At 42.6% G+C, this 141541-nt stretch overlaps 4 protein-coding genes and 2 long non-coding RNA genes across 9 annotated transcripts; 5 read left to right on the forward strand and 1 right to left on the reverse strand.

The window, feature by feature from the left end:
• The first annotated feature begins 1226 nt into the window (after positions 1-1226).
• On the forward strand, positions 1227-34648 carry PPP1R21 (protein phosphatase 1 regulatory subunit 21). 3 transcript variants are annotated; one of them, XR_008749172.1, is made up of 23 exons: positions 1227-1382; positions 4390-4458; positions 4879-5025; positions 6844-6945; positions 7646-7810; positions 7910-7968; positions 10348-10442; positions 12844-12896; positions 14906-15055; positions 18098-18199; positions 18280-18368; positions 19106-19242; positions 20245-20337; positions 21522-21649; positions 22019-22171; positions 22937-23029; positions 24177-24410; positions 25645-25680; positions 26885-27001; positions 27940-28038; positions 30097-30225; positions 31977-33272; positions 33990-34648. XR_008749172.1 is itself a non-coding variant. In XM_055816172.1 (22 exons), exons 1-22 carry the CDS (start codon positions 1323-1325, stop codon positions 32004-32006), a joined length of 2340 nt encoding a protein of 779 aa, XP_055672147.1. In that variant the 5' UTR covers positions 1227-1322; the 3' UTR covers positions 32007-34648. The 3 variants fall into 3 exon arrangements, 2 of the variants coding, with proteins under 2 accessions (XP_055672147.1, XP_027638766.1); XM_055816172.1 differs by having other exon boundaries at positions 31977-34648; XM_027782965.2 differs by lacking the exon at positions 1227-1382 and having other exon boundaries at positions 4390-4509; positions 31977-34648.
• A 6688-nt stretch (positions 34649-41336) lies between these two features.
• STON1 (stonin 1) lies at positions 41337-68317 on the forward strand. Of its 2 annotated transcripts, XM_055816456.1 has the most exons (6): positions 41337-41372; positions 49927-50121; positions 52453-54446; positions 63516-63718; positions 64115-64221; positions 64323-68317. In XM_055816456.1, exons 3-5 carry the CDS (start codon positions 52502-52504, stop codon positions 64187-64189), a joined length of 2223 nt encoding a protein of 740 aa, XP_055672431.1. In that variant the 5' UTR covers positions 41337-41372; positions 49927-50121; positions 52453-52501; the 3' UTR covers positions 64190-64221; positions 64323-68317. The 2 variants fall into 2 exon arrangements, with proteins under 2 accessions (XP_055672431.1, XP_055672430.1); XM_055816455.1 differs by having other exon boundaries at positions 64115-68317.
• On the forward strand, positions 54480-60454 carry LOC129785321 (uncharacterized). The gene is made up of 2 exons (XR_008749236.1): positions 54480-59167; positions 59316-60454. It is a non-coding gene; the product is annotated as an uncharacterized LOC129785321 (long non-coding RNA).
• A 6297-nt stretch (positions 68318-74614) lies between the features above and the next one.
• Positions 74615-86985, forward strand: GTF2A1L (general transcription factor IIA subunit 1 like). Its single transcript, XM_055816457.1, has 9 exons — positions 74615-74635; positions 76572-76673; positions 76980-77103; positions 78779-78834; positions 80033-80126; positions 81365-81966; positions 83499-83789; positions 84537-84626; positions 86601-86985. Exons 1-9 carry the CDS (start codon positions 74615-74617, stop codon positions 86706-86708), a joined length of 1488 nt encoding a protein of 495 aa, XP_055672432.1. The 3' UTR covers positions 86709-86985.
• A 1407-nt stretch (positions 86986-88392) lies between these two features.
• Positions 88393-92404, forward strand: LOC129785360 (uncharacterized). The gene is made up of 3 exons (XR_008749314.1): positions 88393-88522; positions 91073-91208; positions 91500-92404. It is a non-coding gene; the product is annotated as an uncharacterized LOC129785360 (long non-coding RNA).
• Positions 92405-92544: 140 nt separating this feature from the next.
• On the reverse strand, positions 92545-107048 carry LHCGR (luteinizing hormone/choriogonadotropin receptor). The gene is made up of 9 exons (XM_027783006.2): positions 106977-107048; positions 105049-105123; positions 104456-104530; positions 104276-104353; positions 101479-101547; positions 100733-100807; positions 99307-99492; positions 96636-96716; positions 92545-94044 (listed from the first exon to the last, which is right to left on the reverse strand). The coding sequence occupies exons 1-9, from the start codon at positions 107039-107041 to the stop codon at positions 92898-92900; spliced, it is 1851 nt and encodes a 616-aa protein (XP_027638807.2). The 5' UTR covers positions 107042-107048; the 3' UTR covers positions 92545-92897.
• Between the last annotated feature and the right edge of the window lie 34493 nt (positions 107049-141541).

Here is a 141541-nt window from a genome sequence, read left to right on the forward strand (position 1 = left end):
ACTGAACAAAAATAATAATTTGCTCTTACATCTCTATCCTAGAGCAGGAAGCCCTTAACCTGCAAATCACCAGCTGCTCAGCATATACTGGTGAAGTATCATCACATTTTTGCCTCATTATTCTTTTCCTTACACATCTGTTCCCAGGCATTTTCAGCAACAAAATCCTGCATTGGCCGGATATCTGGCAGGAGCAAATACACCTATTATGATGTCTTCAGATTCTGCTTAAAGAGTGCTGATAGTATAGACACATTTTAATGTTTGGAAAATCGGAGGATAAAGAAGAAAATAAGAGATAATCAGCACAGTCTAAGCGATCTCTAAAGGAGGCTGGCTGAACACGGGGGAAGCTGAAAGGCGGCTTTGAAACAAAGGGCCCTACAGGCAGGAGGCAGCAGGGAAGCCCCCCCCCGCCCCTCCCCAGGGAACCACAGGGTGCAGCTACTCAAAACGACCCCCCCCCGACTGTGGAATTCGTGTTTCTGCGGCTGGAGAGCAAACTGCCAGCGCTGCAGTGACAGGATTTACTCGTGTTCGCCTTCGTTAGGATACAGCGGCACTAAACGTGGAGCACAGCCGTAGTGGCGGAAAACCAAGCGCCAGCACCAACGCAGCCCATCCCTGCCACTCGCTGTGAACCACCAGAAATTACTTAACCGCCTTTGGTTGCACTTTTTCACCTCCGAATCTGCAACAAATGTATTTGCCCCAGCGCATCCCGGGGACGCCCCGCACTGCAGCAGCCCGCCCCCGCCTGAGGCGCGGGGTCCCCCCGGCCAACGGGGCCGGCCGGGCGGCTGCGCCCCGGGGTGCTCGCCCGCCGCCGCCGCAGGCCCAGGCCCGGCGCTCCCCCTAGCGTCAGCCCTGCGGCGGCCGCGGGGGCTGAGGGACCGGCCCCGGCACTCAGGGACGGCGCCGAGGCCCCGCCCGCGATCGCGATCCCCCGACATATCCCCACCGCCCACCGCGCCCCCCCGGGAGGAGGTGGGGGGGGAGGGGGCTGCCCCCGCAGTGCTTTTTGGCCGGGGTGGGGCCCCGTAGCGTCGAGGCCGCGCAGGCCGCGGCGGCTGTTGCTATAGCAACAGAGGAGGGCGGTGGCGCGCGCCTCGCTGCTGGGACGTGACCCCTTTTGGCCCCGCCTTCCTCCGTGCCGCCATCTTGGAAGTTGCGTCAAGATGGTGGCGCGGCAGCTGTAGGCTCCGCCCCCTGCGGCGTGCGTGGTGACGCAACCGCGCTGTCGCCTCCTGAACCCGGAAGTGCGTCCTCTCTCCGCGGGAGTGCCGAGGCAAGCCGAGCCCAGCCCAGCCGGTGGCGGGGAGATGGCGGCCGCGGCGGAGCTGCAGGGGAAGTACCAGAAGCTGGCTCAGGAGTACTCCAAGGTATCAGGCGCCGTAGCCCGGCCCCGATGCCGCCTGGCCGGTGCCGCCCCCCGCCAGCTGCTGCCTGCGCGCGGGCTGCCGGCCGTTACGCGCCTAACGGCCGCCGCTCTGAGAGCACGAGGCCTTCCCTGGCCGACCCACCGGGCTGCCCCTGCTGTCGGTGGGCCTGCCCCGCTGCCGCCCTGGGGCCCCGGGCGCCCCCGCCCAGCCCGGCTGCCCTCAGCGCTGCGCTCCGGCCGGAGCCGGGGGCTGGTCGGGGCTGAGGCGCTGGTTTCTGTGGCAGGGTGAAGCGTTTGGCGCCCAGAGGCTGCCCCGTTTCTTGAGGGTGAGGTGGAGGCAGGCTTGGGCAGGCAGGGCAGGTGCCAGGCTGCAGGTGCCGGAGGACCACGGCGTTGCCAGCGCTGGCTGGGCCAGCCGGTGTGAGCGGCAAAGTGGCCTTGTCTGCAAAGCATCCAGTAGGGCAAGTAACGGGTTCGGCTACACCAGGGAAGTGAACCCAGCAGCCCTTCCCCTTGCTTCTCCACTTCGGGCATGAGGCTCAGTGAGCTTTCTGGGTGTGAACAGTCGTTGAGGTCTTAGTCTTGTATCTTACCCACAGACTCGTGAGTTTGCTGTGACCGGTGGGTGAGGGTTCGGCAGTGTTATGGGCTGCAGTGTCTTGGAAGCAAGGACGCTTGATTCCACACTTACCTCTTGTCTGTTCCTGTTCTTCTGCAGCTGCCTTAGGTGACTGCATCCCGTTTCTGGTGCTTAACAGAGTATTTGCAAAGACTTCTGGCCCGTACTGGAGAATGCCTTTCCTTTCCAAGGTGCTCCAGATGATTTCTTAAATGGTGGAGCATCGCTTAATACAGAATTTTTCATTCCTGTTTCCTCACTGAAAAGGAGACTGTTGGTCTTGAATAGCACAGTTATTCAACAGCTTTGGGAAAGAAAGCCAGCACTTTGTTGTTGTGTAGCCCAGCATCAGAGTGCTTGGCACAAGGCACTTGACTATATTTGAGACCTCTCCCTAGATCACAGAAGAATGTGTCTTTAAATACTATTCTCCTTGGAAATGTTAGAAAAAACCCGATACAGAATCTAAACTGTTCACAGATGTGTTTTTTTTTAATAATTTCACAAAATAATTTTAAGAAAACTAAATTCACTTTGGGGCTTCGTAGATCAAAGAGTTCATATTTCTTGTTGCTTTCTACAGTGGCTCGCTGTACCTTGGAGATTGAAAGTGGCTCAGAATAAGGTAGTTGAGGGACTTTGCTGCTTGATTCCCAAATGAAACTTTGAAATGTGGACTTATGACTATAGCTTCTAAAAGTTCCAGCTGCTGCATCCTCTTTCTTTTGGTATCATGGTGTCCAAAAACTTTTTTGAACTTCATCTTGCAACTTTCAGCCTGTGATGTTTCATTGGTTCTTTCTGGGAACTATTTTTTGGTCTCATCCCCCTTGTGAAACAACTCCAGGGCATTGTGGGATCCCCTTTGCAGATAACACTTTTTGTGCAAGTGATCAGCTGTTCAATTGGCTGTTTATTGTGTGCAGGTGAAAACAGAGAGTAGCCCTGGGAAGCTGTTTGTCTGTTCGCTTAGTTGTGTTGTGGAAGCTGAGGAGAGAGGTAGACAAGAGTTTGATAGACTCAAGGAGTGCCAAGGGAAGTACTTGCCAAAGGATTGCTTTCGCTCTCTGTTCACAGAGCAGTCATGAAGAAGGATGTGTGTGTTGAGTCCTTTCTTCCCCTCGAGTTGCAGCTTCTGGCTCTCTTGCACAACCCTGATAGAAGTATTAGTCAAAAGGCTCTTTCAACTTGTGACAGCCTTTGGTGGATCACACTTCAGCTTGGTTATCTCAGTGCAGCACAGTCGAGCTAGTTCATTCATTGCACCTGATGTGTTCCTGCATTAGTACCTGTGGCAGAAGGAAAGATGTAGAAAACTACTGCACTGCTTTTTCTTGCTAGGGAAACCCTGTGCTTGGAAGTTTTTCTGTGGTGCTCTTACGAGTTCCTTCTCTTGCCTTTGTAATACCTGAGCAGCACAGTGGGAATACTGCCAGGGCAAAAGCCTGTGCTTAGCAATGTCAACTGACTTTTGACTTTTCACATATATTCAGTCCTCGGATGGAAGATGTTAGCCACTGCTGTTTTACACTGAGTCTTGCCTTTTATGCTTCTGCCAAAGGTATTCCCAAACACTATAGAAACCCTTTTCATTTATATCTGCAACAGCTGGACTCAAAACATGTCAAATGAATACAAACTGCTATAGAAGAAACCAGGATTCAAGCAATTATCAAGGAATGGGAAGATGGAACTGTTGGTATCCTCATTGCTGCAGGGTAGAGGTAGTCTATGAAGTGACTGGGAAATAGGTTTGAGTATCACTTTGCACTGCAGTGATTTTAGCTTAGATTTGTGAACTACATAAGTCAGTCTTAGAGGGATTTTTCTTCTATGCTTTTTATGCATTTTCCTGAAGTGTATGTCAAGCTGTTTTCTCTGGATCATCTGCTGCTACTGGCAATTTTTGCATTAGATTATAGTTAAGCTCTTCTTGAATTGATACAGATTTTGATTTATTTTGAGCCCCGCTTATGTTCCAGAACCAGTTGTGAGCAGTTTTGGGGAAAAGAGGGGAGAGACAGAAATAGCACTGACTATGAGCAAGAACTTGATTAGTCAAGGAAGAAGTTGCAACTTTTCCATATTTGTTCTTCAAACGTTAACTGTATCTACGTAACTAATCTTCCAAGATACTTATTAAGAGTTATGCTGTATTTGACCAAAATATTCAGATGGTAAAGTAACTTCTTATTTTGTGACAATTCAGGATATGAATTGGATACTATTTTCAGCCTGATACCACTACAATCCACCTGAACAGAATACTTTAAAAAGCATGCACAACTGGTGCTCTCATGAGAGAACATGATGCTGTATGCACATTCTAATGAATGGCTTTTATTTATTCCTTTGTCTTGAATAGTTACCAGCATCTCTTATTTTTCAGCTTCGAGCCCAGAACCAAGTGCTGAAAAAAGGGGTTGTAGATGAGCAAGCAAACTCTGCTTCTCTGAAGGTAATCTCTACAAACTGCTCACGTCAGATGTATTAAGCTGTGACAAAATAGGTAAATGGGAAGGGTAAACGGGGAATACTTTTACTCAAAGCATTGTGATTAAAAGAATAAAGAAGGAACTTGATCTAGTAAAATAATTTCTGTTCTGCAACTAGTCTTCATTGTTTTCTGGAGGTGCTGACTTTGTAAAAGTGGAAGGTTGCTCCTTGATGATTACCTTAAAGAATGAAATATGTACTTGAGTGTGACCTGTGGGCAGCTCAAGGAATTGAAATTTGTTTTTTAGTTTAAAAACAATACTTTTTGTCTTTTCACTATTCATATAGTGAAGAAAACAATTTTTTAATGTGGTTTTTTTTTTTTAATGCGATACTTCTTATTAAAAGCAGTGTGAAAGTATTAAACTTTTTGGCCATTCAGGAGCAACTGAAGATGAAGGATCAATCACTGAGAAAACTGCAACAAGAAATGGACAGCCTGACCTTCCGAAATCAGCAGCTTGCCAAGCGGGTGGAGTTACTTCAAGATGAGCTTGCATTAAGTGAAGCTAGGGGCAAGAAAAACAAGGTATGTGCTAAAGGCAAAAAAAGCGCCTCACCTGTCAATGTCTTACTCTGATTTCTATCAGTAGTTACTTTTTGTCAAGGGTTGAGCTAAATGTTTTTGTCAGAACCTGTGTTATTAACTGATGTTAGTGAAAATACCCACAAAACAGGTATTGATACATATAATATATGCTAAGTAGTTCTGTACTCTTCCTAGTGTATCAGCTAACTGATACTGAATTGCTATCTCCCTTTTCAGATATTTAAGTATTCAAACAGCTGGGAAAGATCTTGGAGCTTTGTGTTTAATCTACTGCTACGAAGAAAACTGATCACCCTTCATTTTCTATCCTCACCTCCTTGCTTTGTAATTTTGATGTCAACGGTTCACTCTTCAGCCTATGATAGTAGCTTTTCCTAGTCAGCTCTTACATGAATCTTGTCAAATGCTTTGAAATCTAGATTTTTAGCTGATATTCTGTATGTTATTTCAAAATGACAAAGTAATTCCAGTACCATGATCTTTCTCTGCCAAAATGCTTGCTGATTAAACCTGGCTATACCATGTTCTGTCTTAAGATCAGCCGTATCTTCCGTAGGTAACATCAGAATTCCAGGGGTGATGTGTCTGGACCTGAATGACTCTCAAACATCCTTTTACTACCTTCCTCTTAAGAGGAAACCCCACTTACTGTCATCTTTTGTTTTCAGTTTGTTCCCAAAATGCTGTATCTGTAAAGACTGACACTAAAGAAATCATTCTACTGATGAGTAGTAGGATCATCTTACTTTCTCTCTAAACTCTTGTGCAATTTTTTGCTATCCAGTTCCTTGACAAGCAGTAGTGCCTCTGACTTAGATTATTCATACACTGTAGTAGATTGTTCTTCAAAATGCACTTTGACCCTTCTTTTATTTTGCATTATGTAACTTACTGCTTTGGTAGATGTTTCCAAATTTTGAAGGACCTCAGCTTGGCTTGAGTAGCTTTGCAAACCATTGTCACTGACTGTGTTTCCTGTCCAGCTGTCAGAATGCACAGTTCTGGTTTTTGGGTTTTTTTTTAAGAAGCGTTTGTGCTACCTTTTAAATATGTTCCCTTTTAGTTTTACCTATAGAGCATCATTGAGTGGAGATACGTTCAGTACAATGTACCTACTAAATTCTATATCTCTTAATTCAGAGACTTGCCATTGGAAGGCCATATAAATGGTATCTAAACCAATTTAAATAAAGATTTTCATACTTGATCTGTGTCAGGCTGCAGTTCTTCTAGAAGGAGAACATATGCCAGTATCTCAGGTGTTGTAGTTCATAGGCTGCCCTCAAGTGCAGAGGTGGCTTAGCTATGCTAGCCGTCCCAAGCGTTTGGTGTTAAGCATGAACAGTCTCCTGTTTGTTTGGTGATGGGATTACCTTTGTGGACACTCGCTGGGGGTAGATGTGCCTTACACGCAGCTACCAAACCAAATAAGCCTGAGTGCATAGGGTTCCACGTTACTGACTGCATGAAATCATGCAAGATTCTAATGTCAGGTGGGCGTCTGCCCACAGGAGCGATTTCGTGTGTGGTGTCTGAATAGAGGCTCTTCTGAGTCCTTTACTGAGTTAGCATTCTACCACTGTGCAGTAACAACAGTGTGAAGGAAAATGTGCTAAAAGTAGGCCTGTGCTGTGTGCAATATGCATGTGTTTCGATGTATTAATCAATGTAAGCAAGAGAGATACTCATGTGCCTCTGTTGGGAACTGGTGATGGGAAGTATTTTCATATACTTGGGGATGGGCTTTGGGATACACCCAGGGACTTGGAGGTAACAAATGCATTTTCTTTCTTTTAGAAAAGTACAGAATCCTCGTCTCAGTTGAGTCAAGAGCAGAAAAGTGTCTTCAATGAAGATCTTCAGAAGAAGATAGAGGAGAATGAACGACTACATATACTCGTGAGTGAAACTTTTAGCTTTTCTTTTTAGTTCAGAAAACTGGTCACATGAACAAAGAGAGAAAAAATAAAATGCCATCTGAAAACTAGTGGGTTTACATGCTTAGTTGTATGCAGAACAGTAGATTAGATCAGATAGCTTGTGTATAAAGGTGTTCGCTGGGCAAATGATAAAATATTTTGACTTCGGTTTCTTAAGACAGTATGTGGAATAACTCACGTAATACATGTTTTGTCATTTAGATTTTTAACTTTTGGTGACGCTTCGCTACTGTACTGAAAACAACCATGTAGTTGATACTGGGTGGAAACTTCTTTTTACTTCACTGTTTCAGAATTGCCTTAAAGCTTAAAATATTTTCTGCAAGTTGCCATAATTAAGTCAGGAATTACTTTACCGAAATGGAATGCATTTCACTTTGGCTTAGAAAACTGAAGAAAAACCTTATGACTCAAGTTTAATTTTTCATGTGTCTGCTGTAAACTGGCAATGTATTTAAGGAATACTTGGTACTACAAAACCAATAAACATAAAGTACTTTGTTCCCGAATCTTTTCTCTGTAAATATCATTGTAAAATTTCAGTTTGTCTGAGGACTAGTACTTGTTGTTAACCTGGGCTGGCTGATGTAAGTGATCTAACTCATGGGACTAGATTCCATACTAAAATTAACTTTTTATGTGTTCTGCTTTTCTTTTAGTTCTTTGAAGCAGATGAGCAGCACAAACGTTTAGAAGCAGAGCTGAGAAGTAGACTGGACGTTTTGGAAACTGATGCTGCCCAGCACCAAGCTGTGGTGGACAGTTTAACAAGGAAATACACAGATACCATAGAAAAGCTGCAGAATGATAAAGCCAAATTAGAAGTAAGGAGTTTTTCCTTTACTTGCAAGTTTGAAAAGTTTTGAAATGAAATGTCTTGCTGTGTCAGCACTTACATTGTGAGATTATCTTCTTGCATAAAGATCAAGTCTCAGACACTAGAAAGAGAAGCTAAGGACTGTAGGCTTCGAACCGAAGAATGGTAAGTGTTTTTATTTAATAAATAAAAGATTGATTTAAAGAAATAACTGCTGTGAAAGATTAACTTTATTGTTTCTAGAGAATAATATCTTGAAGAAAAAAAAAACCACAACAAAAAACCCCTAAGCCACCAAAGGCTTTGATAAAACCCAAAACACTGGGCAACAGCTGATTATCATCAAGACTGTGCAGGTCAGACCCCTTTTCCTTCTACTGGGTACGTAACTAGACAATAGGTTCCACAGGTTCAACTTTCAGTAAGAGCAGTTTTGTTGCCAGGCTATTTTAAGTAGCTGTGAAGCTGTTGAAAGCTTGAAGAATTTATTTGTAATGAAATGCTTAAAAAGTAAAGAAACAAAAGATTCATGAGTTTTTACAAACTGCTTCTCAAAACGAAGCTTGGGTAAGGTATGCTGAGACAAGTGATTGAAGACTTTCAAAAATCCCCCTCCACTCCAAAAGCTTCTTGAGCAGTGCTTTTGCTTCGGGTATAACACGCTCACCTAAAATACGTGGAGGTTGTTGGAAACATTGTGGTGTTAGTTTTGGAATATCTTCATTGTCTTGAAGACAAATTGTAGAAAATGCAAAGAAGTTGAGGACTGCGGGCCAAGTCAAATTAGGGTGCACTTCTCTGAAGTTCATTGTCAAGGTGCATTTTTAAAAGATACACGTGCAGTATAGATCTTTAATGTAATGGATAAAATACATAGTGAATGATAGATGAAGAGTTCCTTCTTTCAAATGATAACCTTGAAGCATATATTTTAATTATTTTGTTAAATGCAAAGGTACTTGAATTCCCGTAACTCCTCTAATACAGGTCAGGGTTTCAGAAAATGACTTGCAAAGGAAGATGAAAGCTATGTTTTGCCACTTTTTGCCTTTTTTCTGGTGTTTGGAAAACAGTGTAGTCTGAACTGAATAGTAGCAGATTAGAGCTAGTCTGTCCTGTTCTGTGATGACTGGATAATTAATGTCATTGTAAGAAATTGTCCCTACCATTTAAGAAGGGAGGGTTTTTAAATACAAAGCGTGGCACTTTTTTTTTGTTTTCAAAAAATAAACAGTGAAATCAGTACCTAATGAACACATGACAGAAGATGTCTGAGTACTGCTCTTCTGTTTTCCCCGCTCTTTCAAGGGGAAGGATCTGTTTGCCTCTGACACCCACACTTCATTTGGGAAAGCCAGGGCATATGAGACTTGACAGCCTGCATGCCTTGAAAATTAAAGGGCAGAATGTAAACCAAAACATACCAAACTGCTTGTTTGCTGTTCCTTTGTAGTACAAAAAGGAAATATCCACACTCCCGCAGTTTGAGTTTATTTTCTGTCATGCCCAATGCTACTGCGGTTTGTGCTGTACAGTTTCTATGTGGTTTTGGAGCTGCTCTTCAAGAAATAAGTTTGTTAATGTGCATGAGCTGCTCATTGGCCAGTTTCTTCATATCTTGCTTGTCTATTTTGGATTCTTTTTCCTTGTTAGTCTCTAACTTTCCATATATCAAATGGTTTTTTTTAAAAAGGAAAAAACTGTCGCTTTGATGCTTCCCCCCACCCTCCACTATATGTGCAGGAGTTCTAGATGTCAAATGGGAGGCAAAACAGTGAAGAATTTGGGGGCCTGGGTTGGGTAAGGTGTGGAATTTAGTCTGAATCAATATGCAGTAATCTTTGTTTATGTATATAATATTGGAATATATTACTATTCATCATTAGAATGTATGCTAATGATATGAGTAATTTTAGTAACTTAGTTCCACACCTATATTCACAATCAAATCCAAGTGAAGCAGATCTAAAGAAAAACCACTTGAAAATGCATCAGGAACATTATTGCCAAGTCTTGTGGGAATGGGCTGTATCGTAGCAGTATTTCAATGTGGGGCTTTGAAAAGCTCGTAAGGTATTTCTGATAGTGGTGTGACAGTTAACTGAATTATCGACAAGTCACTACTTGCATATTAGAATACTGCATCGGATATATAGTGACTAATTTAAAGGCCCTTTTGCATTCCCATTCAAGTTCCAGTAGAAAAGAATACCTTCATGTAGCTTATACAGTAGTTGCAGAATTGGAAAATAATGTAAAGATTAACTCTGAAGTTGAGCTTCTCAAGAATGGAACTTGGGATTTACGACAACTTGTTGCTTCTTCCACTGCACTTGTTAGGGATTAAAATACAATGTCATATATTGTATATGACCTAAAGGAGGAAAAATTATTCCTGCCGTCTTCTATCTGACTTCTAGAAGACAATTACCTGTACATTCAGGGGGTGCTTATGGTGAGCTGTGGTGTTGGTGATACAGATTAAATTTTAAAGGTTTACAATATGTGTGTGTGTGGTTTTTCGTTTGTCTTTTTGTTACTTAGCCAGCAACAGTTAAAGAATCTTCAAGCAGCTTTGGGCAGTAGACTGGAAGAATCTCTGTGCATAATCAATGAAAAAGTACCTTTTAATGACACAAGTACGTATTGCCTTGGTCTTGGTATCTTGTTTAATTTTGGGTATCCATCTGGAGGAAGTACTCCTTAGCAATTAAAATGTATTAGCTGTAAGAAATATTGGACATCTGAACAGATGCTTGGAGGTAATTGTAGTAAGTATTCATAATACTTGTCATAATCTTGTTTAGTTATCTTAAAAACTTGATACTTTTAATTTTCATTATAGATATAAATAAAAACTTTATATATAGATATAAATAAAAAATTACAGATATAAATAAAAACTTTTGAAGGCTTTTGAGTAATTTGCCACTTGTCTTGCTTAGTGTTGTCAGAATATCGTAAAAGGTGAAGGAACACAGTCAATTTAGTGATTTCTCCACAAAGATTTCTTTATTTACTCCTCTCAAAGCGTATTATTTTTGGCAAGGTATATTCAAGAGTTACAGGAAGTTAAGATGGGGATAAACTAGTGGCTGCAGAGATGTTGATTTGATGAGGCATTGCATTAATAATGATCCATACTTAGTGGGAAGTCTGTCAGCATGTCTCATATCTGATCAGAGAACACTCCAGCCTATTTCTTCTCCATGGTTTGTTTTGGACTCATTCATCTTTTCAGGGAAAAAAAGCCAAGCTTTGAATTTGGGGACTTTTACTTGAAGCAACCTTTTTTTTTTTCTGCTTCCTTTCCGACTGCTACTAGATAAACTGAAGTGTGGAGTTTACTGTGAATTTAGGAGTGCTCAGCCTTCGCATTTTGTTGGTACAAGAATCGGTTGGTATGTGCCAGTATGTGTGTACTGGGTGCTTCTGTAAATAGCTTGAATGCGAGGTTGTACTGCAGGCAGCAGTCTGTACTGTTCTGCAGTGATACTAGGAGGACCTGGAATAGTGAGAAAGCTGAAAGTAGTGAAGCAGGAGCAGAGGAGTGAAAACAGGCTGTTGTATTTGTGGTAGGTTTTATTGGTAGTTTGTGCATTTTTCATTTAGTTTAAAATTTGATGACAATGTTTTGAATAGCCTGAGGTTCTCTAAAAGCTGATCTGGCGGGTGCTGCAGGGGTGAGCCTTCCAGTTCACTGGGCTGGCAATCCAGTGAGTCTTGGCTTAGAAACACCAGATCATCTTCTCTAGGAAATGTTGACTCTCATACAGCATGTTGTACTTGGGTGTTGGTGCCTTGAATTGGTACCCTTTTAACTCTGTCCTCTCACAGAGATCACTTTGCCTGATGTCTGCTGCCTATTACTTCTCTGACTTCTTTAGCTGATTTTTTTCTTTTGTTACAGGTGGTTACCATTGTAGCGAGAACTTGGAAAATAATTTTTCTGCTCACTCAGCTGCTATAGCATTATGTTTTTGCTTGTGTAGAAAAGACTGAAAAAATAGTGGACAGATCTTTAGTGATAGAATAATGAAAGTCAGGAAATGTTTGTCTGCTGTGAAATCCAACTGCCTTGCCGTAGGCTCTGTAGTGGTTTTAAGGGTAACTAGCAACTGGCTTCAGTTTCAGTAACAATCAAATGCCTTGTTGACTGTTAAGCATGATTTTGAGAGTAGAAAGATAACAAAAAAGTTTTTTGAAGCATTTACTTACAAGTAGGGTTCAGTAATTTTGGACAGAGTATTTTGTTCTGATTACAACTACCTTTTCCCATTTGTTAATTGCCAAATGTGAATGATACAAAAGGAATGAGAAACTAAGTTTCCTTTGTGTATAGATTTTAAACTACAGTGGTTGTTAGTCCATTTAATTGAGGATGAATGTGATCCCTTTTAAATCCGTAAGACTCTAAGCTTTCTAGGTACAAATATCCCTCTACCTCTTTAAACATTGTGCCTGCTTGTAATTGAGTAATCATTCTAGTTGCTCTGTAACTGGAACAGAACGCTGAAATATGTGGAAAGTACTTCCTATTCTAAATTATCAACAAATCAAGTGTATACAGGAGCATTTTTTTTGAAGTGCAAACCATTTTAAAAAGTACATTCATCTTGTTTGACAGTCCCTGGAAGGCAATTGAAACTTGAAAATCATCTTGAATTCTTTCCATTATTTATTTTTTTTTTAAAGATTTTTCACTCTTGTTAGTGATGGATACTGTTCTTTTGGGCAAGAGGGTTCTGCTCTTACCGATCAAATACAAGGTGTGCAGATGGTTAAATCTGACTTGCAGTGTGAGACGGGTATGGAAGTACTTTTTCTCTAACTAGTCGCAGTAACAGTTCTTAAGTGAGGATGTTTAGGTCTACTTTATTGAAGCCAGTTGTTTGTATAGCTTTAGTTAATATTACTTATGTGAACTGTAATACTACTGCAATGTAATTTTATATTAAAAAAAATCACTATTTACCAATAAGTGTCTCTTAAAACCCCCACAATTCAATAAGTGCATATAACTCAATTTTTGTCTCCTAGGATCTAATCGATACAATGCTCTGAATGTACCATTACATAACAGAAGATACCAGGTAAGCACATTTTGTGACTTCCTGTGTAAAGATGCAACTTTCTACACAGATACTGAATAAAAAGTCATTTTAGTGACCTAAAGTGGCAGAAGATAGCCTGTCTTACTTACTGTCATGATATTCCAAGGGAATTTCTGTCCACAGAGCCTCTGCGCTTTTCAAAAGGTAGTCTGTGCTCTTCTTATGTCGAGGAGTCATCCGCTCCCCTCCCATCACTAGAGCTAATCCATTGACTGCTGGCTGATGATTACTGGGGGTATTAACTCAGGCATGCCTTTTGAAAAGGAATAGCAAAAAGGTTTAATACTTGTCTCTTATTAAAGTTATATGAACTATTCTAACTTACTGCAGGCTGGCATAGCAAAAGAATATTTATTTAATTGTAATATTTAGCAGTTTTTTTAAATTTTAATATTTAGTTAATATTACTTGCCATTAGTTGTAATCCTCTTAAGGAACAAATCCTGTATCTTTGAGAACTCTGCATGGTTCATTTACATTTTATGGGATACTTCTTGCCAAATCACCCTTATTAATTTAAATATTATTAAAAAAACCCTAACCTTTTCGGTTCATTAATGTAACTTCATCAGTTTCCTTGGGAATGTGGTTTACTCCATATTCAAAAATGAGCATTAATTTCCAGTGAATAGCTAAATCTATTAAGTCTTTTAACAGTAGTAGATTGGGTACCTTGATACAGTCAAAATTTTCCTGCTTCACTACCACAGAGGATGGGCTCCACAGCCCTTAGTGTTGGGTTTTTTTCTTGAACCTTCAAGTTAGTGCATTCAGATGCCACTGTAGAAAAAAATTCAGGTAACTGCTTTCTGCTTTTTTCAGAAGTGCCTATAAAGAGACCTTGTTCCTAATACGTCTGGCTATGAGAACAGGTGACCCGTTGTCCAGTTTTGATGGAAGCAGACCTAAATCAACCTGTGCTGGGTCCTAAGAAAAATCGGAATAACTGCACAGAGAGTTTATCCCTTTATTATTTCCTGCTAGCAGCACTACTGTCAGCCAGCCTCATGCTTTGAGATCTGCAGTCTTGAAAATGTTCCAGGACAGATTTTTATGACTGGCTGTGTCAGTGGAGGCAAAATGCTAGTGTATTAGCACAGGCTGCAGTGGAAAGGACAGCAAAACAGTAATATTGTCTGTTTTCCTTCCTTGCATAGCTAATTAACATACACAGACTGAGTGTAATGACTGCATTAATTACACGCCACTATCCCTGATCCACAGTCAAGATTCACTTTGATTTAACACTTCATTGAAGCATTAGGAATACATCTCTGAAGGAGAAATCATTCTTGGCTTGAAATGTCACTTTAACCTTATTCCCTCCTCCATAAATCACAGCAGTGTACTTTTCTTCTCTGTTGCCTTTGCTTTTTCAGAATGTTCCATTTTGGATTTGTTTCTTGGATACCTTTCTACTACACTAAAGCCACAGAACAGCCTTATTCATGAGCAGCAGCTCAGTTCTGTCCAGGTGGGAGAACAAGAATTGAGTGTTACTGGTTAGAGAAGCTGACACCTTTTATTCTGGGAGAAAACTGCATTGGTTTTTGCTAATTAAAGTTACATTTCCTTACAACCAGGTGTTACGATTTTCTCACTACCTCCGCACTGAAAGAACTGAGCTGTTGTCAGTGATTAGTCTATTGGTCTTCAGAAATTTTGATTTCAAAGATGGTTTCTGTGATTGTACTAACCTCTAAGTGTTCATGTGGCCTGTTGTTTGAGAAATGCAGCAGAGGCAAAGCACCACCTGTTGAATGAAATAAAAACTTCCTTTGTCGTCATAGAAAAACATGCCCTTCTGTGTGGTATTGTAGTATATGAATAAACTTTAAAAGTTAAAGAAAACTGCTGCTATGTATTTTAGGATGACCTAGTGACAAGAAAGAAATAATTGATAGCAATTTTTTGTGTCCAACTATAGAATTTTTTTCATATTTAAATAGGTACTTGTCAAATGTAGTAATTTTATAACTTCTTTACAGCTGAAGTTGCGAGACCTTGCTGGCCAGGCACTGGCTTTTGTTCAAGAACTTGTAACAGCTCTTTTGAACTTCCATACATACACTGAGCAGAAGGTACAGATCTTTCCCATTGATTCTGCAACAGACAGTATATCACCGCTAAATCAGAAGGTAAAGCTTACAGATTTCAATAGTGAGTATGTTCAGTTCGGTAGACTTTCATGAGTGAATAATCTTAGTCCTTCTTTGCTGCCTTCTGCCACCTTTACTGGAGTGCTGTGAGTGTGTTCCTGAGAGGCAGCTTCTCCTGCATGAGAAGCCTTTTCTATAGGGTGAATTCTCTGAATGCAGGCAAAGGTGTAGCTGCAGAGAATCCTTTTCCGCTGTGCCTCTGCTACAGAGCAATATGACAGTAAAATTAGGGCTCTGCTTTATAAGTGATAAAGTGCATTTGTTAAAAGTTTGGCTGACTGACTTTTAAAATGAGACACAAATATTGCACTGCTAAACAGATGCTTGTCTTAGTTAATGTACTGAGGCATGGGAGATGTTGAGACAGAAGGTCCTGTGTTTAATATGAAATAAACTGAATGTAAGGTAGGCTTATGAAGGAGAGAACTTAGGCTCTGTTCCGTTGTCAAAAACAAACTTTGTAATCTGATTTGGGGCTATTTGTGTGAAGACCTTTCCTGTAAGTCATCTGAAGCTTCAAGTCTGCAAAGCATGTTGAAATTATTATGAGAAACCTGAGCTGTCTCTTCCTTTGCAACTCCATGGGAAGGCTTTTCTGAGAGCACTGTTTGGAGCTGTTAAGCTGCATCTTTTGACTTTCTATGCCATGAAGCATGGAAAAAACCATTGTGCACAAGGATTTGTGTGGGGATGCATATATGTATGCTTGGGAATAAAACTGCTTTAACATCAGAGTTGTTGACTTCATAATGCAAGCGGACCTATGTGCATTTAAGTTGCTGGATGACAGTATCTTCTGATTCAGACTAATTTCAATTTAGAAGTTTGTAGGGCTCAGACTTAAGCTACTGAGGTGGACGTGGTTTGCATTGATCAAATGGCTGCAGCGCAGGTAGTGGCAATGTTAACTATCACAAAACTCTGGTGCTTGGGAAGACCTCCTTTAATCTCTTTGCAGGCAACAAATATGCTTGTGAAGGTGTTTATCGACTAGAAAAATCCCCCTCTATTTACCTTCTCAGTTGTTTCAACTATTTGAATCAAGAATACACTTTTACAGAGATTCAGCATAGATCTTAGTTTGAGAACATTTTCTTGCTTCTGCCACCAAACATACTCAAAACGGCGTATCCTTCTGGTGAAAACTGTGTAGCTTTGTCATCCAAATTCTTTGGGGCAGGAACTGTGTCTCCTTTTTATGTGGCCTAGTGTGGTGATTGGATTCTAGAGAGGCTACTGCAGTTTAAGGGGATAAAAGCAGGTTTCTTGGGTATCACTTCTCATGCATTTTTTTTCTTAATGTCCTAGTTAACACTTCTTTGTTGCTTTTCAGTGGAGAAGTGCTTTCACACAGCTGAAACATGCACCTTAATCAGAACTGTAATTTGATTCTCCTTTTCTGATAATTGACTCTGAATCAGTAGTTCAGGCTTTGTTTGTTTTCATAATTATGTCTCTTGTAGTCTGCCCCATTGTGTATTCATGACCTAATTCCTCTGTGCAATTACCTCTCAGGGCTTTTGCCATGACTTTCCAGCGGTTAAGCATCTTTTATCACTCACTGAAGCTGCTGTTGCTCCTGTATTTTTGATTAATTTATCTATTTGCTTGGCAGGTGTTCTCAGTGTGATCTCAGCTCCTCCACTGAGTAGTTCAGAAATCTCCCTTTAATGTGGTAGAGAAAATGAGACAAGTGTCAGGCTTAGCACACTTGCACTGATTTATTTTTCCCCAACTCCAGGTCTTGTCTGGCGCTTTTGAGCTATTTTCCCCACCAAACACTCAAAGTAGATGTGGACAATTCCCTTCCAGGTTCAAGTATTCCTTTTCTCTTTAAGTATTGGATTGCTGGGTTCTGCTGGGTCTTCAGCATTGTGCCAGATAACTCCAGTCCTCTTTCTTGCAACACAAGCCAGGAGCATTCTGCATGTGTTATTTCTTCCTCCTTAGATTTAGGAATTTTCCCTAATTCCATCTGGATTTGTGCATGCATGAATGAGAGCTTGGCAAATCTCTTTTCTTGTTAACACTGTGTTGCCGCACTGTAATAATACATGAAATAATTAAAACTTCTCATATCCTGTGTGCCTGGGATCTTTAGCTACTCTTGTGGTATAAGTAATCAAAGGTGAAGGTATCTTTCTATGGGGTAAAATAAAAAACATGATCACTTTTGACTACCTATGTCAATCTGAAAAAAGCTTTTTCGTAATACTGTGGTATCAGAATTAAAAGCCTACAGTACTTTTATGTTTTGTTTGTGTAAAAGTAAACACCTTTCTTCTCAGGTATGCTTTTTTGAAGGTAAAATTAGCCATAGAATATACTTACAAAGTCAGGCAGCTCTGTGAGGCAAAAGCTTCATAATCACCCAAATCTCTTGTAGTTCTTGGGCGTAAGAATTCTCCCTTTGATTAGTTACTGCTCCATCCTTTGCATTGGGGTAAGCATGCTTAGACCCATGTTGAAAACTGTGCTGGATACAGATAAAGATTAAAAAGTATCTCTTGTCCAGTTTAAACTCTGTTTAATGCTTCAGTACTTTGCACAGCATAGCTGTGCAAATGTTTGTGCTGATGCACAGGTCAAGGGGTGAGAGGCAAGCAACAGCTGGGAGGAAGGTAGGATAGGTTATTCTGGTGTCTTAATGGTGCATGGATCTAGCGTCAATTTGATGGAGTTGAGCAACAAATGCAAGAATGCTTAATCGTAAAAGCAAGGATTTTGTGTGCTGTGCATGGCAGTTAAAATGAGATAGGGTGCTGTGGCAAAGCCCAGGGTGGGGTTTTGCCAGGACTTTGTCGTAGTCTTCACTGTTTCTCACTTTCCTTCAAGGTGTGTGTTTGTGTGTCCTGTAGAAGAGGTTGCTGTAAATCACTTGACTGTTAGATCTTATTATTGACGTCCTGGGGGTCATTTAAGATCATAGGTGCTTTGCTAAAGTGGACTGTTCAATTGTTAACTTGAAACAGTTTGCAAGAGCCTTCTGCAAGCACCATTTTAAAATCTCGCTGTACTCAGTTCTCACAGTATCTTCATGAAAATGCTTCCTATGTTCGCCCTCTGGAGGAAGGAATGCTCCACTTGTTCGAGAGTATTACAGAAGACACTGTGACAGTCCTGGTAAGATTTCTTATTCTTATTTTTAGTACTGAAAAAGATTTTTACAGAGCAAAAATACTTGTGGTGTTTTTTCCTTCCAGGAAACGGCTGTGAAATTGAAGGCCTTCTCAGAACATTTAGCTTCCTACTTATGCTTTTTAAGAAAGATTCTTCCGTATCAGTTAAAAAGGTACTTTAGATCTGATAGATCAAATTAAAGGGGCACTAAGTGTCAGGCATGCAGCATTGTCAACATCTGCAACTCAGATATTGTCAGCCCTGAAAGCACTGTGGCTTAAAAGGCAGAACCTCTGACTTTTAACAGCCCCCCTCCAGATGGGACTAACGAAAGCTGCACAGATTTTTAGTGTTTCTTGATGTTATTCAAAAGCATTGATACTAATTTGATATACTGAAACTGTTATCTTCAGACAGGCTCAAGAAATTTATTTACCATGCAGTAAATATAGCACTGTAGTAAAAGTTGGCCAAATGCATATCCTTTCTGCTGCAAAAATCTTTGTTCCTGAATGGCTTGAAGGGAGATGAATTATTAGTGTAAAGGACTGTTTAAAAAGAGGTTTTGGATTAAGGCAGAAATAAAAGCTTGTTTTATGCCTTCTTTTTACCTGTTCTGCTCCTTAGGAGACAAAAGTCTTTAAACTGATGCAATCATTTCCTTGCCGTGAGTGTAAACCATTCCTGGCTTGTGACTGAAGCCCCTAAGAGTGGGGATAGTACATACACACAGTAATTTTTATGCATTGCTAAGTTACTCTGATATGTTAACCTTTCTAGACTAAATTCCTAGTCTACTGTTGCTTTGGACTGAGGATGTAGAGAACACTAGTTATCTACTCCAGAACTCAGGAATTTGTTTAAGATAATTGCTCACTTTCTTAAAAAAAATAATTCATATATTCCTAGTTTGGAAGAAGAGTGTGAGTCTTCTCTTTGCACAGCTGCTTTAAGAGCTAGAAATATGGAGCTGCACAGAGACATGAAAAGGTTGACTGCAGTCTTTGAGAAGCTACATACATACGTTAGTCTTCTTGCATTACCAAGTAAGTGCCAGTTTTGGCTCAGTTAAATTGCGAGTGGAAGGTACTAGTTTTACTTTTGGACCAGCGCTGGGATTTTTTTTTTTCTTTTTTTTTTGTTGTCGCTGTGGGGGGTTTTTAACCATAGACACATAAAATGCTACTTCTATGATAGAGGAAAATAAGATTAATGCTACTCTTTAGGTACGGTCTAACTATGGGGCGAGTGAGTTCTGCAATATGCTCTGGCGTACTGAACCCTCTTTTATCCAGGCTGGGAGACTGAGCGTGCTGGAGAGTATTTGGTTAATGCTGCAGACTGCTCCTTCGGGATGGACATGGGCATGGGGTGGGTCTGGAATGACCAGGCATTGACGTGTACCACATTTTAGATAGTCATAGTTAATTGAAGAGGAGAAGAAGTGACTGTAGGTTTTTATGGTATGATTGGCAGTATGTCTTTGTCATCTCTTAATCATGAAATTGTTAACAGACTACATCTCATTACTAATTATCACTTCTAGCTCCTCCAGTTTTTAAGATTATTAAACTGCAGTTCTTATGGTAATGACTAAACAAAAATCAGGTAAAACCTTTGTGTGTATGTGTGTGGAAACTATCTCCAAATGCATACTGTAAATAAGAGGAGGAAACTGTTACTGTATAGCTTCCAGTTACTTCAGCCTTCACTCTTTAGAAGGACCCAGATGGTCCCTCCTGGAGCAGTAAGTATGTAACTCCTTCTGCACGCGTAATTGGGTTTTGAGACTACAACAGTTGATACTTGTAAAATCTGAATTAAATTTACGAAACTTGGAAGTCTTTTACCTGCGTACTCTGTCAAAACTTGGTATATATACATTTGATATTTAAGGGGAAATGTAAGTAAATGAATCTATTATGATTCTCATACTCCATGCATATGTTTCTAGTAGGCGGAAATTGGATTATTTTCAAAGCCAGCTCTTTTCATTCATGGTCAAATCTTAGTGGTGTTTGTTTTTCCTTTCTTTGTGGTACTCTTAGGTACAAAACCAGAAGGACTTCTTAGGACAAATTACAACTCAGTGTTTACAAACATTGCTGCAAGTCTTCATGGATTTCATGACCTTTTAAAAGGTGAGAGTGCAGGAATATTGTTATGTTTCAGTTCTGCTTCTTTCTGTTTAACATAGCACACGTACTCTCTCTGTAACATCATTGAGTGTGTAATAACATGATAATCTGGTTTGCTTTGCCTTTACAAACTAAGAAAAGAAACTAAACCTACTAGCTGCTACTTTTGGGCATGCATGTGTGTTTCTCGCTTTGTTCTGTTAGCTTTGTTCTTCTGAGTTGCTGGAATATTTCATTGTGGCACTCTAGATCTTCCCAAGCAGCATCACTTTACTTTCTGAATTTCATTGCCTTAGTGGTAATAGAGTACAGAGTGAAACACCATGAAATGTACGTATTCTCCCCTGCTTACTCTACTGTTGACCTAGTACCTGTCTTCAAAGTGGCATTTTTCCTTAGGTTTTTTAGGTTGATTACTACTTTTAACACTAATATATAACCAAAGCTTAGGAAGAAGTCTGTGTTCTTTCTGAAACTTCCTCCTTTACCTTCCTTTTATCAGAGGAACATGGATATGTTACATTTTCAGTGAAGTGATGTTTGGTTAAAACTTGGTGTATTTTAATACACTGGTCTTTCTGTATATCCTAGAATGACCTGCAAAAAGTTTTGTGTGGGGTTTTTTTTGGTGCATGTGGGTTTTTTGTGGTTCCACTACCACCATCCCCCACCACCCCCGAAGACTGTTAATTTTGCCTGAAAGAATTTTAGAATATAGGAAGCAGCATTCTAAACTTCTGCTAGTCTTTTAGATTTGCTCTGACAGAATTAAAAATACTTTTCCCTTGTAAGTCATGTAAGCTTAACACTCGGATACTGAACATGACTGAAAATTCTACTTTTGAATGTCCTGATGTGAGCCTATGGAAACAGAAAATGTACTTGTGAAATGAAGTGCTAGTATAATGTCAGCTTGGATCCCCTGTATAGCTACACTTTTTGGGATACAGAATACACTTATACACCTTTATTCTGCCTTGTGTGACAGGCATAATGTTGGTTCCTAATGATCACAAACAGTTGTCATAAGGCAGTGTACTGAGGAACTAAGAATATCTGGACATAAAAGCTTTATACAGCTTAGAGGGGAGAAGCATTTGAAGCCTGAGGTCATAAGCTGAACTTTAAAGTGGTTGCTGAAATAGACAAAAATTGTTATTTGACATAGGTGTGTTTTCTTTTTCTAGATATTTCCAAGGACTACAGTCAGAAAGCTACTTTAGAACAAGATGTTCCAACGGCCACACAGAAACTCATAACTACAAATGACTGTATTTTATCCTCTCTTGTGGCTTTAACAAATGCAGTGGGCAAGGTAATGGATATTTTTGTTTCAGTATAATGTCCTAACTTGTGCAAGTTTTTAAAAAAGAAAAACACCTTAGTTGAATGGTTTGGAAAATCTACATGTGCATCTCCTTAATAACGTGAGTACCAGGTTTGTTCTAAGGTATTTTCAGGCTACATGTTAAACACTACTGAGTGGGTGGTAACAGTAGATACTGTGAAGGGGATGCTTTACATTAGTAAAGTCTAAGTTATGTGGAAGAGCCTGTAGCTTTTTTGAAGTTCTTGTTGTGCAGTCCAGTTTCACTAAATGCTTGTCATTCTCTTGAAATAGTTAATTGCTGTGATGAATCTTTCTGGTCAACTTAATTTAAAAAGTGACTTTTGATGTGTCTAGATTGCCTCATTCTTTAGCAACAACTTGGATCACTTCACTACTTCGTTGAGCTATGGCCCCAAAGGAGGAACAGAGTTCATCAGCCCTCTGTCAGCGGAGTGTATGCTGCAGTACAAAAAAAAGGCGGTTGCTTACATGAAGTCTCTGAAGAAGGTTTGTTCAGCTAGCATGCTTGCACAGGGAAAGCACAGTTCTGTTGGTAGTTGGTTATGCCGAAGAGAATACAAACTAAGCATTTTCAGTATTTGGAATGGATGAGATTCTCTGAATGAGAATCTTGGCTGGGGAAATGAAACCCTTAGAGCAATAATGCTATTGAAAAATTTAGAGGGCATAGTCGCTTACATAGCTTGAGGGTAGGTGCAAGTTCTGCCGTTACCCATTACCACTAATCATTTCTGTGCCAAAGCTCCGAGGGGAAGAGGGTAGCTGCTTGTTTTAGATTTCCTCCCGTATTCACTGGGAATATGGAGTGAATGACATCATGTTTTTATACTTGCATTCACTGGAAGACAGTGGGAAGCAACAGGGGAAAAAAAAATAAAGGAGGTATGCTGGAGAAAATGTGCTAAGCTAAAGGACTGAACGCTGCCAGGTCTCCCTGTTGTCTCTGGTAACAAATGATGGTGTGCTTAACAGTTCTTACTAAATCACTGTACTGTAATGTCTGTAAAGTGGACCCGAAGATGAGTTTGATCATTAATTAACGCCTGGGTATTTCAGAGCACTTTTTAATCAGGTGTGCATTTTGGGGTGGTATTTTTTGTGAGCTCAAGCCATTTTGTTTCTACTGGCTGGTAAACGCTTGAAAGATCCTTTTCTTCACTGAAGTAAGGAGGGCAATAAGAAAATAAATATTGAATACGTATTCTGATCTACTGTGCGACGTGTTTTGAGGTTTCTTTTATCCTTCCACAGCCTTGTGCAGATTCAGTGCCTTATGAAGAGGCTTTAGCCAATCGCAGGGTTCTTCTCAGTTCCACAGAAAGCAGAGAAGGTCTTGCACAACAGGTATTCTAGTATAAATTTTACTGACATATACAATAGTGTATTTTGTAAAGGTAAAGTAGTATTAAATAGTCTCCACATATTTACATGTGTCATTGTTTGTACATATACATGCATATACTGAAACGTAAAATTAGACTGTAGATTCCTGTAGAGTTTTGAAAGTGAAACTTATTCTTGTCAGGCTGGGTTATCCAATACTTGTTCTCCTGTACCTGCAGAAGGTACATGTAGTTGTAAGAGACAGGATTAGGCCATCGATGTCTCAATTTATAAATTCAAGAAGTCAGGCAATCTTTAGAAAGAAATACTTCAGTATGCCTTATTCTTGTCTGTATTTTGCATTTATTTAAATTATTAATGTAATGTAGTGTTTTGAGTGCTTTTTTGGACTGTGCAGCATTTATTAGCACTGGTTAAGAACCATGATTTTTCTGTTCAATTAGTAGATCACATTTTATCATTCTTGTAGTGTACATACATTTTTTTTCTAGAAGGTGAGGCAGAGGAAGGTTAAATAGTATTTAAAGGGCTTACGCAGTTTATCCATCTCCTATTAGTGAGACTCACTGATGAATACTAAAACTTCTTTATTAGCCTGAATGCTCAGCCTGTGCTTTAACTGTCACTGAACTTTTGCAGAAGAAAACCACTTCAGTTCGCTGCTTTTTTTTTTTTTTAGTGGCCAATATTCAAAGGGTATTAGTAGAGAAGAGATTCATTTCAACAGGAATGTGTGGAGTGATATGATGTGTGCTATTCCGTAGCTGATTTCTTAGCTGGAGAAGTGGGTTCTTCTGTCTGTGTCAGGTGGGGCAGCTGGGAGGAAAGCGATAGTCTTTCTAGCACAGAACAAGGCAACGCTAGTGCCAGGCACACATTTTTCAAGTTTTCATAAAGTTCTTCCCTGTTTCCATGGTTTTTTTCCACCTAATGTGATGTTGCCAGTTCTATGAGCTGTAAGTTTGTGATGCATGCTTCAGACTAATTAAACAACGTGGTCATTTTTGACACATAACCACAGTTATGTGTACAGCTCGAATCAGTAGTTTACCAAATGCATTATTCGTTAGCTCCCTTATGTAATAGTTTAACACAATGCTTTTCCCTTGGGTTCAATAACCTGGACTGTAAACTTTCCCTCCTAAAGGTCCAGCAGAGTTTGGAGAAAATTGCAAAACTTGAGCAAGAAAAAGAACACTGGATGCTGGAGGCCCAGCTAGCTAAAATAAAGCTAGAGAAAGAAAACCAAAAACTGAAGAACTCTCTTAGTGGACATTTAACTGAAACTATACAAGAGCATTCTGTTTTGCCAAATGTAGCTGAACAAAAGAAGGAAGCCACAGAAAAGAGTCTGAAGGAACCTATTAAGAGTACTAGTCTGGTAAGTGACCTTTTTCCTTCAACAGAGAAAAATCCACTTTCTTTAGTAATAGTACTGTTTGATCAGTGGAACACGAATAAGGAAAGCTTTTTGACTGTATTAAAATGCATTGATACTTGGGCTCCTTGTATTTGCAAGCTGCTCGCTAATACTTTCTGCAGAGTTTGGAACTTCTTGGATTTTGAGATTTCACTGTCTTCAGTATCATGGAGATATTTTTGTAGTTCTGTACTTGTATGACTGAGGGGGGAAATGATAGGTGCTTAACTTCTAGATTTTTCTGAATCTGTAGTTAGGAGCTCTTGCAGGTATATATCTCAGGTCAGCTCTGAGTTTCTGATACTTTTTTTCATCTCTAGGTATGTTACAGCAAATGGAAGTAGGTAATAAGTATTTTTAAATGGGTTATAAGACTTATTACAGGTCACTTTAGCTGAATTTTTTAACTTGAAGCTATTCAAGCTTTCAGAGTTCTCTAGAGCACTGATTTCTACATGATCTTCATAGCTGCATACAACTGGGGTTCAACAATTGATTTTGAAAGAATTGTTGGAGGGGAATGGCTTTCTAGCTACCGTGTTTAATGTAACTCACAGACCAACATATTGTATACATTTATACAGAAGAGAATACAGAGTAATGTATATATTTCTCATAAATTTACGTTTCTAGTCGTTTTGAGATCAGAAAAGGCCTCTGGTTCTCTATGAAGATATTCTTCCATGAAACTAGTTAGTGGCATACACCCCTCTGCTAGAGCTCTGTCAGTGCTTCACGCTGAGCTGTCAATGTAATTTACTAGTCAGAGTGGAAAGAAAAGAATCCAGAGGGTACTCAAGAAATCCAAGCTAGCTTTCCTCGCTTTCAGACATAAAAATTTGTGTTTCAGTGTACTGATGTACCTCTGAATTAACTTCAAGTGATCAAGCAGTTGCATAATCATACACGGTAGCTTAACATCTTGTTGCTTTTATTACTTTTTCCCTGTGTACATTGTAAGTCAAAGGATAAGTTTGGAGAGTGGGTGTCAGCTTTAATTCTGTTAAAGGCATTCAGCTATATATTATTACCCTTGTTTGTTACAGGTACAATTAAATGTAAACTTAGTTTTAGTTGTAATCGTTGCAAGATTTTTTTGATGTAAAGTCCTTCTATGACTGTAGGTGAAATGACTTGCAGCTTTGGTATCTATTTTTGCAGTTCTTATTTAAGTGTATTTTCTTCCTTGTTCTAGATTGGAATGTTGACTATAACTACCGATAATGAAAAGGTAATCTGTTTTAAACATTATCAAAGTACATCTGGTAAATACTTCAATTCTGATTCTGTTAAACTTATGCCAGAGGTCTAATTACCAAGAGTATTGTCGTATAATGGCATGAGTCACCTGTGTAGTCCGTATATACTATATGTTCAAGTTTCTGAAATCCATATATTTCTTAATTTTCTTTTGCTGTTTAGCGAACTGTTAAGCAGTTCGGAGCAGTGTGAGCTGTGGTCCAGGCCTGTCCTCTGTAATTTGAGGAAAGCATTGGTCTGTCTGTACTACAGTAACCCTAACTGCATTCCAAGCCTCAACTCTTAACCCTTGTGGAAAGGCTTAAGCTGCAAAAAAGCCACTGACTGTAGTGCCTGGTATTTAACACTTAAGTACAGGCTATTCCAAACCAGAGATCACACTGAAAGAAACTTTGAACCAGCTGTCAGACTAAATGTTAACTCTTTATTTAGCACTTGCTGGGGCAAGAGCTTAGCAGAGTCAGGTTCAGTGCTTTCCCTTTTCTGATACTGGAAGGAACTGATGTGTGTTTTAGTTTACTCCTCCTTTTCTTCTGAAGATATTATTAAAAAAGGGGTGGGGCCAGTAATAACTGATACAAGTTCTTAAAAACTACTGCGTAGCGCTGAACTGGAAGGTAACAACAAGTCATGTGAAAGCTGCTGCTAGTGGGTTGCTCTGTAACATAAAAAAGTAAACTGGAGAGTTGTGGTTAGTTTTGGGTTTGGCTTTGGTTTTTGGGTTTTTTTTTAAGTTCAAATGTCTAAAGAAGCTTCTGGAACATGCAACATTAGAAATAGTTCTGACTGTGAGCTTCTGAAATTTAGTTGTGCAAAGGAATTCTTCCTTGTTTGGGAAAAGCCAGTAAACTTTTATGTAGGCGAAAGCAGTCTGCTTCTGCAGTGGATTTTCATCAGAGACTTGATATGTTAAATCAAGATCACTTCTTACTTCTTCAGTCAGCTCTTTATCCTTTAAGGAAATCTGACATTAAAAGTTACCATCGAGAGTGACAAATTGCAGAGTCACCTGCTGTAATTTGTCTGTTGTGTTTGGGGAATTTGATGCTTTTGGGTAGAGCAGCCAGGCCTTAGGAGGGAAGAGAAAAGAAGTCAGTATGGAGGACAATGTTGTGATGCAAGTATTCAGTCTATTAAACATAAATGCCTGTCTGCTTTGATTTTTGCTTTGCCAGGCTCCAGATACAGAGTCTCGTGAAGATCTGATAAAAACCCACTATATGGCAAGGATAGCAGAACTTACATCTCATCTGCAGCTTGCTGACAGCAAATCGGTACACTTCCATGCTGAGGTGAGCATGCAGGCAGTGTCTGTGCTGAAAACAGTAAATCCATTTTTGAACTTTCCACAGGCAAGTGTTACTACAACAGTGAGTTTAAATATGTGGAACATAATGTTTCGTAATAGACTGTTCCTGGAGTATGTTTTTTGCCTGTGGTCTAGTATGCATAAAAATAGATACTGTAGAAATACTCCTTTTTTTAAAAAATAAAGTCCTTTGGTAGCCTTGTCTTGGGTGCATTAAGTAGTATGTGTATCATGTATAGGTTTGTTTGTATAAGCTGAAGCAGCTGGCTTTAGTTACCAGGCTGGTCTTGACTTAATGTTAAAGTCATACTGATGTCATTCAGAAATATCTGAGTGTATTGTGAAGTGATGAAAACGGCTCTCCTCTGAGAAATTGGTTCTTAGGCGTAAGTTATACTTCAAGAATTAACAAAATGATTCATTGTATATATGGTTTCCTGTTTTCATTTCAAATGAGGTAATTTTTGTTAAAAATAGTGGCTGTTTTGATTTGTGTAATTCTGATGTGAAATATACCAAAGCTCCAGGTTAACAGAGGAAATCCTCTTAAATATTTTTTAATGATAATTGACATAGTATGGGGGAGCCGTCTTTCTCTGAGATTTGAGCAATGTATGAAGTTAGTTGTTTGTGTTGCCCTTATAAAATATTTCCTAGTAATTATGTGAAAAATAAGATATTTAGAGCATTGGTAATACAACTCTGTATGTATCGAAAAAATCTATGAAATGAAAAAAAACCTTGGTGTTAACTATTACATTAACTTGCATTTGAAAACGTGCACAAGCTCTAAGTTTCTTGAAATCTAAAGAATGCAGAAAGATGGAAACATCCAAAATAATCAGTTAAAGATGGCGCAAGGCAATACTCTGGAACTAACTTTCCTCCCTTCTGCCTTCCCTGTCCTGTTCTGGTTGACAGTGTCGAGCACTTGCCAAAAGGCTGTCTTTAGCGGAGAAGTCCAAGGAATCGCTCACGGAGGAGTTGAAACTAGCTAGTCAAAACATCAGTAGATTACAGGCAAGTAAGATGTTACACAACGTAATAGATGTAACTGTGTATAAGGGGAAGCTGGAGGAGAAAAATTACAACTGTCGAACAGGGCCTAGCCTTTACCAGGTCCTTAGTTATGTGATGTGAAAACTCTAATGATATGTAGAAAAGAGACTTAAATAATCAACTTTATACCTGGGATCTGAAGTGTAAGTGGAACATGCTTGCAAGTAAAAGGCTATAGTAGCCAAACCCGTGTTTTAGCGCATCTGATGTTAAGACTTATTATAAAAACGGGGGTTTTCTTAATGTCAAATGGTGTGGCTGTGTGACTGATTCCAGATAATACACTGAATTCTTAATCCTTTCTGGCACCTGGGACTGAAAATCTTAAAAATGCCGGGGTGTTTTTTTTGAAAGATGGCTTAATATTAGGCAAAAGTAACTTTGGGGTTACTTCAAGAAGCCGTTGTTAACAATAGATAATAAAGATGCCAGATGTTGTGTGAATGTCCTGTCCCTTTGTCCTTTCCCTCCCCACACAGTTGTGAAAGGAGCCAATAGCAAAATAAAGTATATATAAATGGGCAGTTCATGAATGCCTTTGTGTTTTGTTTATATTTAGTTTGTATCTTTATTGCTCACCCATCTGAGATAGTGAGTGCCTAAAATGCTCCGTACATATAAGATAAGCGTGAATATAATTATACACGCTTGAAAGAATTGTTCATAAACACAAAGGGCTCTTTTGATTTGCTCCTTAAACAAATTCCAGAATCGATATCTAGCTCTGCATGAGACGTTCATCTCCAATTACATATTAAACTTCCTAAGAAAAGCTAGCAGGCGCACCGTTTGTGTGTTTCGTGGTCTGTGTAATATTGAGTCCTGGAATTGTTCAGGTTGAAGGGTCCTCTGAAGGCAACCTGGTCCCTTCCTTTGGTCGGAGCGGCGGGAGTTCAGATCAAGCTGTCGAGTCGGGTGTTTCCGGCACAGCCGTGCCGGCCTCCTGCCGTCATTGCTTCACTTCCGAAGCACTGGGCTGTTCTTTGCTCTGTCCTTGATCATTCAGCTTTTCTGGGCCCCTTTAACTTCCTGGGCAGTTTTACCTGGTATCTTGCCAAGCAGACCTTGAAAAAGCCAAAATCTACTCCTTTTAAATCTAGGGTTGCTGTAATTCTCCTGTTCATCTTGCTTGCTTCCCTCAGGATCTTAAATTCCACTAACTCGCGGTTGCTGCAGCCAAGGCTACCATTGGCTTTCACATCCCTGACCAGCTTTTCCTTATTTGTGAGTAACAGGTCCAGCAGGGAGCATCTCTTAGGCCTCCTGATCACTGGCATTGAGAGGTTCTTTACCACACTCAAGAGAACTCCTGAATTGCTTGCCTTCCACCTTGTTGCCCTTCCAGGAGATGTCAGAGTAGTTAAAATTCCTAAAGAGGATCAGGGTCTGAGGCTGAGAGATTTTATATGCTTGTAGCAGATGCCTCCATACCACCCCTGTTGTACTCCTCTGATCCCTACCTATGAGATCTGAATTGTCTTCAAATCACTCCTTCACGTCAAGCATGATTTCTCCCCTTCTGTCCTTCCTAAAGTGTCTGTGTCCCTTCACTACTGCGTTCTGGTGGTGTGCACTATCCCACCATGTGTGTCTCATCCTGGAGAGATCATAGCTCTGCAACTGCATGTGGATTGCTGATCCCTTCAGCTTTGTATGCCACGTATGTTCATGTGCAGGCCATGTTCTAACCCTATAAACTTGTTTCTCGGCTGGGAGCAGTGTTGGAAAACTTAGCTGTTAGTCTTTTATGGAAGCTATAAAAAGTGTGTGGGGGAAATTATGAAGGAAACAGCAAAAATAAGGAGAACAGACCATGCATGAAACCTCAGGTAAAAGAAAAGTAGCTACTGACTTTCATGAAGTGATTTTTTTTTTTTCTCCAACCGTTTAACTTAAATGCACACATTCAGCATCAGAAGTGTGGTGTACTAAGTCGAGATAGACGTTGGCTGCTTTGCCAGTTGTCACTAATATTCAGCAAAGGCTTCTGTTTTTTCTTTTTTTTGTTTTTCCCCTTAGGATGAATTGATGACGACAAAGAGAAGTTATGAGGATCAGTTAAGTATGATGAGTGACCATCTCTGCAGTATGAACGAAACCTTAACTAAGCAAAGGGAAGAAATCGATACGCTAAAGATGACGAATAAGGTAAGCTGCCAGTCGTGGACATTAGGCACTGGCTGCAGTTTGGAGGTCTGTGGGTTGCATTTGGCATTCCTGCAGCCCTACCCTTTTACAAACCAGTTTACAAGCTGTAGTTTTTATTGTCAGCTAGTTGGAAAGAAAACTGCAAACCTGGTCCTGCACGTTTCAGTGAAGAAAAAATTATTTCAAAACATACACGTGGGAAAGAACAAACTCTTTATGGTGCTCCTTCAAAGTAGGCTTTCAAAGCTACCCTCTGGTGGAAGACCAGCACCTTTTGTTTATTTATATGTGGTGAAAATAGAATTATTATCAAATCCAGCTAGTGATACCAGATGTTTATGATTAACTTAATAGTAGGAATGTCCTTTCTGCACCCCTCTCAGTTGTGGCATATTCTGTTCTTAGCAGCTATGTTTCTGTTTTATTTCCATATTCTAGTTTGCCTGTCTCATATGTAGGAATGAAAAAGTTGCCACTTACATTCCTCTGTGAATTTAAAATGCACACTTACGTTTTTTTCCAAGCAAGGAGTCTACCCATTTATCAGAAACAAGTTAGTGATTAAACCATGGTGTACCTTATTCTGACAATTCTAGGGAGGAACAGATGTTGTGAAGGACTTTGCCCTTCCTTGTTTGGCTGTGAAACTATCAGACTTCCATTATTCTCCTTAATTGCGGAATGCACGGAAGCAGATTGCACCGAAGGGTTAAAAAATATGATAAATCCATGTTTTGATGAAAGATTCCATGATGGTAATTTTTATTTTTTAGAGTAACTTCTTGCCCCCATGTACATAAAACTGTTTTTCCTCAGGTATCTGAGTGTTTAGACTTGACATTGTAATCTTTAAGATTACTTTTTGGCGTACAAGCTCTTGTGTTTTTAGAGGGAAGCTCTTGGCTGCATACTTATCATGGCACTTCATGTTTTTATAAAATGTTTTCTGGAATTCTTCACTTGTACTTTTTAAGACTTGAAGTAGTGCTCTGTCTGTAAGGAGGTAGTTCAGAATCTCACAACAGTAGATGCGGATTTTTGAATGTTACCAAATGTAGAAGGCGACTTGGTTGAAATCAAAATGATACAGTTAAAGCCATTATCACTTGGAGAGAGTTGTTGGGTAGCTTAAAAACAAATGTTACCTTAAAGGACAGACTGTTGCTAACAAGTAATTGTTGCACAAAAGTTTATCTTAAGCTACATGATTGCTTTTTGGAATTGTTACCAGTCAAATTTGAGTTGATTAGATGTAGAACCAATTCTTTTCTAAACTAGGAGTATTTTGTATAGACCAAGTTAAAGTTGCATTTGGTTTGGAACAAAATGGTAGGGCAGAGGGATTGATTTTAATTTGAGGCAGTTATCCTGTAATACTTAAATTTGAAACATCGCTTCAGGGTGAATTATGATTTGAAGTGCTTTCACTGCCCTTACACTATTAGCAGTGTTAATACATTGGAGTGCCTTGGGACATAACTCAAATGTCTTTTCCACAGGTTTCAATTGGAGTGAGGTTCTGTCGGGCCCATTTGAAATATCGGGTACTTTGTGATGCTTGTAAAGATAGAGGGGTTTTCAGAGCAATCCAGTTCCAAGCTTCTGTTATTAAAAACCTACAGACTATTCATTCTCAGTTTGACTGTACTTTGGTTGCTGTAGGCATAAATTATCAGATGTCACGTTTATGTGTATCTGTCTAGACTTTCCTGTCTGAATTAAATGTTCTGTTCACTTGTTTCTTGTTGCAGGGAAATTCTAAGAAGAGCAAAAATCGATAGCTCACAGCTAATCAACTGTCTTCGGAAGCTGCTGCTGCACAGGATGTGGATAGTGACTTTTCATTGTCCAATTCCTGTTTATTCCAGGAAGCAGAGGGTCGTATTGGGTCTAGTAAAAACTGATTTGGTGCTGTAAATGGCTTTAAAATACTTAGAACTTGAAACAAATAAAACAGAACTTAATGTTGGCTCTAAACCAGGAATTACACACTCTGTGGATAATTTATATAGTAATTACCTTCGGTTTTTACTGTGCACTTTTTAAAACCAGGTCTTATTTTGATGTAATAACTTCAGATTTTGTATATTTTCAAATATGATTATGCATTAACAAATTTGAATCAGTGCAGTAGTTGTCTATTTTTGAGTTATAGGTTAAATTGTCAACATGTGTACATTCCTTTACTTATTAATAACAGTATAAAATTAATTTTGAGACTTTTCTGGCCATGCAAGCTGTGCAGTTACTGTAAATGTATTATTCCTGTTCTCAGCCCTTTTGAATTAATTGGAATTGTGGCTTTAAATGATTTCTATGAATGCACAGAAGTAAGTGGGATAATTATTTCAGACTGCAGTAGTGGAAGCTTTTGCTGCTTGTATTTGGCACTTTGGTTTTTGAAGTAAAGAGCACAACTAGCTGAACTGGGATACTTCTATGAAATTGCTTTAAGCCCTTACTTAGGCATTTTGTTTACACATGTATGTATATATATTGGTTGGAATAGCTGTTTAAAGCTAGAGGAAATTGTGATCGTAACTTGCCCCAAAGGAGTGAAACGGTATGTGTGTAGAATAGGTCAGCTTACTGTGCTCTCTTACAGTAAAGAATAATATGAAATACGTAGAAGATTTAAACACTGAATTTGTGAAAAGTCTTTATGGACTGAAGTCCTGATGGATTCACTGGAGGGTGATGCACATGGCTTTTCCTGTGTTTTGGGAAGTTTGTGAACTTTAGGCCTTTCCTAAGATTCTCTTTTTTAAAGTGAAGTCTAATACTACAGGTTTTCACAGCATTTTTTTTTCTATCAGATGCTGTGCTGCTCCCCGCTTTACACTGATCTTCTGTTCCATAATTTGCATTATGGCACTTACTTGTTCCATAAGGGTTTACTCTGATATCAGCTGTGTCGATATGTATTATTAGGACGTAATAATAAAATCAACTATGTTGAAATCAGCTTGACATTTTTCTTAATTCTGCTTATACCCAGGTTGCACAGTGTGGTACTGTGGTGAGGTGTAGCAGCTATTCCCAGTGAGGTGAGCATAAGTAACTAGACTAGTCTAGTTACTCTTAGTAGTGCTTCTCTGTCTGAGCCAGGCTGCTTTTCTGTACCTAAATGTTGCAGTGTACGCAGAGTCCACACTGCATTTCTCACCTTGACTCCTGAAAGGCAAACAAGCATCTGTTCTGTATTGATCGCAGCTGCGGAACTGCTCTGATACAGGTTTTGCCTTTTAATGACAAAACAGATGCAGTTTATGAAACTGGAGAGGAGATGGGGTGAGCCTGCATGGTTTCTTACTAGTATCATGTGGAATTAAGAGCTACGTGGTAGTGCCAGTGAGGGTTGGGAAGTGTTTACTTGCTCTAAGCATTTTATTGAAGCAGATACAGCGTCAGCTGTTTCAGTTAGGGGTGGAAGCTAACTGCTTTCTTCCACTTCTTGTGAAGCTGCCTTTTTTGAGGGCTTTCATTGTGCGGTGAAGGTACTAATTCAGTTATCTTACTCTAACTTTCTGAATTGAATTGCTGAACTTGTTACTGATGCTACTTCTCACAGGTGGCTGCATTCTGGTCTGAGTAAAAACATGCTTTGAAGATTGAATGCTTAAGAATGTGCATTAAAAAGTTAGATGTGTCTGTTATCTCAGATTGTTTTTGCAATAGAGTATACCCCCAATGTCAAAACTGGAATTAGTATAGGCATTTAGGTACAATTCCATTGTATGTTTATCAGCATTTTCTCCTTGCAGTGTTTATTTAAAAATGTCTTTGTGTGGCCCCCTCACCAATCAGCAGTAAACATGCTCAAGAAGAGACAATTTTGATCACTTGAGCTGCCTTCAGTTTTTCAAGGAAATGCTTTCAAGTAAGTTCTGAGCAGTCGTAAACTATCAATACACAAAAATAGAACCTTAGAAAAACATTTAAAATAGTGTTTTGAATACTGTTGTAGTAATGCTGTGATGGGGTGTAGTATATTACTTTTAACTCGGTGGCATTAGAAACTGGAACAAGTGAAAATGCCCAGCTAGCTTGTGCTCACCCGCTAACCAGGTCGTTCTCAGTTTCTGAATATCTTAAATGCTTTTAAATATCAAAATGGTTACGGAACAAAGCTGTGCTATTAAAAAGCTGAAGGATGTATTCAATGTTGCAGTGAAGAATTTGTCTCTTGAGTCCAAGTTCTCAAGAAAAACGAATTTTAACTACTTTGTCTTTATGAAATGGTCTGTGCAGGTTATTATGGAAAGCACAAAATTTGGACAAAGAAGTTGTACTAATACTGGAATTAATGTTCAAAAATTTACAGTGTAAATACTTCCGAGTTGATTAATCAGGAAACTAATGACAAACTTGTAAAGTAGGAAAATCTCTAGAACAATAATGTAAAACTAGTGTTAAAGAAAAATCCTAATGCTAGTTATTTTTTTAAATAGACAGTTCATTGTAACACCGAAGTTTTTGAAGCATTTTTAGAGTGTTTAATGCATTTGTCCAAAACGTTGTGAAACTCATGAATGATCGCTCATACTCATGAGTAAGTGACAATAATTCAGACAAGTACTATTTCCTATTAATGGTTTTAATGTCTGGATCTTTAAAACTTTATTCAGAAATTCATTCTGAACTTTGTTTTAAGCTTATACTAACACTCTGAAAGATTTAAAGATGTTTAGCTATCCTGGAATTCTGAAAATACATCCTTGGTAACTATTCCATGTGTCCAAAATAGTGACTTTCTGTAACCAAGCATGAATTTAACTTTGATTGCCCTCTTAAGAACTACTGCTGCGTGAGGTTTGAAAGGGCCCCAGAAGCACCAGATCCGTCGGCTGGTTTAAAGGCCCTCGAGCTCCTGCAGGTCAGAGGTCTCCCTGCCCGAGAGATTAACTTCCAAAACAGGAGTCTTAGGCTGACGTAAGCTGTGCAAGGTTGTCATCTCGCTGCTGCTGAAATAAGGTGATTATTTTAAATTGTTAGAGACATAGTAACTATATATCTGTGATTTAAATACTGATAATCTTAAATGTTGATTGAAAAACGATGGTGTCTGTAATGTCTTTTGCAAATTCCTTCAGGTTCATTCTTAACCAGCTCAACATTTCAATAATAGTGGTGCCAGGATCTTCTCACTAGAGGTGATCTGGTAGGACTCTGAGCAGCGTCAGTACCCAGACTGAAACGCTTTGCCTTCCCGCCTCTGTTGAAACACGCTGGCGGTGTACACAGGGTATTTTCCTGTTTTACCAAGCCAGCTTCGCTCCCGATTTGTTCTTATAATCCTGCTGCTCTTTTTACTCTACCTTCCCTCGCTGACAGATGAGTTGAGTCGGTGGTGGGGAAAGGTCTTTGGCCCAGCGTGTTTCCTTGATGCTGACTTTGGGCACAGGCGGGACCCAGCAGTCCCCCTCCAACTCCAAAGAACAGATTTGCCCAGACATCAGAGGCATCAGTTGCATACGGGAAAGGAAATAAACTTCTTATATCACCTACCATGACATAAGAGAAATTATTACTGGGTTGGTTGAGCAATGTGAATGCTTTTTCTTAAAAATATAAATCCAATATATTAAACTTTGGAGAACCATCTGGCCCTGTAAACTGGGCAAACCTGTTCTTTAATACAGTATGTATGTAAGGTAATTTGAGAACACAATCTTAGCAACAGCGTGGTCATAATAAAAATAAAGCTTAGGGCAGTAAAAAATTGTAATTGCTACCAGAGGTCTGATTACTTTGTCCCACAAAGGCTGGATGCTGCTGTGTTAAGAATGCTCGTTCTGTCCCACTCTGTTTTCTGCCTCTGTTACTTCTTGCAGTATTGCTCAGCAGTGAATTAAAACCATGTTTGTTTAGAAGAGGCCATGTTTGCCCTAATTCCTGAACGTTTCTTTTAATCAAGAGAATTGGAAACTTACTTTAAAGCTATAATTGTGTCTGCAGAACTGCTAGCTGGGGTGCCGGTGGGGGAAGAGAAGAACTTTTGGGGACAGAGAAGAGCTTTTGGGGACCTTTATAAACCAAGGCCTGACTGGGGCTATGAAATCCGCCACATGGAAACTTGCCTGGGGGCATTTCTCGCTGTCTGCCTCTGCCGTGTGCGTGGGCAGCTTTAGACGTGTCAATGCTCATTCAGAGTCACTGGGCTTCTTCCAGAAGCTTCCAGTGCAAATAACTTGCATCTCTGCAACACTGAGGTTACATGACTGAGCTGCAAAATGAGCCCAACGAGGGTCGTGCAAGCTACCACACCAGCAGCCCTATGGGGGTTTTAGCTTTGGGGTTTTTTTTACACCTGAAATTGCAGATGTAACAGTAGAAATTCTACTTTATCTGTACTGGTTTTAACTCCTTCACTCTGTAAATCCAAATCTTTGTACACGGACAGAGGTCTTAACTAATGAAGTAGCCTTTGAAATGCAGGCCGGGTGTCAAAAGTGTATTTATGGCCTCCCATAAACAACACAGCTTGGTCCTGAGAAGAGTTAAAACCACAAGATTAAGAGCCCAGGTAATTCCCAGTCATCTTAAGCACTATGGATTCCTTCCTGAGTTGACTTGGAAGCTGGTCTGGGGTGGCGTGTAGCTTCTCGCAGGCTTTCTCTGCCTAAAGTTTGTTGCTTCTGAAATGAGTATGGGGGACCTTAAACATCCGCACCCCTTACTTTCTGCTACAAAAAGAGTCTTAATCCTTGTCGGTGTTGTGTCATCCCCTGCGTCCCCTGTCGTCATCCCCGCCCCCCCCCCCCCCCCCCCTGCCCCAGCTAAAGCTTCAAATTTCCTTCCTCTTGGACTTGGAAGGCTTCAGTTTGATGAATAGTACACGCAGACACTTTATTCAGGAAAGATGATGTTAACGGAGCGATGAGCCTGTTGTGAAGGTCTGAACTGAGTTCAGTGCATTGTCGTTAACTGCAGCCTTTGGCATGAGGAACAGCTGTAATGCTGGAGCTGGTGCCCTGACGTGCCTTCTGCTTGGTAACTTTCACGTTGCGTATAGCGTATGTGGTGTTGGACACAGCAAATATTTGCCTTGGGAGGGAATCAGTTTTGCCAAAAGCTTCTTTTGACATGTGGGAAGTCTGGTTTATTTTCAGTCCAAACAAGTGGAGAAGAACAAATTCCTCTCAGATTATCAGTCTAGCCCAGGAGGTCAAGTAGCCAACAAGCACTCAACCTCTCACAAAAGAACCTGAGTAGGCTACATTTCTATAATCAGTTCATATGTGGTGATTATACAGTACTTGAATACGCTGAACTTGTGAGGGTTTTTTACTAGCAATAGTACTAAGTGAAAAATTAATTTATTAAAGGAAAGGGAGAGAAAAATTTGACTCATTTTTGCATTTTGGTTTGAATTCTCAGTTAAGATGGACTTCTGCAGAAATGTGTTGCTAAAATGCAAAGTAGTAGAGCAAAGAGTTAAAATAAATCTAGAAACTAGTGCTCTTCTGTCTCCAATTAAGAATATTTGGTTTTAGCCAGATGTGAACTGACAGGTTTCACTTTTGTCCAAAGTAGTCATAAACAGTCAACATTTTATCAAAAGGGGAATATGCTGACTATATTTCTGTTGATCTTAACATGATGTGCAGTAACGTAAACTGACTGTGCTGGCATTGTAAAACGCTGAATGAGTTTAATAACTGCCTGTAGCGATACAGAATACTGTACCTTTATGTGAAATACTCTTCAAACTGTATTTACAGTAGAAATTATTTTAATAGTTCTAATTTGTTCTGCATATGCTATTCATTAAAGTCTAATTATATTGAGGACTTTTAAATCTCGGTATCAGATATGGTTTTTTCCCCTCTGCTGCTTGAGTTTATGTTGCACTGAGTTATTTCGGAGGAAGAGAAAATGATAGCAGAATTTACTGGAGAAGAACAGTCTTATCTTGAAAATATGTACATGTGTCTCAGCAAAGGAAAAATCTGAGCTATTTTTAGACAGATGCTGACCTTGATAAAGGGATGCAAGAAATTAATAACCTTCCCACTTGAAAACTATTAGAAAGGGCTTAATGCGGAAGGTAAAAGGCAAAAAGATTTATTGAATGTTGTGCAGGAGCACATGAGGATTTGAAGAGCTCATTTTGGAGTACGTAGAAAAGAGTAGAAATTGGTATTTCTAACTTCCTGGCATTGTGGCAAAACAGGGAGGTATTGATCCTCTGGTTCCTTCTGCCAAGAGACTGGGTGTGTCCTGGGAGAAGGCAGGAGACTCACTGGGATGGAATTCCAGAGGGAGAGGCTGGGATCAGGTTCTGGCTCTCCCAGGGCTACACGCTGGGGTACAGCAAGAGTGCTACCCAGCCCTGTACTTGCCGTGGCTGCGGCTCTGGGCCTGGGGGCCGCGGGCTGGCGCTGCAGGAGACAGACATTTGAAGAGAGAAAAGATGTAAATTAGCAATTTACTGGCTTGCAAGTTACAGGTTAGATGATGGTGCAAAAATTCCAGGCTACCAGAGGAGAAGACCACTGCCCTTTCCTTCCCCTCTCCTGTCTGTGTAGGAGATCCTCAAATCCTTCCTCTGTGAACTGCTGCCGTCCCTTATGCCGTATTGGCATGGCAATGGGAGCAGCGGCAGCGTTCTGTTGGAAGCTGGTAGGTAGCAAGCCCTCAGGTGCAATTATGTATTTTCAATGTAAAATTCATTGGGAGCATGATTTTAGCAACCAGTATCTTGCCTGGTTTGAAATGATAAGAACAAAGACCTGGCTATAGCTGTATTAGGCACTGTATTTTTTGAAAACCGAGATAATATAAATGCTTTGGTTTTTTTTTTTTTCAATTGAGAATGGCCAATGTTCTTTCTAGTGCAATATTTTGTAATGGCATTAAGCTTACAGAAGAATTTCTTTGTAGGGAAAGCTGTATTGAACACTTTCATTGCAAATGCAGACAGCCAGAGCCTGCATAATATTTCCTGTGTGCAGAGCAAGTAAGTAGGGTGGCTTAATTTCAGAGAAAACAGAAAACTTTTCAGAGAAGGTAAGTAGGACAAATGAAAGCAATTTACAGAAGGACATCCTCCTTATTCTCTCTAAAGTACAAGGAAAATGTCAACGGTGAAAAAGCAGGGGAGCTAAAATGGACGGATGGTGCTTTGGGAAGAAATTTGGGTTTGGTTTTGTTTTTTCTGTTGCATTGCAATAGAAACTGGAGCTGGCTGCTGTGAGCGAGCTAGCATGGCTACCCCTCGCTTTTTGTAGGGGCACCTCAAGTAGGTGCAGTCCCTGGCAGCTCTGCTCTGTGCCCCTGGGAACGCTTTGGAGGGGTTTATAGGTGGTTTTCCCCCCCTTCATCCAACACATTCCATCTGTGTGTCCTGTCCTTTTGGGAGCAGGCTTGGTGTGGTACCTTGCCACCTCTGGTAGGTGCACTCTAGAAACACGCCATGTAACAGATAAGGAATTTTTATTACTGCAGATAATTCTGTTATCCTGCTGGTAATTAATTCCTTTGCCAACCCTTGTGCTATATGTCTTTGGGGTAACTCCCATCTCTGGAGGAACTTTGCAGCATGAGGTAACTTGTCCTCTCTTGGAGCTGGGAGGTGTTTGCTCAGAGGGTGAATGGAGGGTGAGGCCTGGCCTGGCCTTGGTCCTCCCACCCTGCAGCTTGGTCTTTCCGTAGCTCTGCTGGTTTTTAGGCAGGCTTGGCAGTTCTGGTGGCTACCCTGAAGCAAAAAAAGTGATGCTTCACTGAGATGCTGCAGGGTCTTGTTGGAAATGCTGTCCTTCAGCATCGACAGAAATCCTTGCTGCCTCATGCTTTTCAGAGCCACTGCTCATCCCACCTCACACCACTGAACGTCTTGGAGCCTGCCTCAGCTCAGCTGCCAGAAAAGCCCGTCTGCTCCGACATGACTTACGGACAACCTCAGAACTTGTAAAACATTTGCTTCTCACCCCATGGAAAACCAGCCTTGGGTCATGCCTGTCACGTGGCACTGTCTCGTGTCCTCACCAGACCCTGCCAACGTGCTTCCTCCAAGCCTGTCCCCAAGAGGTCCCCATCCCTGCAAACCAGTGGCTGTTCACCTTGGAGTCTCCCAAGTCTTTCAGCAGCTTGGCCCTTCCTCACCCCTCTTTGACAGCAACTCATGTTCTCTTACTCCTGAGGACAGCAGTAATGTTCTGGCCGGTCCCCCACCCATAAAGTTCTTTCCCAGGGGTTGAGTCTCACCTTTATTAAAGCACAGGTACTTTTTTTTTTAATTATTTTTTTAGGTGTCCCTGTCCTGAGACAGGAACATTTGGACACCAAGAAATCCTTTGCCCTTTTGGAGATAGGAAGATTGATGCTGCAGAGAAGGAAAGGGCTGTTCTTATACACCTCAGAAAATTGCCCTGGCTTGAGATCTTCTCAGAAACCAGCAAGTTTCTTGACCTGGTATAAGCTAAATGGCTGCGGAGGAAACCCCAGGGTCTCCAGCCAGCATGGTGCTAGCAGAGAGATTTCTAGCAAGGGTGGGCAACCAAAGACGGTGATCTTGGAGTCCTTGTCCTTGGAGGCCTGTGACAAGGACTCCAGAAACTCTTTTGGAGAAGTCAGCTGAAGTGGGAAGGAACTGAAGCTCTTCCCAGGACATGGTGTCCTTTAGGCTCTGTCCTTTGGGCCCTCAAAGACGCTCTCGCCCGCCTTGCCTCCCTGTCCCCTCGGCCGGCCGGAGGACGTGTTCTGCCCTCTCTCCCTCTGGCCCGGCCCGGGCATCGCAGGGGCCGAGTGTGGGTGGCTCGGGCAGCCGCTCTCCTCAGCTGCTGGAGCTCCTGGGGCCGCCAAGCGCGTTTCATCGGGCGGTTCTTCCCCGGCCTCGGCGGGGGGTGACCTGGCAGCCTCGGTGCCACCCGGAGGAGCGGGCTGGCGGCTGGGGCCTGGTGCGTGCGGGGCTGGCAGGGCCATGTCGGCCGGCCCAGCCCCCGCGGCGCTGCCCCGCCAGGCGGGTGATAACGGGTCACACCATAATAATAATAGTAATAGTAGTAATAATAATAATAATAATGATGATGGCTGTAATCAGGCGCGAGGCCCGCCGCGGCCTGTGGGGCGGGGCGGGGCGGGCGCTGCTGCCCCCTGCCGCCCCCTGCCGGCGGAGCGCGGCACATGGCGGCGGGCGGCGGCGGGTGAGGAGCGGCCGGGCGCGGGGCGCGGGCGGGGGGCGCGGGCGGGGGGGGGGGGGGGCGCAGCGGGACCCGCGGGGCGCAGGGGGCTCCGCCGGGGGTGCGGGGTCCCTCGGCTGCGGCGCAGCCCGCAGCGCCGGGCGGGGGGCGGGCCGGGGCACGGGCGGCTTTGTTTTGCTTTGGGAACGGGATTTTTATTTATTTTTTTTTTAAAAAAAGACTTTCTTTCCCTTTTTCTTTTCCCTTGTTTCTTTTTCTTCTTTTTCTTTTTCTTCTTTTTTTCTTTTTGTTCTTTTTCTTCCTTTTTCTCTCTTTTTTGTTTTTCTTTTTAACTTCTTTTTTCTTTTGCCTTTTCTGTTTCCCCTTTTCTTTTTTCTTTTTTCTTTCCTTTTTCATTACTCTTTATTCCCTTTTCTTTTTTCTGTTTTCTTTTTTCCCTTTCTTTTTCCCCCTTTCTTTTTTCCCTTTTTTTCTTTTTTCTTTTTTCCCTTTTCTTGTTACTTTTTAACCTTTTCTTCTTTTTCTTCTTTTTTTCTTTTTCCTTTTTTCCCTTTTCTTTTTACTTTTCCCCCTTTTCTTCCTTTTTTCTCTTTTTCCTCCTTTTTTTGTTGGTTTTTTGGGGTTTTTTTTTGGGAGGGAGGGGCTTTTCCTTTCCTTTTCAGTTAGAAGTGGTAACGAGGGGACTGCATTGCCTGGGGGCCCCGGAGCTCTCAACCTCTGCAGCCACCAGCGGGCTTTGGGTGACGGGCATCCCACAGGATCAAGTTCCCATGGCTTTTGCCCTGTCAGGGAGGAAGTTGGGGCGATCGAGAAGGTTTTTTAAAAATTTATTTAATTCTTGAAGCACAATGAATTCCTGGAGCCTTTCTCATATTTTCCTGTGGTTCAGCTGCTGATGTTGCACCGTGCACGTAGGCTTGGGGTGTTGGGAAGCAGTGCCACATGGAGCGGGGCGCGGGGTGTTGGGAAAACAAGCGGAGCGGATGCAGGAGGATGAGCAGCACCGGGCTGTACTCAGCGGGTGCACCCCTAGTGTGAGCTCCAGAGATGCTATTTCAAGCGTACGGTGGATGAGGAAGAATTTAGAAAGTTTTCACATTCTGGCTTGAAGTACTCACCGAAGGGGGCTTTTCAATAAGGGTGTTTTTTTAAAAATATGTAGGTGTTCTGATCCTTGTGGCAAATAACAGTGCTTCTGAAATGCGCTGGGAAAAACGCTGATGGAGGTACTTTACGGGAGCCTGGCTCAAGCCAGCTCAGAAGTCCGCACTGAACTTGCCCAGTGTTTTCTCACCGAGGTGGCACGTACGCGCAACCCTCACTGATTTCTCTGCAAACAGAACTTGGCTTTTTTTGGAGAGTGGTAGTGACTTGTCTGGGGAGGAGGGAACAGAGGGTTTGGAGCCTGAGGCTCTTAAAAATGAACTATTCATTTTGCTCTTAACTCCCTGTTCCCTGTCTGGAGGCTGAGAGTCTTGTACATCTGTAAAAGAAGAAGAAAAAGTGGTAGGTGAGAGACGGAACGCCGAGCTGCCTGGCTCAGTGTGCTGAGAGTGCGCCTACAGCGAGAAAATGCTGTGGGAAAAGATTTATTTTGGGGGTGGAAACCAAATGGGGCTTTTTTGGGTGATGGCATTATGAACTCTGCTGTCATCAGTAGCTATTAAAAATACGTCTACCCAAATAAACAAAGAAGGGTTCATTTGTGCTGCTCCTTCGTTAGCGCTAGTATTTTTCCAAGGCTTTAAGGCAGGAAGAAGGGGAGGATCCCGCAGCTGACGAGAGAGTTGGTTTGTCAGAAAATGGCATTAATTGCTGTCAGGCGGCACTTTGCACGATTAGAAGACTTCTGCAAATCTTACATCGTGGTTACTCTCCCAGAAGGTCCTAGCATGTGTTTCTTGGACACTGAAGCACGAGGTGGTTTTTAAATGCAGGCGCAAAACCTGATTCTGACCCCCCCTCCCCCCCCCCCAAAAAAAAAGACTATTATATTGTTCAGCTAACATGCTAAATATAGTATTTCTGTTAGCTTCCTTACTATTTGTTATTCACTGCTGAGATTAGCGGCAAGAGTTTTTGGAGTGTACTTTTGTGTTGTGTGTTCTTTGTGGCATTTTATCCATCGCTTCCCTTGGACGCTGCAAACACTAGCAGAGGACCAGGTTTAAATTTGTTTCTGACCATGAGCAGTTTAATATTTTGATATGTGAGCTGTGTGCCAGAGCACTCAGGCCTTTTATTTATTTATTTTTTTCTTCATCCAGAGGTCTGTTTCATCCTAAAAAAACAGGCTGTTCATTTGACGGAAGTGGGACAGCCACCTGTAACTGCATTTCTGCTGCTCGGTAGCATATTATAAATCTCTGCCTTTGCTCAGGGGGAGGGGAGAGGGAAGGATTTGGGATGTTAAAATACTTGCCAGAGCCCTCTGCAGTGCTGCCATGACCAGAGCACTTTTGTGGGATGTTTGTACATTCCTAAGAATAACAAATTTCCTAAACACAGTTAAAAACTGCTTCAGTAGATGAAGTAACATTCCATTAACTTAGCGAGCTGCAGAAGTACTGTAAGTAAAAATAAATTCATTTTCCTGTCGCTTCCAGGCCAGAGCACTCTGCTGATGGTTTGTTGCCAGTTTTGTTTGGTTTTTTTAATTAAAAAAAAAAGCAAAACGATCCAAGCCTTCTGTACTAGTAAAATGTCAGCTAGTGGCAATAAACAGTTTACATGAGGCTCTTCTGCAACTGCCCATTGGCTCTCCACTATCTGGTGGAGCGTAAGTTATGCATCACTATGGTGATGCTGAAGAGGAGCGCGATTCAGAGGGGATAAAGCAGGACTGGCTGAGTGAACTGAATGGGAGCAGGAACAGAAGCACCTTTCAGGGGTGCACCCACGCTGCTCCCCGCAGCTCAACAGCCCGGCAGCCTCTGCCTCTTCCTCATCCATCTTCTAATTGCGGGGTTTCGTTTGTAGGAGGAAAGGCCCCGTGGACAGGTGTGTTGTATACATGAGAGAAACATGCATATACGCAGTGAAGCGAATTAAAAATTATTTAGATATCTTGTCTAACTATATAATGGGAAGAAATTAAGTGCAACGGCACAGAGTAGTCAATCAAAAGCTAATCTCCAGCTACAAAACATCAACAGATCACAGGCTTGCAACAAGCACTAACATTAAAAGAAAAAGTTTTCCCAATCCACAGCTACATAAAACTATTTTGTTTTGAGAAGACGCAGTAACATCTTGCATCACACCTTGCAATGGCATCTTGCACACAAGTGATGTGTCTTCAAAGGCACAGTGATATCCAGGAGGGAAAAGAATGAAAACGTTGAGTAGTTAATGCTGATTTGATCAGGCTTTTTATTATTTCTTTTAGGAAAAGAGAGTTTTCTTCTGTTAAAGGTGTACCGTACGATGTAATGAACTATTTTGTCGTTCTTAGGGTTTAATACTGTTCTCATTCAAGCTAGGAAAAATGCTCCTACTGTCTTTGACAGCAGGTTGTGTCCTCTTGAGGTTTTTCCTGACCACCCCGTGTCTGCCAGCCAATGGAGACGAGCATGGGTACAGCCCGTCCTGCCGTCTCCATTACTGACCTGACTCCAGGTGCCCAGAAATGTGTGCTACCAGACATATGTCACATAGACCTGACACAGTCTGTCACCTCCTGAGCTAGGAAACCCACCCCATGAACAGGAAAATGCCGGACATCCGAGCTGGGACTCTTTCCTGAGTCTCTTCTGGAGGAACTGACTGAGAAAATAGAACTGATGGACCTGAAAAAGATGCTTAGACTTGTGTCAGGTACTGGTGTTTGCTGTTCTTGTGGTTAGATGTGATGATATGCCAAAGATAAGCGTCTTTTTTGTCACTTTTGTTACATTTCTGAAAAAATAATGGGTTATAAGTGTACCTGGTTTTGGCCCTTCCTTATGTATCAGAATTATTCAGTTGGTGGTGTGATGCAAGACGTGATTGCATCTTCTTGAAACAAAATAGTTCCATGTAGCTGTAGATTGGGAAAACTGTTGGTTTGGGGTTTTTGTTGTGTTTTGGGGTTTTTTTTTGTTTCTTTTTTAAATGTTAGAAAGTGTTTCTTGGAAGCTGTGTGATCCTTGAACATTTTGCAGCTGGAGATTGGCTTTTGACTGACCTCTCTGTGCTGTCGCATTCGGTGGTTCATCTGTTCTGTAATGTGGCTGCGTACTGGCGAGGTGACAGCAAGCAGTATAGCAATTGCTGCCAGTAACTTTATAGTTTCCTTCAGGTGAGCGGGGTGGCCTTTAGGGTAAGAGGAACAGCTCAGTGCTTGGCTGTGCACCGATGGAGAAACTCTTGAATGACCTCCGAGAGTGGCTTCAGGTATCCATTCCGGTACCTTTCCCAATGACACTTACATTAGGTTTCTATTTTAGTTTATTTCTTTGTAGTTTATTCTGTTTGGTTTATTTTATCCCATTCTGAAATTTACTTTTGTGATAATAAACTCTGCAAGAAAGTCTTGAGAGGAGCGGTGGTGCACATCCCAGGTGGCTGTTGCAGTGATTTATGACAGCCTCCCAGTTCCTGTAGAAGGCATCTTTGGCCATCCCTGTAAAATCCTACAGGCACTTCCAGTAAAACGTTGTCTCTGGGCTGTCCTGCCTTGATTTCTAGTCCCAGCTGAGATAATACTGAAGGAGAAAAGCTAGTCTGACTCGCCTGTGGTGGAGAAAAGCTGGTCTGAGTGCTAGAGGGTGTGGGAATTGGGGCTTAGGGTGTATGGGGGGCTCAGCTGTAGCCAGCCAGACGGATCGTGCATGCTGTTGGGTTGCCTTTTTGAGGCGGCTTTGATCTGGCTTCGCATCTGCGTGTTAGGGAAGGTCTCCTAGAATGGGTCGAGACATGAAAAGGAGTTTATTTACAGTGCATAGCAGCTGAGGTTTGGGTGATTATTTCAGTGCAAAGATGGGAATTGTTTTCCATAGCTATGCGAAATTTTCATATGAACTGGAAGATCCTCACCATCTAACCTCCTGTTGTGAGCAAGAAGAGCTACTTCTCTGGGGGTGACCTGCTTCAACCACAGCTGAGCGGGCTGGGATAGTTAGCAGAGCTGCAAATCTGGCAGCACTGCTGCTTTTCTTTCATTTTTCCTTCGAGAGCTTCCCGTAGGTTTTCTCTCCCGCGGGAACCTCTTCTCTGCTCACCGCCTTTAAAGCGTAAGATGTGGCTGTGAGAGGCAGAGGAACCCACATGTCTTCAGGCCTCCCTCGTCCGCTGCCTCTGTGTAGCATCCCTCCCGAGCGCTGGGTGCTCTCCTGGTGCGCAGACAGCGCCCGTGCTGCAGGCATCGGTACTTGCCCTCGTGTGGGGAGACCCCGTGTCCCAAACCGTGTGACACCATCCTCACTAGAGGCTGTTTCAGTATCTGGAAAAAAAAAAAAAGAAAAAAAAAGCTGTATCCTTTTCCCCAGCGAAGAAAGTAAGTGTTGTCTCCGCTTGGGAACATCCCGTGATGCCTGGCGTTGATGCCCCTAAAAACATTCGTTTTTTCACACTTGCCCGTGCAAGCTCCAGCCGCCCTGTCTGTGAATTCCTGTTTGGCTCACGGCAGAGGCAAGTGGGAGCGGGAGGCATTCGCATGGGTTACGCCTGCCTTTGCTCTGGGGACGTGCGCGCTGTCAAAAGCTGAAAGCTTTAATTCCTCCAGCTCTTGGGGCCAAGAGTAAGGAATTCCAAATTAAACAGATTAGCTGCAAGCTCTGAACTTCTCCCAGCTGTGCCTATGCCCCAGAGAGCGAGCAATGTAAATACAAGTTCACATTACACTTTGAAGTCGGTGTGTATTTTTGACTATTACACCAGTTCCTTATTTTCTAAAAGTAATGAAATGAGTAATGCAGTGGGAGACTTAATCCGTGTATATATCCCAAATACAAGCGAAAGCCAAGAAATTCTTATTTCCCATCAGTTGTGCCTTTTGCTTATGTTTATTTCAGAGGTATAGGTTGGAGAACTTTATTTTATTTTTTGTATCTAAGAGAGGTAGAGCAGCGTTAAATGTAAGTGTGGCCATATGTAGTCTCAAAATAAAATTTGAGGCAAATCAACATAAATCAAGCAGTATTTTACATAGAAGGTATGCTTCCAGGTTTTTTGCATAGTTAAGTAATAAACAGAATGGAGATACAAAGACTATGGCTGTAAAATACGGAGATAAATCTGCCGTATCTTACTTGGATGTCACAGAGGCTTACAAATGTTTAGGATATTTTATATACCATATGTGCTTTATTGCTTAAACTGCAGAGAATTTGTACTTTCCTGTGAGACTGTTATGCTTTATGGAAAAATGCTTGAAGAATTGTCTACATTATTTGTACAAGAAATGGTAAAACTCATATGGTATCGTTATGGGACGCCTTCGCCACTGTGTGCACAGTATGCAGGGGTTTGCGTTAAATTTCTGTATAGCCTATGTGCAATGGACAGCACGGTTCCTGGAAATATAATTGACATGGAGTAGCGTATGGGGTCCATAGTTGTTCTGGAAAGGTGAAAATATGATGACCAGGTGTTGTCCACAACCAGAATAACTTGGATAAAGAGCTCATCTTATTTTGAAGGGATTATTTACTTGTTTTTGTCACACTGTGTGTAGGTAAATCTGCTTTTTTTGAGCTTGAAACAGTTCGTTGATACTTGCCTGGTACGACCCCACCATGCAAAGTGGCACGTGTAAGATACATGCTCAGGTGTCACACAGAGAATTTATTTAGAGGATGTATAGCTTAACGGTTTTGAAGCCACGATGGCCTCTGGAGCTGGAGAGGCAACGAGGAACATATTTATAAAATTATGCTTTTCTCTGTGTGTTGGAATGCGAGTGCCGTCTATTAAGCATTCACTGGCTTTGTGCTTTGCAGAAGGGAGGGGTTTCCTTGCCATCCCCTGTTAGCTGACCCCACACTCCAATATTTCAAAAAAAGGACCTTTGTGTTTTCATCTGAGGGGATGTGCTTGAGGGTTTTAACTGGTGCCAAGTGATAGGGAAGACCCCGGGGGCATCTCTGGTTCAGGTGCTGCTGCTTCCCTGTGCTGGTGGAGGCGATGCGAAGCCCTGCCATCAGGGTGCTGGGGGACATGGCTGGGTGGCAAGTCAGCATCCTCAGCTAGCTGAGGACCAAGCTGTATCTGGATTAAAAGTACCAAAGTCAATACCTTGAACTGCACCTTGGAGTAAGTAGGAAGTTATTATCAATAACTTCACCACGGGAAGAGATAACGGTATCCCCAGCAAGACACAAAAGTTGAGCAGAATTTTTGCTGCAGATTTGATCTGGGATTTTCGAAGCAACAAAGGACCCGGTAATAGCTACAGCCTATGAAATCTGTCAATAATAGGATAGGATTTCTCTTCCTTACACCCTCAAGGTATTAAAATGAAGAAATTAAGCCGCAACTACTGTTCATGAGATGCTGAGGGACTGAGTTAATCTGATAAATGGGAAGATTGTTTTCAGACAGAAGAGGATAAATTGAGATGAGTCGCAGCTTTTGGGTTCACTGCAACTGATGCATTTAGGATCAACTTATTTCAGCTAGCTTTCTTGTTTGCAATTTCAATATTCTAAAAATGGTATTTCCTTTCGCATATCTGAACCCCATGTGCTTGTAATTTAAATGTTATGGGCCGCATAACATACGTGGTAATGGAGATCAATAGCATCTTGTACCACTTTTACCCAAAATGTTTGGGTTACGTTTATGTGCGTCCCATGGGAGCCTTTTGGAGGCAAAACATATCTATCCTGAAGCCTGAGTTTACTGCAATTTGGAGGAAGAATGTCCTAACTCATAAGAAGGAATTTTGAGCACTTTAGAACAAAAAAGGACTTGGGAGAAAGGATTACTTTATTGCGTTGTGCAGGTGTAAAAGCATCAGTAGTGTAACACAGGAGAGGGTGCATTTCCTCTCGTTAGCATGACATTGTACAAACAGCTTTGAAAAATCCCTTTGGATTTTCCTCCTCCATCCCTAGCAGTTATCTGGGGGATCAGTGGGCAATAACAGGGGCAGGGGAGCCAGTATCTATTTCAACCCCCCACTTCTTGCATGTGTGTTTTTGTTAACATCAGCATCTTTTTTTTTTTTTTGAAAATCATGGATCTGGAACAGTACTAAAAGGTGAAGGCTACAGCCTCTGACAGGTACGCTGAGGGTATTGTAACGGGATGAGAGCTCCATCTGCGAAAGTGGGTTTCTTCACAGACATTTATTGACTGAAGTTAAATATTTGGCAGGTGAACTTCAAACATCCTTTTGTTTTGTGACAGGAAAAAACCTGCCGAATAATCTGTAACATCACACTTTAAAAAGCGAATAGAAGCAGACGTTGTGGAAAAAGAGAAGTGCAAAAAAAAAATCAACATCTGGAAATAATAAAGGACACTGAAAAAAATCCATTCCTAATGAGAAAGGGAAATAGGCTGCAAAATGTGTTCTTTATTGTTAAAGACATTTGTATTTACTTACATTCCCCTTTTCTGTTTTCTTTTTCAGCCATGCATCTCAGCATCCCGTGACTTGCCCCTTGGCGTGGCCACAGTTGGGGCGACCAGGCTGCTGACCCTGCCATCGTGCCTGCCCAGCATCACGCCATCGCCCTGCGCCGTCCCTGCAGCCCCTTGGACAGAAAGACCTCCTCTCCCCTCACTCCGGGGAGGATTTTTCTCTGGCTGGCAGTCGCTTATCTCTGTGAGTGCCGGAGGAGTTTCCCATGGCAGCCTTTGAGGCGCCTTCCTAACGCTCTCTGTTCCGCAGCGTGCCCCGCGGTCCTGGCTGCCGGGGCAAAAAGCCACGCTCCGAGCGAGCGAGCATCGCAGGAGCCGTTGTTAACAAATGAGGCTTGTTAAGATGAAGGAAGGTCTGAAAGCTTTAAAACGTGCCAATCTAGAAATAATCAATATATACTGCTGAAGGCACAGCGCCGGCAGCCAGACGGAAAGGAGGAGAAGGGTGTGGAACGGGAGGAAAAACTGATGACCAAGTCAGAGACCAAACGGCTGTGATTTTTCTTTCCATCACTGCGCTTTATTTTGATGAAGTGATTGTGTGGGTGAAGGATACGCTGGCAGCTGCGTGTGCCTGAGCTATGACAGTCATTTGTAACTTGTTTGCTCCCTTTCTCTCTCTCTCTCCCCCTGTAAGTGGAGAGGAGAGCGCTCACAAAATAACTAGCATAGCGCAAATAGTTTTACTGAACAAAAAGGTCGAGAGTTCAAAAAATAATGAAGGACCAGCGTCCTCCTCCGTTGCAACCTCTCGTTTGCTCAGCCGCAGAGGGAGTGGGCTGTGCCACAGTTTATGGTACTTTCTGAATGGCTCTAAACTGGCCAAGAAATAATGGGGAAATGGTAAAAATAATGACTCGTAGGGTAAGAATTCTCTGGGCTGAACTTTGGCATCGCTAAAAATGAATCCTGTTCTAAATGCTGCAGATAGGGCTTTTGTGGCGCCGGGATTAGACGCTGCAGTGCCATGCAATTAATAAATGGCCTAACTATGGCTGGCTGTGCAGGAAGGGGAATAGCTTTAAGTCATCGTTATCTAACCTTAATTAACGGAGTAACATATACACAGGTGGTTTTATCTATATGAACTCTGCCTGCCTTGCGCTTTCTGGCAAACGTGAATATGTTCTGACATAACGAGAATAACTTTTTATCAAATGAACGATGTTTGTATGTGCCCTGTGGTGCTTCATTGTACTCGATCCCTCCTCAGGCATTTGCAATTTATTGCTCGCTTCTTCATCAGCCAGGAGCAGCGGGGAGGAAAAACTTTACATACCCTGCATAGGGATACAGGGAGCATTTACATTTCAGTGCATGATTTAAAACCACAAAGGCGAAATTAATTATTTACTGGCTGCAGCTCTGCTCTGAGGACATCTAGCTGAGCTCTTTACCAAAGATACTTTGTTTGATGAAGTGTAGCTTATTAATTGGTTTGAGGACCTGCACTTTTTCCAGGCCGCCAGCCAATTCAGTACTTAGCAGGTGCGTATGTGGTTACTTAGCCTTGACTTGTGTTTCACTGGCATTTTATCTCCTCCGGTGGATGCTTGTAGTCTATCCTTCATCAGGGATGTAGCACTCATCCTTAGGGCTTTCTTGTTTATAAGTCTAATGCTTTTCCAGCCCCCTCCTAACGTGTCCAGTCTCTAAGGTCCTAAGTCAGGGTTGAAGGAACTGATGTGAAGCAACTCCTGCCTGGGTCTGGAAGGCGTCTGGGACCAACCTACGCGTGCTGGTCCTGGCAGGAGGCACCTCAGATAGCAGCATGGTGTGGGTGATGAGTCGCAGGCTGGTTCTGGTGGCCACAAAATGCTCCCTGCTGCCTCTCATCTGGGGATGCTCATGCCCTGTTGCCTGCGTCCATCGCAGGAGGAGAATGTCTCCCTTGGAGACACCTCAGGAACCAGCTGCTCGTTGCATATGTTATCTTGGTGGGCTGGTTTTGCCCTGATGGTTGTAGTGTGTGTACCTTCGCCATCAGCAGTGAGTTGCTACAGCTTTTCAACTACACAAAAAAATAATCCCCTGTCAGCCTCCTGGTTTTGTTTTTGGAAACAGCTGCACCATTCTTAGTAAAATGCTGTTTTGTTTAATGGGGGGAAGGAGGGGAAACTTGACCTGGAGCAGAGACCTAATATGGAAGATCTCTGTCCATATTCCAAGCTATACATAAGCTGTATAGTTGGAAGTGTTATGCAGGTGGTCCTGTACCGCTGTGGGACTTTCTGCTCTCTCTGATGTAGAGGCTGCATACATCAGATGCTCTGAACAGCCCGTAAAGCTTAAATGTCCTTTTGATCCCCAACCCAGCAGAGCAGCAGGGATTCGTGGGCAGTTTATCTGTTTCTACACGGCTGTCTTAGAATGATACATGTAAAGCAGAAAGTACACTGTGTTTGTGAACTGCAAGCCAATTTTGAGCTTTGTGTGGTTTGCATTTTATAAGGGCTGGGTTCCTTTTGTCTTTCAAGATAATTTATTTCTGCTCATGTCTGTTGTTTCTCTGTAGATGGTTTGTGGGTAATACATGTGCAAGTGCCTCAAGTTTCTCCTACAAGATGTGTTCCACAAATCCAGCCAATTGGGTCACCTTCGATGACGAGCCACTCTTCCAGTCGCCTCAGAAATCAGCTGATAATCAGAGCAGTTGTAAAGCAAATGGCCTTAAACTCAATCTGTCCAGTGTGCATGACTCTTCAAGTAGGTCATCTTCTACAGGCAGCACTCCACTGTCGTCTCCTGTAGTTGACTTCTACCTAAGTCCTGGACCACCCAGCAACTCTCCACTTACTACACCTACCAGAGACTACCCAGGGAGTCCATGCTTCCCAAAGCCTGGGATTCACATTCTTTATCCCATCCCCGAATGGCCATTGAACGTTAACCTTCTTCCATCACCTGGGATTTGCTCATCCCTAACCTCACAGAAACCGAGCAGCCTTCCTTTGAACACCTTGCCTAATGACCATCCAGTTAAGACTTTGGTCTCCAAATCAACAGACGAAGGAAGCCCTAATCCACCAGGAGGTTGTGAGGAGTTAGGAGACTCGTCCTCGGCACCAGGGCGCTTCCCGTACTTCCAGGGTGACTGTGCTTTTTCCAGTCCTTTTTGGAAGGAAGGATGCTTGCCCAGCACATCACCAGTTAACGTTAGCACACACAGGAAGGATAAAGCACTTGACAGGAGCATCTGTCATCCTAAAGACAAAGAAGCTTGCCACGATCAGAAAAGCCTTAACCAGGGCTCCTTCAGCTACATCTGCGAGAGGCTCGAACACCTGCAAGCTGACAGCTGCGCCGCCGCGGGGAGCCCGCCTGTCTCCAGCACTCGGGCATGGCACGGGCTCTCCCCCGCGGTCCCCTGCAGCCTCTTCAGGAGCCGGAACGTGGATGGGTGGCCATTCATGCTGAGGATTCCCGAAAAGAAGAACATGATGTCGTCTCGGCAGTGGGGCCCTATTTACCTTAGCGTCCTAGCCGGAGGTGTATTGCAGATGTATTATGAAAAGGGCCTGGAGAAACCTTTCAAGGAATTCCAGCTGCAGCCACACTGTAAGCTGTCCGAACCCAAATTAGAGAGCTATAATGTCTCGGGGAAAATCCATACCGTGAAGATCGAGTGTGTGTCTTACATGGAGAAAAGGAGGTACCATCCCAAAGTAGAAGTGATCCATGAACCAGAGGTTGAGCAGATGTTAAAGCTGGGCACCACAGATTATAACGACTTCACCGATTTCCTCGTAACGGTCGACGAAGAGCTTATGAAGCTTCCTGCTGTTTCTAGACAAAGGAGGAATTATGAAGAGCAAGAAATGACGCTGGAGATAGTGGATAACTTTTGGGGGAAAGTCACTAAGGCAGAAGGAAAACTCGTGGAAAGTGCTGTCATCACGCACATCTACTGCTTATGTTTTGTGAACGGGACTGCTGACTGCTTTCTAACCCTGAATGACCTGGAGCTCCAGAAGAGGGACCAGCGTTACTTTGAGAAGGAGGAGGAGAAGAAATGGATCGATATTCTCGATTACCATTTCCATAACTGTGTTAAAGTGCAGGAATTTGAACAATCGCGAATTATTAAGTTTACGCCCCTGGATGCCTGCAGGCTGGAACTGATGCGTTTCAGGACACAGTACAACGGGCAAGACCTTCCCTTTTCTGTGAAGGCAGCAGTAGTGGTTCAGGGGGCGTATGTTGAACTTCAGGCTTTTATAAACATGTCTTCAACTGCTCCAATCCCAACGCGTGTACCCTCTGTGAGATACTGTGAAAACATTATGATACGCTTTCCCGTTCCCACGCAGTGGGTCAAAGCACTTTGGACCATGAACCTCCAAAGGCAGAAGTCCCTAAAAGCAAAAATGAATAGGAGGGCATGCCTTGGCGCTTTACATGAGGTTGAATCTGATCCCGTAATACAAGTCTCGGTTGGAACAGCAAAATATGAGAGTGCCTACAGGGCGGTTGTGTGGAAGATAGACAGGCTTCCAGATAAAAACTCAAGTAAATAATTTGAGCTTTAAAATGATGGGCTTGGGCACACACCTTCGCTGTTTTCATGCTTGTGTACCTCCGTCAGCTTCTGTAGTTTGGGTTTTTATCTGTGTGGTGATACTGGTAGAAGCTGGAGTAACCTTTTAGGAAAAAGAGAATATAGCCTTATTTATTTATTTATCTATCTATCTATCTATCTATCTATTTATTTATTTATTTAAAGGACATTTTCCTAATTTATTTGATGGAGGCAGGTGTATTGCCAGTAGTTACAGGCGTGCAACATCACGGAAGGGAATCTCAACATTCTGACTAAACCTCAAGTCTGCACTAAGACAGAGGGAAGGGTTTATGCTTCACATATACCAGCTGGGCAATGGTGGGCTGGGAAGCAAACGTCGGTAGGTAAAATGATTTGCCCACCCAATATGACACGTTTGATAGAAAAGGTGGAATTGTAACTCTTGGCTTTTTAGCGTCATTTAAGAAACAGGTATGGTACATAATGAGAAGGTACTGTGGTCAAACTTGCTGTAGGAGGCTGGCTGTGCTTTTGCAAAGGCTAATATCTATTGCCTCTTTTCTGGGGTTGTGCCTTGGGGTCGTACGTTCATGGCAATAACTGCACTGGCAGAAAATGCATCCTGCTTTATCCCCATTTCTCTCTGGTGATGGTACCTCACTAAAAACTTGCAGCAATAAAACCAGCGAAGTTTATAGTCGCGTGTGTGGAAGTTGTTAATTTCCCACCAAGTCAAATAGTTAATTTACCTTAACTTAATGGAGAAAATATGACTTTCTGGAGAAGGAAAATGTAAATATATGGTTTTACAATTCCAATTTTTAGTCACATTACCAGATTAATAGTGCTATATAGTACTTTCCTAAAGGCATAAAAATTATTGAGGAATATAGTATTCTGCTTCAAGGTCAGCAGAGTGAAGGCATTTGATCCTTTGCTTGGATCTGCATTATGTGTTTTTGAGGCCTTAGGACTCTGTGTAAGACAAGGCATCTATTGAAGCATTTTGCCTAAAATATCTGTAAAATTTGTACTTTTAAGAAGGGGGTAGGTACGTAGTATTAACAAATGGATTGGCCTAGTCTCGTAGTATCCTAACTGTCTGGACTAGCTACTTCTTTAAAATGTCCAGAAAAGATTTACTCTTCTTAAGTCCTGGTTTCAGATATGCTAGTGCTAAATAGACATATCCACTCCCAGGTTTTGTCATCTAGATGTGTGTGCAGGTGAAATTTAACATTCAAAACTATTAAAAAAAAAGAGTGAAGGCAAAAAATCTCCCGAGGATACTTCCTCCACCCACACCCCCCATTTTTAACTAATTCTAACTTACATGTAATTTGAATTGTTGTTTAGGTACTTATGACTTTACCTTATTTTTTTACTGCTGGGTATTTGAATTCTGACCAATATTTAGTGACAGAAATAACAGATTGACAGAGAAACTGAGGCAGGAACAAATGAAAGGGGAATATTAGCCTAAGCCTATATATGAACTAGATTGATTAAAAGAGCATTTGAAGCATCATGCATCAACATGCTAATGTGGCAGTTGTGAGAGCATGCATTATTGCATGGCTGCTGGCAGACGAGAGCTAGTATTTTGACTAATGATGCTGCATGGAAATACTGGTCCCTTTTGCATGCAGACTGCATCTTGCTTAGGCCATCAGGTCTCCCAAACCTCGAGCAGTTGGACCTTTCGATTTCTATCGATGCACAGCGCGGGAGGAACAGCACAAATGCCACCGTGGTCAGCTTCAGAAATGCTGTCGTGTTAACGCCATCTCTGGTTTTGCTTTGGAAGAAGCTGTGGTTGGCTTGGACCTGTGGCTAATGCCATATAGTTCCCCCCGAATTGGCCGATTGCTCCCTTTTACACGCTGCTTGTTAGCTGGGTACCTCACGCTCTGCTCAGAGAGGATGCCGGTGGCTCCAAGCGATGGGCAGAGGAGCTGCAGCATCATCAGGCAGGTTAACGCAAGGCAGGGAGCCAAGCCAGAATTAAGGGTGGGGGGAGAGAAATGGCAGAGAGAGGGAAGATAAAGGGAGGCAGTAAGGGAGGGGTTGGGGACTCTGGAAAATAGACAGAGAGGGCAGAGGAGCTGATGGAGAGGTATAAGAGAACTAGTAGGCAGAAGAAGATTCTTCAGGTCTTCAAAATCCATAGACATGTAAGATGCGCTACAAGGCTTCAAGGATTTCGCTGTGCTGCTGTGAGCCACGTGTCTTCCCAAGGCTTATGGGACTGACCGGCTGGGTAGCTTTTAATATTCTTTGCCATTTGATATAGATTTGCTTCTGCAAAATCAAGTCAGCAATTGAGTCAGGCAATTTTAAAGAAGTTTATAAGTTTTCCAAAAGTCTTTAATTCTCTGCAGGTCATTCACCTTAGGGTTTGATGTGCACAGTGAACTTCAGATTTATATTACTTGATAGTAAGAACTGTTTTTTGTGGCATTCTACAGCTTTACATTATTTTCTACCAGTAGCTTAAACTTTTGACATTTGAATAATTCCTCTGGCTGAGATCTCCAAAATAATTTGTATCCCTGAAATGTTCTTGCGTTCGAAAAAACATTTTGGTAGTAATACTGCCCAGTCAAATTTTAAACCTCTCTATCAAGTTTTCTGTATGCAGTTAAGAGTTTAAAAATAGACTTGTCCCAATGCATGCCAAAAATCTGGAGGCAGTCAAACTAATAGAAATATGTAGACTTTCATAATGCATTTACTGCAGGGAGAAAAATATGCCTAGGCTTTTGCTTTCAAAAAGCCTTTGTCTGTCTTCTTAAAAAAAAAGGAAAGGAAAGGTTGCCTACAGTTATATAGTGATTCTCTTTATAGACATCGAAATATGTTAGCATCCACTGGATTCTGCTAAAGTGTTTCCTTACTTTCCTTAGAAGAGCGCGGGCCAAGCAAAGTCGATGTGAGCTGCGAGATACTCCACATTTTTAAAAGCTGCCTATGCTTATTCAGTTATATAGATGGAGAGTTTGGAGCCAGAATGTTAGCATTTTTTTTTTTAAAAAAAAAAAAAGGTAAAAAGCTCTAGACTTCAAAGGGTTGATCCAATGAAGTTTGAAAATTCTGCAAATTGAATCTACGCTTGTGAAATTGGGGCATCGTATAAGGAAAGGTCGAACATATGATTTCAGCACAGCACTGGGGCCAGCCTTTGCGTGGCAGCGGCTGTATGCACCTGTATTGCCCAGGGAGCTGGGGAGAGGTTAGACTTTGAAACCTGCTGTTTTAATCTCTTGCTGTGTAAATTTGTGCCCTGTGGTGTTTCCTGCTAGGATACCTCCATGCTTGGGCCGTTGTATAAAGCAACAATTCTTCAGCTGATGATTTCTCCTTTTCTTCTGCATCATGGAGCCACACTGAGAAAGCAGTGATTAAGCAACAGAGATGGAGCCAGGGGAGCTTGTGGCTGCTGGCAGCCCTGCTGCTGCCCTTTAGCATCTGAGCATGGGCTCCAGTATGGGAGCTGATGTGGTTCCCAGCAGCATTCAGCTGCCTCTTTTCTTATTTTCTGAACTGCCTAGGTGGAAACTCCAAGCCATGACTTTGCCAGGTGAGCTCCATCTCTGCCCACCCACCCCTTTCTGGCACCAGCACCATTGCAGACTGCTTCTTGGTGGTGGTACCTTCCTACTCCCTATGCATTTCTCCCAGAAGGTGGGATAAATGCACCCATTTAGACATAGCTGCAGGGGTTGTTGACCTCTAACAACCCTACTGTCAATCTGTTCTTTGTAATTGTTGACGTTTTAATGTTCAAAATAAGACTTTTAGAACTGGAGCTGTTTTGGTAAAAATAGAATTAGTACTTAACTGAAATAACCACCACATTTTTTTGGCCTAAACTGCTTGTTTTCACGAGCCTTTCTCAGATCATTGTTGCTTGAATGCTACTCAGACAGGTGAATAAGGGCTAAATTGTGGGAGTACATGCAGCAAAGTTAGATTATTAATTGTTTGTGAAATGCTACATGAATGCTAAAAGACAGTCTGAATAATTTTGTTTGTTTGTTTATTTTGGCTTTCTTGTTGTTATTCTTCAAGAAAGACAGCAAGAATTTGGAACATATTTAGGAAGTAAGAGCCAGATTTTCAGACATAAAACAGGAAAGTCTTAGGTGTCTCAATTCACAAAAGTCTTAACAAGTTGCCTAGACACTTAAACCACAGGGTTTCTGTCTCTCATGTTCGTAAAAGCTCACTTAGCTCCCCGAATTATCTGGTTGCCTTTCAGGAGTGATTAGTTTTCACCAGTCCAGGTGATCATGTCTCCACAGAGCCTGATGGGCCACATTTTGGATAGCTGGGCTTGAATCTGAATACGTTGTCTTAGCCTGGTGGACGGACTTACACTGTGCCTGCACCAACCCACTTGTCTCTCCACACCAGTACCTCTTTCTCTGTTTCTGGCCAACATCTTGCATTTTCAGCATTACAGTTTCTTTTGCAAAAGGATCTTGTACATGCAGCCTCTCTTTCTTCTTCGAACTCCGGTGTAATACAAGGCCTGGGAAGCAATAGTTTCATGGAGCAGAGATGACAAGGACTGGCCAGTTTTAGGTGAAAACTAAGGCAATGGTCACAGTCTTTCCAAGTGTTGGTTGATCACTTTGTTGTCTGACAGCCGATGGGAAGAAGTTGCTCCAGCAATGGGCAGAAGAACTTCTCCACAAGTGAAGCGGTGAGTACCTCCTTCTGACATTGACATTGGTGCAGGAGACGCATGGGCTGGGGGCAACCCTGTGCAAAAAGGTCCAGTGGAGGCTGCTCCAGAGGACCCAGAGCAGTAACCTTACTCAGATCCCAAAACTATTGTCTCTCCTCTGCAGGTTACCACCTAGTGCAAAGGAAAGACCCCACAACTCATCAGATCCAAACACAGACCACCTTATGGGTGTGAGTTATCTGGAATATAAACCCTGAGATTTTTTTTAAGGGCTAATCACAACTGTGCCACGTCTAACAGTGAAGGCTGTAGCAGCAGACCAAGAGGAACGGCCCGTTTGTGCCTGGGCTTAAGTGGACATCTATCACCCAACATTTACCATCAGATACCTGCCCAGGAAGATTCCAAGCAGTGGTTATTTCTGGATTCCCTTTTGCAGAAGACAAAATAATTTCCTGGACAATTCCCATTGCTACTTGTTTCTCCATAGGTTTCCCTCCCACAACAGGAAGATGCTGAACATGGTCTCCAAAAGCCCTCAGATCTACTTTTCCTTCTACCACAAATGGACTCCAAATGATGCTACTCTTCAGCAAACCCTCTCTCCTCAGATCTTGGTCAACCATAGCCCCAGAGGCAGAGTGCGCCGCTTTCCTGGCCAAGGCATGACGTGCCATCTTAGCGTTGCAACCCCTGATGTTTTCTCCAGGACACTTGTCTTGTGGCTGATGTGCAGTCTGCACATCCCAACACAGCAAACAGCACAAAGACCAGGTCAAATAAGTCTGTTGCCAAGCTGCATTCTGGCACCACCACAGGAAAGTGGAGCTGGTCCTGGGAGCCAAGAGGAGCACAGCTCAGGTGGGTCGTGGTGCCATAGACGGGATGACATCTCACAGTTTGGCACTGGAACGGCGTGCCTCTTGGGGCCTCCTTCACCGCTGGTGCTGCTGTCACCACAGCTGTTGCTGGGACGATGGCAGATTCAAGGATGGAGAAGCCCACCTCAACAGGGGCTCATTCCACCACGTCCAGGCAGTCTGGAGGAACGACTGTGGATCAAGAGAGTGTTAGTGCAGGAGAAATGGGCTTGGACACAGCAAGAAATGGCCAGCAGCAGGACAAGGCTTATGTCACAAAGGTATACAGATCTGCCTGTCACGAGTGATGAAGTGCCATCTCCTCCTCACACTTGTTTAGTGCTCCAACTTCATTCTCAGGAGGTTGGCAGGTGGCTGTAACACTTGTTTCTGACTTTGTTCCCTCCTCTATTTCAGTAATAAAGTCTCTAATGTAATAGTTTTACCTGTCTCTGTGTATTGTCTTGAGACTTTAGCCACATGCTGCACCCCCCTGGCATTGTACCTCTTTGCCGGCTTGCAAACCGGGTACTTTGTGCTTTAGTGCCTTGAAGGACCCTGTTCTGTAGCGTGCTCAGAGATGTGAGTGATGTCTCGCACATGCCAGGAGCACTGATTTAGCACAAATGGCAGTCGGGTACCGCCTACTCCACCCCCATACCTTATAGCCGCGTGGGTCACTGAGCCCGATTCATGCCCGAGTGAGCTAAGCAGTAGGCTGTTACATGAAAAGGAGATGACAGTGCTGCTGCTTTTGGTCATGGGCTGGGGTTTGGGTGGTGGTTGTCATTTTTTAAGTGCGTGTGTGTTGTAAAGCGTCGTGCTTTTGGTGCGGCAAGTGGGTTGCAAAGTCAGCAAGGAGGGGTGAAGTTTTTCCATCCCATCTCTCCAGCCTGTCCTGCTCGGTTTGATTTCCCTCCCTCTGTGCTGGCTTTGGGGACAGCTGGGCACTTCCTTCTCACCCTAAAGATGCTGTTGTGCTGGATGTATTTAGAGCAGCTTCATTCCCAGAGCTCAGGACTTGGGCATTTTTTGTTGCAGTGATCCCTACCGGTCCCTTTTATGGTTCTGCCCTTGCATTTCTGAGTGCAAGCTGTAATACCCTTCCTACAGTTTCTGTAATGCATTCCTTAGGAGCATGTATTAGAGCTGTGCTTTGGTAAAAAGAAGCTGCTAGTGGGGAGTGGATGCTGGCTGTCCACTGTGATACATCTTCCTTTAAAGACACCTGTAAGACTTCATGGCCAGTGTTTGATACTCTTCCATGGTGCAGGGTTGTAGGCGATGTGTAGATAGCATTATTTTCTGAAATCCAGTTCAGGTTTTCTCTGAACATTGCAAGAAGTTAAATAAAGAAATGGCATTTAGGATAAGGATCGAATATAGGATGTACTGCTGGAAGCAAGCCTGCAGGGGATGCTTGTAAATCAGCCACGTCCAGCAAAGCCCAGACAGTGAAGGACTGCACTTGTCCAGGGACGTGCCCCTTGTCTGACTGCTGGCTGTAAATGCTGCTGTGTTCTTGTGTGTGTGTGCCTTCGGGGTCAGCCGAACAGAGAGAAGCACTTGCAGTCAGCAAACGGCTTTTTAAGCTACTGGTTACTGTTGTTGTTACTAAACATGGAAAAAAGAAAGGGGAGAAAAAGAGCTGGAGACCTCCCCATCTGAAGTTTAGGGGCTGATAATCCAAAGGATAATTCTCATTCCTTTCTCCCCTTCCCTCACCTTTTCTTCAGGCAATCAAGTTTTAATTGGGCTGTTGAGTGTAACAGCAAGGAAGAGGGAGGGAATTATTAATTATACTAATTACATAACTAGTCAAAAGGAAAAAAAAAATGTTAAATGTTCTAGTGAGTGCGATTAAGACAAACATGAATTTCATGCTTTAAGCCTTGGTTTTTGCAGATCTATTGACTTTATGCCAGACCTGGAATGAAAGCTGGAGGATGGTTTATTGAATTAGACTTTGTTCTGGTGAAGTCAGAGACATGTGTGACAGAACTCTGCCCATCGAACTGCTTAAACATAAATTATCTCCTAAAATCAGAACTGGCTTGGGCAGGCTGGGAGGCAGGTTGCAGGGAAAACCTGCAGCACAGACCAGAGGACGCACCCCGCCCAAGGCTCCCAGGAATAATGGAGATGTAGCTTTTTTATTTATTTTTGCCTTATGAAATGCCCATGAGCCTGTGGATGTGGAGCGTTACAGCAATTTTTCCCGTGGGATGGATGAAGCTCAGTGCATGTTAACTCCATCTTCAGTGTTTCCTTCATTCTGATACGAAATTGATTCCTGCCACCAGAGAAAGGCAGTGCATAAAGAATGGGACGCTTTTGCCTGAACTTTGAGATGCCATTCAGTGTAATGGATGAAACCCAAATAGACACTGCCAGGCTTGCCTTTGACAAAATACAGCCAATCCTTTCTCTGCTGTTTTTTTTCTGCCTGCAGCCAAATGGTAGTTAGTTGTCTATGCTGATGCTTAAAATCCGGGAGAGGCGGAGAAATGCAGAATTAGTACTTTTTGCCCTGAAGAATTTGGAGAGGCAGCTGCGATATAAAGGATTCTTTTCATTATGTTATGTTATACTGCTTTCATGCAGATAGTGAGCCAGCTGACCTCAGTTTCTTCGGAAAGCAGGCTTTTCACCCTGGTGTTCCTGTGCGCCAGGAGAAGGAGAAATGCTTTCCCTTACATTGCCACATATACGAAACTCGAAAGCAAGCGATCCCTAAGATCTAAGGCTGGATTACAGTAATTTAGAATATGCTGCACTATGTGGGCAGACCTTCACGATTCTGTTTTATAACATGATGGTTACTTTAGTAATACTTTTGTTTGGAAGAAACGGGGTATGTTCTTTTCCCATAACAAATCAAGCTAGAGCAGGGAGTCCAGGTCGCCCTTATCCTGGCAGCTGGGATATATCTTGTTGGAGCAGCACTCTGAGCTGTGCCGTTATCTCGCTGCCATAGACATACTGTAATAGATGATGTTACACAAGATAGCTGTAGTACTTGAAATAAACACTCCAGTAAAATTCCTACAGCAGAGGGCTCTGGAAAGGGTGGTTGTTGGACACAGGGCAGCACATCTACTTTGCCTTAGCTGGGGCCTTCCAGTTTTTATTTTTCTACGAGAGTAAGAAATGTATTTTTAAGGGAAAACTGAGATTCTTCCCTAATAGTCTGAATTTAGCAACCAATCCCTAAGTTTGCAATACTCTTCTCTCAAGCAGAAGCTGGAAGGTTCTGGTAAATCTTGTCTAAATTAATTCATAAAACTGCAATGATTGTGGAAAGCATGCTGAAGCAGACAAAAAATGAGTGAGGGGCCACCTTACGCCCATGTAGCAAAAGGTTATAGATAGAATAATCTTGCATCATAACGACAGCTCTGCATTAGTAAAAGGTAGAACTGTGTTCTCTTGCTGTAAACAAAGAAAAGACAATTAACTGATGGTGGTTTTTTTGTTTGTTTGTTTGTTTTTTCTTTTCCAAGGTTCAGATCATCCACACAGCCTGTCTTACAAATTGGAACTGGGATCAGACCAGGAAATACCGTCTGACTGGTATCCGTTTGCTACTGTCCAGTTCATTGTTCATGATACCTGTGCCTCAGGAACAGAAGTCAAATCACTGGGCGTAGAGAGCGATCTGCAGCCCCAGAAACACGTGGTCCAGAAAGCTTTTTACAATTGCCAGGTATTTTCGGGGCTGTTTTCAGTGTTTTCCTCCTCTTCTTCCTCCCCACTCCCCCATACAGCATTTGCAAAGCAAATGTGCTTTGTATTCTCAACATATCTTGCATGTACTTGTGATAATGACTTTGAGCAAAAGAATCATTAAAAAATAATTCCTTGTCTGATCAAAGAAGATGCTGAAAAACAGAACTGCAAATGAGGCATTGTTTTTCTTCAGTTACACTATTTTTGGACTTAGTGGTTTTGAAATCGGTTGGGTCTGGAAATGTTTTGATACTGTGTCAAAGCTTTTATTTGTGCCATTGTTACAGTTCACACTTTCAGTGCACAATTATTTGCTAATTCTACCTGTGTTTTGTTTTGTTTTGTTTTTGTTTGTTTTGTTTTCTAACTACAGGTTGAAATTGAAAAGAAGTGGATTAGGCTTGATGGAGAAGATCCAGATAAGGCTGGGAACTGCCTAATGCAGTAAAAGAGGATGGGAGGCAACATCATAGGATATTAGTAGGAATCAATTTACATAGGAAATTTATTGTTAGAAGAAGCGCAGTGACCTAGTTTAGGATAAACATGGTCATTGAATTTTCTTTTTTTTTCTTTTTTAGTGCTTTTGGGTTTGATTCTGAAAATCAGTACTCGTTTGACTGGCCTGCGTTCAAGTAAACTTCCTGTTGTGGGAATACTGGTATGAGTAAAGTCTCCTTGTAAATACTTGCAGAATGTGAGCACTTAATTGACTGATTCCAATACATTATTTTCCTGTTGTGTATCTATGACTTGGGAGTGATCTCATACTCCATACTGAAACCTAATGGCACTACTCAAAGAGTTCATGTCAGTTGGACATATAATATTCAGCAATAAAAACTGCCAGAGTGCTTATGTGCAGACCAGCATCTGTGTAAGGTCCAGCAGGACCAATTACATCTTTTAGCGGTGTTTGAAAACTAAAGTCCCCCATGTTTCTGCTCCCCTCGATATATGTGAACAGAGCAAGTTGTAATATTATTCTCAACAAAAGCCTCAATTAATGAGTTGGAAACTGGGGTGATTTCATTGGTAAAATGGGAAAAGTTCCTCCGCAATAATATTCTTCATTTTTCTGTGGCTGCGAGTGTTTCCTCCCCAGCACTTTATAGGCTCACTCAAAGTAATCTCTTGGGTAAAAAAACATATGGCAGATGTGAGTGAAATGTCTGTGCCAGCATTAGACAAATCTTTTTTCACTGCTGCAGCGAGTGAGACAAGGGGCAGATCCTCAGCAAGTGTAACTCACTCGGGGCCCATTGCATTTGATGAAGCTTGGAGAATTTACTCCAGTGGTGGGTTTTCCCCACAAACTGAAAAAACAGTTGGTCGCTGCTGTTTGCCCTGGGTCTCCTTTAGAGGATGCAAGTTCCAGATGTTGATTTGGAAACTGCAGGAACTCTTGCTTTGAGTAACTTCTAAGACAGTCTTTCCATGCACGGGAGGGGAGATGTTTTCATGCTACTGGGCTCTGAAGGCATTTTCTGTGGGGAAATAATGCAGGAATGGACTATTGCAAGAAAAGCGAAGCGGTGACGCATCAGCAGGCAGCTTGAGCTACTAATCCTGTATCAATGTGTTAACTGTTTTTTCAACAAACTATTGGCATTTAGGGAAAGGTTTTAAACGCTTCCCCTCATGCATTATTCTCTTTGTCATTTTGTAATTCCAGGTCTGAAACATTCTGATAAATTAAAAAATTGCTCCTGATACTTTTAGTTTTCCTTCCCCCTGCAGTTTTCTTAAAATTATCCTTACTTCAAACTCAAATTAGTGGAGGACAAAAATATAGTATATGCACTAAGTCTCACTTTATATTTTGTACAGCTTGTAACTGTTTATATGAACACTGTGTAAAAATACAGATAAATGTTATTCCCCAAAAGTAGAAATACGTGGGATATGCACTGAGAAAATTACCAGTCTGAGGAAACAGAAGGCCATAATATGAACCTAGTTCATCACAATACTTTCCCCCCCATTTGGAAGCTGAGAATGAAATGGGTAATAGATTCTGTAGTAAGTCCTGAGGGCAGGTTTTTTATGGGCATTGCATTGCCAAAGCCCCAAATAGACTATTACGGTATTTTGGCTTCTCTATATATCCCTTTTTATTAGCAGATTATATTATTATAGATCTAAGCAAGCGTTTGAGTGCAGTCATGATCCAAATATGTCTCAGCTGTTGTTGTATCCTCCATCCGTGTTTTGACTTGAGAAGCCATTGGCACCTTCAAGTCATGTTTGGTTTTATTCCTATTTAATTTTGATTTATATACTTCTCAGCTGAACGAAGGGGCACAGTGTGCGCTAGGGCGAAGCGTTTATACTTCGCCTCACGGCAGAGCTCTGCAGTTCGCCGAAGCCCATGGTTACACTAGAGCTGCAATATCTGTTAACCTCTTTGCTCGGTAAGGTAGAGGAAGCAAAACAGGTGTTGCAGATACCTGCACTAACCTTTGTCTGAGGCTGGCTGGTTTTGATTGGCATTAATACAGCTCATTCAGTAAATCTGTTAGCAGTGGTTGCTGTTCAGAGCCTGTCTTGCCCAGCTGGCCCCTATTGTTCTGTTTTCAAGAAGGATGGACAGCCAGGCTGTTCTGGGACTCTTTCACCTTAGGATCACCATGTGCAGCACTTGTCTCCTAGGCATTTGGCACCTGGTGGTGTTACCGGTCCTGCAGAAGCATCGGCTGCTTTTCTTCTGTCAGGTATCTGCTGTATCTTGATGTGTCTAAGAAGCCTGTGTAGCGTTGACCCCTCGAGATGTGAGCTATCCTTTTGAATGGCCTCAGTGATGAGCACCCACGTTACAAGTCACCTTTCCTGCTAGCGCATCTGTATTACAGCAGGTGTAGTGAAAATGGCCATTCAGCCTTACTGAACTCGTTAACATAAAAAAGGGGAAGCTACAGCTTTATCTAAGTTGCAGACCCTTGGTTTTCCATCTGAGACCTGCCAGACTCACCATTAATTTTATTTGGAATTGGATCAAGATCACAGGGAATTAATTCCACAGAAATACTGCCACACTGTAAGTTCAGTCTCAAACCGATGTTTGTATGCTTTGCTGTCAGAATATTTAAAAATAGGCTGCAGTTTAATGGCAGAAAGTTTGGGTTGTTTGACTCCTTTCCCCCCCCCCCCCCTCAAATTCTAACTTCCTATTCTACAGCAGCATGCCAAAGCAGAAACACCCTGGCTTTTTTTCTTCTGCATTGTCCAGTGTCCTTCAGTATAACCTACTGAATGAACATTCTCAATGTTTAAGACTTGTTTGTTAACATTTTCGATGAATGCTATAGCAGGTGATAGCGAGTAAACAGACTGGCTTTGATTCTTTAGAAATCTGGTCTATATGTAGCCTACCTGTAATTTTGGGAGGGGAATGGAGGTGAGGAATAGTTGCAATAAGCCATTGTGATGCTCAGTGTCCAGCTAGCAGAAGGACCAGAGCCTTAAATAATCCATGAGGTACATTGGCATCATGTGAGGAACCAGGTTTCACACGTCTCTGATCGCTGCTTCCCACAGCTAGTGCCTGCAGTCACTGAAATGCTTCCAGCTGTTTGGGTCACTTCGGATGCTGACACTTCACTAACATTTACTACAGGGCTGTATTTAGAAATTGTCTGTTTCCTTCACAAAGGACCAGCAGGGTTTGGGATATTTTATATTTTAAACAGGAATCAATGAGAACAGCTATTTTTATAGTGTGTTTGCCTTATTTACAAAGTGTTGTATTAGCTGAAACTGACAAACTTCGAATTCATCTTTCTCGTACTATTTTATATTACTGTATGTAAATGGTACTTGATGTAATTTTGGATTAAAACACCCATTGAAGTCAATGGAAGTCTTTTAAGTGACAAAATGGGATCTGCATCAAAGTCTTTTAAGAATAAAGGAGAGGCAAATAAAAAAAAAAAAAAAAGAGAAGAAGAAAGGAACAGTAGTAATGGGCAGGAAAAAAAACCACTATAGAAGATTCTTGATGCTAGTAGGTAAGCAACCTACACTGCTTGCTTATTCCAACCAGAAAAGAGCACAAAAGAGAGGAAAAGAGGTGTTACTGGGTGTCAAAGTTGAAGCTTTGAGTGATTGGGAACAATGGTCTGGCTGCCCCTGTGTAGCAGCTCTCAAGAAATGAGGATGATGATGCACTCCATTGAATGATGCCAAGCTGCTGTCCTCCTTATGCTCCTTGGTTTTTTTTTCCTCCCAATTCCACATTAATTGTCTAAAAGTACTTTACATCTGAAAACATGCTTTCACGTGTTGCTTTTAGTTGCATTTATTTTACTTGATGGACTTCTTAGCTGCAGTATTGGTGTCCACACCTCTATTTTACATTTATTTATCTTTTTGTTGACTAAACACAGTACCTGCTGCAGTTGGTAGTTCTTAGCTATAATTTTGATAACTCTGAAGCAGTACTGTTATTCTTAATGGAAAATATAATTTTATTTGGGTCTTTTGTCAGTATAAGTATAAACAGATCGTGCTGATAATCTTGTAATAACATTTTGTAGATTGCCTATTGATTAAAAAAATAAAGTTGTATTTCAAACTAGCAGTTTCTTGTCCCCTTACCAGAAATTTATCAAGCTTCTTTTACACTTGCTATAATTAACTGGTTGATCTTGTATCATCAGGTATTGCAGTTTATTAGAAAGAGCAGTTCTACTGTGAGTGGGGGACATCGCTCCTCGTCTTAGATAAAGCTAGTTGCAGGAAGCTGAATAATGCACTATATTCTGCTAATGATCATTTATGGCAGGCCCTTTTCTGGCCTTCTTTGCATAACAGTAGCAACCCAAAGAATACAGAGTTTTTTCCTGTTGAGTTCTTCCTCTGATCTCGCTGGGATATTTGAACATAATGTAGCAACAAATGTTTTAAGACTTCCAAAAATTTCAAAGTCTGCTCTTCAAATGAGCCATTACTAGGGAAATAGTGGAACCTCTGTGGGGAAACAGGGAAATGAGGCAGAGGTTTGTGGGGCAGCATTCAAAGGATGAGCTTTAAGAGTAAAATAACCATGCCACTTCTCCTGCGCTGCTGTCTCTGTAGCAAACCAGTCAGCTATTTGGGGAAACACTGGGAAATACAGTTAATATCCATTTTCAGTTTATTGGTGTTCTATCCTTCACTGAGCACCTGCAAATGGAAAGCAGGTGTCTAGCAGAAGTATAGTCTCCTTCCAGAGTTTAAACAGTTTGCAATATTTAAAAGTATCAGTGAACAATATGATTCAAGTACATGAAAAAATTAGATGGTAAGTTGCTAGAATACAAACAAAAAAATGAAACCATTTATTTTTGGGACAGTTTCTTAATACGTGCTATGCCTAGTATGTGCTATTTTATAGCCCTGTTCTTAGTAAAAACAACCTGTAATTTTTTACAATAACAATCATAACACGTTGTAAGTGATGTTCATGCTCCCTGCTGAAGCCTTACTGGTAGAAATAAAAGAAAAACATCAGCTCAAATTCTGCTTTGAAATCAAACAAAACCCAGTGCGATTAGGCATTTCAGGTTGTGGGTCTAGCATTACGTTGCATTGTGATGCCCTTTTTTGTTTAACATAGAATAACTTTCACTTCCATTTGCATTTTCAACAATAAAAGTCTGAGGGGAAAAAATCAGAAGTGGGGATGTGCTGGGAGTGGAAGAGACTCACGCTGAGAGACTGGCAGTGGAGGTAAGAGGGAGGAGGCTGGGAGTGAGCAGGGAGCCGGCAGAAGGGCAGCAGGCAGAGCTTGTTTGCAAGGGCTGAGGAGAACTGCTGCCTCTCTTAAGTCAAGGTGAAAAGTTTACTTGTAAAAGAGACTGAAAGAGAAAAGCAGTGAGGAAGCCATGCAGAGAAATGCCTTCAAGGGAAGGTATCGAGAACAAAGTTGTGAGTAGCTGCAGGGGGAAAAACGAACTGAATGCTCTCCTTCAGTGGGGAGGAGGAGGAGCTGGGAGCAGCTGAAGAAGGAGGGACATGGGCAGAGCTACCGGAGGCACAGCAAGGTGGCTGTGAGACTGATGGGGCACGGTGAGAGGTGCCCTACCCAAACAAGCCATGCTGGTGTCTGCTTGTGGCATGCCACGGCTCAGGGCAGTGCCGCGCCATGCAGCTGGCTCTGCTTTCATATAGCACTGATATATACGTATATATAGTGCTGCCATGACATGCCAAGCAGAAGAATTGCTCAATCTGTCTTGAGCATCCCTGCATCACATCTGTACAGCTGTCGGAAATGGTAACCTATCTTCCTGGACAGGAAGATCTCACTCAAGCAAGGGACCAATGACACAGGCATGCTATAGGAGATGCAATGAAAAACATCAAATAAAACCCAGCCTGGAACAGAGAGGATTTAAAGCAAGAACCTGGGCATTAGGCTGATGATACCCAGAGGTAAGCTACCACTGTAACCTTGTCAGACTGCTCTCAAGGGAGGGACCTTCATCTGTCAAGTCATCTATAATGCTGAGTAGATTTTACTGCCTAAGTGTAAGTACTGACACCAGGATTTATATGACAGTTCATCTGAAATGGAGGGAGACATCCACTGCCTGGAGCGAAAAGGTGAAGGGCTGCTTTAGCCCCCTTTCATGGAAACCCATTAATATCTTTGCTGCTAATTGCGTGGTTATAACATCAAAAGGGGTGTGCAGAAGATCTGATTCAGGTAGATCTATGCAAAAGTAGAGTTGGGGGAAAAAAAAAAAAGAAGAAAAAAAGACTGAAAAGTACATACAGTATTAGGACAGGAGGAGCCTAACCATGTTTGCTCAGAACACGAGGCTCAGGAAGATGACCTTGAGCAAATATTGGGGTCCTCACATAAATGCTTCCAATGGCAATGCAGGTTAGTCTCCATACATCTGAGTTATTCTTTAGTAGAGTTAAATTGGTATCAATTAGGCAGTAAAAAGGAGAACCTGACTGCTAAGCTGTGCTTCAACCTGTCTCTCAGCATCACTTGCTGGATGATTTTAGTGGTATGGTGGGTGCTGCAAAACTCACTGCTGGTGAAAGGGGCTACCATGGTCACTCAGCTTTATTCCTCTCCAAATTACCAAATGCAAAGTTAGTCAGAGCAAACTGGCCTTGACCAAAACATGCTGCTTTGCTCTTATTTAACTTTGCACTAAAACTGCTGGACTTCTGCAATCATCTGCTCGACTGTGAACTTCCAGCAGCTAATTCAAGTAAGGAGAAATTATGTTTCTGGTATTTACTCTCCTGCTGCAGCCTGCCTCTGTGTGGTTCTGCAGGTAAGAGGCAATTATGGACAGGTGAGGAAGGAGTGGGATTTCAGTCGTGGGTGATGGGGGGTCAAGCAAGATGGCAGGGAAGGGACAGGCACCGAGAGCAGACAAAAGAGGAAGGAGTTGGACTGGGGCTTTTCTTGGGGACACTGGGCAGGAGGTTGGGGTCTCTGGGGAAAGACGGTGCTATAAACATCTGTCTGTCATACCCAGGGAAACAAGGCAGACAACAACGGAGGTGAAGAACAGGAGACAAGTGCTGAGCTGGGCACTGGCAGGAGTGTGGTAGAAAGCAGGGACAAGAGCAAGGACAGTGAAGTGGCTGATGGCTGCTGTTTCCCTTTGAGGCTTTCTCTCCACATAAGGTATATGTATCAGGGTGAGTATTTAGGAGAGGCAAGGCTTATTTTATCCTTAATTAGGCTTACTCATACTACACAAGTCTCTGGTCTTATCAAGAATCTGAGATACACAGTACTATTCAGTATATTCAATCCATTGGGACTGCCATTTTTCTACAGCAGTTTGTACAGGTCAGAGCCTTTTTATGCCACCCAATGTCCTTAAAAATTATCATCACATTGAATTAAGGGACAGGTGTTTCTGCCGTTCCTCTGATAAAGTGGTTTAAATCAGGTAAAAAAAAGGAGAGGCCCTTGAAACAACAGGAGTCACGTATGACAAATGAAAAGGAACAAATCACAGGTCCCAATGCTACCTGTCTCAGAACTCTGGTGGAAATGATGGAGCTTATAACAAAATCACACTGTTAATAAAATTGGTTATGAGTCTAGGGTGCTGTGTATCTATGAGTCAACATCTGAAAACAAAGGGAGCGTGTTAGAGGGTATCTTTAAAATGAAATTACAGTTCTGCCCATGTCAAGGCATCTCCGTGAGGACTGCCTGGATTCTGCAACCGGTTCCTCCTAAGAATTATTGCTTTTACTTGGAAAGAAGGGCAAGATGGTATTTGTAAAATACGCCTTGAGAAAGCTGCAGTCCTCTGGTTCAGTAGCCACGTTCCTCTACAGCTGCAATGCCGGATTTAAACAGAAGAGGGCAGTCACTACCAAGCAGCTGAGTTTGCTGAGGGCTCGCCGTTTCTAGAGCGAAGGCTTTTCAAAACGGCAATTTAAAAAAAAGAAAGAAAAAAAAAAGATTAATAAAGGTTCATAATCCAAAAATAAATCTTCTCTAGACATCAAGTACCAAGAGGAGTATAAATAATTACAAATTAAAACCTGTCCAGTAAATGAATGTTTGAGGTGCCCTTAAGCAGCAGTATCCCAAATGCGGACAGAACCCCTGAAAAATCAGGAGAGCTTGAACAGCATTCTAATCTTTTCGATAGCCTGACTTCTAAAACTCCTGTGAGCTGTTAAAGAGACAACAACGGGGAGAGCTGGACTGGAAGCTGAACCGAGACTGATGAAACCTGGGTACTGTTCCCGACTGCCTTTGTGAGCTTGGGTAAGCTATCTGGTGTGTCTGTGCCTCAGTTTCTTCTCTTGAAAATGGGGTTATATGTTAACAAAAGCCATAAGCATGAAAATCACTACAGGGTTGCACTTTATACTGCAGGACACTGATACTAGGTTAAGATCACCAATATCAAAGCTAGCCAGTCGGTATGAGTGATGCTATTCACAGATATTTTAATATTTTTTTTCTTGCTCAGAGAAGACTGGATTTTTTTCACTGTATGCCAGGCTTTCTCATGCTGTTCAGCTGACACTCTCATAGTGCTTGGGTGAAGAGACACCTTCTTTAGGAATTTTTAAAATAAATTATATAAAGTGTGTTGCTAGACATCAGATGAAAGCATAAGCACCTTGGTTAGCAGGAAGCACCCTCTGCAACCTCCCTGCGCAGCTCAGAAAGCCGTTATTTCCATTCCCAGTTTTTACTTTCTCCCCAGCCATAGCTGTGTACTATCAGTAGGCTTAGTCTGCTGTCCCTCGCACGAAGGGAGCTAACGCGTTGACCTTGGTGACAGGAGCTCTGGTATTCACTGGCAATACAAAGGGTATCATTTACAAGATACTGGGTATGCCCACAGTGCCATGTGCTGGTGGGATGTGCTAGGAATATGCAAACACAGACACACGCTGTCAAGCCAAATTGCTTTGGTCTGCAAATTTTCATGTGGACGTAGCCAAATAACCTGACCACTATCTGAGACAGCTGAGAAGTCCTGGGATATCAAGTTCCCAAACCTGTCTTTTTGAAGTTAGGCACACAGATTGTTCCAATTTCCAGGCACTTTGTAATCCCTAGATAAACAAAGGGTGGTAGAAAGCAGGCAACTCATTTATAAATCTTTCTGCGCTTGCACCTTTCTAAAACTGCTGTAGAGTTTGCTGGCAGATAGATGGCTCTGCATCAGGTTTATCTGTCTGATGTGTAAGTCAAAGCCAGCTGCGGGATCACCATCTGCAACCTTCAGAGCTCAGCAAGATCCTCAAGGCTGCAACTTCTCCCTGCTATCTCTGCTAACATGACAGGACTACTCAGACAGCAGAAGAATAATGATGCTCTGGGTATGCACTATTCCAGACAATTTCAAATGAGCACTGTGCTTAAAAAACCACATCTTATTATTTAAACTTTCTATAAACAAAGCAACATGGCTTGCCTTTTCCTTGTGATGATGCAGGGCATACAGAACGGCTAAATATGCAACTGCTGTTTAATTCAAGACCCAGACAGTGCCATTAAACATATTTTGTTGTGGAGCAAAATTACTTCAATAGCAAATTGCATTTGTCTCTCATGAAAATGCAACTTACAGTATTATTATGGATGTTGCTTCCTTTTGTTGTTGTTGTAGGTGTTAGTCTAGCTATATAATTAAGGGTCTGTCAGTATTTTCATTAAAATCTTTCCATTTTTCAGGATAAGTCAGCCTTAAAAAGCTTAATGGGTGAGCCTCCTCCTCATGAGCCAAATAACACTGTAACATGCATAGCTACCTGAAAACGGGAAAAGGAGATGGTGTTTCTAGGTTCTCAGAATCATCAGGACACCACCAATCCACGTACAGACAGAATGTGTATAGAGACCAAAGTCTATATTCTCCTACATATATGACATTAATGAACATTTTTCCAGATGAGTAACTGCTAAATTGGTAAATCTGTATTAACATACAAACAGATTGCTGCAAATGTAAGCAATAATTTCAGTAGTTGTAACAGATTGCTGCTATTTAACTGGTAGCTTCAGTAATCTCCCTGTTTATGCGGTAATAATGACTTCAGAGTTTATCAAAATAACATGCTTTTGTTGCCAGCTTTCCTAGGTGCATTTTTGCACTGTGAGCAGATCTCCACACACAGCCGCCTCTCCCTCCCCTCTCACAAGCTGAAGCTTCAGGCCCCCGCCGCAAACCGGGCCCCTGGGCAGCCCCTCAGGAGCCGGGAGCACCCGCCGGGTTCACCGCCCGCCCCAGCTACGCCCCCGCGCCCGGCGCGGCACCGGGCCCCGCACTCGCACGCAGGCAAACATGGCGCCCGCTCGGGCGGGGCCGCCGCGCGCCGGCCGCGTCCCCATGGCAACGGCGCCTTAAGGCGGGAGGGCGGGCTGGTGGCGGGTGCCGCCATGGCTCACGGGAGCCCTGTGGTGAGGGGGAGCGGCGGGGCTGGACCGCGTCCCCGGCCCCATCCTCACCCCACCACCCTCCCGCGCCGGCGAGACGCAGGGAGGGGAGGGACGGGATGGAATGGATGTGCCCGGGCCGGGTCTCGTCGCCATCGCCTCAGGCGGTGCCGCCCCGTGGGGGCCGGGGAGGAGCGGCCGCTGGCCGTTCCCTGCAGCGGGCAGCACAGGGGTTGCTTTAAAGCCACTATTTTTGGCGGGTTTGTTAAGCAAAAGCCCCTTGTGGGTAACAGGATTGCGACAGGGCCTGGCGTGAGCCCCTGGGGAGCTCCGGAGGGCAGGGAGGCTGTGTGGGCCTGGCGGTGGGGCAGTGTGGCGGCCCCGGGCCGCCCTGCTGCCGGGCCCGGCCTGACCTGCCCCCTCAGGCCGCCAGGGGAACGCGGGGAGGCCTCGGGCTGCGCTTTGGGCCTTGTGGTACCCTGGACTGGGGCATTGCTGACCCCCTCCCCGCTGCCTACCCTGGACTGGGGCATTGCTGACCCCCTCCCCACTGCCTGCAAAGGAAAAAAAAATTTCCGATGGGATAGTCTGGTTCATGGCAAAGGGGCCTGTGTGTTAAAGGGATAAAACTGGAGTGTGGGCGTCTCAGAACTGTAACCATTCCCCTCTAATTTGGGAGCGTGTAGTGGGATTTTACAGTTGCTGTGTACAGTTTTTATATAGGATAATAAATATTTGTGCTTCTTGTAGCTTGGCAATCCTGGGGAGGGGAATAGGCCTGTTGAAAGATTTAAATTCAGTTTCTCTTCTGGATTAACAATGAAGGCAAAGCATTTGACATATGGGCTAGTCAACATCCTTTAGTGTCATGGTACAAGAGTCAATTTTTTTTTTCCTTGTCTTCTTAGTGTTCTGAAGTGTGGTAGGGCAATTCTTGGAGATCTCAAACCTCCTGTGAGAAATCATAAATGAGTGTGGTTATTTCAAAGTAGTGCTAGGTTGTGCTGATAGCTTTTTGCAAAAAATGTAACTTGTTACTTCTTAATAACTTCTAGGCTTTTTTATATTGTCTGCAGTTTACAACAACTTTAGAGCAGTAAAACATTAATTTGATGTTGAGTTAGAAAAAACGTAAATTACTATCCTGGAATCTTAACTTCTATGGTTTCCTAAAAATCTCAGCTTCATCTTTCACCTTGTGTAGGCTATTCTGGTGGTAATGATAGTCAAGATTAATTGACTTTAAATTGCTAAAATCTTACTATCTTACATTTGCATCAGAGTGAATGTATCTTGAAGCTCGTATGTGTGTTGTCCAGGTCTGACTGGAGGATTAGGATTTAATCATGAATATGGGCAGAAGAAGGAATAAAGTGTTGTGTTGGAGTCCTGTTATAAGATGAATGATATGTGTTGGTACCTGTAGTGTTAAATTTCCATGGCTAAACTACTCTACAGCATCAGATGATTATCACAAAGAAAAAATTAAATCTGTTACTTACAGAGGTTACTTGCAGGTTACTTACTTTATGCTTCTGATAGAATTGGCACCCTCTCATTTTTAGTAGCTTGTATTGTTGGTTGGCCTTTAAGTTAGGGGCAATGACGCTAGAATGATACTAAGTGGTTTTAAACTGATGTTTTAGACATACTTGTTTGAAAATGCAGCACAGCAGTTGTTTTTGTAATATATCTAGGATTTTCTTAAGCATTTCTGTAGTCTGCAGAAACCAATAATTCCAGGCTTGAATTCTGTATTTTTCCAGGGATGTCAGACTTAAAAGAATGAGTGGACTTGCAAGTCTTTGCACTTGACAGAGTATTCAGTTTATTACACTGATCTGTGCATGCTGTTCATCTTGTAACAGGAGTTTATGCAGTGAGGTTAGGCTTTGTGCTGTCATTTCAAATGACTTAATTTTCAAAGTCAGGATGAAGATTTTTTATTTTTTTAATGTAGCATAAATTATACAAGTCCGTTATTGAAGATGTGATTGAAGGTGTGCGGGAACTCTTTGCAGAAGAGGGTTTAGAGGAGCAGGTTCTGAAAGACTTGAAGCAGGTTTGTTGGGTTCCCCTGCATCAATAGAAGTTGTATTATATTTTTTTTTCTTTTGACACAATGTACCTGTCTGTTTCTTTGCCCTCCCAAACAAGCAAACTTTTGCCCTAACTTATAGTTTCAAATATCCTGTAAATGATGTGTTGGGCTGCTGGAAGCTGAAATTCGGTAGTGATTGTTATCATGTTTATTGGATAGAATCAGTCAATTTACTCTTGCAAAAACTAGGGATACCTGATTTTCATTTTAGATGTGGCTTGTTTTTTAAAGCTGATATTGTTGACCTTAATAATAATCTTTCTGCAGCTTTGGGAAATAAAGGTGATGCAGTCTAAAGCAACAGAAGGCTTCTTCAGACATAGCCATCATTCTGCGCAGTTTGCCCTGCAACTACCGCACAGTTTTCACCATGTTCTGCAGGCTTCAGCAGGTTAGATGTTGAACACAACAGATGCAATTTAAGAATAGCTCAGTGATTCAGGAATCTTCTTGGAAGACTTGAAGGTGCTGCAGTAATCTTGGTTTGTGATGCTTATGTATATATCTAGCCTGATGGGGAACAGTAATTATTTGAAAACAAAATTTGACCAATAAAGGACGAAATAAACTTTGATAAACTAATGCAATTATGTGCACGTGCTCTTGATCTGCTGCTTAATTCCAGTAGCAAAACATGAAGACAATTTTAGTCTTCTTGTCTGCAGTCCAGAAGCGTAGCGCTTCAGCTGCAAATTTACCAGTAAGGTTAAGCTTTCACTTCCCCTTTTAATGTGTGGCATGATGTGTGCAGAGGTTATATGGCATGGTTGTGCCATGCAGCTCTGCTGTCGTGTTGGAGTTTAATCTGGTTCTGCATTTGTTAAAATGTAATCCCTTTCTTAAACTGAAGAGTAGGAGGGTAGTCTTTCAGTTGGTTCTATTAAAAGCAGTATTCCTGTTGCAGAGAAGTACTTGACTTTCACACAGCCTCTGACATCACAACCTATTCTGCTCAGTTAGGTCCAGCTGACCATTGTGGTAATGTTATGGTAGAGTGTAATGCTTAGCTGAGACTTCTCCCACTATGAGAGGCCATTAGGACTTTTCCCCATAAAGGACAAAAAAACATACGAGATGATGTAATGAAAATCTGCATCATAGTACACTTCAGGGTTGGGTAGGCACTCTTCAGTCTGTGAGGTTTTTTTGTGTTTGTTTTTTTTGTTTGTTTGCTTGCTTGTTTGTTTTTGTTTTTCCAAAACAAAAGTTGAGTGGACTGATTTTGGAGACGGGTTCTTATTTATTCCGTGTGATTACAGGGAATATACTTTTGCGTTTGTTTGCTGTTAGAAGCTTTATATTTAATGAGCTTTACCTTGTTGCTTCCAAAGTTTTGGAAGGGCAATACTAAGCCAAAACAATCTGGTGAAACCAGTGAATTTTTTCTTTTCCTTAAATGGGATTTGAATTGTCCTATATGCTAGAGATTTTCAAAGTAATTGGGCTACCTAAATGGTTTGCTTCTTGAAGCCTGGGGAAGTTTTCCCTTTGCTTATCTTCTCCCATTCCAGTCAGTATTGAGTGCTTTTGAAAATCCCACCGTACTGTTCCTAGTATTAGCACCACCGGATTTGCTCTGGTGCAGAAAAATACTTGCACATTTTCTGCATGTTGACACGATAATATGTTTTACATACATGTTCTTGGTCATGTTAAAATGGTAGCATTGCACATCTGTCCTTCTAGCTGATGTAATAAATAGAAATAGCATGCTTAATTTTTACAGTGCAACTTAAACATATCAAACAGTTAAACAGTAATATTTGTAGAACAAAAAAAACCCCAGAAATCACTAAGACCAGCTTCTAGCAAGATTAAGTTTTATAAATTTGGGGTATAACCTCTTCCCCCTGAGTACAGCATAAGCTTCAAGCAGCATAAAAGGAAGTGTATTTAAGAGCCTTATCTGGATGTGCTCACTTGATCTCATGAGTATGAACTGAAGTTAGATTGCTTTAGTTTCAGTTGTGCTTGCTGTAAATAACTGAAAGATCAACTGTGTCCAAGAAATTAATGTTTTTGTGAGGTGCTGGTTTGTTGTTTTTTTTTTTTCCCCTCCTGTATAGCTTCTCTAGTCATCCCAGCTGGCAGAGGTTTCCAGCAGTTCACAGCAGCAGACCTGGTATGTAACTATAGTGACATTTTATTTAAATTTTGAGTATTCTGAATTCTAAATGATTGTTTGTCAGTTGTTAATAGGCTTGAGGGGAGGCAAGTATGAAATATTTTCCATGTATAGATGCTTTAGGACAGCATTTCTCATGACAGTTTCATCTGTCCAATATGGCATAGTAGGCAAGGGAGCAGGAGTCCTGCTGAGGGAGAATCAACAGATGAAGAAACAGTGCTGTTATTTCTAGCCCTTTTTTATTTTTATTGAAAACAATAAAAAAATTAAGAGTTTGTAGAGGGAGAGCTGTAACTCTGCTGCTTATGTATGAGCAGTGAAAAAGGTTGAGGATCTGCCAGTTGGTTTTGCAAGCAATGCATCTGGAAGTGTGTTGGAAGCCATGGCTGCATGTATTTAGCCAATAGATGTATAGTGGAAATGCACATCTACAGATTTTTTTTTTTTTTAATTTTTTTTCTTACTGAGTTTTAAAATAAAGCACCGCTGGGAAATGCTAGCGTTACTGAAGCTGGGAGCAGCATTATGTGCAAGGCATAGAAATCATCCAGAAGAAAATGAGAGGCTTATAGAGTTGACAGGTTCTGAACTCTGGGCATGGCAAGATTTGTTTGGGGAGGAGCTATTAATTGTCAGTGCTTGAAGTTATTGAGTGCCTCCTGAGCTTCAAGCTAACTAGTTTCCCAAGCTGAAATACGATATTGGGAAGGTGTTTGTGTAACATCCAAGTTACCTGATCTAAAAACTAAATTTCCCCAGAACAGCTAGTTTGAAAGGGAGCCGTATATCCAACTGTTTGGTTTCCAGGAGAAAAAGAGAATGCAAAGTGACTTCGTAGGCCTAGGCAAGGAGTCTATGCAGTGTGGAGTATGCATAAGCTCAGGTAAAAGTGGTTCTGAGTGGAAAAACAACTTTCTGGATGGTGTGTACTTTGAGGGCATACAGGAAAGTGTTCTGTTAACAAAAAGGGAATGTGATAACTGGAAAATAGGAAACCTTAGGGCAAGTCATTATCCTGTCAATACAGAATACTCTTTATCTTTCTAAATCTGAAAAGTCTGAAGCAACTCTTCAGTAAAGATGATCACAAGAAGCCCTCATTGGTGTTTCATCTGAAGATGTTATGTGTGACATTTAGGGCCCTAGGAGATAAAGTATGCACTACTTCTTAATAAAGCTCTTGTTTATCTAGAGTGCTTCACAAGTGGGTGCAACTCTTACTCTCCCTTCGGGCATTGCTTATCCTATACATGTACCAGCGGGAGTGACGCTACAGACAGCATCTGGTAAGATTAAAGAGGGGATGTAAAATGTTACAGTGCATTGACTGGATGTGGATATTGAAAGATGGTCCCAAGTACAGCAGATAAAACAAATGTGAAGTTAAAAGTGTAGGTGTGTCAAGCCAGTTGCCCTCTTCTTTTGTAGTTTGTGTTTGTAATCGTTGCATGGGAGAAGTAATTACATTGATTAGTTAATGTGTCAGTTGTGTACACTTGCAAGATCAGTTAAGGTGGGCTGCCAGGTGATGCCATTTTTTTGTTTTACAACTGCTTACAAATGTGTTACCTGTGTCTGGACTGACAAAGGATTTCCTCCTCTTATATAAAGGACAATCTTCATGTTTTAAAAAGGTAAAGACAGTCTGGTACTTCAGAATCAAGTTGATTTTTTTTTTTTAATTCAAATAAAATACAACCATCCATTAACCTTTTTGCTCACACTCTTTTGCTGATAAAACTGCCTGTACAAAAATGTGCTTGTACTGCTTAGGATGTGGTAACTGGAAGGTTTATTTCAGTCACAGACTGACTCCTCAAACAGCTGTTCTTTGAGAACTAGTGTCACTAGATATCTATTTCAGATATAATTCCTAAGGTTTTGAGACATATAGGCTTGTGTCAGTGACTGTGGGTGTGTAAGAATGTGCTTGGGGAAAAGAATAATTAAATGAAATTGGCAACTTGGCTTTAGCAGCTTAACTCTAGCACTAATAATAACTTTAAGGATTCAGTATTTGGAATGGTTTTTGTACAAAGAAAGGCTAAATAAACTAGGAATTTTTAATTTTTTTTTTTAACTAAACTAGGCAGCTCTTTTTAGAAGGAGGGGATACCTAAAGGTCCTTAAGAGTGAACTGTCCCTGTAGACGTGGAATAGTTTACTGTTTCATCTTGTATTCCTTAGTTTCTGAAATTACATGGAAGTAAATTCAAAACAGGATTTTGGTTTTTAAATCCAGTATGTAATTTACTGAACTAACTGCTACAGGGTACTTGGGGGACAAAACCAGAAAGGGATATTAGACATGATGGTCTGGATGAGAGCTCTGACTCAAAAAGCCTCTGAACACTTAAGTTTCAAAGGCTGAAGTTGTGCTTGGGTGAAGTATTTCTTTGTGAACATCTTGTTTCTCATAGTTTACCTGGGTGTTTGCTGTTGGTTATTGGTGGTAACAGGACAGTGGCCTGGATGAACCTGTAGTTTAACCTGCTGAAGCAGAATTTAACTCTTGTCTTTGCAGGGCAATTGTATAAGGTAAATCTGCCTGTTGTGGTTACACAGGCTGCAGGAGATGCAAGTGTTCTACACCATCCTGTTCAGCAGGTATTGCAGCCCCCTGGGCAACCTTCAGTTCTGCAAGCCAACATTGCCAGTGTTGCTCAGGTGAATGCATCCTCTGCCCAGGCAGATGCTGAGACTTTGCAACCCCAGGAGACTGCTATCCAACAGACCATGGTATTTCAACCAAATGCCATGGAGAAAAACCACCTGGAGAACTCTGCCAGCACTACATTGGTCCAGCAGCCTTCTGTGAATCAGCAGCAACTTGTAACTAATGCAGTGCTGAATCAAAGTGCAGACTCAACAGAAAAATCCCAGTATGGCAGTCTTCACACAGCTGTGTTTATGCCAGAATCATCTGAAGGTTTTTTTCCCACTGAATCCTTGGCAAACAACTCAAGCAGTGTTCTGCTGGATGTGGAGGGGCAGTTAGACATTGAGTCTCAGGAGCTGGTGCAACAGCCGGTGTCTGATGATATCATTGACCTGATTATCACAGGCAAAAGTTTGGACGATAGTGCTGTTCTGAAAGACCATGACATCATTGCTTCCTCTGACAAGGTAAGGCCTTTTATTTCTCAGCTGGTGAAAATACGTTGGAGATGGTTGGTAGAAGTATCGTAGGAGATGTGATCAAACACACCTGTAAGTAGCACCTCTAAATTATAATAATAAAAACTAACACCATTTTGAAGTTCATTCTTGAGCTTCTTTTGAATAGCAGTAGCTGATTACTTATTTTTACATGAAGAATTTGTCACAAGTATTGCTGAAATACTGGCATTGAGGAGGATGTCAATCTAAAAAATGCTGCAAGTGTAATGGGTAGATATAATATGTTCTTAGACTTATTAACTATTTTGAGGGATAGGTTTTTTTTGTGACTGATCAGATGGAAATGACCCTTTGAGAACTTTGTGTCATTCTGACACTGAATCTGCGTTTGGATACTGGCCAGTTGTGGGCAAATTTCTCTTGCAGTGTCAGCTGGGATTAGTTTAAATTTGTAATGTTAAATGTGTGAAGAGCATTTAACTTTCATTGAGAATGCATGTTGAGTATGAAGAGTGGCATTTGATAAGTGAAAATCTGCTGGAAGGAAATGCATTTCCTTGGGAAAAAGTCCTGAACAAACTAGAATTTAGCTAGAGCTGTGTGGAAAACTTGAATGATTTTAATTAACAGGCCACTTTCCTGACCTCATCTACTTTTTGTTCTAGAAGTTATTTACAGATGTTTTAAGTTCAGGCTGGTTTGCTGACTTTGAGTTGTAGTGCTTATATGTGATTGAGGCAAATTTATTAAATGCAAATTTAATGACAGTAATGACAAATGACTGTAAATAGAAAGCATGTTATGGTGCTTGTCTGAACTTTGATGGCAGGGTGATGATAACTGTAGTAAGAATAGAAGGTCAAAACAAAGTGTTATTTTCTTGAACTAGAAAGTGTATGTGGATGTGAATTAGATGCTACAGTAAAGATTTAATGAGAAACTAAAGATGGCTGAAAGCTTAAAGGACTTTTATGCTCCTGTGAATGCTCTGTTTAGGAATTCTAGCACTTTTATGAACAGTAACTTGAGGTACTGAAATATTTACTGTCTCAGCTTTTTATATCTTATTTAAACAAAGCACTTTGAGTTGAGGGAGAGAATGAGATCATCTTGATTTTTATTTCAAAAAGGAAAAAGGCTATTTTTGGGGATGGGTGAGTAGCTAGTTTCCTTTTTTTAATTTTTTTCCCCTTGTTTTGTTTTTGGAGCTGTATTTGCAATAGGAATTCTAAAGGCCTGGTTGGTCATTGTTGTCTTAAAAAGGTTGTTTGATTACGATAGTGTTTAAAGAAAGGTCTAAGAAAATGTCTTGTTATATTGTTGAGGAATATGTGGCATAGAATCCATTTAAGATTAGGTATAAGAACAACGTTTGCAAATGTACTCGGAGTTTCCAAGTAGGCCAGGACTTGAAATTCTCATTTTAGTGCCCCAATCGTGTTGTTTTATTAAACAAAAATATCAGGCTTTGTACTGAACAGTGAAAGCTGTATGGCGTTAATTCACAAGCTGTCTCTGGTCTCTTTTATTCCTGTCAGATGGAACCTACTGAGCAGATGGAATCTAATTTACGATCAGAGAAGGATATCTGCAGTGACATTGGAGGCATAATTCAGCTAGATGGTACTGGTGATGTTTCTCCCAAGGAAGAAATACCATATACAAAAGATAGGGAAGAGAATGAATTCATTGGCATTATTGAATCAGAGGATCTAAAAGCTCTGGATGATGAGGAAGATGATGATGAAGAGTATGACAGTGTTTCAAACACAGAGTCTAGCAGCAGTGGTGGTGATAATGAAGAGGCCCAAACAGATATCGTTGAGGAGGTAATTTACTTTTAAGCTTTTTGAAGCACATTACAATAGTATATCTGTCTTTACTGTTGGAATTGTTGCATCCAGAACAATTTCTGGTTAAGTTTAATGCAGAGAATGTATAGTTCAGTTGCGTACCTCTTGAGACATGTGGGTACTGCTCAGAAGTCACTTGAGAGCTCATTTTGAGAAGCATGGACAAATGAAAGAGATGTTGAGAAGTCATTTTTGTTGGATTAATTAAAAGACTTAATTAAAGTTATAGGGTAGAACCTTGGCCTCAGTGGAATAAAGTACCGCTTTTTATTTAAGTAAGATTGGGATACAAATCTATGTTTCTTCGCCTTCTGAAGGACACGGGATTAGACAGAGAAGGGAACAATGCGATACAAGTACATGTTTGCTAGGAAAAGGCTTTTCTTAAAGATGCAATTTTGTATCCTAGAAATTCACAAGAGAATCAACTTGTGGCATCTGGGCTTCAAATAAACACCAGTTGATTAGTGTTCTATTTACATGGGTCAGCTTTGCCAGTTAGCAGACTTGCTTTTTGACCCGTGTTTTTGTTCAGGGTGGTGTTGTCACTGAGAATGTATGCATGTAAAGCTGCTTATAAATGAGCTTTTTGCAACATGGTCTTAATAGCCTCTGGGTCGTGATTTTTGCAATGCTAACCTTTTATTGTTCTTGTTATGTTTAATGTCAAGTATATTCAAAACTATTCTGAAAGAATGTATAAAATAAAATTTTAATCTCTAGGACCCTTTAAATTCTGGTGATGATGTCAGTGAACAGGACATTCCAGACTTGTTTGACACTGACAATGTGATAGTTTGTCAGTATGACAAGGTACAGTATATAGTTTTATCTTTGTTTCTTAATCATTCTAAGTAATATCTTCAGCAAATCCATGTCTGGTTTACTACCAGCGCCTTTTAAAGAAAATCTAATGCTGTAATAATTGTGTTTAAATTACATCTTCAGCTGACAATAGTCTGAAGACTTACCTGCTGCTTTCTGAAATGAGGATAATCAACGGTTTTTTAATGACCTATTAAAGGTAAAGAAAAGGGGTCCAAATCTTGGCAAATTAAGATCTGGAAAGCTGCATAAGCTTAACTTTCAACTTTTTAATAATTACTTAACTTTTAAGTAATTTCAACAGCGCCATGTATGTATGTATGCATGTATGTGTTTTCAGCCATGAATTAAGACTTTTGAAATGGGTAACAGAAAGAGGAGTGTGTGTACTTTATTCTTCACTTTTTGTCTTTTGAGGTGCTTACTGAGAGGTTTTCTTGTCAGAATTCTGTCCTGTCTGAAAAACAAAAGTTGTTAAGGGGCGTTTTGTTCTCCTCCATTTTAATGTTTAAAATTCAACCTTGTTTTGAACTCTTGAAGATCAAAGTACTTCTAGCCCTGGTATAGTTTTGGATGGGTATATGCCAGTAGTTTAAAAGTTGACAAAACAAACTGCATATTTCATTTTGAAACAAATCTAGAAAAATATCTCTATAGTTTGCCTAAGAATGTGCCTTGGCTTTCCTTCTTTCAAAAGTGACTAGTGATGATTTTTTTTTTTTTAATGCATGTTCAACTAGGCCTGCCTTTAATGGTGTCTGTGTTTTAGGAAACAGTGAAGTACTAAGAAAATTGTCTTTACTAAAGCCTAACAGATGGGTTTTTCTGAAAGTAGTTATTTTGGAAAATGTAGTTATAGGGATGTGTGTAGAAAATGCATCTGAAATTAAGCCATAGTGTCTGTATTGTATTAAAAATGTACACAAAGTTTTGAAGCTTTGTAACTCAGTTTGTTACAGATGCTATGGGTAGTGGATATTGTTATCTACAGCAAGTTTTGTCTGTAATAAGCAGAAAAATTGGTTGGAAATTTAAAAAACTAATAGAAAGTTCAGGATGTCTTCAAGGAAATTTAAAATCGGATGTTGCTAGAAATAAACAGTTACAGAAGTTGGAGGAAGATGTTGGTGACTTCCCCTTTCCTATACAGATTTAGTAAAACACATAGGCCTTGTAGAAAGTAGATGGAAAGAGTTACCTATTAAATTACTTTATCTATAAAAGAATGCTGTCAGCAAAATTACTGTCTTGTTTCTTTTTTTTCCCTCCTTTTTCTTTCTGGACTTGAAAATAGACTGAGGCTTAAAATCCAAGGAATTTTCTAGGGATACTTAAAATTCCTTCTTTTAGTATTAAACAGAAACTTTCTGTGGTATAGATAGTTTTGTAGGCCTTTAAAAAGAAACAGAATATGCACATTCTCTTACTGTTTTATATGGTGTTATTTGCATTTTAAAGCAAAGTTTTCCTGCTCTTAGCCTTATCCTAATGTCTCTGCACACAATGTTGCTTTGCACTGTGAGCAGGAGAAGAAACACTGCGTTTCAGTTAAGCCATACCAGTTTGCAGGGTGCAGTATGTTTTGGGACTGGTACACTTGTGAAATTGCTCTGTTATAGTCTTGTTTTCCTGCTGGTGTTGAGATGACACACAGCTACTTGTTTTTTATGTTTTTGTTTTTGTTTTGTTTGGGTTTTTTTTGAGAGGGGTGCATGTGCTAAAGTTCAGGAGGTTGTTCCCTTGAGAGAGCGGGGAGTTCATTATAAACAACTGAAGTCTACTGCCTCTGAATATTTGTGGTGTGCTCAGTGGCAGTGTTTCACATGTTTTGGGCTACTGGGGTTTTAAAATAAAAAAAAAAGGCTTGTAAACAAGTTGCTCTTAAAGACTTTTTTTAATGGCTGTCTAATATGTATTATATTGGGGGGGGAATTGATTTTTTTTTTTTTTTTTTTTCATCAGATACATCGAAGTAAGAACAAATGGAAGTTCTATTTAAAAGATGGAGTGATGTCCTTTGAGGGTAGAGACCATATTTTTGCAAAAGCTATTGGAGATGCAGAGTGGTGAAACCTTACTGAAGTATGTACTTTAACTGTGGCGTTATTCCCTTATGAACCTCCTGTGAAACTACTAGACTTTCTATTGTTTTGCCATTAAACAAAACAAGAAAGCTGTGATAAAAATATGCTAAATCAGTGTTGTTAATACATGCAGACTAAAACAGTGTTGTTAGCTACTTAGCTGTCTTGGCTGTTCTCTGATTATTTCGTTATGTTTCCAGTTACTTTGTAATAGGAGTGAATAGCTTTAAAGACTGAAATGTTGAATCTGTAGTAATTCAAGAAAAAAAAGTGACTATGTTTAAGTAAATTTCAGTTCTGTTGGTTCTTTGAAATAAGAAACAGTTGTTGGTGATACTATGTCAAAGGCTGCTGAGTATAAAAAAAGAAAAAAAAAGCAACACCTATGCAAATCTGAAACCTGTGGTTGTCTCAGGTGTGTACTTTGTTCCCTTTCCTTCCACCCTTTTTGTTGATGCTTTGTGGTTTTTTGACTTCAGCTTAAAGGCAGGCACTTTAGATGTAAGTCAGGAAACGTGGGTGGAAGACCCTTGAGCTCTCAATATGTGAGAATTATTGTTGTTTATTCTATACCCTCTATGTCTGCTGAGATGCTATGAATAGTCTGATTTAACATTAAAATGTGATTTATTTTCACTGGCAATGCAGAGTCATTTAAGTTTGTTTCTGTATATATCCACTACATTCTGGGACTACAGACCAGTAAGCTGTGAATGATACAAATTGTGCATAATAATAAAATGTCATCTCATACACGTTTCTAGCAGAGTTGGTTTTGTGTTCCCTGAATATACTTTGCTTAGCGAAATGTGTGCAAGCCATGCATGTGACAGTAGCTCACCCTGCCATGAGAACCACATTCCCAGCAGTCTTCAGAGTTAGCTTTGTGTTTCTTCCTCTAGAAGTAGAGGTCAAAAAGAAGGTCTGGGCCCTCACCCTTCAGAGCTGCAGCTTCCCCCTGGCTAGCTCCTGGTTCTTGGAGGGCAGCATTGGAAACAAAATGGTAAAGCCTCTGCCAGGCTGACTCGGAAAGGGGAGGGGGGTGGGGGGAGGATTCTGCCACAAGGGCAGGGCTACATGCAAGCATATGGCACCCCTTCCTCCTGGCTGTGGCTTTTAGGTCTTTTTAGGTCTGCTGGAAGAAGACATCTTGAAACATTTTGGTTATCTCTATTCTCTGGGAGGACACAGAGGCCTTGAGAAAAGAATGAAAAGGAAGGGGAGAGCTGGAGAGAAGGAATATATGGAAGAAATGGGACACACACACACACACACACAACCCTAACCCTTGTTCATAATGGTACAAACCCTTGTGCTGATGGCGTAAACAGAGGTGCTTCCTTCAGGAGGTAGGTTTTTAACAACTATTGAGTTTCTTGCATGCTTTTTTGATGTATCAGCTGGTGTCCAGTATCAAAGACAGGACACTGAACTAGGCGGCCTGACCCAAGTGTGGCATTTCTTTTGTCTTTTATAGATACTGCTGCTGGGATGTGAAGAATTGTGTATTCAGAAAAGGTTAAAATACTTGAGTGTAATGGCTGCTTTTCCGTCATTCAGCTGACCTGTAGATGCACTGGTGCTACACTTCAGACCCAGAAATGCACAGGAAATGCAGCTTTTGCCACATGATAGATGGCTTTAGATTTCAGCACTTTCTCACAGGCTCCGAGGTGTTCATGCTCCATAAATGTGTACGTTATGAACTGTGGGACCATCTTCAGCTTGGGCAGTACAGTGATGCTTCAGACAAGACTGGAAGCAGAAGCAGAGTGGCGCAGGAATCCATGGGACGTGACTGTAAGTGCACCATCTGCTCAGCACCATGGGGGCTCTGAATGTTGCTTCTGAGAGCAGGACTTGGTTTTGGTAGTCACTGTAAAATGAAGTGGCTAAAGAGTACCTAATTTTTAGCTCGTTTTAAGGATGGGCAGCTTTTCCCTCTAGCTTTATCTGTTTGTGGTGTTAAAAAGACTGCCTCCACATGAAAGGTGAGGGGTCAGAACTCTGAGTGTCCTTATAATGGCCCATCTCCTGTCTCTCTGTTCCTTTTCAGGCCTCATTTCGGTGCGAATAGGTGCAGAAATGTGTGAGATAAAAGTATTAGAGTAGGAATCCCCCCCCCCATGTCTTCTACACTTTAGTAATTCATACTTATTACATACTTTCTACCAGTTAGCATTGTCTGTCTTTTTATTCCATTCTTGAAACATTGTTTATGCTTTAGAGTTTTGCAAGTTAATTTTTGACAGCTTGCTGCAACCTCTGTGCAGTTGACATATGATACTGGTTATATAGGCTGCACGTTTGGGACTGGAAGTATTTTTTAACACTGGTCTCTTCCTTCCCAAACTTCTTGCAAGTTTTATGGGTTGGCCACTGGTGGTGTTTTTCATCCTCTTTTGCTTCTTCACAAATCAGGTGCACTGTCAGCAATTAAAATCTGAAAGGACTGTTTGCCATCTTTCCTCCTGAAGCTTTGCAGACAGTAGGCACAGCTGGCTGTTGCTGCTGGTCAAAGCTGACCTGCATCGAATGGGATGCTGAAGATGGCTTAGCCATGCCATCCAGCACCCCCTGGGTTTTGATGTAGTTGTTTTATCTAACCCAGCACCTTCTTGGTATGAAGGAACCTGAAGGTGGGCTACACCCAGTGCCTTCCTGAGCTATTAAATACTGAAGCTTTGGGGATTAGAGTAGGGTTTTGCTCTTGCTATCTCAACCCTTCCCATGTTTGAGAAAATGGCTTCTGAATTAATAATCTGCAAATCTTCTGGCTCCTTCCAAACTACGTGCAGATACTCCTTGAGAATGCTTGCAGTGGTTTTCCCGGTCCAGAGCTATGGGCTATTTGGACTCCTGCAGCAGGACCGACTTCCGCTGTCTTCTGTCTGCGCATACCAGAATTGCCCTACTTGTTTCCAGTGTTCTTGAATGAACATTAGCAAAGACAGCTTTGAATAAGACACAACTAAATATATCTGAAGGCAGGAATTTTTATACTGGAAAAAAGTGTTTCTCATTAAAATGTAAGCTCAGTTTTACTAATTACTGTAGCCTACGATTTGAGCAGTAATCAGATCAGAGTGCTTTTGATCTGAATGGTTTATATAGGAATGCTTTTGATTGCAGCTGCTTCGTAGTTTAGCAAACACATTGCTGCAGATGTGGTGGGAAGAGATGTGTAATACCAGTTATGGCCATCAAAGATGCTTCAGTAAATGGCTGTCTAAAACTTTACACCGGAAAATGTAAGTTTACCAAAAATAATGAGACAGAATAACGCGTGTAACTTGTATGAGAAGCTTTAGCATGAATCTAAATCTTTAATAGTGTTGCTTTTACTTGTTTGCTTACTTCTGTGTAGAAAAATTCAAAGTACATAAACTGTATCTGTTGTTTGTGGGATTTGTGTGTATGGTGGTGTTTTTTTTAATTGCTAGTTATTTTCTAAATGGTAGATTTCACTCAACTTACAGCAGGTACAATCCCCACAGCTGTCATATGTCTTTGCTGTTACCTAAGCAGCATTGTAAGGCAGGTACTGTCAGTTGTCGCTATTTAGTTTCCTGATACTACTATGTGGTAGGTGGACAGGAAGGGTGTGCTTGCAAGCTCTTGTCCTGTTGACACATAGTGTAAGAAAATCAGTTAGTGGCCACTCAGGACACTGTTTTGCCGTGTCCTAAATTATATGCAGGATTCCTCCATGTGCTGTGCAAAGAAACAAGTCTCAAAAAGCAGTTTTGAGATGGAGAAGCCTTAGGCCAGGTAGATTTATTTTTATTACTTGATTCCTGCCGCTGCCCCGCCCCGTGTCTTTAGCTTTTATTATAGTTAGGTAACCTACAGTAGTCCCACTTGCTTATCTGCTGAGCTCAGGAGCTGGTGTGTGTAAAGTGTACAAAATGCATCATATGGAATTTTTATTCATTGCTAAACCATAGAGCTTTAACAGTCTCCTCTGTTTTCGATCTTGCTTTGTTCCCAATGTGTGCAAACTGCTCGTGAGTACAGCTATGCTGAGATCAGCTTTTATACTGATTGAACTCATGGCATTAAGCTGAAGATAAGAAAGGGTCAGAGATGTTATTTTTAATTAAGACAATTATGTTATTTCTAATTAATACAATTATAAGCTAATGATAAACCAGTCACTGTACAAAGAATCACTTTCATTAATGTGAAGCAAATCTAATTTGCAGTCAGCATTTTAGCAATAAGAGGCGTGCTTTGGAACGCAGAATAGTTTATTGCTGTCGCAGACTTGAAAGCAAAGGACTCATTTGAGAAGCAGCATGTAAAAAGTTTAAAGCGATTGCAATAATAGATTTTTCTTATGTATCACAGTCTGCACTTTTGGTGGCCATCAAGAACTATTAGGCTGTGACTGTTCCGGAGTAAGCACAGATTTTACAACTGCACTGCTCCATGGAGCGCAAGGGAGGCGTGTCTTATACCAGCTGAGGATCTGTCTTCAGATACAGTATTACATACAGAATGTGATCTAAGATGCTAAAATTTTGAGCACAAGCCCAAATAAAACCTGTTTGCTTTACCTTCTGTGAACCTTAAACTGCCACATGTAGGTCTCGTGCTACCACATTGGTTTGATGGAACATACGCACTCACATGTTCCTCCCATCAAAGGCAATGTAACCAACCTGTCAAAGATAAGCAACCTAAGAGTAAGCTTGATTTTCAGTCTGCAGCTTTTCCATCTGTTTTGCTCACAGGACTGTGAACTTTCAGTAACTAAGTGCCTCGTTTTCAGAAGACCAGGCAGTGCAGAATGTGCCTGGGGCAGGCTTCCACAGGGATCCGGCCTGGCATTCCGGGCAATCTGCAGCTTGTCACCCAGTACAGATTGTTTGGCCTGTATGATGCAGGTAAGTGCTCACACATCTGAATCTCCCGCTTCTAGATCATGTGGTGTTGGCTCATGGTGGCATAAGGTTGATAGCTTATTTGTTGCAGATATGCTGCAATAACAAAGCAACACTCAATTTTTACTTAAAATAGGAACACAGCTGTGAATCTGGATCTCCTTACCATCAGGCAATGCCTAGTGAAAGAAAAGATAGATTTTTTTTTTTTTTTTAATGGGAAAAGTAACAGGCACTAAAAAGTAACTACTCTGCTTCATCAGCTGGGAATGGAGTTGGACTGTGAGTGCTGAGGAGTCCCCAGTGCATCCTGAATGCTGCTGGCTCTGGTGATGCCAGAGAGTGGACAGATGAAAAGGATGCAAGAGACTGTCCCTGGAGAGAAAACAAGGCAGCGCTTACCTGCCTGGCAGGGAGCAGCTATTCCACTGCCGAGAGGGAGCCTTTACAGCTTACATGACTTGTGTGTGCGCACGTATGATACAAAATACAGTCCTGTGTGCAGCAGGAGGTATCTTACAGCTATTGCAACTCTTGTGATTTCCAGATCGTACATGGTTGTGCGTGGGTTCATTTTTTAAAAAAGTAAATTACCTACCAGCTCAGACTGAGATCTGATGTAAACTGCAAAATTGCTAGTAACAAAGGTTCAAGCAAACTTTTCGCCTTGGTGACATCTTTACAACCTGCTGCTTGAACACTTTTAACTGGGTGTAGGTGGCTATGTAATTGGAATTTTCTGCTGATGAAATGAAGGGAGGCATCTAGTTTAGTGCCCCTTTCTTTAACCCAACAATGCCAGCACAGCTGATAGGAATGGAAAAACAAGGCATGAAAGGTAACAGACAGGCTTTAAATACTCCAGGGGAGCAGATCTGGAGAAAAAGGAGCTAGACTGCAATCACTGTTAACTTCAGTACCTGTTAACTTCAAGAGCACCTTGAGTATTCCTGGGCTGCTCTGGTTCCCCCCAAAGAAGAGTTTTGCCTAATAGTCACCTTCCATGCCTACTGTTATGAAAGAAGAAAAGATAAAATAACTGTTCTGATGTTCAAAGTATTATGCTGCATGAGAGTTATTGATTGGCTTTTTTATTTATTGTGAAATGCTCAAGATATTATAAAAGAATCCCTAGTCATTACAATAATGAAAACTGGCCTTGCAAAGTGCCACATCTATTGGTGCTCCAGTTTAATTTTCATTGTAGGGCTTGTCTCATACTGCAGGTACGGCTTCTCTAAGGCTGACAAGAGCAGCAGTGCTTGCGAGGCTTTGCTGGGGGCTGTGGCTCAGCTGCCATTCTTGCAGTTGGAGGTATAAGCAGAGAAATAGTTCACCTTGTAAAGCTCTGCTCGGCTCTTACAGCAACCGAGCTTGCTCATCAGCAGAAAGAAATCCCTTCGAAATGCTTTGGTGAAAATTGCGTAGAGGAATGGGTTTGCGCAGGAGTTGACGGGGTAAAATAAAACCAGCAAGATCTTGGAGTTTGTCACGGTGATAAGGGGTACTTTAAAGGCAGCGGATATGGCAAAAAAGGAGATGGGGGCCATGCAAGTAAAATCAGTGAAGATCAGTACCGCCATTCTCTTGGCGACCTTGGTATCTTTATTGGCAGCTACCAGCTCTGGATTCTGAACAGCTATATAAATCTTAATGTAGCAAGCACAAATGACAATGAAGGCAATGACATTCAGCACTAAGATCAGCAGTATGTAGGCTTGGGAAAGACCCGTTTCAATATCCATGGGCAGGCAAATGCTGACCTTCATGTAACTGCTGACCCCCAGGAGAGGCAGCACTGCTATTAAAATGGAGAATATCCAGCCACCGAGCATGATGGGCACGGCATGCCTCAGTCGTAGCTTTCGATCCAGCTGCATGGCGTAGGTGATCGTGTGCCACCTTTCTATAGTGATCACCGTCAGCGTGTACACGGAGAGCTCGCTTGCAAACACGGTGAAAAAGCCGGCAGTGCTGCAGCCGCTGCCTGTTTGCCAGTCTATGGCATGGTTGTAGTACTGACCGCTCGTCTGGGCATCGACAGAAGCGATGAGCAGCAGATAAAGCCCCATGCAAAAATCAGCGAAGGAGAGGTTGCACATGAGGAAGCGAGGAACCGTCAGCTTGTAATGGCTCGTTATCAGAACGAGGAGAACAGTGAAATTGCCAGCAATGGCCAGGATGTTTATAAACCAGATCAGGACTCGGAGAAAGCTGTATCCCAGGATGTCTTCACAGGGATTAAATGCATCTGGTTCCGGAGTGCATGTGAGTACTTTAGGATGACAAAAGTCATACTCAAAATTGAAGTCTGCCATTTCGCTGTCATAGAAAATGGCTGAGTAGCTGTATGGAGAGTTTTCTTCACCTGTTGCAAACGGGTACATGCTATTTTCTGCTGACCGCGGTGATGCGTTGTAAGAGTCATCTCTGTAACTAAAAAAAACCAACAAACAAATACCCACCCCCACAAATAAAGTGAACTATTTGTTACATGCTGCTCCCACTCTTTTGCAAAATACAACAGGTAACAGTTGTGTTAAAAACAGTTACTTCTTACGGGTGTTTCTACAGGTTGGTTACATATAATGAAGCCTTGTTAGGATGCTTTTTAATTTGGGGAGCAGCCTTGGAGAGCAGCAGGACCCTAGTTGCATCCATGGGAATGCTTTCTTATGCAACTTACTTACAAGTAAGTACTTTATCTTGATTGCCTTGTAAGCGAGCCATTGTTCTCATGCTGCCAGCAGACTGCAGTTCAAACTGTAGTAACACTCAAATTGATGAATTCTAGGTTTGATGCATATAGGTTTATCAGTTATAGAAGCCAAACTAAAATAACTGAAGGATTGACTGTGAACCCTTACCTCCCTTAGGAAAGCCACTTAGCGACCAAAGCCCTGAGACTACATATGATTGAAGTGCTGAGGAATTTGATGTTCGCAGTATTATAAAGCAAGGCACAGGAAGTGCACGGTTAACTAGATAATGTTGATGGATAGGAATACATTAAGTTTAGACTGGACCCAATGCCTAATTATAGATGTTTTAGACGTTTAAAATAGACCTCTATAATCTGTAGGTCATCAGTAGTGTGGAGATAAGCCTACAAAAAAAAGTGTTTTAAAAGCAAACATTATCCCTTTTCATTCCCTGTCAGAAATATTTCACAGCTACCCAGCCATCCTGACTGTGAGCGTCTGGTGGGCAAACACTGTCTGCACTGGGAGACTGGGAAAGCATCTCTATGGAGGACAACTCTTCAGAGCACCAGTAGCTTTGTGGCCACTTAAATACACACTTAACTGTTGACATCTACTGAAGCATGTACATTCAACTATCCTTCTGGAGCAGGGTCTTAACTGGCAAGTGAAGCTGAGCTGCTTTTCAGCTCTTCCTGTTGGGCAAATGACTTCCCAGTGTTGTCATTCTCTTTCTTTACATAAAAAACTGCCCAGTATCTTGCTTTTACTTGCCTGGCTTAAACTGGAAGTGCAGGGAAGATGTTTGACGCTATTTATAAATAAAAAATTATTGTGATTTTCTGAGAGGCTATGTACATGACAGCATGTTTACAAGCTGGAATATTTTGGTATTTTTGTGGTTGGTTTTTTTTTTTTTTCCTAATAAGATCTTAGGACTTTCAGCTGATTTCTGCTGTGGTTCCCAAACTCTGCAACTTGCAGCTGTTCAGCATGCATCATGACCTTCCGTTTGCTTAAATACAATGTCTGCTAAAAGAGTTGCTGGGACTGGGATTTACCAAAGCAAAAAGCTTCAGGAGCCAATAGACTGGACAGACTATTAAATGTGTGGTAGGAGTGCAACATGCTAATCCCCAAAGCAAGGGGATTACTCCAGTGTAGGCACTGGCGATTTGCGTGATGATATTCCTCACTGGGGTGTCACTTCACTTGCCTTTATGATGTGCTCTAATGCTCTGTGTTTACCTCCTTGCCTCACCTTGCTTCTCCCCAAAGCCACCCCCGATAGAGGCAATATATTCTTGATCTAGTTGACTGGTTGCACTTTGCCTTTTTGTAGTCCTGAAGTGCTTCAGTTTTGCAGTTAGGAGTGGAGCAGACAGGACTGTCAAAGTGAGGCCCTCGGAGGAGCTGCAGGCAGGCAGCAAATGAGAAATGGTGACAAGAGAATCAAGGGAGCTGCTGCTTTACAAAAGGCAAAAAAACCCCACAAACTGCAAGTTCAGGAGGCCTCACCACCCAGCAAACAAGATGATGCCCCACAAAGTAATCTTGTTCATATTTCAATGAATCAATCACATTTCAGCTGTACTTAGCTCTCTGGAATTTTGTGACCAGAATCTTGTTTTTTCTAGACTTTACAATGCTCTGACCCCACGTCAGAGACTCTCCCATTTAGCTGTAGGGGGATGAACAGCAGGAAATACGTAAACTTCTCCATTTAATACTGGTTTGGAGTCAGTGTCATGCAGCATGGCCAATGCAACGGTTTTGATGTCAGCCTCTCTCACTGTCCTGCTGAATGCTGTCACGCAGGACTGTGACAATACAGAAAGGCACGTTTAGAAGAGGTAAACCAATTGCATGGGGTCATTACACTTCTAACTTGGGGGCTTTATTTCAACCATGGCAAACTGCTGACACACAGACTTCTAATTAGCCTTTCTGTAGGCAAAAAAATATTAACAGTAGCAGCTCCTCTTTGAATCACACAAACAACTGCAATTATCTCGGAGCATGAAAAGTCTCCATGTAGGCCGTTAACTTTCTTAAATATTTAATCACTGTTTTGAAAGTCTTTCAAGGATTCAGAAGAGAAGCTGGAGTGAGTAAAGCTCATAAGTTTATGGGTTTTTTTCCTTTCCTTTTGAACATCAAAATCACAAGTCTTGGTTTAATGATAGTAAAATTACCACTGTGCAGCTTGTAAAGGTGACTGAATCAGCAGCAAAAGACATGCTGTTCTAGAAAAAACACATGAACAGCAGGAGGGGGAGGTCTGTATTTGCTGCTTGCAGCATCTGTATGCAGAGAGGTACTTACAATATTTCGTTAGCTGGTTTCCTCATGCTGCTTTCACACTCTTTGGAGAAGTTGTCAAAAATGGAAAGCAAGGAATTTTGTCTGAAAGAAGGATGAAAAGCAAGTTGAGTTTCAGTCTGGATTTTGGCCAAGTTCCCATTTTCTCTGCAAGTGGTCTTTGCAGGCATGCAGGGTAAGCCAGCGTTGGCCTCCTGGCAGTGTGAACGTTCACGTAGACCTCTGGAAGTGGGGAGGAGAAGACTTCAAATACTGTGACAGCAGGCAGTACCTCAGGGCAGGTAAAAGGATGGTCTTTCAGCTCGGTTATTGTTTATGATGTATTTCTTACAGCGAAGTAACTTGTGCTGGAATTAAAAGGCATGTTTTGCCTTATGAAATAATTGTACTGAAGTGGGGCAGATTCTCCACCAGCGTGAACGGTAGCGGTTATGCTGGCTTTTAGAGGAATGCATGTTAACAAGTGCTGGGAAGCTGGCCTGACACTCTTATTTTAAAAACTGTTTGGGATCTGGAGGTAGACTTTACATGCTGGAAGTAAAGCAATTTGAAAAGCACGAGTTGAAGGATGACGTACTTGGCAAAATCTCTGGTTTTGAGGCTTTGAAAGTATGGGCCAGGCACTCTAATGGTGTGAGTGGAAATGGCTTCGTCTGACCTTCTCGCTGTGACAGCAGAAAGAGCCAGCAAAAACACTAAGCTCTTTTGTGTGCTCTTAAGAGGATCAGACACCTGGAAGCTTATGGAAAGTTTTAACTATAATGAGAGAAATAAGATTCCAATCTAAGCACCTGTGTGATTAGTTATACATAATAGCACGGAAACAAAGTTGTTTGTTCTTGGTAATTTTTTGAAGATAAGGTATAAACAGCTTCCCCCCTGCCACATTCAGGCGAGTGGGAGAAAGTCCAGGGAAGTGAATGCTACCTTCCACCTCCCCTGCACAGCTCGGGGAATGAGCACACAACTGTACCCCAGAAATCTCAAGAATATTTGGTCTGAGGACTGTATTTCCCTAACGTCTGTCATGCTGACTTCAGTGATGCTGCTTGCCTGGTCAGATGTAAGTAAGACCTGGTGACCTTATCTCACCGATGAGAGGGTCCAGTCTATAGGTGCTATGGAATAGAGTATGGGGCAGGGGTAGCAAAAACTGGGTGGAATGACTGTGTAGAATAAAGACAGGACAACAGAAGGGGGTAAAAGGAGACAGAAACAGGCTGCAGCTGCGTGACCATGAGAATGCATAACCACACAAAGGCCCTTCCCTGTGTAACCTGGGAAGGAGAGGTCTCCAGTCTCCATGGGCTTCTGCTGCCATCACTAGAGGACAAGGAAAACAGCCAGAGGTCTGCCTCTCATTCCTTTATAGTAGCTGGTCATATAGAAGATAACATCCTGTTGCTTCTACCTTTTTTCCAGTGGCCAGGGCTGTGCAGACAGGTTAACGCAGCACTGCTCAGAACCCTGCTGATGCCCCAGTTAAAAGGCAGTCTAGTTTCCTGATCTGCAGGGGGTTTTTTCCTCCCAGTTTACCAGTCACTAAATACAAGAAAGTGTCTCACTAAAACAACCCTATTTTTATAGATCACAATCACGTTGCAAAGTCAAGCACCTGAAAATTAATATATCAGATACGTATAGTTATCTTCACTACAATGAATAATTTTTTTTTTTTTTTTGGTCCCAGAATTGCTTCTGCATTTAATACGCTCAGAGACATAATCTGGGACTGAATCAGAGTTCGGTAGCAGTGGAAAGCCTTGACTGTAGAATCTTTGCTCTATTCTTGCAGAAGGAGGAACCACTTAGGAGAATGAAGGAGTCAGAGAAGCATAGCATCACCCCTGATTTTAAAGGATTGGATTCTACTCCTGCCTTTGCAACGCAGTCCTGATGCGATGGCATGCAAGTGGCACAGGTCAGGCTTCTCACTCAGACAGCTCAGTATGTCTTTTCTGTAGCCTTCACTTGAGACAGACGAGAAGAGGCATCCTCAGAGCTTCAGCTAAATTCATTTGGAGTCGCTTTGGCTGCCTAAAGTGAACTGAAGGTTGATTTCTTTCAAAGAAAAATGCTGAAAAATTAGCTCCAGTTGTCTCTGATTGACTGCCCCAAATTAGCAGACGCAAAGTTCTGCTGTTTCCATTTGTGGGGAGAACAATACTGTCTGTTATCTGAAATGACTGGAACTAAACTGAGTAACCTCTTTCTGGAGGCTTCTGTCGGGTCCTAATTTTGGTGGGTAATTGAAAGCCTGCCTTTTCTACTAGCTCATCCTATCACCTGCATTAAATAAGCTACATAGCTAAAGGTTACAAGGGGGTTTCATTTTTTTTTTTTTTTTTGGGTTACATGCTATTGATGGAGATCTATCTTCCATATGCCAGTAGGGTTTTTAATTGTTAATGCTAAGAAAAATATAAACTTGAAGCAAACGTAGAATAATGTTCCTGCTAAAAGATACTGAGCACAGGATGGGATCCGTTTCTGTTCTAAAATAAATGGGGAAAACTTTGCTGGCTTTAGCAGAGATCTGTTCTGGCCTTGCTGTGTACACAGCTTCCTTGTAATGGGAGTAAGGACAGTCAAATCTCATGAGCTGAATAAAGCAGAATTGCCATTTTGGAGCTTCTGAAGTACCGCAGTACAATTACATGCTATTCACACTTACTTTTCTGTCCTTAGATTTCGAAAAGCACAGCAGTGGCTGGGGTACGTTAGAACGGCTCCCAGAAGACTGCTGAATTTATCCAGCGGTGGCAGTCTCTTTAACGAGTAGGATGACGTTGCATTTAAGACTTGAATGGCCTCAAGCCCGTAACTAGGCAGAGACTCCAGCGCTGTTGAAGAAATATCCCTGTGAAACAGAGACAGCATTCTCTTTCCTTTTTGTATGTATAAAAATACCACCAAAGCATGACAGCAGGTAACGGCAACTTGTCCTCTTTTCTTTTCATAGGTATAAAAATACCACCAAAGCATGACAGTAGGTAACTGTTCTTCACCAAGGTCTAAATCTGCAAAGCCCCTTCAGCACCTGATACCCAGCTCAGAAACGTGGTCTGTGAAACTACAGAGCAGCAGAATAAGAGCATCCCTGTAGCCCAGGATCCCCAGTGAGGCAAGGTGCTCATTTAATCCTGGGGAAACCAACCCCCACCACATTCCCTGACCGCTCAGAAAGCCACAATGGAGTGAGGGCCAGCTCTTTAGGCCAGGGCAAGTGGGCAAATGTGACTCTCCAGCCAGCTAACAGGTAGGACACCCTCCTGGCGCTCTGCTTGGTTCTGAAGGACCGTTCTAGGTGTTTTCATTAAATAGTTATTAATTAATAACACGTAAAAGAATCCATTGTTCTTGCCAAGACAAATTTAAGCAGTTCAGCTTAGCGTAACTTCAGAGGGGCTGTTTGTGTGAGGAAAGGCCATCAACATGCCTGAGGATTTTCAGCATCAGGCTGTTAAACCCAGGGGCGGGGGCGAAAGGCTGTGGCTGCGGCAGTGGTATTTGTGATGCCACGTACTGTAAAGTATCAATAAAAGGATTCAAATGGCATGTGCAGCACAGGGTGTTATTTATAGAACTACCCATTGTATTTTATTGCATGGAGTTACAGCCAGTGCAGCCCTCCAGTAAGCACTTGGTTAATAAATCATGAGGATGATAATATTGTGTTTTATTCAGCACAAACTTATAGCATGCAATCAGCTAGTTCACTTTTATAACCGAATTCTAAGATAATATATTGTAAAAACATAACTCATCCTATTGAAAGACAAGTGAGTTTGCGATGTCAAAAAATAAGGCACAGGAACAGGATCAGGAGGATCTGACACAAATAAAGCAAAGGCTGAAATATCTAAGAGGCGGAGGTCAATACCAGCGCTCGAACCAGCTGATATGCATTTCTCACGGTGTGAACTGAGCCTTCCGCCCTGTATTTTCGTGGCATTTGGTTGACCTGTTCTCATTTTACAAGCTAAGGGAGGAGATCAAGTCTCCTTCCAGACCGCAAGCCCGCGTTTGCCGAGGTGACGCAGCCTGCGTGGCACAGCGCCGTTCCTATAAGCCCAGGTGACTGAGCGGTGGGTACTCACAGGACATCGGGCCCCGTGGCCCCTCTCAGGGCATCGTTGTGTATCCGCCTGAGGTTCTTATTGTCCTTCAGGATTCTGTGGAAACAACCATTAACTCTGTATTTTAAAATAACCCTTTTCTGGTTTCTTCTTCCTACTGTATTTCAATCCTTTCTCCCACCTCAGTGGTGGTTGTTACAATACCTCACCTGGGAGCGGTGGTATTTCTCACGCCACCTCTCCTTCTGCTGATGCTGTCAGACCATTATTGTCTATGCTTAATTCTGATAATTTCCAATTTCTCCTGACTTAAACCAGGGACAACCAGTCTGGTTCCTTCGCTGTAGTAGCAGCGCACAAAAACGCAGCAAAAGTTTCACCAGAACAAAGAGGCTTGTCCCAGAGCGTGTGAGAGTGATTTAAAAACTATTGATGTTTCCAGACGTAAAATGTAGGCTCCTCAGTTTGGGCTGTGGTTTCAGGCTTTTACTATTGCTGCTAAGTTTAAGGATTTATGAAATTTGATTAAAAATGATGAGTTTTACTCCTAAAAACTGCAGCGTCCTGAGGGATGCTGTTTCAGGAAAAGCAGTAATTGCTGCAGGATTAACAACTGAGTCATGACACAGAAACGTGCAGTTTTCTAACAGGTATCAGGAAATGCAAGATGGCCAGTGAAGCTGAAGGAATAGCTTTTGGCTATACTTGAACTATTATTTACTAGTTAAAAAAAAAAAAAAAGTACCGAGGAGGGGAAAGATACTCACAATTGATTCAGCTTTGTCCCGTTGAAGGCATGGCTGTGGATATCTTCAAATCCATTTTTATACAATTTGCTGGGGATTAAAAAAAACCGCATAACGGAAAAAGATTTGGAAAAGACGAGATTACATACTACAGCTTTCAAATCTTAATGCTGCATTAATTTTAATAATTAGATGGTCTGCTTATAAAGAACAAATTTAACTATTGCATGACTTACGTTAACTCTAAAATTAAGATAAAACTGCAGCTTACATTCCCTAAGCACCTCCCTGTTTAGCTGTGGAGGAGAACTTCTGCTTACGTATGGATGCTCCCTGCTCCGAGGGGCTCACCTGTGCCTACCTCGAGCTGAGATCCAGAAATGAGACATTAGTTCCAGGTAAGCTCCTGACACACAGGCAAAAACCTGGATTTTACAGTGTCAGCACATGTAAATGGGAGATTGCAAGGGCTCGGGAAGCGTCAGATGGAAAGCGACTCTAAAGCCTGGAAGATGCTCCTGGACAGACACATTTTCCAGCAGCCCAAGGGACAGCTTTGCAGAGTGGCAGGGGTGAGTCAGGCATCATCCAGCAGTCCGGGAGCGATCAGCTCCTCAAAGTACTGCTGCCAGGCTGGGGTTGTGCTGTGGAAGCCTTGCTGTCCCCTGTACTGCGCAGGGACACTTGCTGTCACCCTGGGTTCTTGATTTGCCCGTCCTGGCGCCAGGTACCCAAAGGCTGGGCTCTGCTGCGCTGCAAGTCCAGCTCTTTTCCTTCATTAGGAGATCTAACCTGTGGGTCTGATTTGACTGAGAAAAATCCATTTGTGATATTAAGTTCATTTTTTGCAACATACTTTCAATATAATAATTTGTATATAGTGTTTTTTCCTTAATATTAAGCCCTAACAGAAACTTTGGTGCAGTTTATAAATCAAACAAAATTTCTCTTGTTGCTTTCTCACTTGGTTTTGGGAGAGCAGAACCTGGAGCTATGGAACCTGCTCCCAAGGAAAGCCGAAGCATGGGCAGCCTGGCTATGTTTGCTAGGAGAAGTCTCTCTCAGCGCAATGCTGAAATCGGTGACTTCCTTAAAAACCACGATGGCGTCTAGGATTGATTTTTTTTTTTCTTTTTCTTTTTTTTTTCTTCCCCATCCTCATGAAACACTAACTGTTGGAAAGACTAAATTAGCTATTTGTAGTGCAAAGTATTACTGCAGCCTGACTTTACACCTTCATAGATTACTTGTGTTTCAGCAGACCGTGCTGCAGCAACAGGAATTACTTCAGCTAATTACAGTTAACCGCATGGGGTGGAGTTAACTTGTAGCTCTACAATTAGGAAGCTGCTGATAAGATAATTCTTTTCTTCTTGCGGTGAGCTCCCTGTCACAAAAGGATGGGAAAAAAAATGGCTGTTGGCTGTTTCCTGACTTAGACTCCCTCTCATTTAATACACTTTATGGTTATGGTAAAAATTTTAAGCACCTTTGTCCATCTCTTGTATGTTCATTTTTTTTGTGTGCTATTAGCAGAAGCATAATTTGCTGAAGTTATTTTGAGAACTTGTTGGTAGGGAAGAGGCTTATAGGATGAAATGATGCCCTCATCTAAGCGATTCCTCTTTAACATCACGTAGGAGTTGTCTTCAGTCCCATATATGCTCAGTTCCTCTAATGGTTTCAGAAGATTTTGGTCAATGCATAAAATCTGTTGCAATTAGTCATGCTGGCACATCAGCCTGATGATGAGCCCGATCCAGGCAGCTGCGGTTCTTGCTCACATGCACAGCAAATTTGTAGGTGCAAATATTCACAGAGTTTTACACGGGGGGGGGGGGGGGGGGGGGGCTGGTACATGCTTGTCTCAAGGCAAGGCTCCCCAGCTGGGTGTGCGCTGCCTTTTAAAAATAAGTCTGGTCTGCAGAGGTTGGCATTGCTGGCCACCACGTGGGTGTCTGTGGCCACCACGCGAAGCAGGTGGCTGCTGCTGCCCTCGGTGGCTCGGCTGGCCCTTCCTTCTCGGGGGGACTTGGATTTCAGCCATATCGTGCAGAAAGGCTCAGCCCGTGACTTTTTTTATATTTTTTTTTTTTATTTCAGCCCTTCTCCGTGGAAGTTTCTGGGAGGACAAGGCTACTGCAAGGTCCGTACATAGTTTGTGCTCTGATGGCAGGTGACACTTCACCTTGGCTTCCTGCTGCTTTTTGTCTTCCACAGGGGGTGTCTCGCCTGGCATCGCACCCACCTGTTGCACAGGCGGCTGCAGCGACGAATCCACAGTTTGCTAAAAGGAAAGTTGTGGGTGCGGAGACTCACGGGAATCACTGTAAGCTGAGTCAGAAGAAGTGGGGGTAAGACCACGCATTGCTGCTTCATATCGATTGCTTCTCTTCCTCCTCTTCAGGGGGACCCGGTACAGCTGAAGCTCAGGAGCATCAGCCTGGCTGGTCCCTGCAAGCACTGTTTCAAAACCGACATCCCTCAGGGAAGAGGAGCAACTTTGCCCTGCAGCAGCCGCAGCTCTTGGAGTTTTTTGTCCTGTGGATGGTATTTTTTAAAAATAACATTGCATGAAAGATGAAGGTTTGGATTCCTCTTCCTGTTTTCTTTCCCAAGTGAAGTTAGCTTCTGGATAACCCCCTGCTCATTAGCTTGAAGGATACCCCTCTGTTTCCTAAGCTCTCAAATTTAACTCACAATACAGACATATATTGTATGTGGCTTAATTTCAAGATTTTTACAAAGTCAGCCTGCTTCCCTCCAGCAGAAGCGTTATCCTCCTGGACGGAACTGGAGCTAGGATTATTTTACTCACAGCGTCAGCGATTCGTTGTTCATCCCCTGGAAAGCATTCTGCGGTATAGTTGTCATACGCAAGTTATCACAGAGCTCCCTTCAGGAGGGGGGAAAAAAAACATAAATAAATCTTTTTGTCAGTGATCCAGGAACAAGATGGAAAAGACTTAGAGCTGGGTTAGGCTGGGTCTCTACTTACAAAATAAAATGAGCTTCTAATGAGAAGATCTGTGTCAGGTCTGGAAATTGTCTTATTCCAGTGTTACAGATGCTCCTAGAGAAAAGCATAATTCCTATTTACAGGAGAAAAGGGTGGATGCAACAAGAAGCCAGCTCGGAAGCTATGAGTTGAACAGTGCCTTAAAAGGTGAGTGAATTTTTAAGTATGTTCCACCTGTGTGTGTAAGGCCTGTAAAAATTAAGTTTTGTAGCAGCCTCAAGCAGTGTCCTGGAGAAGCAGTGTCTGTTCTTTCTACATTAAGCACAAAGAAGAGATTTTTAGTTACCCCTTTTGCAAAAGTTACCTTTTCTGAAAGCTTTATTCTAGACACAAACCATTACCAGAACTAATTTGCAGACTTTACTACTGTTTTGTCCATTACTGCCCTACTTAGCTTCTTTATTTTCTTGCCTATTGAAAGACCTCACTATTTAACTGCACGTTAAAGCTACTGTAAATGCTGTATGTATTTCTACCGTACTGTCATGTGTGAAAAGCTTTTTTCCTTATACTTTCCTCCTTTAGAGGGGGAAAAAACCGAAACCCTGAAAAGAAACAGAACTCTTTCTTACAAGTACTTTAGCCTTGGAAGGTTTCTGAACGCTCCGTCCTCAATGTGTAACAGATTTTTCGTGTTCAGGATTAATCTGTAATGAGGGAAAAATATTTCAGTATTATAACAGGTCTACATTTGGGAGGGTCCTGAATTCTGCTTGCGATTGGCTTTGTCAGAAAACAGTCAAGCATAGAATATGGATAGGGCAGAAGGCTGTCCTTTCTACAAGTATACCACGCGGGCGTTTCCAGGCACTATTGCTAATACAAACGGCCTGCCCTTGTTAGGTAGCCGACAAGGTAACAGCTCTTGGATTCTTGTGGTTCACTGAGCTGAGATGACCTGGACTGGATATCCCTGCCACTGGTGGGAATTAGCAGTTTGCTGTTGTCTGCTGTTCTTTGGGATACGCGTTGTGGGCTCGTGGCGTGCCTGATGCAGTGAGCTTCTGCTTTACTGCAGGGGCTCAGGGGCGCGAGCGTGCTGCCACCACGGCTGTGCCTCCAGCAGGTGGGCTGGGAAGTGGGGCTGAGCAAGGAGCACTGCGGTCAGACCCTTTTGGCTCATCCCTTGTGCCCATTGTCTTACTGATGCTCTACCTAGCCGGGAAAAGCAGTTCCCCATCTGGTTTCACCTTTAGAGCACCGTGGACTTCTTTAGAGCAGTGGCTAGTAGCACCAGATGCCTGCTTAGGTCTGCAGAAACTGGGAGATGGACATCAGTGTGTGAGAAATACCGTTTGCTAGTGGTCGCTCAACGATGGGCAGACCCTCTCAATTAAGGAGCACTTTCTGCAGCTATGCAGTCTACTGCACCCCTATATGTTTGCATAAAAGGCCAACAGCCATAGCCCAGGTACCTCCCTATGCATAATTTACAAGATTCAAAGGTTTTAGCACATGAAATTGCAACAAGAGGTCAAATTCAAGAGTGCCGTTGACCCCCACCTACCCTGACCACCTACTGGGAGCGGCCTTGAGCGCAGCTTGGGACAACAAGCCCTTGCAGTGGGAGGCATGTGGAGCATTCAAGGTTCAAACCAGTTTTCTTGCTGCTCCTGTAGCTTTTCAACGGTCTTGCTTAGCTTTTCGGGTTAGGAGGACAAGCAAATGACAAGCTATCCATAAACTGTAGATGAATTCATGGGGTCAGATCTTTTATTCCTTCCCTAAACCCACTATTGATTCTAGTGGAAGCTGGACCCGGTCAGAGGTGGACAAATCTGCATCTCTTGCTTATGTGAATAACTGGCTTCAATGGAGTTCACACATAAGAGAAAAAGGAGATGGATTTGTCTTCACTCAGTTGCACCATTTGTAAGCCACTCGCTGATCATGCTATGTGAAAAAGGCAGTAATGAGATATTGAATCGGATTTATAGTTTCCAATTTCACTAAATACTTCAGAGCATTCTCCTAGTCATTACTTCTAACTCTCTCTCTCAGATGCCTGTGCTATGCAGGTCAAGCTTAAATCAGTACATGTTCTGTTTGAGTAATATTTTAGTGCTCGAAAGAAGAGCTATGCATACTAAGCAGCTGTATTTAAATACTGTAGGACTTTGAAAACTGCATCTTCAAAAAGGAAGATTTTTCTCATCTGTTGTCATCTTGAATTATTTCCCTGCTCAGAAAGCTCGGCAGTGCTGGCAGAAGTAGATGCAGAGCTCTGCTCCCGCCGTTGAGCTCACTGAAAGCACTGGGACTTTCTACGCTTGGATGTCTCTGCATGATTTAGATCTCCAAGGCTAGATCTTACAGAGTGCTCGCTATTTCATATGGTACTTTGGAGAGAAATGTTTCTCATCACAGATCTAAACCAAAGCCAACTGAAGTAATAGAGAAAGATTTGGTCCAAGAACACTTCTCTGCAGACTGTTCACTCCTTAATGATCCTAAATCACTATATGGATGACTTTTTTTTTTTTTTTTAACTGATGCTTACATTTCAGACAAAGTGGGAAGGCTGTCAAATGCGCCCGCTTCAATTCTCTCCAGGGAGTCGCTCATAGCGATTTCACTGTAATGAAAAAGGCAGACACAAAGCAATACGTTAGCAGAAAAGGTACCAGAAATCAACTTTCCCCTTCGTATTTCCCTTTTTTTTTTAATCCTTAGCTGTTTGGCCCTCCCCCTACCAATTTTGTTTGGCATTGGTGTCCCTGCCTCATCTCGTGCATCCTGAGGGCCGGTGCCAGCTGGGTTTGAGAGAGACCAGCCTTTTGCTGTCCTGGCAAAAGGGAATGCCGGCCCTTTGGAATAAGCATCTCCCTAACAGCCAATCTCCATTTTCTCGCTAAATTGTAGGTAAGGTGGTGACTAAGGGCCAGCACCAATGTGAACAGAGGGAGCCCAAGCCTGAGAGCCTCTGACTCCTATCGTTGGTCCCGCTTAGTGAATTTATTTGTGTGGGCAAGGATGTAGATAATGTTCACAGTGCTTCATATGCTATTATTAAGTCAGGATGATGGTCATCTAATCCACAGATGCAGAAATACACAACAATGTGTTCTGTGCACTAAACAGTTTTTGAGTTTAAATGCCATTTTCATTGTGTGCATGCAGACTGAAAGGAAGTGGCTATTTTTCATCATTACACTGACCAGCGCTGCCTGGTTTTGTAGGCGCTGTCAGATGTTGATGCTCCAGAGAAAAGGGCCTCAAGCTGCTCCAGGGGAGGTTTAGATTGGCTATTAGGAAAAATTTCTTCACTGAATGGGTGGTCAAGCATTGGAACAGGCTGCCCAGGGAGGTGGTGGAGTCACTGTCCCTGGAGGTATTTAAAAGAGCGTAGATGTGGCGCTTGGGGACATGGTTCAGTGGTGGCCTTGGCAGTGCTGGGTTAAGGGCTGGACCCAATGACCTTAAAGGTCTTTTCCAACCTAAATGATTCTGTGATTCTGTTCGGCATGTGTACTTAAGAATAGCCCATGCTGAACACTGAGGGTAAAAAAATCCATTTATTTGATGCTTATTAAATGCCTGCTAGATTAAGATTTATGCGGCCACACAAAACTGCCTCTGTAAATAGTATATAGTGATGCCTATATAGGGGAAAGGTCTTCAAAACAGTGCTTTTCTTGACAGAACTGACTGGAAGGGCACACAAACTAAGCCTAAGATTACACACTGTCAAGAAGAACGTACTTTCTAAACAACCAGCACGCATCTACAAAATCAGAGTCAGTATCATCACAGTCCCGAGAGCTAATCTTATTTCAATTATAATTACAAGAAAACAATTCCTTTTGGTGTTGATACAAAAACCCTTTGACCAGAATGAATTGTGTTTTTCATCTGTAGTGGCAAAGGGGGATGCACGTTACCAATCGTATATTGCACATGTATATATTTCTTACAGAAATACTCATGATATTTCCCATAATTGGAATTCAGTGAGATTGTTGGTTTTGGTATTGCATTAGTTACTGATAAATGAAAGATGGATGTAGAACAAGCGGCCTGCTGGGTGCCTGATCCTCAGGGACTCACGGGATGAGAGGCATCAGTGCCTCCTCGCAGAACTTGAAGACTCTTTCAGGTCTGGGGTCTGAAACGTGGTCCTTCCGTGGGATCGCTCCTGTCTGCCACTGGCTTACCATTTACATATGTCGGAATGACTTATGGCAGTGAGAATAATTTATCATGTGATTTGCAGATTATGATGAGTTGCCAAATAGATGACTCGGAGATTTATAATTAAAAACATGCATTTTTCAAAGTAACACTGAATCTTAATAAAATTATGAAGTGTTCTATAGATTTACTTCAGACAAATACATCGATTTCTGTGCTGTTAATTCGGAGAGATACATTAAAAGGGCACAAAGAAATCAATTAAATTCTCTTTATGGAAGAGAAAAAGTCAATGAACGGAACATTCTCTGTGAAAAATAGGATATGCAGGCAGTTTGGGGAAGTTTAGCCTTAAGTCAGACAGGTAGGAGAAACTGTAGATTTAGCTGGTCTCCCAGCTAAATGTTCTCATTATGTTCTCATTAATCATTCAGACGCAAGTGAATGCAAGAATGCAGCACCGTTGCATCGTACTATAATATTTGATTGCAGTGGAATACACGCAGCAGAGTTTTTAGCTTATTTTCTTCTTGCTAGAGCTACAGGAATACGTAAGTTTATAATTTGGCCACAATTGTTTAACCAGTGAGTGCTAAAAGCTAAAGGAGTCCAGTTGAGTCTATTCAGGCATTTACATTACCCCCATCCTTCAAGTCTGGCTTCAGGAGTGAACCACAAAAGGGTTTCCTACCTTTTTTTGTTTTCTTGAAAATAGATTATGTAACATCTAATACATATATTTTTTAATACCTGATGCGTTATGTGATTTTGATAGGTGAAGAGATGTATAAAATGTGCACCTTGAAAAGAAAGCAGCATCATTTGTGCTGCTGCACAGGTTCTGGGGCAGGTCATTCCCCTGTTCTGCATTGCACTGGTGTGTCATCAGCTTTGTCCTTTAGAGACCACTCAACGCAGATAAAATAAAAAAAAATAATAACTAATGGAGACTTAGGCCTGCCATCTTGCAGCTGGAATAACAACAGAAATATGGGCAAGAGGCATCAGACAGGCTTTACGGTCCAAGTCCTTGACACAGAATAGGTACAAAGTCGAGGGAGGGGAAGCGATGCAGACCCAGTGTGAAAATTACAGCACTCATGAACTGACAGATCCAAGAAAGGGTTCAGTCCTGCTGCCCCCCTGCCAAGCTTATCTCTAGGTGCAACATGCCAAAAAAATTTGTCTGATTTGGGTATTAGGTAACTGTATAATCACAGAATTCCATAGCTGTCATTGCTGTGGTAATGTTTGATGATCGAAATCTATCTCCGCCAGTGAAAAGCTCCTGTCATCAGCTACTAAGCTGTACCCAGTTCTCTCTGATATATTAATATTTCATTATGTGATCCATTAAACAACTGTTAAAAAAAATCACACCTTTTCAAAGAATCTTTTATATACTGCTGTTTATCCTTCCCCAGTGGCTGCTTTTTTTCACCAATAATATGTTTTAGCAACACATTTTCATGTTATTGTAAAAAAAGGTGTTGTTTGGGATGGAGGTTTACGGTAGAATTTCTAGCAAGAAATTAAGGAAAAGCCTATGGAAAATGTTGTCAACTTACATGATGAAGGCATCTCTAAGTCCTTCAAAGGCATGTGATGGGATTACTTTTACAGGGAGATGAGTAAACGATCTGAAAAGAGAAGAGAGGGAGGAAAGGACTGTAAGGTACAGGGTTTCCTTGTTTATAGGTCGTGCCATTACGGCAGGGAGAAAAACCAATACAAGCATAACGCCACTTTATTTTGCCTGCAGTTCTGTGCCCCTGGGGCCTGATCCATTGATCTTAGCTGAACAGAATTCAAAGGATATTGTGTCAGTTCCTTAGCAGCATAAATCTGAGACTAATCACCATCAAATTAATAATAATAATAATCATGACCTATTAAGCAAATTAATAGCCTGATGGAAGTGGGCTGCTACATGCACAAAGGAAGCTATAGGCTATTTAAAGTTAGCTCCTCAGAAAAAGTGGCTTTCACGTAAAGCTTTCTTTATAAAACAGTATCTTTGCATTCGCTGGACTGGGTTCTCCTTCTAGCCGTGTCCCTGCGATGTTGCAGCGTGGCACTCTGAATTCACTGGCGATGCTCTGGTTCTGTGTAAGTGTAGAAAAAATCCAAATCAGGTCTGATATAGTAGCTTTTTTTTATTTATTTATTTATTTTAAAAATAAATTTCATTAGTGTGGTTAGTTGATTAAAGCAAGTGTATTTTTTTCCTTTTTAATTTTTTTAGTTACCCTGAGAAGTTAGTAGCGATGTGGGAGACAGATCTGCATTTTTACCCTTCCACCCTGCATGTGAATCACAGTACTTTCACCAGCCAATTCATCCAGCCATGACCACACTTTCCCCGATAATGGCCACAGGGAAATATTTAGCGTATTTCAAGGCATTATCTCTGTGCAAACAGATAATTGCTCCATTTTGCTTTATAATTACAAATATCTAGCCAGAGACATTTGTTTCCCATCCTTAAAAACCCCTTCAAGGTTTTTTTAACTGAAATGTTTCCATGCTACTCATATAGCCTGCTTTTTTTTTACCCCATAATCCTTTATATGAAGACAATTAAAAATGTTTATCAACTTTTATATATACATGTATATATGTATTTTTTATATGTACACACCTATACCATGCCCACACAATATAATGGGAGGCTGTCACATGTACGTATGTCTTGGGGTTATAAATCTAGATGCACTAAAGATCCTGGCAGCCAATTCCTAGCGATGTTCCAAACAGTCTGTGTGATTTGATAATTTTGTTTCCTTGCACCTTGGCTCCCTGCCAGTAAACTGGGAATATTGGTTCTTCCCTGCCTAATAGGGATGTTGTAAGGACATACGTGTTCGTGCTGCTGTGGGTGGGTCATACCTGTTTCTAGCTGGATGCTGGAGCATTGTGTTGTGCGTGAGGTTTGGTTAAATTAGAAATGAAGCAAAGTCCTGTGCCTTGAACAATGTATTTGCCCCTGAGGGCACAGACAGGTAGAGATAACCTGCAGTAGGGTTTGGTACTGTGAGCCAAAAGCAAAAGAATTTAAGGAAGAAGTAAAAAGTAGAAACTGAGAAACTGCTGCTCTGTAACCCCGGCAGCAGGAACCTCTCGTATCTGCACCATCAGCTGTGACTGCTTGGAAAAAACCACCCCATACTTTTTATGAAACTGTTTGCAAAAATGTTCGAAATTTACAAAAGAAATAGAAACGTGACTGGAAGTGCAAAAAGTAAACCCAGGTCTTGGCTTTTAATTACATCAACATTATCAGTCCAAGAGCCTCCTACCTCCCTGTGCCATCGCAGTGAGCAGCGCGGTGGCTGCAGATTCCCATAGTGGGTGGCTCAGAGTGCCCTGAGTGCCTGTCCCCTGCTCCCTGCCTGCAGAAAGCCTTTGGCAACGGTGCTTTGAGCTTATGTGATTAAATTTAAGTGGGATGACCCAGCACTTTTAATACGTACTGTCGTTAAACTGCATGATGGCACTTAATCTGTTCTGTATTTCAACTTCAAGCATCTCACAAAACAGCAAGAACAAAGGAAAAGGGCAGTTCGTAGTCAGCCTTCTCTCTCCATCCTCAAAATACTGGTGGAGCACGCATAGACACTTCCACATCGATAAAGAAATCTGAAATTCACCAAAAAGGTGAACGTTTCCATCCCTGTTCTTGTCCACTTTACCTTTGTGGTTTGTGTCTCAAAACCTGCCTGTGTTCAAGGGAAACACGTTCACTTAGATGGCTCTTTCTCTACTTACAACACTGTAAGAAAGAAGCAAATCCTTTATCTTGCCAAGCACAATCCAGCCTGTGTATATGTATAAGAGTTTAGGTTAATAGAGTTTTGAACTGATTGTTGCAGGCTTAATTCTCCCCAAAGTGCCGAGTAGAAAGAGGCCTTATCTCATGTGTTGAAGTCTCTGCTGTGGAACATGACTGATGTCTTTGATAACACACAATGAAACTCAGGCAGGTACCAGCAGGAATTAAATATTGATTTCTTTCAGATAGCACTCAGATTGTCACACTCAGATATGACCAGTTATTCATCTCTCAGAGCTGAGGAAGCTTTTTACAGGAAAAAGAAGGAGCAAACTGGGTTTTACAAAGCTACAAAGCTTTTATACATCTCACTTGCCCATGCTACTAGCCTGACTTCTATGGCTTGTGGAAGGAGGGGCGCATCCACCTTTAACACAAGTTACCAACGCCAGTTTGGAAAAGTGTTGTTAGTTAAAGGATGAACTTTTCCACTTTTGAGAAAACCTGTAATGTTTCTTCCATATTTAATGCATCACAACTTGTACGCTTGTACTGGCTCCTGCCGTTCAGCAGCTGACGGTACCGTGGCCCCAGATAACTGCGGGAATTTTCATCCTTGGAGAAAGGATGGGCAGAAAGGAGCGGGGAGCCCGCCAGCCTTCCTGGCATTTGCCGGCCCTCAGCGTTTCTATACATCAGGCTTGGTTTTCAATCAGCATTTCTATACACCAAGCCTGGTTTTCAAGGTACATCATTCTAGGCGATAAGGCTTGAAACAGCCAAGCTAAGACTATCCAGGAACATCGGGAGAGACAGGAAGAGCACCCAGACTGGCCAAATCCTGTCCAAGCCTGGTAGCAAAAATACTGTCCTCTCTTCTTTCCTGTATTTTTATTTTGAAATCATAACTTTAGGAACAGATTTTTCCCAAGCAGGGATGGTTATCTTCCTGTTACTAGGAATACTGGGGCCAGTAGGGACCATCTGAGCAAACCACCTTCTGCTTCCCCTGCTGTGAATGTATAGATGGAGCAGTGAGGGCTCTCTAGAAAACGTTCATGGGGCGGTCTGTCCCAAGGACACAGTGGCATAAAACCACAGCGGTCCTGGTTTTCCTTCTGTGATATAGCAGAGGCAACTTGACTCAACTTGACAACAATTTTTATCTGTTAAAAGATAAGCTTCTGCTCCTGTACTACCACAGAGGCTCAAGCTCCGGGAGAAGCTTTTGAGAGGTCTAGATGCCCAAAGACTCAGGACCACCGAAAATCTCTGTGTTACAGAATTCGCCTTTTGCAAAAAAGTGATTAGTTGAACTGGTAATAAATAAAAAAAGAACACAGGCCCTATAGCAATAGGTATGAATGTGCTACTGTAGCTGTGTTGGCTGTTATATTTTAGTAACTCTATTTTACAGAATTACTAATATTTCTAATGCCCCAAAAGTGAATGCATAAGGTAGACTCTTGCTGGGAGCGGTGAACTTTTTATTCTGTGCTGTCCTTGGGCTTAACTCAGAAGGATTTGGAATACTGATTGAACCCCCACCATTTTCCTAGGATTTTTATCAGCTTCTGGGGCAAGGTAAAGTGTTGGCATTGATTTTTAAAGCCCTGTATATCGGGCATTATCTACCTGACATGCGGCCTGTGATGCTGGATATATCACGCAAGCAGCCAAAGAGTCCCTTCCGTGAGGTGATGATGGGAGGTACACTACATCCTACGAAAGACACTTTGGCCCTCAAACTGAATTCCGCTGTCAGTCCCAAAGAGTCGAATATGCCCCCACTGAAGACATGGTACAACTGCCTACTTCTTCAGGCTTTTGCCAGAAAGTTTTGGATTTGGTGCTTGGTAGTTTGGTGCCTGATCATGTGCCAGTCACCCCCCTGCAGAGGCACAAGATCAGGTGCAGCAAAGTGAACCTCACCATGAAATGAGGGTTTTGAAGGGGCAGCAAGATATTAGGTATACGATGCCTATTACTGTACAGCTGGTGTTGGGTGTCCATCCATTTAGACTTTGCTAAACCACCCAAAAGTACATATGCGCTTTCAAAAGAAGGAAAATAATTTTTTGTTTCCAAAAAATAACGGTGTATTAGAGATTATTTTTCTGCTGAGACAAAGAAGATGCACAGCTGCTATAGGCAGAACGGCATACAAAGGTGTCTGGAGAGTGGAGTTTCTATAGTGTTTGTGTAATGTCCAAATTCCAAATGGGAGCCTGAGAAAAATATGGTCAATTGAGGACTGTATAGAACACATCATTCTGCAAACTGTGGGAGGGCTAGTCGTTTTGAAAACTCTTCCAGCAATAACATGACATGGCAAGAATAATGTGGGTGAAGAAAAAAGGCTGAAATTTCCTTACAGGATATATACTTTGGATATAACCAACTATCAAAAGTACGTTTGGAAGCACAGCTCACTACAGCATCAGGGCTTGAGTTACTCAGGTGTAGCTGGAGTTATATGTTGGTGTTTATTTTCTTGCCTGACCATACTAGTAAGAAGCGCTTTTCTGAGGTCTGCTTTCTGTGTTATAGTGGCACCAATCGAAGGACATGGACACCCAAGAACTGTGTTGGAACAACCTGGAGCAGCATTGTTTTCCCAAAATTATTAGTGCACTTGCAAGCACTATACTGCAATTCCCCTGGTGCACACAGGTACAGATGTGGCTGCAAGAGGACAAAAGTAACTTTCTCTCGCTTGGTTTCTCATATGCAGAGCATGCACAGACTTGTGCAGGGGGAGAAGAGAGTTAAAAAGATTGGTAAAGTATGGAAGGAGCTGGAAAACCTGGAAGTAACAAAGCTGGGAAAGCCATATGAGTAAGAGAGGGGAAAGAGCAAGAGAGAGGGGAAGAGAATACTGTGAAAATCAAAGGAAGAGGTGAAAGGAAGTAAAAGAAGTTTGATAAGAACTAAAAAAAAAAGAGCAAGAATACACGTACACCTGTAGGATTAGTGACTACATCCATCGGTACAACTGTATAATTGTATGATGAATGTAAGCCTTCTGTTCAAAAAAACCCCACAGTAAAAAGTAATGGAAAAGTAATGGTATAGTTCCAGGTTCAATATAAATCAGGTTGGATACGGCCTGGAAGTAGAAGGAGTTGAACACGTCTGCAAATGCAGACCAAAAGACAGGGATTTTTTGACATCTAAGTGTAAATATTTCCTCTGGAGGAGTATTGAGCAGAATCTTGGTTGAACTCTTTTCTGCCTGTAAAGTTGGTTTCTACAGCCAGCCTAACAGCTAGGCTTTGTGTGCAGCCATAAGATCAAATATTATATTAAAGGTTGAAGGGAAAAATTCTTCTCTTCTTTTTGCCCACCATCTCACCCCACTGATCTGGGTGAAGCATAACTGGCAGCAGCCATAGGCCACAATCTGTCTTAACCTGATCACTGAGGTTGGGATGGTGTTCCTTCTTGGAGTGATAGATGGAAAAAGGAAAAAAAAAATAATATCACATTAAGTGTAGAGCTTTTGATAACCTTTCTGGGCTGTGATATGCATCATCCTAATAAACATGCTAAATCCCTGCGAAAACTAAGCTCCCCATTTGTTTCTGCTGCTGCAGGGACCCTCAGTGTGACCGACCCACTGCCTGCTCTGCGTGTGGTACGAACACCGCGGGAGAAACGTGCTTGCTGCGATATATATAAGAGTCTCTCCAGCACCCACAGGCTCCGCTTTCTCTGGCACTAAGGTAACACAGGGATACGGGGAGGAAACAAATTCTGGACGGAGATTTTTCTAAAAAATTACTTTGGAGGAATGATTTACAGGGTTCTAAATTAGTACAAGTTTGTATTTCTTGCTCCTATCAATTCTGGAGCTAGGGAGAAAATAAAGAGGAGATCTGGGTTAGTATGATCCCTGGGGAATTTCAAGAGCATGCTAAATTTACAAAAACAAATCAGATGAAAATGGAAAACACAGGCTTTGTTACCAAAAGGGGCATAATAAGAAAACCCCAGCTCAATTCATGCAGAGATAACCAAGGGATCCTAGAAATGGCAACTATGCTATCCGTTGGTTATCTAATTCCGTATTTAGACGCTGTTATTGTTTAGCTCAGTGCTGTAACTGAGCCTGTAAACAACACACCACCACTTGAATCCCTACTCCTACCCAGTATCTGCTCGACCCTGAGCTTGGGGTACGGTTTGGGAGTGGGGTACGGGAATGCCTGTGATTCCCCGTTGTTGTAATTTAATCCTAATTCCCAGAGGAGCGTTAGGCAGGAAGATAAAATGGACAATCCAAGAGAGATCCAAACAGCTGTCCAAACTCCCAGCAGCTTTTCTTACTGCCAGAGAGAGAAAAAATGATTAGCCACTAACTTGTCAGTGAGCTCGACCTTGGGAAGCGCCAACGAACGAGAACTGCTATGATTTTGATGCTTTAATATAACACTTTATAATTCATATAGCACTTTAATTATAATTAACATAGCGTTTTAATTATAGTGCTTTAATATCTAATGTGTGCAATCAATATATAATTGCACGATATATAATTAATATATAATTGCACAAGCTCTGCGAGAAGAAGTCGCAACAAGTCCGAGGGATTAGTGAAAGAAAAAAAGCAAAACAAACGCCAGCGCCGACAGAAAGTTTAAGACCGAATATCAACCTTTGAGTCAAGTTTCTTTAAAGTTACCCACGCCGCCACCAAGCACCGTGTTCCCTGAGGGAAAGGCGGCTTGTGCCTGCTGCCACAGCGGGGGGACACGGGGTGGCTGCGCGCACACCCCCCCCCCCCCCCCCGCTCCTGCCGCGGGCGCTGCGCGGAGTGCGGGATGCTGGCCGTGAGCCCTGCCCGACGGCTGCGCGGCTTCTTCCCAAGAGCAAAACTCAGCCTCCGGGCCCCCGCCTGGCTTGCAGTTCCCGGGCAGCCCCCCTCAGCCTTCCCAACCCAACACAACCCCCGCGCCCCCCCCCCCAGCTCCCCTCACCTCCGCGGGATGAAGGATGCTCACAAGCTACCGCCGAGCCGGCAGCGCTGTGCAACGCGCTCCGGGAGCGACGGCAAAGCCGGGCTGCGCCTACTCCCCCTCCCCGCACCCGCGCAGCACCCCCCCGCGGGGGTCCCCCGCGGTACTTACGCGCGGGGTGGCGCGGGGAGCGCCCCGTGCGGCGGCGGCGGGCAGCGCAGGGCGCCCTGGCTGCAGGCGCAGCGCGGCGGGCAGCGGTCGGCGGCCGCGGTCGGCAGCGGCAGCAGCGGCAGCAGCGGCAGCAGCAGCGGCAGCAGCGCGGGCAGCATGGCCAGCCGCGCCTCGCGCCCCTCCGCGCCTCTGCGCCCCGGCCCCGCGCGCGGCCCGCCCCGCTCCGCCCCGGGCGGACTCTCCGCCCCCGCCGCGGGGGGGGGCCCGGCCCCGGGCCGCCCGGGGAGCCCCGAGCGCCGGCCCGCAGCACCCTGCCGTTGGGCTGCCAGTGCCGCCAGGGCTGCGGGCACAAGCCATGCTGCTCGGGGCGCCGTGGCGGGCGAAAGCAGGGCGGCGGTGGGGGCTCTGGAAAGTTCCGTGTGTCCGGCTGTGAACTGCCTTGAGAGTTTGGGTCTGGGGGAAAAGGTGTTGCATCTCCCCTGATGGGATAAACGCTGACTGCGCGGATACAGCAGCCTCGTTAGTGGGTGGGAATGGTTTGGATACAAGTGTCCCTGTCAAACGCTCTTCTGTGGCTCCACGTGCAGTTGCTGCGTCACTGATGAAGGATTATAATTTGCCTGCGGAGTGATCGAAGAGAAGCATTTCAGGGCACGTGACTTGTTACTTTATGATCAATTGTACCCTTTGCGTGGAAGAAGTAATCATGTTCTCAGGCCTACTTATCTTCACAAAGGTCCATTCATTCTGTAAGGGACCGTTTTCTGTCTAACTATCATTATTGTTGTTATTATTTATTGCTACAACTCTAGCTTCTAGAAGCTGTAGTTAGAAATCAGGACCCTATTTACAGAGTGATGGAGCAACCCACCAAAAAAAGGTAATTGCTCCCCAGTGTAGGTTTTACAAACGAAGTATAAGGGTATGGATGCATCATCAAAAGCTACCTCCGTCTGCAGGTACCTCCTGGAAAACGTCAAAGAGTAAAGGAGGGAATGACGGCACAACTCGGGTTGTGCCTGAGACCGTTCTAGCTGTTGCTTTGAAATCGTGGAATCAAACAACAAAGCCTTTTGTAGGTCTCGGTGTTTAGGTCTAAAAGGTAAGACAGGAACAAGGTGTGTGAGGCGTGCGGGGTCCAGGGCATCCCTGCGTTCTCAGCGGGGGCTGGCAGGTGGAGATCGTTAGCAAGTGCTGAGCAATTCCTCTGGGCTGGCCTGGACAGCACAACCTGTGTCCATCCGGATCGGGAACTGGAACCAAGGCTTGCACAGGAGGGTAGGGTGGCAAAGCCCTGCTTTGTTGTCCCTCTCAGGAGTGCTGCCATCCACTCGGCCTTCTTCCTTCAGCATCATTCGCTCCGCTTTAACTGAGAGTGATTTGGCTTTTATTCTGACCTTGCAATGGTTATGAGGTGCGTTCCATCACTTCATCCTGCTCTGCTTGGCGTACCCTCTTCCTCCACCACCACAGCAGGGTGGCTCTGATGGATGCTCTACCTAATCACAGCTAGCGTGTGCCTTTGTATTGAAGTGCCCTCCTCCTGCCCGCCTCCCCATCACCTCTGAAGTCAAGGAAAGTGGTGGGGTTATGAAAGTGAGGGACCACCTGAACCGTGCCAGCTGACAAATGTAGGGTAGGATTGTGCCCTTGTGAGGACCTGCTCATGTGAAGTGCAGTTTCCCTGAGGTCCGTCTGTGTGGGTACTGCTGACCCTTTCCTGACACCCGGCTGCTGGTGTCATCAGCCGTAGCAGGTTTCTGGGGTCCTGCAGCTTGGTTTCCTACTGGAGGAGCAATCAGTGAGGAAAAAATCTTGGGTTATTTACATGTGCTCATATACATTGATTTCAGAAGGAGACAGCCAGAGGGCAAGCAAGAAAGTCCTGTCTTGAGACTCTTCCTGGCGAGCCACTGGCTCCCGAGGAGCAGTTTGGTTGCTGGATCGACTGCATGCACGCTTTACGTCAGGTAGCAAACTTCCTGCTGCCAGGTAGCTTGTCCACAAAGCTGCCAATACTCCCAAAGTCAGGCAAAACAATGCCTCTTAAAAAAATATTAAAAGGACGATTTGTTTGACAAGCCATCTTGGAAGAGCATGGGGAGCAGCGGTTGCCCCCGTTATCTGCAGCGTTTGGTGGTCTGCAGGATTTCACTGGTGCTCAGATGCCTTTGAGAATATTACTAACGAGGGTGCTAGAGCAGCATGTGGCGTCTGAGGACACGACCGCTCTTCTCGCTGTGGTGCCTGCCAGGAGCGGTCACACTGCTCTGCCTGCATCACACACAGGCGGCTGGTCACGCGGGGGGTGGGGACGGACACGGCACTGCAAACAGCCCCCACGGCTTTCTGGGTTTGCAGGTGTCCAGTCAGTTTGCGATGGCGAATTGTACGGCGAGGCTGACTAGCTGAGATCCAGCCGTCTGGGGGTAACGGTGGTGTTCTAGGGGGTGTTGGTGGCGGGGCGATATTCAGCCTGCCCTGAGATGCGTGCAGCCCTGGAGCTGGCTGGCTCAAGCTAGCGTGGGTCTGAGCTGCAGTCTGATCTTTGGCAGCATTGCCAAGATACCCCAGGCCGTAGGGGCATTTCTCTTTCCTTACCTGCTTGGCTGCAGTATTTTGAGCTCCAAGTAAAGTGCCGGTGGCTGTGAGGTGTTTGGTGACCTAGGGCTCACCGAGGGCTGGATCTGTGCTGGTAACGAGGCATACCAGATCTCTGAGCCTTCCCTTCCCCCTCTCAGCAAGTTTGTCAGAGGACAGGAGAGCATCACAATTAGCCATGTAATTATAAATCAGTTCGTTATTGAGGCATCTTTACGCTCATCTGTGTACGGAGTATATATATCTTGCGATCAACTACAAAAGCCATTTAATAATCTCTAACAATCATACATCCTTAATTGCATTCAGCCCATTGATCTGCATTCAGCCCATTAATTCACCTAAGCTGTCATAGGGAATCTTGTACGCGTTGTAAGGAGAAGCAAATTTCCTGCCCTGAAAGTGCCCGTATCCCTGCATCTCCCTCCCCAGAAACTATCATGGAGAGTTGTTATCCATAAATATATATATTTTAATATTTTTTTTTGTATTTACATATATATATATATATATATATAAATATAAACCCTACGTTTTGGTGACCTATTATTTTATCATACCTGAATTAGAATTGTAAGCAACCCCCTTTGTTTCTGATGGAAAAATGTAGTCATTAGGCAGCCTGGCACATCTGATCCTGAGTTAATATCTGTCCAAAATGAAGTAGTGATGATGTGTAAGTATAGGCATGTACGCACGTGGTGTTAACCTAAATTCACAGGTGTAGGAATAACAGCAGTTCCTGTGTGGAGGAACCTTATATGGCTCTGTAACTACACATGCAAATAGTTTTCCACCTATATTCAGAGGCGGCTATATAATCGTAATGCATGGCACTACATGGATTTTACAGTTCAGGGAATCGTCTTTATTCTGGCAGTACTTAAGTGGGAGCTTAACTTTGATGGGTTGAAGTTTCGCAGAAGTCGCAAGGAATTAAAGATCCTCCTGATGTTATTCTTCTGCTCAAGTGCTGGCGTACGCAGGGATTGCTCTACACGTTGGAGCGCTTTCCTGAATCCTTGCCTCAAGGCCGCCGCACAGAAGTGTACGTGAGCCCTTCTGCACGCAGGAATTGCGGGAGCGATAACAGCGGCCAGGGCTGCAGCTGTAAGCTGTGGGCTTGTTCTGCAGGGGTGAAAAATGTAAACAGGAAAACCCTGCGGTCCTTACTTCAGCAGATCTCCCACTGACCTGAAAGCTGGGGGAGGGTTGGTGGAGCAAGGACTGGGAGATCTGGCTCGGAGGAGCTGGGAGAAGGTTTCTGCCATCTGGCAGCAGGGCTGCAACCTGTCGGCCCCCTTTGCTTGGGAGCAACCCAGAACTTGCACTCATGGTAGGCCCAGTTTAGCCCAGTAATTCTAGTTTCCTATCTTTCCCTTTCTTTCTCCAATTATTAATCTTAACATGCCTTTTTATAGTTCCTTGGAGAAGTAGTGCCAGTGGAATACTCATGCGTTAGAAAAAAATTGCTTTGGAGATAGAGAACACAGCTAATTACAGTGTTACAATTAACTGAATGCCCTTAACAGAGTCCGAGGGGGGAAATCATAGTGCAGCATCTGCTATAACATATGCTTTTCTAGTTTCCAGAAGATAACAGTGGGCACGTATGCTGCCACGGATTGCGCTTTCTGCCTGAAGAGAAGAGCAGCCTGCAGATGCTCCAGGATTTCTTCCACCCAAACTCTGTTAGAAACGTCTGATGCTGCATACATCTGTCACGATGAGTTATACTTTCTTGGCTTGAGACTCCTTCACGCAGCTGGGCTTATAGCGATGCGATGGTAATTCACATCCCATCGCTGTTGAGTGCGTACTTCATCCTAAGGGTGGGTGCACTGAGAAGGGTGTAGAAGTAACGGGCAGTATGGCGTCGCGGGAGTTTGTGCTCAGCTCTGAGGTGCTTCTCATCATTCACTGAATTGCCTTGTAAAACAGATGAACTGCTGCTTTCTCTGTGGGTTTTGGGTGGGTTTTTTCCCCCACTGTGGGACTGGAAAGCTGAAGTGTTCTTCTGTGCACTCTTTAGTGAACTAAACCTAAAATGGCTCATTACTTTCTATCCTATAGATTAACTTCACTTTGTCCAAAACATCCCAGAATAGTTGTAGCAGCTCTGCTAATACCCTTTCAACGTGCTGAACTATGGTAATTACAGTCGAATTAGAGCTGACAATGACTGAGCCAGCTTAGTGAAAAACTGCTTCAGATTTAACACAAACCTCTTGCTCCTTTCTATTACTTCATTTTCTTATCACGTTCTTAATGTTTCACTGTCTCTTGCCCTAATCAGGCCCCAAACTCCAAAAAGAAATGTGTTGGTAAAGGTATTATTGAAAAATACATCACTACAGTCACAAAGCAGCAAGTAGTAACTAACTTTGGACCACATCCATCCTTCTAAATACTGATTAATGAGGGGGTTGTTTATAGAAAGGGAGGGGTCTCTGTTATTTACCCAATTACTTAATTATCAATTCTTCCCAACTTGTTCCGCATCTCGTACTATGATCTGTGGCAGCTCCTGACCAAAAAAAGAAAAAAGAGAAAACAGTGATGAGATTTTTGGGAAGGGCTTTGGCCGGGGTGTATAAACCTGTGATTTATTGCCAGTAATGCCTGGAGGCAGGATGCTGAGGGAGAGGGAGTCCGTGGCTCCTCCATAAGCAGCTGGAAAAGAGCCTGGCTCTGGTGGGGTGTTTGTATGAGTGTAGCTCTGCCCCAGGGCTTTGCTGTGCATGCTTTCAGCGTAGTGCTAGAGCTGTCGCTTCTTCAGGAATATGATGTCATACGGTTAGTGCACGCATCTTTATGAATTAAAGGAGCGTGACCATCTTGTGAGCATAAGACATCCTTACGTGGAGGCTGGGAGTGCGATGGGGACTTAACCCTGGGTCTCAGCAGTGGGACCAGAGCTGCCGTGGAGGATAAAAGTAAATGAGGGGAGCTGAGGGAATGGGGATTTTTCTCATGTGGGCCATGATACATCAGCTAAATCTTATTTATAACTGTACATGAGTGTACACTTGCAGGTGTAAAATGAACTAGTGGAGTTTCTTGTTTGCAAAACCATCTGGGTGCCTGGGAGGGGCACTGAGCTGAAAAGGCAGGCAGTGAATTTATACATGTACATGCTATATAGAAAAAGCCTAAAGGCTGGTTAAGGTTTGAAGCAGGACGAGTTGTAAGCTTTACTCACTAGATGGCAAACCCCACAGCCTTTGATCCAGTAATCCCTATGTCAATTGGATCATAAATGCAAGAATTAAGCACCGTGTAGTTTTTCAGTCTCTCCTCCGAAGACTTTCTTTGACATTCTTATTTATCCTTTGTCTGCTGTCTCAAAACGTCAAAAGAGGGTGGTACAGCCATTCGCAATCAGGCCTGAGCCTGATTCCTCTGCCGCTGTTAGCGTGTATTATGCACTGATTGGGAAACTATTTTAAAATACATGAAAGCCATCACGAGAAATGAAGGAAGCCCTGCACTTCTGTCTGTTTGATGCTTACCTCATTGAGTTCAGTAAGAAGGGATTATTAAAGACATAAAATCTGTCTCTTTATCAGGAGCTTAAAAACACTCCAAGGGAAACAAAATCTGTTGTGCTTAGCTGCTGTAATTTAAGAGCCAAATTCTGCTCTTGTTTGTAATGGCATAAATTTGAATTTGATTGAGCTCTGGATTAACATCGCTGCAAATGAGATCAAAATGTGACTTCAGGGGTTCATAAGGTATGAAGCAGTTTTGCACCTGACCTTGTTCATTTTAGCCGTGTGTGTGCTCTTACTGACTCGGTACTTTGGCACGTCACCCTGGGGAAAAAAAATCTATGGCACATTTGATCTCTTTTCAGTGGCCCTAGTCAGAATGGGTGGTTTTGATTCTAATGCGAGATGTGGCTGGATTGGTAAAATTCCACTGGGATATCTACACTTTGCCATTCCCATCATATTGGAACACTGCGTGAAAAAATAATGGCAAGCTGCCTAGATCCTGAGATTTTGGTTCAAGTATTTCATGGACTTTCAGGTTCAAAAGGGCTGCAATTACATTGAGTTTCACTTGCTCCATAACGCAGGCTGGCTTGTGTGATTCTGACAATGCCGAGATGGATAGGGGAGAGTCTAAAAATACTGCAGTAATTTCAGTAATTAAATATTGGTTTAATAGTTAATAGAAGTTCATTATATAAAAATGATAGCTCGCAATCTGTTGATAAAAAAATCAGAACTGCCCATACTAAATTGATTAAAAAATTACTATTTTTTGGTAAACATTATGAAGTGGTTTGGAAAGCAGTAAATAACATTTCTGTGAGTTCATTAAAGTAGAAGTTCTTGAATTAGATGAATATATGTAGACAGATAAGGGGAAATAATTCCAAATCTTAGTGTTCATTTCCAAAAGGAATAGTGTTAGCCATCCTCAGCTTGCTCACTTTCTTTACCTCTTCCATTGACATCCAGTAGGGTTACGTTATTTCAAGGTCAATATTTCCAAGGGTGATTCTGTCCAAGGGTGCAGGACATTGTGTAATTGGCCATCAGTCAGAAAATGCGTTAATACTGATAAAGCACTTAGGAATGTTTTCTGCTTGTCCTTATAAGACTTAAGAAGTATACAGCTTCTTTTTTTTTTTCCTCAACGACAAATGAACGGTTTGTCAGCTGTTTAGGTAATAAGGTAGAGCAGGCATTATGTTTTTGGAGGAGATATGCGTGTGTTGCATTGTAAGGCCAAAATCCTCATCCAAAGCAATCAAAAGATGAATGTTTTCAACCATCTTGACAACCTTGAATATACAGTGCTTAGTAGCCTTAAGGAAAGATTATTTTGTAAAACCTTTTAATGATTACTGGCAGGAATACAAAAAGGATGAAAGACATTTTGATTTACACCAGCATGAAGTGAGATTGGAATCAAGCTGTAAATGACAGGTGTTTGCAGTGTATTTATGATTAACTTCATCCTCTTTTTTTTTTTTTTCTTTTTCTTTTTCTTTTTTTTTCTTTTCCTGTAGTGCTTCACTGGTGTGAATGGGTAGGTAGGTGTCATGCTTGGGAACAGGCCCAGGAGGTGACTGACCTCTTCCATGTCTTACCTGGGTTCAGCTGTGACGTGTTTTTGCATAAGCTGGTTGAAGAGCTGCAGCTGATGCCAAACTTCCCTGCCCAGCTCTTACCAATCCGACCCCTGCAGCAGCAGCTGTCTCCAAAGTTTGGTCTGTAAGCTTTTAAATCTCCTGGAAGGAATTAAGATACCTCCCAACAAGCGGTCCCAGAGTATGCCAACTGTATAAAGACCCACCAGAGCAAGTGAGGGAGCTCTGGGCAGAGACCCTAACGTGAAGCCCAGCTTGTGCTAGAGCAGGGGTCCTGGGGGCAAACAGCTGCCGCTGTTCAGGACCCGGAGTTGTAAATCTCAACCATGTTGGGGAAGAAGCCCTAGCAAGCTCGTTCTCATCTTTTATGGAGTCTCCACAGGGGGAAGAAATGCTGCTGCCTGTATGGGAGGGGGAGCCTGGGTTTGGTCCCTTTTCTGCTCTTCGGGGATTTTGGACTTGTGCCTCCCACCCCCTGGATGAGTGGTGCAGCTCTTGGCTGGGGCTTGAGCACCTGTCAGCTGCTGCTGTGCAGAATGGAAGGTAAGAGGTAATTTTTTTCTTCTTCGTTTAGGTTGCTATAACTTTTGCCTGCTTTTATTTATCTCTATAATTTCTGATTCAGATTAGCTGAGGAGTCTTTGCTGATGTGGTGTTATTGCTGCTCCCTGTATTTATGATTGCTAAGGTCCTTCTGAGATGTGCGTTCTGGTTATCTCTGCAAGCTTTTTCAGTGTGGCTGAAAGCAGAGTTCCAGGTATTCGGTGATTAAAGGATGATAAAAGGTTCCACTTACATCCTTATGTGCTCTTCTCCAGCTGACTTCACACTTTCCTTTAGTTTCTCAGTTTGCCTACTCAGAAGTCAGGACACCTGGTATGGACCTTCTTTCTTTCCCTAGAGTTAGCACCAGATGAGAGCTTGATCACTCACTCCAGGGCTACGTTCTGTGAATAGCCTTCATATAATTGCCTCCCCTAATTAGCAGGGAGATGGTGTGCTGGGTAGGTGCTGCGTGTGCATCCAAAGGGTTTTGATTCTCAACCCCGTGTCAGGCAATGGCAAAACTTCCCTGGCACAGGCTGCCTCTAGCCGTAATATGGCAATGCCATCTTAATTAGCTCTTTACTGGCATTGGTACGGTTCCTAAAATATTTGTTTACTAGATACCTGTCAGAAAGCTAGGGCAGGCTGCTTGTTGTTGGTGTTTGGTGGGGTGGAGGGGACTGTGGGGCCAGAACAGTGGTGGGTGCCACTGGAGAGTGGGTGCAGCAGGTGCTGCACGGTCACAAGGCACTCGACTGCTTATTTTCTTATTGTGCTACATTCTGACTTGTTCTTCCAGTAAGTTTAGCCTCCTGTGGATGAAAGGCATTTTTCTTCAAGCTCATGGGGGCCAGAGTCTTCTTTGAATACCAGCGAAAAGAGAATAAAATGAGTCCTGGGGTAATGGCTCGCATCACCAAAGCCCAGAGATGTGAGGAAGGGCTATGGGTGACAACTTGGTGCAGCGTTTCTTATTTATTTATTTGTTTGGACTGGGACTCATTGTCTACTTTATATATTAATTTGGGATGTCCCACTTCCCTTCTTGATCTCTCTTCTCCCATGTACAGCGTCTCAGGGGCACCTTCTCTGATGTGTCCCAGATCCTGTCCCTTGGCCTCTGAGTTGTAAGAAGTTTCTGTTCTCTCCCTAAAGGCAATCCTTGCGTTTGTGCCAGCAGGGCTCCCCTTGGCACGCTCCAGCTCAGCCCGGTCCCGTTGCTCCTCCCGTGGCCCTGCCAGCCCAAGATGCCCAGACAAGCAGGTCTGAGGCCAGCGGGGCTCTCCCGGTATGCCTGCTGCCTCGCCAACTGCAAGCCCTGGCACCCACAGGTGTCTCTTTCTTACCATTTCTAGCCCCAGCACAACCTCATTCCTGACTCCTTTCAGTGCTAGTTGCCTCTGCCCTTGCTCGCCTGCTGTCCTCTGCCCTCACCGCAGCCGCAGGTCCGGTGCAGCCCTGCTGTGCTGGCTGCTCGCCCTCCCACAGATGAAGCATGTGTGGGTGTGAAGGCGAACTGGAAAAAGCTCTGGCTTAGGCGGCCAGCAGTTGCTGCGTGCCCAGATCACACAGCAAGCACCCTTTGGCTCCACTCTCCTGTCTGCACCTCGCTCCTTTTGGCTCAGAACGAGTGTTGGACTGTACATGTGGCTGCCAGAGAGGAGAACGTTTTCCAGATAAAAAATGAAGCAGAAGAATATGGATGAGAGAAATATCAGAAAGCCACATCATGGAGCTTTCTCTATTTTCCTTTTTTTCCTCCTTGTTTTCTCAGGTGTGTTATGCCTGTCCCAAGGACCGGCTGGCGGCAGAGTCCTGATCTGTCTTTGCTGTCTGAGGGCACTTCTCAGTGTAGCTGCTGAGTACGGGGCCAGGTACTATCAGTGTAGGATGCTGTTTGCTTTAAGCCTGTACTTTGGCTGCTTTGGGTTAAAATAAACAGGAACAGGGTGCACCACTTGTCAGTTCATATGTAATTGCTGCAGCCCCACAGGTGAAATTCGTTCAACACATCTCTCTTTTGTGAAAAATGTAGAGGTCAAGATGGTCCCTTTTCGCACCTTTCCTCATTATTTTTGAGCTGTGTGTTGCCTATGAGTAGCTAAGAAACGGGGGGGGGGGAGTGAATAGTCTCTCGGGGGGGGGGGGAGCTTTACTGTTTTGATCTTTAGGATATGGTCAAACATTTATTTATTTATTTAATAAAAGAAGGAGAAAGCATTCCATACTCCTTGTGTATCCCATGAGCCCTTTGTACAGATTTGTATTCTGCTAAAGTGAGTAAGGGGCTCAGAATGAAAGCAAGTGCAAATACTTTAATTTGTCATGAATAAAAACTAAAGGAGAGGGGTGATTACAATTCTAAACTATATAAATTTATGAGTATTTGCTAAGGGAGGAGTACTGTAACAACAAGGAGTGATTGCCTTTTTTTATTCATCCCTGATGTCCAGGATGTCTTTCCATTATTGAAATTGCATGGATGTAAGCAATCGCATGAAAAACAAGTTGAGTGTGCTCATAGGGCTGAAGTTAAGGGGATGAGTGGTGTAAGTACAGCTACTTACGTGTCTGTGAATCCATGGAGTAATAGCTCCTGTCTTGCAAAGCCGTCGCTGTTCAGGTGCAATTTTACTTTTACACAGAATTGTAAAACTGATGCAATTTAGGTGTGTGACAGAGACGTGTTTGAGTTATGGGTGACCAAGGAAGCTTCCCTCTGAGCAGTCACTCTTTAAGAGAGTGCTGGTTTAGTCAACAGGCTTGGTGCCAGCCCACATCTAACCAGATTTTCCTCATGCCAAAGCCAAGGCAGATGGCTTGTGAGAAGCGGCTTGCAGGAATGAAGGAGAACAGCCGGAGGTTTTCACTGGCTTGGAAAAGCTCAGTCTTGATTTGGAAATTGTGTTCCAGAAAAGAAGCACAAGCTGCTTTGGGAGAAGAAGGTAGGTCTGAGGCTGTCCTGTCCACTCTGCCTGATGCCTAGGGATGTCACAGGAGAGCTGGTATTACTTCACTTGTTCCATGTACCAAAGGTGCAAAGGGAAGATCCCCCCGTCATCTGTCAAATCCAGATAGTGTGGACCTAACTTGATCCGTTTCCCATGGGACCGTTTCATGGGCGAGCATCGTTAGTGTAGGTGACAAGTCATTACCAGGTGGCAGCACGGTCAAGTCTGTGGGCTGACTGGAGGGTGTGACTCCACATACGTCCTGTCACGGTCTGACTGTGGTGAGTGTTGAGAGGGACCTGAAAAATGCCAGGCATGGTTCAGTCTCACTGAAATCACCAGCACTCGATAGGCCAAGGTATAGGCTTATCTGAAATGGAAGAGTTTTTTGGAGCCCTGTGACACTTATAATACATCAAATGGAAAATTAGGTCTAAATTCAATACCTATTTTCCCGTGGCCTTTCTTTGCTCATCAACACTAAAGCTTTACAACTCTGTGGCTTGGGGCCAGTCTTTAATCTGTTAAGCTTTTTAAAGAGTGAGAAATGCACAGGGCAGAAATGTGAAGATATGATGTAAAATAGGAGTAATGAGCTTTTACTGACTTGCACCATTCGCTGTCTCTGAGTTACGTTTGTGATCCTGTCGCCATTCTATTCGGCGGTCACAGGGCTGATGGCAAGAAACCCCTTTCCATAGCTAAAACAGCAAGGTGTTCCTGGAAATGGGTCCTCCAAATGCACTGTTTCCATGATGCTGTTGGCATTGGTGATGTTGGATTTATCCCTAAACAGGTGGAAAACCAGTAGCAAACTTTTACATAGTGCTTTTACATTTAGCACTTCCGCTACTTTGCAATCCTTAAAGCATCCCTCTTTGTAGGACAGGGTTATTGAAAATGAAGACCTGAGGCATCTAGAAGCCAAGCCGCATGGGCAGTTTGAGTTATGCTGATTTAATTACTGTCCTTCCTTCTTTTACAGGGGTAATTAGTGATTTCTGGGTGAGCTGGTACTTTGGGTACTCAGCTCTTCACCCGTAGGCCCAGAGATCATGCAGCAAGGAGGACACCAGCAGCTGAATCTGCTGCAGTCCATTCGGAGTAGACCGTAGGTTCATCTGGTTCTCATGTACTCAATTTCCCCGTTTGCTTGTTGAAGTAAGAACCCGGTGTTTAGGTAATTGCTAATGATCTCCTGCCCAGCAGGCCAGGTTCTTAATTCTGTGCTCAACAATATTGTGTGGTTTTGCACAGGCAGAACACACACTGATGGGAAGGAAACCTGTGCCCAAATAAGTTCAAAGGAGTGGCCAACTCCGGAATATTTGTCTACACTCATAATTTCTTACAAACTATTTTCTGTCTATGTATCTGCGTATTCCGTAAGGAATAATTCTGCACTTTAGCATCCTCAGCTCTCTAAGTGAGTTTGCTTCTCACTTTCAACTGAAATACTTTGGAGTTAAGGCACAAATGAGATTACGCTTATACGCTATGAGGTAGTGTTACTACTCTTGCAGTAAGAAAAACTCAACACAGCGATCTTGTAAGACAACATTTATGATGTATCTAAATTTAAATATCTCTAAATCCATTCTAAATTCTGCTAAGGGGGAAGTTGTGATTTCTTGTGTTTCCTTGACTTCCTTGAATTTTTTTCTTTCACCTCCAGATCTTGTCATAATATAAAAGTTGCAAATAAAGGCACAAGTTTAACAGTTTTGGCTTTTTAGATTTTTTTTTTTTTTTTTTTGCATAGAGACCCCACAGTGCAACATGCCTTAATTAGTGGAAAACAAGAATGGATTGCATTGCATAAAGTCCCGATGAATATTGTCTTAGCAAATTAAATCTGATTTAATGCTTTAAGCCAAAGAAATATTTGCATAGCTAATGAAACTGATTAACTTAGAATTAATTTGCAGTGTTTAGTCATACAGCCTAAAACTAAAGTGATGTTAGTAATGTGTTGATTATTATTAGTACTCAAGATAATCAGGCTTGCTAGATGATTAAATGTAAATACATAGTAAAAAAATTGGTTCAGGTTAATAAACAATTTCAAATAGGAAAATGCCCCATGACGATAAAGTGAAATCAAGGAGTGTTAATTGTACAAGTAGAAGTTAAGAAGCTGGGGAGAGCACAAGTTCCCTCTTGTCTGCTGAAAGCAGGTGAAAAGCTGCTGCTTTTCAATGTCCCTTAGATTTGCTAATGATTTCTTTGTGATCTGTGGTGCACTTGTGCCTGGGAACAGTCAGTATGGGTCAGGGACCCGGCGTACCCAAGGGCTGTACAAACAGATCTCAGCAGCTCCTGGGAGCCTGGAGGAGACTAATGGGTGGAGGCATTGGGCAGAGGAGATGGTTTGTGGGTCAGTGCCTGTGCACGTGGGCAGCAGGGACCTTGGCTCACCAGCAGCTTAACCCTAGCTGAAGCTTCTTTTTTTATTTATTTTTTAAATTTATTAGTTCTGCAAGCCTCGTAGCAAAGTTTTGGGATGGGGTTGCAAGGAGTACCACATAGTGACTCTTGGAGATGTGTAGGAAATTCCCTCTTTAAGATAAGATCTCCATGGGAGAACACATGGAAGTGCATTCTTAAAAATGAAGTGGTTGTGGTGCTAAGAGGTGGTATCTCTCACTTGTAAGGATGCAGAGCTTGCCAGTCAGTAACCTAAAAGAGATGGCTCCTACGCCAAGGTTATTTATCTGCTAAAGAGCATGGAAAGCAAAAACCAGCAGTTAGCGTACCTGTTCCTACCCTGTTGTGTAGAGTAACTGAGTAACTGAGGACAGCTAAGGGATCCTCCATGCTATATGATTTTTGAGGCTTTTCATGGGATTTCTCTGAAGTTTGGGGTTGCTGCAGCTCTGTGGCAGCGCTCCGGGCTCAGCCAGTGCATCCCGCGGGGGGGTGCTGGGGGTGGTGTGGCAGGCTGGCCCCTGCTGTGGGCAGGGGTGAGGGGGGCAAAGGCAGAAAAACTGATCTGGCCTTTAGGTTTCTGGGTGTCTGAGTTTAACCTCACCTGTAAGTCTGATTTTTATCTCCAAATAAATAGACTTCATGGCATGTAAAAAGGGTAAAGCTCTGGCTGCACATCTGATCTTTAGGTTCGTGCTCTGTTGTGCTGTTTATGGTATAAAACTGCCTATTTCAACAGGTGGCTTTTTGTGCTTTGAATTGTCGTAGTGTGACAGTCAGTTCAGAGTTGACCAGGCAATTTCTTCACTCGGTTGCGCTAATGTAAATACCAATTAAATGAACGCACAAATTTGTTTTCATACAGCTGTGAGCAAAATTTGACCCAGAGAATCATCCACTGACCCCACATTGGCACATTCTTATGTTTTCTCTGTGAATTAGGAATGGAACTATATCAAACCAACTTTTTATCCATCAAGAGGAGGCCTGGGATTGTGTTTTCTGAAGCCTTGCAAGTAAGAGTTGCTTTTCTGTGTGAGTTTTCTCTGACTGTTTCTCAGGGTGGAGGGTCCACAGAACTTATAAACCAGAAAGACAACACCGGGGTAAGGCAGATGTCCTCTTCTGGGTCTGAGGAAGATGCTGGCTTTGGCCAGCTGACTCTTGTGGCCAACGTGCTGGAGTCTACAGCTCATGCTACTTGGGCAATGTAAAAGATCGTGTGAACTTTCCTCATCCACTTCACTGTGAAGGCTGCAGTAAGCTTTACCTATGAGGCCAAAGAAAAACCAATGGCTGTGTGATCTTTTTTGCTTCAGAAGGTGAGGTGGGAACAGGTGGTGCAGCAGAAGGGTGACAACAAGCATGTGGTGTTGCAGACACAGTCATTTGCACTCTCCATCTGTTTCTTTGCTGCTAAACTACTTGCTTCATGTACCATGACATCTCCTCATCGTGTCGTGTCTCCTTACTGCTTTAGTGGCTTAGTGGCTGGGTCTCATCCCCCCCCTGACTTTTGCCCTCCTTCTGTCTGAAGATGTGTGTGGTGTATATTTTTCTTTTTTTTTTTTTTCTTTCTTTCTTTCTTTTTTTTCCCCCTCTCTCCTCCCTTCTTATCACTAGATTTTTGGTTCAGATCATTTTGACCTAATTCTCTCCTTTGACTCCTTAACGCAAAGTTTTGCAATGCCTGTGGGTTATAATTCTGTCTCTGTTATGGCTGGTGAAGTCTCTTGATAGCCACAAGAAAAAGGCTAAATTTAACTAAGCTCTGAGCAACCATTCTTGCACAACACTACTGTGGACTGCAACTCCTTCTGATATCTCTGGAACCCTTTCCTATAGGATAGCATCCCTATTTCCCCATAATTTGCTGGGATCCATGGCTGCCAGTAGGTAAGCGGCATAAACGCGGGGTTTGTAGACTCGACAGTAATGTTATGCAACTCTGTCATCTCTGTAACTTAGCAGGTGCTCTGGTCCCTTCCATATCATACAGATACTCTTCTTGCTCAGTATATCATCCTTTAGAGGTGACAGCGCTATCTTCCCAGATAATGTGAATGCATTCATGGGATGTTTCAGGAACTGATGTTTCTTTTGGCTGTGGTTTGTGGTTTTTTTTTTTTTAATGTAAGTGAAGAGTGACTTGTAGGTGAGTAAGGAGAAGGAGGTGCATCCTGATGCGAAGGCAGATGACCCAGATTGTGTGGGCATGTCGTGTGGCTCTGCCTGATGCTTTGGTGTGGTCATCTTTGAATCTGTCATCTGAATTCTTCCTCTTTATCAAATGATGGTAATACCTCTCCCTTGGTGCCGTCTGCTTCACATTTTTATGTTATGTTTTTTAAAGTAGGTACCACAATGATGCCCTAGTCTCTGCTTGGATATTCTAGGCGCTGCTGTAATGACAAGGCTTTCATACCTCATGACACATGTCCCACCAGGTTCTCTGTGTCCAGGAGCCTCATGGATGGCTCTGGGGAGGGCTGGGGGGGCACCTGTGAGCCCTGGAGGGGTACCACACAAGGTAACCCCACTCTGTGGAAGGATATCATATTTGTAATATTGTCCAAGTGCTATCACAATATATAACGCACATGTACATGCAAGTATTTAGTTCCCAAGGGGTATTTGCATTTTGCTTTTTCCAGTAAAAAGCAAGAGGAACCATAATGATATCATTTTAATTCAGAGCAGAATCAGGCCCACTGACATGTTCAAGGTATTGCCATATTTGGGATAATTCTGTATCCTGATAATGGTATTGTCCATAACCTCCTTTGTTGCCTCCGTTGCTGCATAAAAGATCTGACCTCATACTGTGTTTAATGCAAGCGAATCATGTTTGTAACATGAGTTTCCTGCTTATAGTGTGATAGTATTCTTGGTCAGCATTGCTTGATGTCTTACAACCACATTGTATGTCCATTGAGGTGATTTATTACACCGCTGCTTGGATAGTAAGCACAGGTAAACAGGTTCTCTGAGAAGATTTAAACTGGGAGGACAGTTAGTGTAAAGTCTAACAGAAATTCATTGCGCATCACAGATGGAGCAGATGAAAAAAAACTCCACCAAAATTCCATAACTGCAGACAGCAGGGAAAGAAAATCCTAAATTATCAAGATGCAATGCAAACCTGTTGCAGGATGCCACACAAATGTCTTGGGGTGGGGTGGGTAGATAACTAATCGATTCTTTAAAAAAGTAGATGAAAACTGGGTTTGGTGACCAGCTCTTTTAAAAAGCTTCCCAGACAAGGTGGGGACAGGTAAGGAAGCCGGTGTGCTTATGTTTGGGTGGACAGTGAGTGGTGACTGACTGCAATGACGTTTCGTGTTCCCAAAACCTGACACAGATCTACAGGCTGAGGAGCATGTGTTTGAGACTTCCCGAGCAGAGAGAAATCACGTGAAGCTTCCCTGCAAATCGCTCCACCATGAAAAGGAGTAAGTGTCAGCATTTTTTAATTTGTTTGCTTTCTTCCTGCTCTCCCAGCTGTGACCCTGAGGACTAGAGGCTTGTTTCGTGAATGGTGAGTTGAAAACCACATCAGCTATGGCAAGATTTGCCATTTAGTCAATCAAGATGACAACACTAAATTGAAAAGGAACAACAACAGCAACAACAAAAGGCTCTGGCAATGAGCACAGACGAGGAAATGTAGAGCCAGCATTGGTTTTCAGAGCTGCGATGTGCCATCGGGGTACAGAAAAGCAGGGCAGAGCCAGCAGAGAGTCTCGGAGCTGGAGGGAAGGAGCATCTGTGCAACAGCTGTCAAACCCACAAGGTTTTGAAAGAAATTTTTGGAAGTCTGGAGAGAGCTACAGTCAGTAAAGCTTTGCCAGTTAATCCTGGCTCAAGATCTTAGTTGTACTCCTTAATTAGGACTCCTTTTGCTTAATGAGGAGCTCTTCCTACAGACTGGTTTAACCACAGCAGTGAACTTGCTCTTGGTGCAAATTGATCGTGGTAGCCAGGACTAACTCACCGGAGTCAGCGACGCCGGTGTTTAACATCAGTGCTGCATCTGCCTCGGAGCTTTTGGCTAAATCCTCTGGTTTTGTTGCCAGCCAGACTTTGAGGGAGAGGGAGATGGAGCAGCATGCTCAATGTAATAAGGTTAAAAAATGTTCATGAAATTCTTTGTCTTTAATCCTGAAGAATTTGTGTTTATACTATTCTGCCTATTAAGTACTGAAGCCACCCCAATAGCATTGATTCTTGCAGGGAATTGCAGTCGCCTGCCTAGAAGGCCTATGTTTAAAGGAGAAACTTTGCTTCACAGGTAGAATTTAACAGTTACCTTCCAGCTCTGATTGTGCTCTGGGAATTTAGGCACTGAAGTGCCATGTGCTGTCAGTTTTCCCTCACCCTTATACAAGCCCCTGTTGAGTCCTTCCTTTGTAAAGGCTTGTTTCTAACTCAGTAGCTGCTTATGCAGGGAGGAGAGATCTTTTCTTGCTTCGTGATCCCATCACTTGCCTAAAAAGAAATAAAAATGGTTTGGTGTCTCTTTCATTCTTCTTGCAGTGCCCAGACAATAGATGGACAGGTTTTGTTGAGTTCTGGACAGATTTTACCCACTTCTAAAATGTATATAATGCTCACAGAGATCATGTAAACCACTATACTGACAGCTGCGTTAAACGGTGTCTGAATTCTGACTGTCAGCTGGCTGGGTACGTATTGACTTCATGTAAATAAACGAAGGCTCTTCCCAGAACCTACCTGTCAGGCACCTATAGCGTGTGGTTCCCTCTGCTGCAGGGGTCGTTACGTGGGCACCCATTGCGTGTGCCATGGAGGCGTCCAGACTAGATATTCCCAACACATTTGTTTTCCTTATTTACATGGAAGTATAGAACGGATTCTGCATTAGGAGTGAGTTGCTTTGCTTGGGTGCTATGAGCAGGGTTTGCATCTGTGCACCAGAGCAGATCAGAGGTGGCCTTTGCATTAGCCGGTAGCATGCCTGTGCTCAGAAAACAACCAACAGATAACGCGGCGAGAACTTGGAAGCAGAAGTGTCAGTGGCTAGAACTATACTCCTTGGTTTGCTCCTGGCTGTTTGGCATACCTGCAGCTTTCTTGCAAGTCAAGTGTATTATCATCAAAACGGGGACAGGCAGAGGTCTCCCTTAAGACTTGACTCCTGCTTGGGTCGTAAAAGGCCTCCTAAGAAGTGTAGTTGTAGTTCACTGTAAAGTCATTTTATGTTGCCAAAGTAGGAGATCTTTGATGTAACTGACATCTTAGACCTTGTTTGTATGCATGCAAAAAAAGGCCTTGAGCACAGAATAGGTGACAATGAATAGTAATTAAAAATTGCCATCTACAGAGATTTGACATTTTCAGTTAAACTGGATTTTCATTTAGGGTGTTTATTATAATGAAATAGATTCATGCCCTTGCTAAAGATCTCTATACCAATCATGAAACCCCTGCTGATACCACTACCATGGCACATCAAAACATTGCATCATTTTGAAGTCTGCAGCAGGTGCATGTGTTTGCTTGGCTGCGCTTGCTTCCGAGGGCATGCGCTGCAGGGACAGATGAGAAAGTTCTGCTTTACTGCTGCAGGCAAATACAATTTGCCAAGGGCACAAAAATTAACTGGCAAAGCAGGCTGAGACACTATTTCTTTCCATACTGAAAGGAGGAATGTAAAATCTCATGCCTGTATTTGTATGCTTTGTAGATATGGAGGGAGGCTTTGGTTGCTAAAATTTAAGAAAAATGGGACAGTAGCTGAGAGCTGATGTGGTTGGATCTTGTTTCTACAACGCTGTTGATTTCCTCAATACAGTAAAAGTTATATTATCATCATAATGATATATAAGTAGATATATTTATAATATGTAAAAACCCCCATGGTAATTGCTTTTTGGTAGCCCATATCTTTGGCACTGTGGAGGTTGGATGGTTTTCAGTGAGGGGAAAGTGGCAAATGATTGCAGTGACTGGTCAGATAGGACTGTAAATTGTTGATAAAAATATTCCTCGCTTGCTGGGCGAGCAAGGTGCTTGCCTGTGCTGGCTTCACAGTGCCCGGCTCCTGCCCCAGGACTGCAGCCTGCCACACTCCTGCCCATCCACTTGGCAGGATGGAGGGTGGTAGGGCTGTTTCCTTCCTGGTGGCGGTTTTGGTACCGACCCGGGGAGCATCCATTTGTTTCCAAGCTGCTTTCTGCCTTACTTTCACCGTTTCCATCCCATTCACCACCTTTTTCTTCCAGGGTAACATACATGAGGCTGTGCTTTGCAAAAACGGTCTCACATATACAGGACTTGGGTATGTAGTCCTTTTGGGGCAGCTGAAGCATGCAGAGGCAAGGTTTACTTACAGAAATCCAGTGGAATTCACTGCTGCAGGAATTGCCTGAAGTCAGGTTTAGGAAAGAGAATTAAATCTTGAATATTTGATGTCCATAATGTGGTGGTCATTTCCACATGCTGGAATTGGATTGGAAGAGTAACAGTTCATTTTTCAACCTGTAAAGTTATGTGCTTTGGCAGCAAAACTGGGTGAGTGGAATACACGGTTGATGTATTACATTGGGTTTATGCTTATTTCATGCCAGCATCCCTTGGAGGATTTCCAGAGCACAGTTCTTGCTCAGTAACAAAGGGTGTAGCATGAGTACCTGGTCCCTTACAAGTGGTATTCACTTTGCTTTTGAGCATTTTACCATTTCTGCTGCTAAGGGCAGGATAGCGGGTGAAAGACTTCAGCAAACCCTGTTTCTCATTGATGTCTTGTCTACAGTAATCATAGCATTTCAGTTTGAATTACCGTATTTTTTTTTTTCCCCCTCCCTGAGAAGATTATAAACTAGAGAGCATATTGACTGGAAGAAAATAGTTGCTAATCTTCTGAAACTAATGCTTAATCAGTGATGGAAAGAAAGAAACTAACTAAAAAGCTTCATCTAGCTAATTAAATAAAGCTGGTTATTCTGCTGGAAACAGTTAATGAACCTTAAGTAATATAATTATTTTCAGAATATTAAAGCAGGAAAAAACTGATTACTTATTTAAGACTAAATAATTACAATGTATTCTTCACTAGAAAAGGTTATAGATGGCAAAGACTAAATAACCACTATGCTTTTGATTCTCCATAAAAGGGTATTTTGCACGAGTTACAACATTTGATATCTAGCTTGTACTGAATTTTCTTCTTTAAGATAATCTCCCGTGATCTCTAAGGGAATTTGCCTCCCTTGGTGCCTCTCATTATTCTCATTTTTAGGGACCTGCAGTATTTGATTGCCCTTAAAATCAACTGTGATTGTATTAACGGTGCAGAAGGGATGAAGTGCAATGATTCTGATCACGGCAGCGACAACCCTGAGCTTAGCCCCACGGTCTGCTCGGCTGCTGAAACGCCTCTGGGACGAAGGAGTTGGCCTCAAGGGCTGAAGTCCTTCCTCTCGGCTGGAGCTCAGCTTGCCTCTGAAGTGTTGCACATCTCTGCTTCGAGATTATGGGCGAAGGGGCATTTCTTTCGGAACGGCAGGTGGGAGCCTAATTACCCCTGCTAGTGCTGGGACCTCCCGTCCTGGCTGTAGGGTCTGCCTAATGCTGGGAACTTTGGAAAATCCTACCTGGCTCTGTCCTAATAATCATCGCTGTGATTTTTCTCCCCTTAGTATCTGAAAGCTAGCACGCGGGGTGGTTCCAAAACCACAGCCACCAACCCCCCTGGACTGGGGGGAGCTCCTGCAGGGCTGCTCTCCTGTCCAGCTCCAGACAAATGACTTTTATTTATGAGGCACATCCCTGAGGAAGGGGCAGTGCAGAACAGCCTGTCCTAGGAGGCATCCCTAGGAAAGCATCAGTGTTTTCTGATGTTTTCATCAGCGTGTTTTGTTTTTCATCAGCATTTTGATGTTTTCAAAACCGTGGCGTTGCTGTCCTCCTTGCTGATTCCAGAGCCACCCCTGCTCCCTGCCTGGAGGCAGGTGGAGCTCAGCCCCAGCATCACCCCAGTGATGGGGTCTGCTGTCTTGTAAAGGCTCTTTGGCGAGGTGGGAAGGTTCCCTGGCCCTCCAGCTCCCCCTTGTTCATCTCTGTGGGGGTCAGGGTCAGTCTGAGGGTGGAAAACCCCAAAAGCTGTATCTGTTGAGAGGGAAAAGGACTGGATTTCCACCTGCCTCCCTAAGCCTGAGTCAGCTCCCTTTCCCATCCAAGGACATCAGATGAGAACCTCAAAGAGCAAAACACATTCTCTTGTTTTCACTCCTTCCACTTATCCGAGTTATATTCGGCGTCCCATATCACACATGCTCTCAGCAAATGCTCCTTTCACTTTGCCAAGAGCAACCATCCTAAATGTGGATCTGGCTCATATGATCATTGAAATAAACATTGCAGGCATTTAAAATTATATCCTACACTTGAGAGAGACATGCTGAGGACATAGAGAAACAATAGATTCAATTAGGCTTTTAAAATGTGACACATCTATTACATGTTCCATTACTGCTTTTAAAAAGTCTCTGTTTCTGGATAATAAATCTTGCTATAGTACTACCATTTAATTAAATGGGTGTCAGCACTGGGAACAATTAAAATAAGTTTATGCACTTTCAGGGAAACCCTATAGCAAGATACAATAAAATGAAAAATTAAACCCTTAGTGGGTTTGAGCTGCTGCATGTAAGAAATTTGATAAAAACATTTCAAGAAAGTAGGCAATTTTACAGCGGAGTACGTAGTCTGTTCTGCCTAAATGGTTCCAGCCCCTGTCCCCACATTTTTGCCACCAACAGAAGACCCCAGATGGATGTCTGCATCCATTTTGCTAACAAGCAAAATCAATCCCTGAGGAAAAAAAAGCCACCTTTAACGCCTCAAATAGGAGTGAATCTCACCTAGCAGAAAGTGTGCATAAACGGGGGGGGGGGGGGGAGGGGGAATAATCTCTCTATTCTGAACAGTGTCTGAGCAGCCTCAGCCAAGAGTTTCTCTGCTTGGGGGATTTAGCATCTGATATCTGAAGGCCAATCTGATCTTGGGGTATAGTTTGTATAGTAACATATGTGAGCAAATGGTGATGCTTTCTTAACTAGAACACGATACAGACATTTTATTGCATATTAAACCCCATTTCGACATTGCATCCAACACAGAGTTTTTTACTGTGTTTCCCTCACTCTGCCTCGGTATAAATAAGCAGCCTTGAAACGAACATCAAAACTAAATGGCATTGAATATAATGAAACAGCATTGAGTCTAATGAAGCAGAATTGCTATGTAAACAGGGATGCTTTTATCTCATCGGAATTTTTATGTCCTTGCATGTCTCTCAGCTACATTTTTGTAACCTGATTCTTAGGAAGTGTCTGATATGTCTTTATGATTGTTAACAGAGACTGAGACGGTGCTGTGACGTGTGCTTAACAGAGTGCAGTGAAAGTAATAGCAAGTGTGCTGGTTTCAAAGCAAAATGTTCTTTGCCCTCACCTTATTACAGGGGGGCTGGCTGTAAAACTTGGTAACCTTGAAACACCACTAGGTCTCCTAAGAAGAACGGGTTTCATGCAGCCAGGGCTCTGGTGAAAGTGTCGCTTGGAAGCCCCCTGCCTTTCAGCATGTGAGCCCGTTCCGTTGTCTTATAACGTCTTTGTCCAGATACCCGCAGCGATAGCATAAGCAGTAACAGCAAACTTTGTAATACTTGCTTTGGGCTGAGAACCATGCCAGCAGGAGTTTTCACTTTCCTGCTGGAAGCCGCACCAGGGTGCTAGCGGACCTTCCTTTGCCAGGGAAGGGTGAAACACCCAGCCACTGCTGGGGCATCAGCTCTTTGTCACCTCAGAATGTTGCAGGAGCTCTGAGAAAGCTCATGGTTCTTCCCCTGCAAAGAAAAATAACTAGTGAAGGCCTTCCTCAAATATACTTTTTGTTATCACGTTCTTTTGACTCCGTACCCTCAAGTCATACACTTAAATATATTGTGCTTGCACCTGAACACCTTCCCCTTCCTCACCGATATGTGCTGTTTGCCCTTTTGTAGCCTTTCCAGTTAATGCGCTGCAGCTCCTCGTGCAGGAATGGGGTTGAGCAGAAGCACGTGAATAAACGCTGCTATTCAGCAGCATTGCACGTGGAGGAATTTCTGGGAGTACATTGATACGTGAAGCCTGTTCAAATTCTCCACGCCCCACTTGAACTGAAAACCAGATGATGGCAAGGTAAATTAATATTTGTTGGTCTGAAACGTAGTCAGGGGAAGAAATGGAAGGAAACCATTGTGATATCTATTGCTGTAAAGTGTTGTCCTTATAGCTTCTTCATCTGAAATAGCACTAAACCTTGCAGTTGTGGTGCTGTTCCTAAGCATCTTGCTCATGGAAGTTTGTGCTTTTCCTTACTGAGAATTTCTGTTTT

Source organism: Falco peregrinus, chromosome 11 (assembly GCF_023634155.1).
Source record: "Falco peregrinus isolate bFalPer1 chromosome 11, bFalPer1.pri, whole genome shotgun sequence".
NCBI classification, from domain to species: domain Eukaryota; kingdom Metazoa; phylum Chordata; class Aves; order Falconiformes; family Falconidae; genus Falco; species Falco peregrinus.

What these genes read in the sequence shown, in the direction of transcription:
- PPP1R21 (XM_055816172.1), top strand. Translation starts at nt 1,323, where the DNA reads ATGGCGGCCGCGGCGGAGCTGCAGGGGAAGTACCAGAAGCTGGCTCAG. An exon ending in TATCACCGCTAAATCAGAAG is followed by an intron (nt 15,056 to 18,097) that starts GTAAAGCTTACA and finishes CGCTGTACTCAG; the next exon opens with TTCTCACAGTATCTTCATGA. An exon ending in TAGTCTTCTTGCATTACCAA is followed by an intron (nt 19,243 to 20,244) that starts GTAAGTGCCAGT and finishes TGGTACTCTTAG; the next exon opens with GTACAAAACCAGAAGGACTT.
- STON1 (XM_055816455.1), top strand. Translation starts at nt 52,502, where the DNA reads ATGTGTTCCACAAATCCAGCCAATTGGGTCACCTTCGATGACGAGCCA. An exon ending in GCTTCCAGATAAAAACTCAA is followed by an intron (nt 54,447 to 63,515) that starts GTAAATAATTTG and finishes TTCTTTTCCAAG; the next exon opens with GTTCAGATCATCCACACAGC. An exon ending in AAGCTTTTTACAATTGCCAG is followed by an intron (nt 63,719 to 64,114) that starts GTATTTTCGGGG and finishes TTCTAACTACAG; the next exon opens with GTTGAAATTGAAAAGAAGTG.
- GTF2A1L (XM_055816457.1), top strand. Translation starts at nt 74,615, where the DNA reads ATGGCTCACGGGAGCCCTGTG. An exon ending in AGTTCACAGCAGCAGACCTG is followed by an intron (nt 78,835 to 80,032) that starts GTATGTAACTAT and finishes TTGTTTATCTAG; the next exon opens with AGTGCTTCACAAGTGGGTGC. An exon ending in TCATTGCTTCCTCTGACAAG is followed by an intron (nt 81,967 to 83,498) that starts GTAAGGCCTTTT and finishes TATTCCTGTCAG; the next exon opens with ATGGAACCTACTGAGCAGAT.
- LHCGR (XM_027783006.2), bottom strand. Translation starts at nt 107,041, where the DNA reads ATGAGCGACTCCCTGGAGAGAATTGAAGCGGGCGCATTTGACAGCCTT. An exon ending in TTAGAAGCTCATTTTATTTT is followed by an intron (nt 104,354 to 104,455) that starts GTAAGTAGAGAC and finishes CCCCTCCTGAAG; the next exon opens with GGAGCTCTGTGATAACTTGC. An exon ending in GGGACAAAGCTGAATCAATT is followed by an intron (nt 100,808 to 101,478) that starts GTGAGTATCTTT and finishes TTGTTTCCACAG; the next exon opens with AATCCTGAAGGACAATAAGA.